Source organism: Crinia signifera, chromosome 6, assembly GCF_055691185.1.
Source record: "Crinia signifera chromosome 6, ASM5569118v1, whole genome shotgun sequence".
NCBI lineage: Eukaryota > Metazoa > Chordata > Amphibia > Anura > Myobatrachidae > Crinia > Crinia signifera.
Genome location: NC_139222.1, coordinates 199,582,689 through 199,726,867, shown reverse-complemented (window position 1 = coordinate 199,726,867; position 144,179 = coordinate 199,582,689). Strand labels below are relative to the sequence as shown.

Below are 144,179 nucleotides of genomic sequence, written 5' to 3'. Positions count from 1 at the left end.
TTCATTGTATATCCACCCTCAAGGGTGAAATGCCCCCCATTGTTAACGCCACCCCACGATCAACGCTAACCCAAAGCATGGCGAGCACAGCGAGCCCGCGAGGGGCGGCGGTACGTGTCCTCCGACCTTTTCATACCCTCACTATCGACGTCAGCGTGGAGTTGAACTTACATAGTGTGGCGAGCGCAGCGAGCCACCGAAAGAAGGAGTGAGTCACTGCGCTCCCTGTGAATGTTTACAGGAGCGCTGCCAATCCAAAGGGGATCCCCAATCCCCCAGGGAAAAAACTTCAGAAATGAAACAATGAGATTGGCGCTTGCTCTAAAATGGGTGTGGGGGGTAACAGAAATCCTGATGCGATAGGAATATTAACTAATGTGTGTTAATAGGGCACCTGATACTCTAATATATATAATGGACTGCAAATGATAAATAAGGTATTTAAGAAGTGCTTTATTGTATGGATCATGCAATGAGTATTTAAAATAATGGTGGCTCTCGAATGCTCAGTCTTAATGCAATGGCGTGTGCCCACTCTGGGAAGTAAAGAATATGTGGGGAAGGTGCTGTGTTGAGGGAGGCTGGCATCCCGACCTCCCCCAGTGCACAGAACACTTTCCGAACTCACAGTCTGTATGGAAGACGGTCCCACACCGAGTATCCGTCCCCCGTAGCCGCTTCCCTTTCGGGGTCCCGCGGGATCTCTTCTGATGTTGTTGACTTCCCTCCGGTAGTGGCTTGCCGGTGGCTGTGCCGGCTTCAGGGAGGCACGGGTGTGGGAAGTGTCCGGTGTGACAGCGTGGCTGCTGTTCGACCACTGCGCGATGCTGACACCGCTGCCGTGCGGCGTTCAGCAGCACACAGCCGCGCTACTCTCTGTGGCTGCAATGTCCTTCTTGGGTGCCGCAGCAGAAGCAGCGAGCCACCGAGCCCGAAGCGTGGCAAGCACAGCGCGCCCCACGAGGGGACGCGCATTACTTCACAGGTATTACGCAATCGTGGGTTGCCGTTAACAATGGGGGGGGGGGGGCATTTAACATACACATTACCCATTAGGGTGCCTATACAATGAAAAATCAGGGCCATTGGCCCATTTAACATTGTTCCCTATGTAAAATTGCGTTGATCGCGTCGGTTGCATCGCGTGCCATTATAATGGCATGCGATGGACGCGATCAACGCGGTTTTTTTATTGCCGGCAATAAAGGCTAAAAATAGCCAAATATCGCGTCGGTCGCATCCATCGCATACCTTAAGTTACCTTAACTTAAGGTATGCGATCACCCACGACGGGCGCCGTGCTAGGAAACAAGTACCGATTTATGTATATGTTAATTTTATAGTATGTAAATCTATACATTGTGGCCTAATACTCAAATCTGCTTTCTAATTACTATGTAAGCGTTATATGGCTTTTCTTTTATTGGTAATTCATTGATTCGCTAAAAAATGTTACATTGTCCTAACATGCTTTTGATCCCTTGATCAGGAAATGTCTGAGTCTTTAATATTGCCCTGCGCCGGATGCAGATACACTTCTAGAGGAATTAGGACTTGTTTATTTTCGTGATATTAAAGAAAAGGAACGTGCTGGATTATTTACAGATGGTGCTTTGTGCAGGAGACTTTGCTGGTTACAATTTGCATCTATTAAATGTTTACACAATGAAAAAACCATTGCGTAGACAGCACACATACGTTCACTCCATTATGAAAGAAAGACATGCAGAAATAATTATGGTATTTTAGCTGTTTTCATTTACAAACAATGGACGTTATTTGTAATTACAACACATTTCACTTTCAGTTACCAGTTTATGTACAAACTACATAAAAAGACACAAGAGAATTACTGCTTGTCAGCAGGCCTGTAACTGGGGGGTTTCTTACATGTATTAAGCCATACTGCAGAGCATTTTCTTTGTGTGAGAGTAACAATGCATTACTTATAGGCTGGCCTGGACAAATCAGGGTGTTTCTTGGGTATAATGCAGGGTTGCCTACCCCCCTGGAATAGCGAGGAGGGTCCCGGAAATTGGGCCCCCCTCCCAGTTCCCCGCAAAGGGGGGCAACCCTCCCGAAAAGCTGTCCGTTTCCCCACGTGACCAGCCCTTCAGTGAATTGGATAATTTTATCCCTGCTCATCGCGGTGCAATGCCCTAAACCAGGCATGTCCAAACTACGGCCCTCCAGCTGTTGTGAAACTACACATCCCAGCATGCCTTGCAAATAGTTTTTGCATTCTATAATAGCAAAAATGATGGGACTTGTAGTGGGCCACAGTTTGGACATGCCTGCCCTAAAATGATGGAAATGCTCTGGCCACGCCCCAAACAGGCCAACCCTCACATGTCAGCACCCCCACCCCTTTCCATTCCAGGCAGTGGCCCCACCCCCTGCATCACTGAGCTGGCTGCCCTGTCCTGGCCAGGGCAGCCAGAAAGTAGCAAAGAAAAGGGGGGTATGGATCCGCACAGACTAGTACATAGTTTTTATATATATATGAAAAACATAAGTATGACCAATATACTGGACTACTGTTTATTGAATTAAAGTAGTCTTGGATTGGTGGTGCGCCCAACACATTCAGTATTTGTAACTGAGTAGAGGAGGGTGTTTGCAAGGAGCAAACCGAAAGACAAATGTGCCTTTTTGGGCGCACTCTTTATTGTATAAATTTGATATGGTTACTGCATTAAAACATAACTTTTAATTGGCTTCTTACACTAAAATAATGAGAGCATTCATCAATTTATGATCAGTCGTTTGATGCATATTCAATTTGACTGTCAATCAAAAATCAAAGACTCACATATAACATTGAGATAAGACATGAACAGACAAACAGTAAGAGACATGCTGTACTAATGGCTTGTCTTGATGTGCAACATAATATCTAGTCACACTCTGATATTTAATTGCCTCAGCAAGATATCAATTTTTCTGTTTTATTGTCAAATAATTTAAAATATTGGATGCCTCAGCAAAATATCAACTGATGGCTCAGCCGCTTCAGCTCCGACCATCTCTCATGCTCCTCAATTGAAATACCGAGCCAACTGCTGCCCCTTATGATCAGGTGGAAAGGAGAAAATCCCTATCTGGTAATTGGAAATGGAGGAGAATGACCCCAGTGAACAGTACTCCTACAACCGGTGGCTCCTGAGTACTGTTCACTGGGGTCATTCTCCTCCATTTCCAATTACCAGATAGGGATTTTCTCCTTTCCACCTGATCATAAGGGGCAGCAGTTGGCTCGGTATTTCAATTGAGGAGCATGAGAGATGGTCGGAGCTGAAGCGGCTGAGCCATCAGTTGATATTTTGCTGAGGCATCCAATATTTTAAATTATTTGACAATAAAACTGAAAAATTTATATCTTGCTGAGGCAATTAAATATCAGAGTGTGACTAGATATTATGTTGCACATCAAGACAAGCCATTAGTACAGCATGTCTCTTACTGTTTGTCTGTTCATGTCTTATATCAATGTTATATGTGAGTCTTTGATTTTTGATTGACAGTCAAATTGAATATGCATCAAATGACTGATCATAAATTGATGAATGCTCTCATTATTTTAGTGTAAGAAGCCAATTAAAAGTTATGTTTTAATGCAGTAACCATATCAAATTTATACAATAAAGAGTGCGCCCAAAAAGGCACATTTGTCTTTCGGTTTGCTCCTTGCAAACACCCTCCTCTACTCAGCCAGAAAGTAGGTAAGCCTGGTAAAATGGATCAACTTATAGGTCCCATTCATTGGCTCTGAAGTTTTGGTGGATATAATTAAAATAATCACACTGGGCCTAATTCAGCATGGATCACTTATCTGACAATTTGCAGTTGTCTGCAGGTAGATAGCCGCCGGCCAGACAGAAAGAGAAAAAGGCCCATACACATTTTTTTTCGCTTATTCCCCTCGCGCATGCATGTTGCGTATGGTACGCATGTGCAGTCATTTGATAATCGCTCGATTTGCTAATTAGCAATCCATACTGAAGTAGGCCCCATGTACAATAGTATTGGCCTGTAAAAAACATAAACATATAATTTTGGTTTTAATTTGGTCTTTTGAGTGCCCTCTAGTGGTCACTGGCCATACTTCAATGCAAGAAAGTGAAGAGGATTTAGCCTTTTATACAGTATACTAGGTGATTCATCGCGCCCTCCGGGCGCTCTTCACACCGTCGTGAGGGGCAACGCCCCATTAGAAGTAGAAATATATGTGAGTGTGAGATCTAATGTTATTGAGATAGAGATCGCAGAGAGAGATAGAAAGGGATCGCAGAGAGATAGAGAGAGAGGGATCGCAGAGAGAGATAGATCGCAGAGAGAGAGAATCCCTTTCGTGGGCACCCCTCCCCCCACCTGAGACCCCCCCTCCCGAAATTCGCGGGCACCCCTCCCCCCACCAGTGACACACACCCCAATTCACGGGCACCCCACCTGTGACCCCCCCTCCCGAAATTTGCGGGCACCCCTCCCCCACACCCCCCCAATTCGCGGGCACCCCTCCCCCTACCCGTGACCCCCCCTCCCGAAATTCGCAGTCACCCCTCCCCCCACCCGCGACACCCCCCCCAATTCACGGGCACCCCTCCCCCCACTCCAAAATTTGCGGGCACCCCACCCGTGACACACCCCCCCCCCCAATTTGCGGGCACCCCTCCCCCCACCCGTGACACACACAACCCCCGATTCGTGGGCACCCCTCCCCCCACCCGTGACCCCCCCTCCCGAAATTGGCGGGCACCCCTCCCCCCACCCGCACCCCCCTCCTGAAATCCGCGGGCACCCCTCCCCCCACCCGCGACAACCCCTCCCGAAATTCGCGGGCACTCCTCCCGAAAATCGCGGGCACCCCACCCGCGACCCCCCCCTCCCGAAATTCGCGGGCACCACTCCCCCACCCGCGACCCCCCCTCCAGAAAATCGCGGGCACCCCTCCCCCCACCCGCGACCCCCCCTCCCGAAAATCGCGGGCATCCCCCCCATCATGTGGGGGGTGCTATGACACCTTCAGCAGGGGCTGTAAGCTGAGTACAGAAGTACTCACTGTGGATGTCTGGCCAGGGAGGAAGGAGCTGGCAGGAGGAGAGAGTACACATGAGCCACTGCAGCAAAGGCATCCTGGGTCACAGTCAGTGTGCTCGGGTGGAGGGGGTGGTGTTCAGCCGTGGGGCGGGGTTTGGGTGGTATTTGGCCAGACATGGTGAGTGGTGGGAGAGTAGGGGGCAGGAGCTTTGTGTAGGACATAGGATGTGTAGAACTGGTAATGCAGGTTCTGCAGTGTGGATAACGGTGGATGGGCCTGTCAATCACCTGTGGAACCCCACCCACCATTACCTACACTGCTTTTGAGTGACGGATCTGGATAAATATATAAGAGATAGTGAATGTCAAAAGAGTAGGGGCATATGTGCAGTCTCCACGAGGTCACCCTCCGCTTCAGCAGGCAGTGAAGGCGAGTAGACTTAAGTGGCACCAGGGAATAATGGCCACAGTCTTAGTAATTTGCCCAGAGCCGCTGCCGCAGGACTCCGGAGAGGTAGGTATAATACATAGGTGCAGGGAGAGACAGTAACTGCAGCATCTCCTCTGTTGAGTTTAAAGTAATGATTATATGGATGGCACACATGATTGGTCTCTGTGACCCTGAATGCCCTCTCTCCAATCTTTCCAAGCTGACTGCTGTCAAAAGCAATGATCAGCATTTAACTAAATTGTTTTTGGACAACTCCTTTATGACAAGTGCCACCCCCACTTCCAATGTTATTATCTCTAAGTATGTGATGGAATCACAATGTCATGTGTACTTTCATGTCCGTCTCACTGATATCTTATATATAAGATATGTGAAAGTATTTGAGGCACGTAGAATATGCGTGAGAAACTGTCTAAATTAAAATGTCTTTTTGGTCTATATTATGATTTACCATTTTCTATTGCAAAGACTTTTATATAATTATATTTTGTATTGCTTAGTGCTAACCTAATCCACAAATCTAGAAGATGTTCTATGCCTTTACAACAAAGTAATCTTGTTTACTCACAAAGTTAAAGCTACATTTTATAAGCTGATGCAACTGATATCTTAAAATCCAGTTTTGGATGGAATTTGGTAAATTAAAGAAAAATGTGAAATATTGAAAGAACATAAGCCGTCCAATCAAAGTGTTCCTCAGTGTCGCAGCAAATCAGGGAAGGCAGTTCTACTAGCACAGTATGTAGATGGATAACACACTGCTGATATGAGTAAAGGCTCAGCCAAGTATACCCAAAATGTGGCACAATCTGGGGAACCACTGGTTCAGGGCAGCACTGCAACACAGGAACGTAATATATTGTAAGTCTGAAAATGCTGAAAAAGTTTTTTCTAGGTAAACATGTATGTACTTTAAAGTAGAGATGTGCAGGTTCTGATTTACTCTGATTGACTCTGATTTCAAAGCAGGATCTTATTGGCTATCAACTGTCAACAACTGTCATGTGATTTGGGATAGCCAATAAGATCCTGCTCTGAAATCAGAGTAAATCAGAACCTGCACATCTCTACTTTAAAGATGAGGAATATCTATTATTGCTTTATGTCAGGGATTAATGGTAATTTTTTTAAATATCCTTTTATCTGAGAAATGCATAACATAAGAAGGTCAAGTGTTGCAGATCTTATCCACTGCCTCTGGGGATGTCCAGTGATACTTTTGGAAAGGTGTGGAGGGATATAAAAAAAACCTAGATACAGGGTAACTTTCAACTTTCAACTAACAGCAGTATTGGAAGGAGAGGCCTGGAAGACAAAGAAAAACTATTTTGCATATGGATACAGCCTCAATCCCTGGCTATGAAAATGTTTTTGGATAAATTATATTCTATTTTCTTAATTGACTGGGTGGAGGCATCCACATATAAAGCAAAACTCTGGGATACATTTCTAGATATCTGGGGTAGATTTATAGAGACCCTTTCCCCCAAAATTCAGGAGAGAGATTAAAGATCTGCTTTGAATGGAAGCCAAATGAGCTAGGAGGAAGAGAATAAGTTTATAAACACTTTTCAGGACAAGAGAGTTGTATGTAAGCAATGATTAAGAAAGGGGAGTGAGGGGAAGAGTAGGGAAAGAGGAAACTTAAAGCGGGTTGTTTCTGGATGCATCTCGCCATGCTCTGTATACAATGAGGCTAACCAATATGTAAAGTGCAGAGATAACATTTTTTGAATGAAATCTCAGTGTATCAATGTCAGTTTAGTGTATTTTTGTTTTCTTATTTGAATTGTACCATGTTATTGTGTCATTTCTTTTTTACTTGCAAAAAATTTTTTTGGTATAACTAACGGTATATTTTGTGATACTGTCTCCTCCTGTAAAGCGCAACGGAATATGCTGCGCTATATAAGAAACTGTTAAGAAATAAAAAATAAACAAATAAATAACCCCCCCCAAAAATGTAAACAAATAAAAAGATAAATACATTGAAAAAGAAGGGGAGGGTACAAGAGAAAAGAGAGAATAGGAGAAGGGGGGAGGGGGGGGGGGGGCAGCAATTCCCAATTATGTGCAATACAGATACAATAAAAAGGATATATACACACACACACATTCAAAATATAAAAGACAAACCAGTCAGATAAGTAAGAATCTGAAGGATTAATGGTCATTTTCATTTATAAAATGTGTCTGTTTGTCCACCAAGCACATACTACAGTGCACACCCCATTCCTGATCCCTGAAATCGTTCTCCCGCGTGGGAGATTTCTCATGATGACTTTTTACAGTAATGATTTCTCAGCTCATTAACGATTCTTCTTGCATCAGATATAAATTCACAGATGTTCTTCCACTTTGGAGACATTCATTTCCAAATTACAGATAAGATTCTCAGAAATAGACTGGTTTTTCCCCCATGGTGTAAACATATTGCAGCTGTTCACATGGCACAATGGCCAAGAAAATAAGTGGAGGGAATGGACGACACCACTTAAATAAATCAAACATACTGCAGTTTCTCATACAAATAAGAAATTATGGGGATACTTGCTTAGCCCTGCAGAGTGATAAAGTGGAGAGATATAAAGGACCAGCCAACCATCTCCTGACTGCCATGTCACAGGCTGTTGGTGGGATGGTGCTGGGAGGGATCTGATTGGATCCCTTTCAGGCCATAGTGTGAATAGAAGCTCATAAGCCTTTATTGGGCATTGCCACCCAAAGATGGCTTTACCCACCGGGAGCAAGCTCTAGAATGAATCACATGCTGCCGCATGGTACATATGGAAAATGCTATAATAAAGTAGCATTTAGGGTTTAGTACACTCCACCCTTCCTTTGAAACAATGGCAGGAGCTGGTTGGAATGTTAATGAAAAAGAGCCATGGGAAGCCGATCAATCTCTCCAACTACACTAAAGCTGAACTGGAATCAAGCAGATGAGGACAATAATCCAGTGCCGGATTAAGGGGGGGGGGAGTCAGATATTAGTACCACCGGGCCCCATTCTCGTACGCGCCCCAGCTGAAACTGTGCAGAAACTATATTACATTTCTACAGGCTCCGCTGCCATCAGCAACAATCCGAGCAGAAGGCTGAGCTGCTACTGGCGGAAGAGCCTGGAGAGTAGTAATATAGGCCCTCATTCTAATTGATTAGGTTCCCCGCGCATGTGCACAGTTGCAAAGGGGGAAATTGAGGCCGGGGAAGGGGGGGCAGAGATTCGGTGTGGCATAAGGACTCGGTAAGCTGAGAGTTTCGCAGCTTACTGAGTCAATTAGAATCAGGGCCACAGTCCCTGACACCTGTTTGCACGCTACTCTCCTCCGGTGTCGATGAGAGGCTGCCATCTGAAAGAGGTTGTGGAATACTGGAACTAGAAGCTCAACTGAATCCTCCAGTTCTGACCTGGAGGCTTCATAGGGGCACAATGATTAATAACACTTGTCGCTCTGGACAAATGGCCAATTAAAATATTGTTATACTGTATATACAGGTTGACTAACCCTTATTCAAAATGCTTGGGACCAGAAGAGTTTTGGATAACGGGTTATTCTGTATTTGTACATATTTTTATATTTCAGTGAGGTATCTTGAGGACGGGACCCATGTGTAAACACAAAATGCGTTTATGTATAAACACATCAAACACATAAAATACACACTATATATTTTATTTGTGTTTGAAACAAGGTTTCAAAACATGAAACTAAGTATTTTTTTACTATTTCAGGCATTGAATTTGAACACTAAGCAATCATTTTCTTGCACATATTTAGTACCAGTTACAGATGTCCCCAGTAGTGCCAGTTACAGACGTCCCCAGTAGCTTTTAGCATAACATTTCGGAAACTATGGTTTTCTGAATAATGTGGATAACAGATATCCGGATAAGGGTTACTCTCAACCTGCATTTAAACGTTATTCTATTGACATAAAAAAATTACATTTAGTGCAGCAATTACAGAATTATTAATAAACAGTTTCACAGTTAATATACCAGGATTCCATGGTCCCCAAGGCACACATACAGCTAGTCATAAACTTAAAGATTTATTGCCCAATCTGGCTAGTTGTAACAAAAATCTTGTAATATATGGCTGTAAATGACAATTGATAATTTGCTTCTGAACACTGAAAAACAGACAGAAAGGGTCAGTCAGACAAAACAAGGGTTCCACAGCATCTAAAGGTCCCCATATATTAGTCCGACTTGTCCTAGGAACAAGTCAGACCTGATTTCCCCTGCAGCTCCCCAGGAGGGGGACACACGATTAGGCACTTGATGTGCCAAGTTTTGCATATAATAAGTTGCATGGATTTATCATATGAAGTCCCCAGGGAGCTTCAGGAGAAGGGAGCCTTGAGACTGGCAGGGCGGGGGGAGCTGTTGTGGCGAGCCGGGCAGGGGAGGAAGCCATGTGGGGGACTATTAGGGACTATTAGCCTGCGGGGGATGCCGGCTAATAGAGAGCCGGGTGTTGGGAACAGGGGGATGCGGCGTAGGGAGCATGAGAGGACAGAACACTGAAGTAATTATTAGGATGGCAGAGACCTCAGTTATTTTGATTTAACCATCTGTGCTCAAGTATGGATATAGCTAAAACCTGGACTGGTAGTGTGCCTTGAATATTTTTTTTGTCACAAACCTAGAACGGTGCATTTTATGTGATTAACTGTAATTTATCATTATGGGAACCTTTGGCAGAACTTTTATTGTATTGAAAGTAGAATGCAGTGGCAAACACAGGATTTATAGAGAGTGGATTCCAAATGTTATCCAAAGTCTCCCACTCTGCAACACACAGAGGGCCAGATGTACTAAGCTTGAAAAGTGATAAACAGACAGCCAATCAGATCTTACCTGCCATGTCACAGGCTGTGTTTGAAAAATGACAGGTAGTAGCTGATTGGTCGGTGGTTTATCACTCTCTGTTTTTTCACTTTTCAAGCTTAGTACATCTGGCCCATAGTTAGTACATGAGTTTGGGGTAGTGGTAACAGCCCTGAAAATTAGACTTTTTATGGTACTTGTTTCCTAGCATGGCGCCCATCGCATACCGTACTTAGTGGTGTGCGATGCGTGCGATACGATGCGATATTCCCGTTAAATTAACAGGAGTGCTTGTACAATGAAATATCGCATAGCATTTCATGCCAGCAAATGGCATGTGATGCTATGCGATTTTAAATTGTACAAGCACCCTGATGGGTGCTTACAATGTTAAATGCACCCCCATTGTCAACGCCACCCCCACTATCAACGTGAACCCGAAGCGTGGCGAGCGTCGGCAGTACGCGTCCTCCAACCTTTTCATACCCCCACTATCCACGTTGGCGTGGAGTTGATTTCAGATAGTGTGGCAAGCGCAGCGAGCCACCAAGCCCAAAGCATGGCGCGCGCAGCGAGCCACGCGTCGGGTTGGCGTTGATAGTGGGGGTGGTGTTGACAATGGGGGTGCATTTAACATTGTAAGCACCAATCAGGGTGCTTGTACAATTAAAAATCGCATTGCATCGCATGCCGCTATATTGCATGCGATGCGATTGTATAAGATGCACTATGATCAAAATAGGGGGAGCCGTGCTAGGAAACAAGTAGCCTTTTTATACATCAGATACAGTATGGAATACCAGTGGTGTAATTGTGGCATATGCCAGGTCCCTTTACTACTCCTATAATGTTGCATTATTTATTAGCTTTTTAAACTTTTGCTTAATTACCCTGATTACCATAATGTTCACTATGTTATTGTATCTCTCATTTCTTCCCCAGGGTTTTGTTATTTTGTTGCTTGACCAGCTTGAATGATTATCATTCATTGTATGGTACAGTTCTAAGCGAGGATTGTTCAAAACCTGAAATGGATGAAAAATGGTTTAGTCCTCAAACATTTCCAATCCATTTGGCCATTGTTCAGCCATCTTTAGGCTGTGAACAGTGCTTGCTTTGAAATGTTGTTTAGTGCTGGCAGGTGAGCTGACTATCAGACTGGCGGCTCCTCCCTTGTGCATGTTAGCAGGTCTGAGGACCTGCAGTGTATGGCCAGCTTAATGCACTGAAAATTGTTACAGCAAGAGTTGACAATGGCATAGTAACTCTGAGCCAGTCCTCACTCACACATACAGTCAGGGCAGGCGACAGGGGGGGTCAAAGGGGAGACTCGTACCCGACCTATAGAGGGGCCCCAAAGCTTTGAGGAACTCAGGGTCTGTAAGCATGACTGGCTACCTGTCTGGCTACCCGTACTAATGAGTTTAATGACACAACACACCAAACCACACAACGCAAAATGATGTGCCCTCCCATATTGCATTGTGAATACTAATTATCTGTTTATTTCTATTATTAAAAATACATTCAATATGCAATGTAATAACAATCCGCGTTCGGTGTTGGGGGGCCTCAGAGATATCAGTGTTCCGGGCCCCAAGATTTTCGTTGCCTGCCCTGCATACAGTATAACCACAGTCTTCCCAGACATCGGAATAATTAGTTTTCCTTGTAATCTGTATGTATATTCTACTCATAATTTCCATGCTCAGTGACGACGAGTCTGGGAGCACAGTGAGGTGTGATTAGAGTGCTCAACCTGACAGTGCAGACAGACCAACAGGATCCTGCACCTTCAATGACATGTCCAATCACGTAATGCAAGTTGTTTTATAGGTAATGTGAGAATGGTGCAAGGGTACTGTCTATGCCTTATCAGAGGCTTGTTTCCTTAATACTTTGTCATTCTTGAACTTGGTTATTTCCACAATAAAGCAGCCCCCATATAAATATCTGTGGGCAGCTTTTTCTACTCAAATTTGTATCCCTTATCTAAAATGCTCGGGACCAGAAGAATTGGATAATGGACTATTCTGTATTTCAGAATATTTTTATATTTCAATTATGTATTTTGTATCTTGCATGTATGTAGTACAAACACATCAAACACATGAAATACACACAAATATATTTTGTTTGTGCATAAAACAAGGTTTCAACACAATCAGCAAAGTTTATGTACTATCTCAGCCACTGAATGTGAATGCCAAGCATTTATTTTATTGCACATATATATATAGTGCCAGTTAAATATCATGTCCCCAGTAGTGCCAGTTACATATCATGTCCTCAGTAGTGCCAGTTACATATCATGTCCCCAGTAGTTGCAAGAAAAAGGGAAGGGAAGAGGGGAGAGGCCGAGGGCACTGGGCTATAATGACGGAGGGTAAGAAGGCGTACTCCAATCAATATGATGAAGTATAATTGTATGTGATATAGTTGTGGAGGTGCTCCCTGGGAGTGGGGTAATCGTAATAAAAAGGTTTGATATCCAAGAGAGGATATCGAAAAAAGACTCCCGGGTGGGGCACAGCCTTCTAGTGAAAATAGATTACTGTTAATACAAACTTTATTAGTTAAAACATGGCCCTAATAATGGGTCAAGAGAAAACAAAAGACAAAGGACAAACAGATAACACTAATGGACAATGTACATGAGAAAATAGTGAAATATTTTTTCAAAATATATCTGTCTGGGGAAGGTTCCAATCAATCACGGTATATACCTATACATATATGGAATCCTAATAGACAGTAAAAAGCCTCAAATACCAATATATATTGGAAATGAAATCAAAATTAGCTAGGTTCAGTGGGTAATCGTATTTCCTGTAAGTGACAAATCGATAGGTCTGAGTGACTGGACAATGACAGTATAATGTTGATATAGAGACACCTGAGTATAGGTATGCTAAGGGAGTCGCTACTGCCTGTGCATGTGACGTAAATCAGTGAATGCGCAGTTGAGCGGACTCCGAGAGCGTCCCAGGTGTCAGAATATAGATAAGGGAGTTTCTACTGTTTCCAGGGGTGACCTGTCTGGCTCTGTTATACAAAGTACAGCGCAGAGTCGGATCCAGGGTCCCCCAGAAATGAGAGAACCCTGAATAAGAATAGAGTGTAAGGCACTCCTTCTCCCTGTCCCTGGTGTTTGCTGCTATCCTCTGTGTACAGAATTATCTGTAGTGAACAGAAGTTGAGCGATACCACCCGGGTGGTGAAGTGTGGAAGGAAGTCGAATATGCACGTAGATGGGTGGTAACACGGTTGCTTGTGCAAGATACAATGAAATCAGAGACAGTTTAGTAAGGAGAAGGACGTCCAGCAAACTCAGACTAATGGTACTGATATAGATATTCAAAATATCGTGACCAGACTATCAAATTCAAACAAAGTTGTAATTGGTTACACTAGGAAGGTGTAATACAGAGCACAAGTGGACACAATGTTGCATACAACGCTGGGATTTAAACATGCAAAGAGGTAATTACCACAGCCTTTTCTGGTAGAATGTCCTGCAATATAATATTTGGTAATAGTGCCCAGGCAGTCATAAATACTAGTACGAGTGCTAAGGACTGCTGATTAGGGCTGTGGGTAATATTTCTGGTTTTATGTCATAATAATACAAGATTAGCGGCAAGTGTGAAAAGCAGCGATTGTAAGTTCAGTATAAATTTCCACTAAATGTCACAGGTAATTAGATTGATGCACTGAAAATTAATTTGGCAGATTCAACAAAAGTGTAACATGCCTGCAAAGGAGGATTAATAATCAATGTGTCCTAGTTGGGCTGTAATTGGTTACACTAAGAAGATGTAACACAGAGCACAAGTGGACACAATGTTGCATATAACGCTGGGATTTAAACATGCAAAGAGGTAATTAATGTTCCTGGTTTTATGTCATAAAAATACAGGATTAGCGGCAAGTGTGAGGAGCAACAATTATGAGTTCAGTATAAATATTCACTAAATGTCACAGGTAATTAGATTAATGCACTGAAAATTAATTGTCAGATTCAACAAAATTTAAACTAGAAGAATTTCCTGTAACAAGAAGCATAAATAAATAAATACATACAATATTAGCTTCAACACTGGGATTTAGACATGCAGAAAGGTAATTGCCACTGCCCTTCCTAATAGGGCGTCCTGCAGAATTGTATTGATATTATTATTTAAGCAAATACAAATAATTGAGTAAGCGTAAATTACACTGTGTGAAGAAGCTAAGATGAATATACCGAGTTAGGCAGACAGATAATGTTGCGCTATACGATAGCGCTCTGTTTTTACACTATATGGAAATAATTAATTAATCTGCGCAGATAATCAATTGGTAGCCACTGGGGCTGATACACTCACGGTACTTGGACCCTCAGTAGTCGCGTTGTGGGTGATCTGTCCAGTCTGACAGATGCATGCAGGTAGGGAAAAGACTCTGTGACAGAAAAGACGCAGGTACAGCCAGGAGAGACGTGTGCCTCTAACTTTTACCGATGTCGGGATCTCACTCTGTAGTCGAGGGAACCGGCGCTGTGTGCTCTGAGAGCACTATAGTCCAGGTGTCCGACAGTCAATGTGCCGACGCTGGGAGTCAGCGGGAGCCGGCAAGTGGAATGTGTGCTCTGCGAGCACTGAAGTCAGGGTGCCCGATAGTGAGTATGTCGGCGCTGGGAGTCAGCGGGAGCCGGCAGATAGAACGTGCGCTCAGCGAGCACTGAAGTCCGGGTGCCCGACACTCAGTGTGTCGGCGCTGGGAGTCAGCGGGAGCCAGCAAATGGAATATGTGCTCTGCGAGCACTGAAGTCAGGATGCCCGATAGTCAGTGTGTCGGCGCTGGGAGTCAGCGGGAGCCGGCAGGTAGAACGTGTGCTCTGCGAGCACCAAAGTCCGGGTAGCCAAAAAGTCAATATGTCGGCACAGAGTGTCAGCGAGAAATATTGTATGTATTTATTTATGCTTCTTGTTACAGGAAATTCTTCTAGTTTAAATTTTGTTGAATCTGACAATTAATTTTCAGTGCATTAATCTAATTACCTGTGACATTTAGTGAATATTTATACTGAACTCATAATTGTTGCTCCTCACACTTGCCGCTAATCCTGTATTTTTATGACATAAAACCAGGAACATTAATTACCTCTTTGCATGTTTAAATCCCAGCGTTATATGCAACATTGTGTCCACTTGTGCTCTGTGTTACATCTTCTTAGTGTAACCAATTACAGCCCAACTAGGACACATTGATTATTAATCCTCCTTTGCAGGCATGTTACACTTTTGTTGAATCTGCCAAATTAATTTTCAGGGCAGCAATCTAATTACCTGTGACATTTAGTGGAAATTTATACTGAACTTACAATCGCTGCTTTTCACACTTGCCGCTAATCTTGTATTATTATGACATAAAACCAGAAATATTACCCACAGCCCTAATCAGCAGTCCTTAGCACTCGTACTAGTATTTATGACTGCCTGGGCACTATTACCAAATATTATATTGCAGGACATTCTACCAGAAAAGGCTGTGGTAATTACCTCTTTGCATGTTTAAATCCCAGCGTTGTATGCAACATTGTGTCCACTTGTGCTCTGTATTACACCTTCCTAGTGTAACCAATTACAACTTTGTTTGAATTTGATAGTCTGGTCACGATATTTTGAATATCTATATCAGTACCATTAGTCTGAGTTTGCTGGACGTCCTTCTCCTTACTAAACTGTCTCTGATTTCATTGTATCTTGCACAAGCAACCGTGTTACCACCCATCTACGTGCATATTCGACTTCCTTCCACACTTCACCACCCGGGTGGTATCGCTCAACTTCTGTTCACTACAGATAATTCTGTACACAGAGGATAGCAGCAAACACCAGGGACAGGGAGATGGAGTGCCTTACACTCTATTCTTATTCAGGGTTCTCTCATTTCTGGGGGACCCTGGATCCGACTCTGCGCTGTACTTTGTATAACAGAGCCAGACAGGTCACCCCTGGAAACAGTAGAAACTCCCTTATCTATATTCTGACACCTGGGACGCTCTCGGAGTCCGCTCAACTGCGCATTCACTGATTTACGTCACATGCACAGGCAGTAGCGACTCCCTTAGCATACCTATACTCAGGTGTCTCTATATCAACATTATACTGTCATTGTCCAGTCACTCAGACCTATCGATTTGTCACTTACAGGAAATACGATTACCCACTGAACCTAGCTAATTTTGATTTCATTTCCAATATATATTGGTATTTGAGGCTTTTTACTGTCTATTAGGATTCCATATATGTATAGGTATATACCGTGATTGATTGGAACCTTCCCCAGACAGATATATTTTGAAAAAATATTTCACTATTTTCTCATGTACATTGTCCATTAGTGTTATCTGTTTGTCCTTTGTCTTTTGTTTTCTCTTGACCCATTATTAGGGCCATGTTTTAACTAATAAAGTTTGTATTAACAGTAATCTATTTTCACTAGAAGGCTGTGCCCCACCCGGGAGTCTTTTTTCGATATCCTCTCTTGGATATCAAACCTTTTTATTATGTCCCCAGTAGTGTCAGTTACATATCATGTCCTCAGTAGTACCAGTTACATATCATGTCCCCAGTAGTGTCAGTTAAATATCATGTCCCCAGTAGTGCCAGTTACATATCATGTCCCCAGTAGTGCCAGTTATATATGATGTCCCCAGTAGTGCCAGTTATATAACATGTCTCCAGTAGTGCCAGTTACATATCATGTCCCCAGTAGTGCCAGTAACATATCATGTCCCCAGTAGTGCCAGTTACATATCATGTCCCCAGCAGTGCCAGTTACATATCATGTCCCGAGTAGTGACAGTTATATATCATGTCCTCAGTAGTGCCAGTTACATATAATGTCCCCAGTAGTGCCAATTACATATCATGTCCCCAGTAGTGCCAGTTACATATCATGTCCCCAGCAGTGCTGTTACATATCATGTCCCCAGCAGTGCTGTTACATATCATGTCCCCAGCAGTGCCAGTTACATATCATGTCCCCAGCAGTGCCAGTTACATATCATATCCCCAGCAGTGCTGTTACATATCATGTCCCCAGCAGTGCCAGTTACATATCATATCCCCAGCAGTGCCAGTTACATATCATGTCCCCAGCAGTGCCAGTTACATATCATGTCCCCAGTAGTGCCAGTTACATATCATGTCCCCAGCAGTGCTGTTACATATCATTTCCCCAGCAGTGCTGTTACATATCATGTCCCCAGTAGTGCCAGTTACATATCATGTTCCCAGCAGTGCTGTTACATATCATGTCCCCAGTAGTGCCAGTTACATATTATGTCCCCAGCAGTGCCGGTTACATATCATGTCCCCAGCAGTGCCAGTTACATATCATGTCCCCAGCAGTGCTGTTACATATCATGTCCCCAGTAGTGCCAGTTACATATCATGTCCCCAGCAGTGCTGTTACATATCATGTCCTCAGTAGTGCCAGTTACATATCATGTCCTCAGTAGTGCCAGTTACATATCATGTCCTCAGTAGTGCCAGTTACATATCATGTCCCCAGTAGTGCCAGTTACATATCATGTCCCCAGTAGTGCCAGTTACATATCATGTCCCCAATAGTGCCAGTTACATATCATGTCCTCAGCAGTGCTGTTACATATCATGTCCTCAGTAGTGCCAGTTACATATCATGTCCTCAGTAGTGCCAGTTACATATCATGTCCTCAGTAGTGCCAGTTACATATCATGTCCTCAGTAGTGCCAGTTACATATCATGTCCCCAGCAGTGCCAGTTACATATCATGTCCCCAGCAGTTCTGTTACATATCATGTCCCCAGTAGTGTCAGTTACATATCATGTCCCCAGTAGTGTCAGTTACATATCATGTCCTCAGTAGTGCCAGTTACATATCATGTCCCCAGTAGTGTCAGTTACATATCATGTCCCCAGCAGTTCTGTTACATATCATGTCCCCAGCAGTGCTGTTACATATCATGTCCTCTGTAGTGCCAGTTACATATCATGTCCTCAGTAGTGCCAGTTACATATCATGTCCTCAGTAGTGTCAGTTACATATCATGTCCTCAGTAGTGCCAGTTACATATCATGTCCCCAGCAGTGCCAGTTACATATCATGTCCCCAGTAGTGCCAGTTACATATCATGTCCCCAGTAGTGCCAGTTACATATCATGTCCCCAGTAGTGCCAGTTACATATCATGTCCTCAGTAGTGCCAGTTACATATCATGTCCCCAGCAGTGCCAGTTACATATCATGTCCCCAGTAGTGCCAGTTACATATCATGTCCCCAGTAGTGCCAGTTACATATCATGTCCCCAGTAGTGACAGTTACATATCATGTCCCCAGCAGTTCTGTTACATATCATGTCCCCAGTAGTGTCAGTTACATATCATGTCCCTAGCAGTGCTCTTAAAGATGTCCCCAGTAGACTTTTAGCAAGAAAAAAAAAGTTGTTCTCACTTTCTGGAATGTCCGGTTTTCAGAATAATTTGGAAAATGGATATTTGGATAAGGGATACTCAACCAGTATCTGATATCTGAAATCATTTTTTAAGTCACAGTCGAAAAGCACAATTTGCACAGAAGCATGGGATATATTAGTGGAAACAATCACCATGATATTTTGCATTTTATTATGCTAACACATAGTATTCTGTATAAATATACATAGGGCCTAATTCAGACTCGCTCGCTGGCTGAGCACCACCTGCCACTCCAATGAGCGCTAACCCCCCTCCCCCACCACCACCAGTGCTGCCCACATCCCAGAAATCATTCAATGGTCGCCGACATCAAATGATTTCTCTCCCCTAGTCAATAACTGAAAATTGTCTTTTATTTCATCCAGAAATGTCCGAAAAGGGGGCAGACACTGATGTCATGTGACAGGCATCGGCCCACCATGTATTCCCACAGGGTGTTCCCCTGCTCTGGACCTGTGTCCAACCCGATTGCCAAAGCCATTGACTCTAGGGGTCTGCACATGAGCAAATACGCGCATGAGCAGCCCCCCCCCGCCTTCGGAACCATTCCGGTCCCTTCCGATTGGGTCTGAACTAGACCCATTCCAAACAAGTAGTACACCACTATGCAAATAGACATGAGTGTCACCTAATGTTTATCCACCCTCCAACATGACCCATTCCATTCGGTACACAATGCCCTATTCTTGGACTACCTTCTTAATGTATGAGTGCCGCCACCAGAGTTGAAACACCCTTTTGGTCAATTACCTAGTTCCACACAGGTGATAGCAATCCTAATTAAGAGGTAAGTCCAGGAGCAGAGCACTGTGTACTGAATGCAATGGGTCATGTTGGCGGGTATGTATCCATGGTCACTCCCAACATACATTTACAAACATTTCTTGTATTATCTTTTTTGGTATAATTAATAGATAGATAGATAGATATAAATATATACAAAATAATGATACATTTATATATTTTATTCGGTACTTGTTTCCTAGCACGGCGCCCATCGCATACCATCGCTTACCGTATTTAGTGGTATGCGATGTATGCGATTCAATGCAATGCGATATTCCCGTCTAATTAACAGGAGTGCTTGTACAATGAAATATCGCATAGCATCGCATGCCAGCAAATGGCATGCAATGCGATTTTTTATTGTACAAGCACCCTGATGGGTGCTTACAATGTTAAATGCACCCCCATTGTCAATGACACCCCCACTATCAACGCCAACCCGAAGCGTGGCGAGCGCAGCGAGATCGCAAAGGGCAGCAGTACGCATCCTCCGACCTTTTCATACCCCCACTATCCTTGTCGGCGGGGAGTTGATTTTAGATAGTGCGGCAAGCCACCAAGCCCGAAGTGTGGTGCGTGCAATGATCCCCGCGAGGGGACGCGGAATACGAGCCCGAAGAGCGGCGAGCATAGCGAGCCCCGCGAGGGGACGTGGAATACATGTAAAGTAAACCATGTCCCCTCGCTACACTTCGGGCTCGGTGGCTCGCTGCGCTCACCACACTGTCTAAAATCAACTCCACGCTGCCGTGGATAGTGGGGGTATGAAAAGGTCGGAGGACGTATACCCAGGGCCGGCGCCACCACTAGGCAGGACTAGGCATTTGCCTAGAGCGCCGGCCACTGGAGGGCGGTACTGAGCCGCCGAGGTACCATAGAGAGGTACCAGAAAGCATCCATCCCATGCTGCCTGGTGTGAATCAACGCTGTCCTCCCCGTGCCGCCTACCGCCCGCTCCTTGCTGGGGGGATTTCAGCACGGCACTACCCGGCGTAGTATCGCCCGCACCCCCCCCCCAGTGCCGCAGTAAGTATCATCCGTACCCTCCCCCCCGCGCTGCCCGCCGCCCGCTACCTGCTAGGGGGATTTCAGCGGCCGCCGTAGTATCGCCTGCACCCCCCCTGTGCCACAGTAAGTATCGTCCACCCCCCCCCCCCGGGCGGCACAGGTTTTTTTTTGCCTGGGGCGGGCGGGGGCTTGCACCGGCCCTGCATGTACCGCTGCCCCTTGTGGGCTTGCTGCGCTCGCCACGCTTCGGGTTGGCTTTGATAGTGGGGTTGGCGTTGACAATGGGGGTGCATTTAACATTGTAAGCACCCATTAGGGTGTGCAATTAAAAATCACATCGCATCGCATGGATCACATGCCGCTATATTGCGGGGGTGCCGTGCTAGGAAACAAGTACCTTTTATTCTTTTTTGTGGTCTAGTCCCTATTTCTCCATAATTTCTCCATAATGAATAAAGTGAAATTTCAACACAAAAGCTTGCAAGTGAAATTCATGCAAATGTTTCTCACATTCTATAAATGGGTGCCAAGAGCTTTATTTTCTAGTGAGAAGAAAGTGTTATTGAATTGCAGCTCATCAGAAGCTCTTCACACTGCAGATGCACACAGATGCCGAATGGCAAATCTCACTCGCAGGTGTCACACAAAGGCGAAATCAGCAGACTGTGAAATCCTACTGATCATGCTCCATGGGGGAGATGTATTAACTCAATGTTGCTATTTAAAGGGAAGGCAACATGAACAGTTAAAAATGTCACAACCTGCCAACAAGGCCATAAGCATTACAAATGGTTTATTTATAAAATAAAGCATTTTGCATTATTCATTTTTTACTTAAAAGACAAAAAGGAGATAAAATCTATTATTATATAATACTTTCGTTTAGTAGAACTTAAAACCAAGCTTTTTGTTTCACTGTTCTAGTCCTGCAAGTTAGCCTGCACATTCACCAGCAAAGAAGCAAGGTACTGTAAAGGCCCCCATACACTCCCCCTGAGCTTCCCCGGCTGCTCCCCGGGGGAGCTTGATTAGATTTGCACTTGATGTGCCATTTTTTACATGTGATAAATCGTCTCGATTTATCACATGAAAAAACCCGGGGAGCAGGGGGGGGGGGCTACAGAGCAGGGCTGCTGGTGGGAGCAGGGGGGGCTGGGGACGCTGCAGGGGACACAGGCGGCATAGAGCCGGGCAGAGGGAGCCGGGAGCTGTCAGTGCTAGAAAAAAAAGCCTATACAATGAATGGGCAGCCTGTGATTGGCTGAGCGCTCTCTCAGCCAATTGCTGACTTCCTGAGAAAGCGCTCAGCCAATCACAGGCCGCCCATTCATTGTATGGGCTTTTTTTTTTATTCAGTACTGACAGCTCCCGGCTCCCCCTGCCCGGCTTTATGCCGCCTGTGTCCCCCGCAGCGTCCCCAGCCCCCCTGCTCCCTCTACCGCCGCGCCGCCCCACTAGGTCCCAAGTCGGGTGGTCGGACGTGCAGCAGGTCCGACCACCCGACGCAGATCCGATGCGCACGGGACCGCGCATCGGATCTGAGGGGACATCAAAACTAGCCGATTTTGGTCCGATTTCGGCCAGATCCCACTGATCTGGCTGAAATCTGACCAAAATCGGCTAGTGTATGGGGGCCTTTAGTCTTTCAGTAGTACATTTTTTACACACACACACACACACACACACACACACACACACACACACACACGCACTTGTGTATTAGCACGGCGCCCACGATGTTCATCGTACTGCATCTCATCGCATCGCATGCAATATAGCGGCATTCAATGCAATGCGATTTTTAATTGTACAAGCACCCTGATGGGTGCATACAATGTTAAATGCACCCCCATTGTCAACGCCACCCCCACTATCAACGCCAACCCAAAGCGTGGCGAGGGGCGGCGGTACGCGTCCTCCGACCTTTTCATACCCCCACTATCCACGTCAGCGTGGAGTTGATTTTAGATAGTGTGGTGAGTGCAGCGAGCCACCGAGGCCGAAGCGTGGTGAGCGGACGCGGAATACATGTAAAGTAATCCGTGTCCCCTCGCGGGGCTCGCTGCGCTCACCATGCTTCGGGCTCGGTGGCTCGCTACGCTCACCACACTATCTATATTCAACTCCGCGCCGACGTGGATAGTGGGGGTATGAAAATGTCAGAGGACTCATACAATGCTCCAATCTCCAATCTGCGTATAAGAGTCGTAGCCACTCCCAATGCGTTTCATCCAACACGGGACCCCTTGATGAAGTCCCGTGTTGCGTAGCCACGCCCAATGCGTTTCATCCAACACCGTACCCCTTGATGAAGTCCTGTGTTGGATGAAACGCGTTGGGCATGGCTACGACTCTTAGACGCAGATTGGAGCATTGTATGTGCCTGTCACTGTCCTCCCAGCTGAATATCCTGCACACCGCTGCTCAGTGTTCACTTCAGGTGATCCCATGAAAGACCGCTGCTGAGTCCTGGTTACCATCGTTCTGCTTCGGGAGACATGCATGCTGGTATCCCATGAGGTCAGACTACAGGACCGGTGCAGATGTTGGTAATAAGATCTGGCTGTGACGGTGATAAGAAGCTATCAAGCTGATTATTTCTTTTTTCTATGTATGTGAGCATATGTCTTCGTGGTTCATATAAAGAAATATACTTTTACTCATTTGGTGCACCCTTTCTGTGTACTCTCTTCCAATAGAAATCTTTGGGGACTGTGGTTTGGGCCCAACACAGAATTTACAGAGGCTGCATACGACATAGAAATTGGCTCCACGGTTGTATCACTGGTTCACGCATCATCTTCTTGTTTCCCTATATATATATATATATATATATATATATATATATATATATATATATATATATATATATATATATATATATATATACTGTATATATATATATATATATATATATATATATATATATATATATATATATATATAGAACAGAACAAAGGGCACTCGGGGTCTTTTTCACGGTGAAAACAAATAGACTGTTTATTCAGTCATAAATCGGGTCCGTCTACGTTTCGGGGTCTCCCCCTTCGTCAGGACAAGTAGTGGTAAAGTGAACAGTGATGTGATACAACAGTTTAAATAAGCTCAGTCACTTACCCCCTCCTGCAGCTTGCACTCTCTCACGTGGACCGCTTATTTAAACTGTTGTATCACATCACTGTTCACTTTACCACTACTTGTCCTGACGAAGGGGGAGACCCCGAAACGTAGACGGACCCGATTTATGACTGAATAAACAGTCTATTTGTTTTCACCGTGAAAAAGACCCCGAGTGCCCTTTGTTCTGTTCTATATATACCAGGGGCTGCAAGGTCCCGATTGCCGGCACCGGGGCGCTTCAACCTCACTTTGGCTTCACCTAAGTCCTGCAGTGCCGGATCTATTCCTTGTCTATATATATATATATATATATATATATATATATATATATATATATATATATATATATACATATACATATATATATATATATATATATAGGGGTGGAGTCCTGAGCAGTACAGAACTACCGGCACCAGAAAATAAGGAAGTCCAAATAAATTCTTTAGTGCATATTTAATACAGACAAATCTTCAAGCACAATTAGATCAAAGCATGAAATACATTACCCATCAGGCATTGAGATACTGTACATAGCAAGTACTCCCGTCTCCTCGACGGCCGTTTTGGTGCAATAGCACCTTCTTCAAGAGGGTTTGACAAAACACTGAGCAAAAGACCTGTGTAATATAGGGCATACAAGGCACACTCACCTGCTATCACTTGGGCTAATCACGGAGACCGCGTCTAACCACTCCATGTCTCTCCCCCACATTGCTGCAGTCAGTATCCAGCATCGCCGTGTACCGGAAGTACACACAAAAGACTGATATGGAACGCTCGTACCATGTGGTACGAGCGTTCCATATCAGTCTTTTGTCACGTAGATGTAGGGTGACCAACTCATCCCTTTAATCCGGGACACATATTAATTACACAGGTTCTGTGGCTGGCTTTCACCTGGTTTTAAACTGCCACACCCCAAGACTCCATTTCACCTGGTTTTAATCTGCCACAGAACCTGTGTAATTAATATGTGTCCCGGATTAAAGGGATGAGTTGGTCACCCTACGTAGATGACTGGCTTTCTGGGTCACCATGGTAACGGCTAGTGACTTGGGTCATTTCCAGGGACCGGGGAACCACTCTGTTGTCCTCCTCTAACATGTGCTGAAGTTTGGTTCCACAACGCCGTGTGTACTTCCTGTACACGGCGATGCTGGATACTGACTGCGGCAATGTGGGGGAGAGACATGGAGTGGTTAGACGCGGTCTCCGTGATTAGCCCAAGTGATAGCAGGTGAGTGTGCCTTGTATGCCCTATATTACACAGGTCTTTTGCTCAGTGTTTTGTCAAACCCTCTTGAAGAAGGTGCTATTGCACCAAAACGGCCGTCGAGGAGACGGGAGTACTTGCTATGTATCTCAATGCCTGATGGGTGATGTATTTCATGCTTTGATCTAATTGAGCTTGAAGATTTGTCTGCATTAAATATGCACTATTGCTCAGGACTCTACCTCTATGAAATTGATACCTGGCACAGGTTTTTCAGTTATATGTCAGCGTGTGCGTTTGCTCTTTGGACTATATATATATATATATATATATATATATATATATATATATATATACAGTCCAAATGAAGGCACTCGGGAGACTTATGTTATCAGCAATTCAAAAATCTGTATTGAAGGCAGACATAAACGTTTTCGGGACCGCAGTCCCTTCCTCAGATAACCTACAGCAACCAATACAGTGAGCAAACACCCGTACATATACCCCTATACTTACCACGCCGTAGCGTCCATTCCTATATTGTATATAGTAAAGTGTATCCTTGTATGTATATATTTTCTGTATCTGTGCATTGGTTATCATTGTCTGTGTGTGCTTATGTATTTATTGTATGTTTATGTTTTTCACTCCCGCCAGTAAGCGCTCCCGTCGGTCTGAGGTCATTGCCTGACGACTACCAGGATGCGCAGTCTGTGGAGCGCATCAGACACCTGGTGAGACAGAAGCTTTGCGGTAACCATTGTGTCAGTTAGGACGCAACCGGAAGTGCGTCAGCTGGAGTTCCCGGCGTGATCGTGACTGCGGGAATGGACGCTATGGCGTGGTAAGTAGAGGGGTATATATACGGGTGTTTGCTCACTGTATTGGTTGCTGTAGGTTATCTGAGGAAGGGACTGCGGTCCCGAAAACATTTATGTCTGCCTTCAATACAGATTTGGGAATTGCTGATAAGTCTCCCGAGTGCCTTCATTTGGACTGTGTACGTATGATCTATGTGGCACCAGGAGCAGTTGGAAGCATCAGAGTGCCGGCATAACTGGACATATATATATAGGAAAACAAGCAGGCTGCGCTAGTCCTTAATATAGAATTTTTCTCAAAGCAAGTACAGTGCAGCTCTCCTCCGAAATGACCATTCCACGGTCCCAAGGAACATGCAAAGAAACAGGAGACAGGCTGTGAGCGGTAAAATTCAATTCACTTTTATAAAATATAGCAGCTCACGTACATATAAGTTTACAGAGAAAAGCTTGCCAGCATATCAGAATAAGGAGCGGGTGGTCATCTCTCACAAAACACCGTAGCTGCAGAGCTCCCAGCGACCCATCGGTCAGATTTCCCGGCTCCACCAATGTGTCACAGCAGAAACACGTGTTGTTTCTGTTCCTGGACGTCCCTGGTAATGTATGATTGCCATCACCTGTGGTGAGCTAGTTAATTGATAAGAAAGGTGTTTCACCACAGGTGATGGCAATCATACATTACCAGGGAAGTCCAGGAACAGAGCATTTTCTCCCTGAATGAGAGGGTCAGGTAGGCAACCCTGATATATATGAGAGGTCCATTTCCTTTAACTACTGTAGTCTGTGACATGAGGCATTATAGTAATTTGAGGGCTTGATCTTGTTGATTGCTGTTACTGGAAAATTTACAAAGATGAGAGTTCTATTAAAGATGGATTGTTGCCATAGCATATCACATTCTATGGGCGGTATTCAATGAGAATACCTGCGAGGTGCAGCGAATCCTTTTTAGGATTCGCTGCACATTCGCCACGTTCCGGAGCCGGCGGGCTCCGGTATTCAACGTGTCAGGGGCTCGCTGCCCCTGACTGGCGAATATGAACTCCTGCGACGATTGCCGCAGGGAGCCTGAGGACGGTGGCAGGCAGGGAGATGGTAGTCTCTCTGCCTGCCCCAGAACTTTGTGGGGGGTAGGTGGGCTCCCCGGGTGCCAGGCAGCACAGGCTGCCCCCCGGGGGTGCCAGCAGGGAAACGTATATTCACTACACACGATCGTAACGATCGGGTGCAGTGAATATATGAATATGTAATGAGCGGCTCGGCTCCGGCGCCCCCTGCTGGCTGCTGTGTAAAAAAAAAATATATATATATTTTTTTAAATTAAATATATATTCATGTGCGTACAGCACATGAATAAAAATAGCATGCCCCTCCTCAGAATAAAATTCCTGATTTTTTGACACCAAATGTAAAAAACAAAACACTTTATTTTAAAAGTTCACATTCCACTTCACCATAAAAAGATAGCGATTGCTACTCGGTGAATCATGGCGAAAAAAACCTTCAAATGTATTCGCCATGTGGTCATTGAATAAGGTGATTCACCGTTTTAGTCAGAAATTCGCCAAACAGCACAAATTCGCCATAAAAACATGGCGAATCAGGCTCATTGAATACCGCCCTATATCTTATCTTCTAGAACAGGCATGCCCAAACTGTGGCACTCCTGCTGTTGTGAAACTACACATCCCAGCATGCCTTGTCATAGTTTTAGCATGCCCTAATAGCAAAACTTTGGCAAGGCATGATGGGAATTGTTGTCTCACAACAGCTGGTGCTAAATATATAAAGAGTAGATTTTAATTGGTTGCTATGGGGAACATCCAATCTTCAATAGAACTCCCAACAGTAAATTTGCCTCTTAATGAGCTGAGCGACAATGCGGCCTGAGAGGAAAACTACAAGGTAGAGTTTGCACCAATGGAGAGCTGGAAATACATCAGGCATTTGCCTTGTACCATGTAACAGCACAATGGGCACTGGATACAAATGCTGGAATTAAGGTCTTGTACAGATAGTAGTGGATCCCAATTGCTGGCATCTAGGCAGAACAGGTAACGCGAATGGAGAAATTGGAGATTGGTAAGTGAACTGTTTAAAATAAATATATCATTAAAATAATTTTCTTCCCCAATATTGAAGGAAGAGTTCATTGCATTGGACTTAATAACGCCAATCTTAGGGCACACACAAAAGCTATACACAGGCGCCACCAGACTGCGCTGACCTTAGAACACTATATAATGAAGATCTACCACAGGGGGTCCTTCTGTAGTAGTGGAAATCTGCATGACAATTGTAACAGTGGAAACCAGTTCTGGCTGAATGTCCTACGGAAAAGGCATAATCCAAGGGATTTAAAATGTTTTTTTTTTTATTTATTCCAGCTGTCTTTGTTTTGCTCAGCGGCGTAACTATAGCACCAAAGACCCCGCAACGGCAGGGAGGCGCTGACTAAGTATGGGCGCCGGGGGTCTCCAGGCGTTATTGTTACGCCCCCCCCCCCCCCCTACCTGGGCAGCGTAAAGTGACAGCGCCGCAGTGTCCAGCAACTGAAGTGCTGAGAGCGGACACTGTGGACGGTCGGCGGTGGCCGTCTCTGAGAGAGAGAGCGCACTCAGACAATCAGCGACCTATCTTTTGAATTTTCAAACTCTGCCGCTGCTGTCCATCCGCAGTTTCTGCTCTCAGCGCTTCAGTTCCCGGACACTGCGGACAATGCACCTGGTCCCACAGCACCCTTTAGTTTCCGCCGCCACCGCACCCACAGCACCCAGGCACTGGCACTTCATGCTGCACAGGACAGCTATGGGATACAACCTCGCCTCCCCCTGACTATATCTGTCCCAGCTACGGTGGTGGGAGGCGCCAACATTTTCCTGGGGGGGGGTGCATCATTTGTTGGTACGCCACTGATGACACCAATGATTGTGAAGAGTCCTTTCCATGAGTAACTGTTTTGATTGGCTGGACAGGGGCAAATGCAGGATTCGTATGGGGAGGGGGGGGGGGGGGTTCTGTCAAAGTTTTTGTCATGTTTTGAAACTTCTTAACAACCAGACCAAGTGCTGCATCATTTGCTGATGAACTTGTTTCTTTGGACCACCCATTGACACTTCCACAGTTCACTCGCTGACCCTCCCCCCCATCCCCGCCCCTTGACCCATCTTATCATGTTTTTTTTTAACCATTGCTTCAATTCTGTTCTTGATTTTTCACATGGTAATGCCACTTACACATTACATCAAACACCTTAATGCCCATTACACTTTACATCACACACCATGATGCCCATTACACATCATGCCACAAACATTGATGCCCATTTCACATTATGCCACACACTGATGCCCATTACACATTATGCTACATATCGTGCTGACCATTATACATTATGCCACACACCGTGATGTCCATTACACATTATGCCACACACCTTGATGCACATTACACATTATGCCACACACCGTGATGTCCATTACACATTATGCCACACACCTTGATGCACATTACACATTATGCCACACACCATGATACCCATTGCACATTATGCCACACACCACGATGCCCATTACATATTATACCACACAACATAATGGCTATTACATGGCAATGCCACTTACCTACATGTTAATTGCTAGGGGCTTCATGCTCAATGCCATGGGGGATAACATGCCCGTTAGGACTCACTCAGAGCAGCATCTGCAGGAGGACACTGGAGGGCTCCTGCATAGTTCAGACTATAGCTGAACTAATAGCCTGATTCTGAGCTGGACATTACAGTGTCCTTGTCTGTGGAGTGTGATTTCATGTTAAGATTATTAGAATAAATATCTGAAAGAAACTACCCAACTCCACCTGTATAAAATTTTATGGAGGATTTCGCATAACTTGGCAACAAGCCTTGAAGAGTGATAAAGAGGAGCCAATCAGCTCCTAACTGCCATGTTACAGGTTGTGTTTGAAAAATGATAGGAGCTAACTGGTTGGTACGTTATCACTCGCTGCTTTATCTCTCTCTACACTTTGATACATATGCCCCTTTATCTTTCTCCAAGCTTCGATAAATCTCTGCCTTAAAGTGCTCACAATATTATCAGTGGTGGATATAATAGATTGTGGGCTGCTGACTGCTACCTCAGACCTTCTGTATTTGGGGAATAATTCAGACCTGATCGTAAGCACAAATGGACAAGAACATGCTTCACTGTAGGTGGGGCTTGAAGTAAATCCCTCTGCTATTACATCTGCCCCACCTGCAGTGCAGCATGGTTTTGTCCATTAGAGAAAAAGTGTGTATGCTGAGCAATTATGTGAAACTCACTGGCTGATAAACTGCTCAGTGCGTACACACTGAGCGATTTTCACCTTGACTAGCGATTTTCACTGTGGGTAATCCATCTGTGCTCATCACCCAGCCATACACACTAGGCAATTTTGAGCTCGGAGTAGCTCAAAACAGCAAAAGTGAGCTACTTTGAGCTCAAAATCGCCTAGTGTGTATGGGCCTTTAGTCTGAATTAGACCCTTGGTTTGGTTTTATACGTTTTGTTTTGGTAGTTGCCAGTTGACATAGTGGTAGATTCCTGGCCCTGACTGTTCTGGCCCAAGCCTATTGGGGCTGGACCTGACGTAAATAGTTTACACTGGAATTATTCCTGGTGGCTTGCTCCCCTGGGACCAGCCACTGTATTGTGTCCTGTTGCTGACACCAGCTGTCAGCCCCTGACCTAAATCAATCAGCCCAGTGAAGGACATCTAGGTTGATAGAATGCATAACTGGAACAGGGAATCCCCCCCCCCCCGGATGATCACACATACACACATATAAATGTATTTTAAACTTATATCATCTTCTAACTGCCAGTAGATAGTATTGTGATTTCCCATAACTAAGGAACCGCTAATATTTTCTTAAACATGTTGTTGTACTGGGAAGGATTATATAAATGTATATATAGTTTCATCTCTCATTCACCCCCTCTGGCTTTTAGGACCAGATTTACTAAGCTGATCAGTTAAAGGCTTCTCAGCACCCTAGGCAAAACTTCAACCCACTACCCCCCCCCCCCCCCCCCCCATATACAGCCACCAATAACCACTTTCCAGCCCCTTGAGGCATACTTGCCTAACATTCTGGAATGGCAGTTAGGCTCCCAACCCCCTGGGAAGGTGGGCAAGTCCCCTGCTTTCCCTAAAGCCCCCAGCACCCTCCTCTTCATTCCCAAAACAGAGTACAAGAAAGAGGGGGCGGTAAAGTAGGGAAGGGAAGGTATGGAGGCGAGGTCTTAGAAGTTCCCCAGCCACCACCTTCAGTAAGTAAAACAAGGGTCTTCATAGACAGCCTTGATTTTTTATAGGAAGACTTGGAGGCGCCCCCCAGATCCCGGCGTACTAGGCAGTTGCCTTAAGCTGCCTAATGGTAGAGCCGGCCCTGCAGATGATGATAATACTTCTGATTACAAAGCCACACACTCTACCTGCACAACTTTAATACCAGATAATGATCCTACCAAACACAGTAGGATCATTGGCCCTTATTCAGATCTGATTGCAGTACAATTTTTTTGGAAAATGGGCAAAACCATGTGCACTGCAGGTGGGGCAGATGTAACATGTGCAGAGAGAGTTAAATTTTTGTGGGGTGTGTTGAAACTGAAATCTTAATTGCAGTGTAAGAATAATGCAGCCAGTATTTACCCTACACAGAAACAAAATAACTCACACAAATCGAACTCTCTCTATACATGTTACATCTGCCCCACCTGCAGTGCACATGGTTCTGCCCATTTTCCAAACAACTTTGTACTGTGATCAGATCTTAATAATGGCCATTATTTGGTATGGTAACAATGCAGACAGACCGTAATTTAGAATACAGTATTTTTCCGACCTCATCTGATTTGGGCACATATGTATGTGGCTTTAGTTAATGATGATTTTGTTATAGGACTTATTAGCCAGGATCAGCAGCGTTTATTTGTAGGTTTGAAAATCCTGTTGCAAAATAAACATGATGACCTCTTTACAGTTCCCTCAGATTATGATTTCCAAGACAGTAATAGATCTAGAAAAGAATAATATGAATCATCATATATTCTGGGACGACATACACAGTAGTGTTTTTATCTGTGAGGCTTGTTTGGATTTGCTGTGCCTAGAATTGTTTATCGTTCCTCGAGTGCATATACATTGCAGCCTTCGGGTCAAAGAAGACGCTGTAGGTCATTTACTCCCAATCACGGTTCACTGACGTTTGAATGCAATTCTTTGTTATTAAGTCCTAATCCTCTTCATCAGATGGATGCAACAAAAGAGACAGCAGAAACAATGATGCAACAACTCACTATGATGTTTATTCAGCCTTCCTTCCATATGCCATTACAAGAGGAACCCTTTCACTGCCAATGTGTTTAGAGAATTGTAAGAAAAGCCATTGTATTAGTAATACCATTTTTATTTTATTATTTATATTATTCAGAGTTCATCGCTGATGTGTGAATTCGCAATCCGTTTGATTATTGAATGACCGCGCCTGTGTACGGATCCTAGCAGGCCCGTATGAGCTTAAATGGCAACAGAAATTGCAAAAATATAAAATCACAATCCACTCGCCTTGTGACTGACAGGATGTCGGCGTTTGGGAGTGGTGACCTGTCCTTTTTTAAGAGTGTCACAAAAATGCAGGCACGCCCATGCCCTTTTAGGGAGCGTCTGTTACATCTGCGCCGGCCACGATCAGCCTGTGTCTATTGGAGAGTTCTGGAAGGGTCCAACTTACTTTCATTTGCATAGACTGCGAGATCTGTTAGCTGGGGAGTGAATGGCATATGGATGTGTGACAGGATTCCGGATAGCGACAATTTTTGCAATTCACTCGCAGATTTACACAGGGAGGCTTTTCTTTCTGCCTGGGCGGCGGCTAACCATTTGCAGTCATCTGCAAATTTGCAGATGAGCGATCAGGTCTGAATCAGGCCCATATTCTAATCCTGCCAGCATCTCTAGGTAGCGGTGGGTGGGATGCTGGAGATCTGACCATAGGTATGGGGGACTATCAGAAATATTGGGCTTTATTCTAGTTCCCTCTTTCTGACAAAATCCTTCTTAGATGGACAAAACCATGCGCACTGCAGGTGGGGCAGATGTAAAATGCACAGATAGAATTAGATTTGGGTGAGTTATTTTGTTTCTGTGCAGGGTAAACTGCAATATAGATCTCACTTTGAAGGAAAATTCCACCCAAATCTAATTTTCTCTGCACAAGTAACATCTGCCCCACCTGCAGTGCACATAGGACCTTATTCTGGTTCACTCTTTCTGACAAATTCCTTCTTAGATGGACAAAACCATGTGCATTGCAGGTGGGGCAGATGTTACTTGTGCAGATAGAGTTAGATTTGGGTGGGGTTTTACTTCAAAATTAGATCTATATTGCAGTGTAAAAATAAAGCAGCCAGTATTTACCCTGCATAGAAACAAAATAACTCACCCAAATCAAATTCTCTCTGTCCATGTTACATCTGCCCCCTGCAGTGCACATGGTTTTGTCCATCTAAGAAGGAATTTGCCAGAAGGAATGAACCAGAATAAAGCCCATAGTTTTGTCCATCTAAGAAGGAATTTGACAGAAAGAGTGAACCAAAATAACACAGATTGTGAGTTTAGTAGGCAAGTATGCATCTACCCTGCTGTGTTAAATGAGAACTAGAACGAAACAAGAACTTCCCAATAATATGAATTTAACAATGGAGCAGTTATAAATAAGTGTAATGATTATGTTCTCGCTCAGTGAAATAGTGTTTGAAGCATCTGCAATCTGAAGTGACTTCCCTGCACACCAGCAGTGCCCTTCTTCTTTATACACTACGTCCTATTGTATGATAATTACAAACATAAAGCCTCTCAGAGCTGAAACATTTAGTAAGTTACAGGATACTGCTGACACCCAGCTTACCGACACCCAGGGCCGGACTGGGACCAGAAATCGACCCCAGGCATTTTGAGCATGCAGGCCCACCTGTAGCAGGAGGGATCCTTGCGTGGCATCACAAAAAGGAGGCATTACACTGCCCATTACACAATATGGGACACACCGTTACGCCCATTACACATTATGTAACACACCATTATGCCCATTAAATATTATGAAACACATCGTAATGCTCATTACACAGTATGCCACACACTGTAATGCCCATTACATATTATACCACAGACCGCAATGGTTTTTACATATGATGCCACATAAGTGTTGCTTACCTACTTGTTAATTGCTAGGGGTTTCATGCTCGATGCCATGGGGGATTACATGCTTGGAGGGCTCAGGAGGAATCTGGGACAGGGTTGGAGCCTGGAGCACAGTAGCACTGCACTGGCCATTGACTTAATGGGCAGCGGACTGGGCACACTGGGACTGGTTGGACACATCCCATAACCATAACTCCCTCCCTGCCTCCCTCCTCATATCACACATCACCTCCTTTATCTCTTCAAAACCCCTTCTTATAGGCATATCGCGGCGCGGGAGCGATGAGGTGAGGTCTGCTGTGACGAGCGGCTGGTCCTGGTCTTTTTCCTGCAGCCTGCGCAGGCCCAGCACAGGCTGCACAGTCACAGACAGCAGAAATGTTAGCCGTCACAGCCCGCACTGTGCCAATGGCTGTGGCGGCTTTGACATTGCTCGGGGAGTAGTGCCGGGGATCCACTACGGAGATCTGATTCCCTCACCACGGTACGCAACATCCCCAACTGTCCCCCCACTATGCAACGACTGTGGCAGGGAGGGCACCAAACTTTAGTAATAAAAAAAAGTACGGTGATTTCGGCAATTGTGCAGGGGTCATTAGGCAATCCCCGTGCGCACGCGTATTTACATAAATTGCAAATTACGCACCGTGACGCGCAGCGTCACTGAGCACAGTAATGTTCATGAGGCAGTGGGCTCGCCTCAGCTCAGTGCTGCTGCTGACACTTATCCGAACTGGCTGCACAAAATCGGCCCACCAGGCCATCGGCCCTTCTTGCATTTGGGGAGCTAGGTAATTGATCAGAAAGGTGTTTCACCACAGGTGATGGCAATCTTACATTACCAGGGAAGTCCAGGAACAGAGCATTTTCTCCCTGAAGGAGAGGGTCAGGTAGGCATCCCTGGACTATAGTTAAGGTGCCCATACACTGAGGAAATTTTGTCCGACTTCGGCCGATTGCGACAAATCAGGTCATTAAATCGGACCAAATTGCCCCTCCCTGACATGCCATCAGGTCCGATGTGCGGTCCCGTGCGCAATGGACCCGGCCAGGTGGTCAGACTGGCAAGCCGTCCGACCACCCGTTCCAGGCGGGCTGGAAGCAGGGACGCATGCGATCCATCACAACAGATCGCATGCGTCTTGCAGGGGTATCGGGTGTCCAAACACTGCTGCGAGACGTCACAGCAGTGTATGGGCATCTTTAGTGTCCAGATGGGCTAAGATTTATGTTTATGATTTGTTTTACAGTATGTTTGTTGCAAATACAAATACAGTAGCTGAGGCTATTTGTACCAAATACCTTGGGCTGGCATTTACCTATTCAAGCTGCTAAACAGAGCGCAACCATCTACCTGATCTGCTTACAAAGCAAGATGTGAAAAGGCAACTGCTGTAACTTCTTAGCCTAAAGGCACATTCATCCTAACATTTGGTAAATATTTTCCACCTATACAAACACCTTTTTTTTCAATAATGTTTATTGAAACACCATAAAATACAGTTGCCAATAAAGACAAGAGAAAATGTTCATGACAGAATCAACGTAAATACAGATAGTGGTAGATGCTCAATTAGTTCAGTAACATTACCCAGGTGCATGAGGGAGAGGTTAAATACTGGGTAAGTAAAACAAGACATTTTTTCCCTCAGCACACTGAGTAATGTTAGTAACCAATCTAGAACACTACATGATAATAGAATTCAGAGATTTTGGTTACATATACCTGCGCAGGTGTATGCTATGCCCCCAAGCCGCGTCAAGGCTTCTCTGTATATTGGGGGTCCCTAGCGCTATATCTAGGTGCAGGGTGCGGCACCCCAAAAACCATCATAAGCTGGGAAGCCCAGCGCAGCATGCCAGTGATATACTAAGTGTTAATAATTAGTGATAGGAAGCCGAAGCTATATAAAAAGAGAGAGATAAATGAAATGTAATTAAAATAGGAGAGAGATAGTGTTAGTGAGGGAAAAGTGTTAATAGAATGTAAGGGCATGCCGCACTAAAGCCACCCAGCCCATCCAGTCCAGGAGCACCACCGTTACCCTAAATTGGGTCTACGATTAACCAGCAAGGAGCCACATGATAATGGCTCCTTACTTGATATATCCAAACTAAGAGCTACCTACCTTGGAGCAACCCCAGACTACTCCATGTGGCATATCAGGACCCACATCTCCTCCTAATATGGGCTCCCTTCTGCCTCTAACAACATACATACAGATAGTGGTAGATGCTCAATTAGTTCAGTAACATTACCCAGGTGCATGAGGGAGGGGTTAATACTGGGTAAGTAAAACAAGACATTTTTTCCGCCAGCTCACTGAGTAATGTTAGTAACCAATCTAGAACACTACATGATAATAGAATTCAGAGATATTGGTTACATACTGTATAACTGCGCATGCCTTGATAAAGAGATGCACATCTCGAAACGCGTCGGCAGGAGGACTTGCTATTGATTTTTTGGATACACACTCTCTGTTGGAAGGTTTTGTGGCACCTAATCGCCCCCCAAGGAAAATGGTAGGACAGAGAATTTTTTTCTCAAATTTACTGAGTCTACAGTACCGGCCAGTAGCTCAGTACCAGTCCTGCCCTACTCCAAAAGTGGACGATAGTGCCTCCCCACCAGCAGATAATGCAAGTTATACGGATAATATTGTTTTTCCGTTTTTAAAAGAATTTTTATGTTGTAAAATAAAACACTTTTACCAATTTAAAAGAAGCGAGCCTGGAGTGATAAAAGATACCTTGATGTTCGTGCATATACACAGAAAATCGTGAGTACCGGTACGCACCTTGAGAAAGATCCCCTGATGCGAGTTTCTTTGCGTGTTAATGTGTAAGTGAGGTACGCCTCCCACAGATCATCTTGAAAAAGATACCCAGATAAGCTTACCCTCACTACATTTTTATGTAAGTGAGGTAAGAAGTATTACAAACCTGGGACAAACACCATAATCTTGAAAATTGCACCAAAGCCCCGTTCCAACCTAAACCCCTCCATATCTTTGTTTTTTCTCTTCCACATAAAATCAATGAGAGAATATCTAAACGAGGAAGAAATCAAGGGAAGATCAAAGACCAGGAATACTTAAGTTAAGTAGCCCCATCCTCACAAACTGTGCTTGACCCAGTGTAGCGCCATATCCCACATCCAACCCCCCCCCTCCCCTCTGCCATATCTACCTGTCTGGTCTGGGGCTCACTGCCTAATACTGCCATATCTACCTGTCTGGTATGGGGCTCACTGCCTAATACTGCCATATCTACCATCTGGTCTGGGGCACACTGCCTAATACTGCCATATCTACCTGTCTGGTCTGGGGCTCAGTGCCTAATACTGCCGTATCTACCTGTCTGGTCTGGGGCCCACTGCCTAATACTGCCATATCTACCTGTCTGGTCTGGGGCCCACTGCCTAATACTGCCATATCTACCTGTCTGGTCTGGGGCTCACTGCCTAATACTGCCGTTTCTACCGTCTGTTTTGGGGCTCACTGCCTAATACTGCCGTATCTACCGTCTGGTCTGGGGCTCACTGCCTAATACTGCCGGGTCTACCTGTCTGGTCTGGGGCTCACAGCCTAATACTGCCGTATCTACCGTCTGGTCTGGGGCTCACTGCCTAATACTGCCGTATCTACCTGTCCACTCTGGTCTGGGGCTCACTGCCTAATACTGCCGTATCTACCTGTGTGGTCTGGGGCTCACTGCCTAATACTGCCATATCTACCTGTCTGGTCTGGGGCTCACTGCCTAATACTGCCGTATCTACCGTCTGTTTTGGGGCTCACTGCCTAATACTGCCATATCTACCATCTGGTCTGGTGCTCACTGCCTAATACTGCCATAACTACCTGTCTGGTCTGGGGCTCAGTGCCTAATACTGCCGTGTCTACCTGTCTGGTCTGGGGCCCATGGCCTAATACTGCCATATCTACCATCTGGTCTGGGGCACACTGCCTAATACTGCCGTATCTACCTGTCTGGTCTGGGGCTCAGTGCCTAATACTGCCGTATCTACCTGTCTGGTCTGGGGCCCACTGCCTAATACTGCCATATCTACCTGTCTGGTCTGGGGCCCACTGCCTAATACTGCCGTATCTACCTGTCTGGTCTGGGGCTCACTGCCTAATACTGCCGTTTCTACCGTCTGTTTTGGGGCTCACTGCCTAATACTGCCGTATCTACCGTCTGGTCTGGGGCTCACTGCCTAATACTGCCGGGTCTACCTGTCTGGTCTGGGGCTCACAGCCTAATACTGCCTTATCTACCGTCTGGTCTGGGGCTCACTGCCTAATACTGCCGTATCTACCTGTCCACTCTGGTCTGGGGCTCACTGCCTAATACTGCCGTATCTACCTGTGTGGTCTGGGGCTCACTGCCTAATACTGCCATATCTACCTGTCTGGTCTGGGGCTCACTGCCTAATACTGCCGTATCTACCGTCTGTTTTGGGGCTCACTGCCTAATACTGCCATATCTACCATCTGGTCTGGTGCTCACTGCCTAATACTGCCATAACTACCTGTCTGGTCTGGGGCTCAGTGCCTAATACTGCCGTGTCTACCTGTCTGGTCTGGGGCCCACTGCCTAATACTGCCATATCTACAGTCTGTTTTGGGGCTCACTGCCTAATACTGCCGTATCTACCGTCTGTTTTGGGGCTCACTGCCTAATACTGCCGTATCTACCGTCTGTTTTGGGGCCCACTGTCTAGTACTGCCGTATCTGCCTCGGTGCAACCTTTTGCCCTAAAAACAATATTGTGAGGTGTGAGGTGTTCAGAATAGACTGCAAATGAGTGGAAATGAATGTTATTGAGGTTAATATAGCGTAGGAGCAAAAAAAAAAAAAACCCAAATTCTGCGATTTTAGCAGTTTTTATGCTTTTTTAACAAAAAAATCAGAACCCAAAACCCAAAAAATCCAAACACAAAACACTTAGGAGGTGTTTTGCCAAAACCCATTAGAATCCAAAACCTCAAGATAATCAGAACCCAAAACCCGAAAAGTGGCCGGTGCACATCCCTAAATTTAACCCCGCAAACACTGCAGTTTAAAGACATGAAACCCTGGCCCCCCTCCCCACAGCAGCAGCATCATCATCACCCGTGTCAGTCATGATTAACCCACGGTGCACAATATCAGGCAAAGTACAAGGCAGTGTATCCAGTTGTACTTAACTGTCTGCTTGCTGTCAGCGACTTCTCAGCGTCAATGGGGGTAGCGCTTCCAGGAGACGTCACTCTGTGTGCTGCAAACAGGCTCAGCCAAACTTCAGCTCCACATTATAGAGAGAAAATGGCGCCCGCACACAAGTAGGAAGGGACCAAGTCCCTGCTTCAGCGGGGTGGGAAGCCAGTATTGGTGCCCTTTCCCCCTTTAGCCGCTCCCACAATAGTGTCTCCTCACCTCCAAGTGCTTCCCCTGAAGCCAGGATCACTTGGAGTCGTCCAGCACAGACGGACACCTGTAACAGCCTTCACTTCCCCGGAGGGATTTCAGGCTGTACACCCTTCCAAGATGGCGGCCACCATCGCGGGAGGTCCTTCCCCCACGATCCCCTTCTGTAAGGAGCCGGTTCCGGAGCACTCCCAGGGCACAGGCAAACCCCAGCAAAGCTGGGGTAAGCACTGTGCAGCGGGTGCAGACAGTCACCCCTGCACACAGAGCACTGATAGGACGCACTTCTGTCAGCCTCTGCTGCGCTCTCAGTGTGCCTTGCTTCTATTAAAAGCAGCTCACTGGTGTAAAAAGAGAACCTGCACTAGACAGTATAGTTCATAAAATAATAAAAACCTATCTATTCTAGTAAAAAAATCCAGCAAAAAAGCCGGCTGCAGCAGCAGCCGATCAGCAAAGCACCCGCTCCTGTGGGCACCTAAAATGAACTGGAGCATCATGGGATGCAGAAGGGGAGGAGCCTGCAGCCAGTGGAAAGTCTTCAGCAATAGGTGCCTTGCTCATGCGGACCCTCCTACATCCCAAGGTGAAGCTGTGTCACCGGACTGGATGAAAGAGAAACAGTACTTTATTAACTTTCCTTGCACTTACTACAACATCCTTTTCTGTAGAAAACATTTGTCCGACAATAAAACAAAGGGGTTTATTCAGACCCATTCTTTACCAGGCCAAATTCATCCCCATCGCCAAAGCTGGCTAAGCATCTGCCTAGGGCACCAGGATCTGGGGAGGCACTACCAATATGCTTATCAAAAAATCAAGGATGTCTATAAGGATCCTTGTTGTATTTAATGCAGGTGGCTGCTGTGGAACTTCGAAGACCTCACCTCCATACTTTCCTTAGAGGCATACTTATTTTTGTTATTTATTCAATGTTATGCCAAGTTTTGTCTCCCTGTATTGTTCCTTTGTACGGCGCTGCAAAATACTTGTGGCGCCTTATAAATAAAATTATAATAAGAATACTTCTCTACTTCGCTGGCCCTCCTCCTTGTATTGTGGGTGGCAAATTGGACCTTCAGGGAAAACAGGGGACTTGCCCACATTCCCCAGGGGCTGGCAGGACCAAACGATTTTTGGGAGCTTCCCTGCTTTTCCGTAATGTTAGGCAAGTATGCCTTAAGAGGTTGGAAAGTTCGAATTGGTGACAGTATGTGGTCGGGATTTACACATGCGCAAATCCCCGAGATCGAATGGCTCACTGAGCCACTTGCTCCATAGTGGGAGGGAAGGGGTGGGCAGGGGAACACCCAGGCATCCCAGTGTTAGTAGGAAGCGGGACCATTTGTCTACAGCAAAAAGATAGACAACCATTAGGTAGACACCATTAGTTAGACAAGCAAAAAGGTAGACATGCCAAAAGGTCGACTTGCCAAAAGGTCAACACTGCTATTAGGTCGACAGTCAAAAGGTCGACATGGTGTTTTTCACAGGTTTTTTTACCCCAAATGTCGACACAAATGTCGACACATTTGACATGGACACAGTTTGAAGTGAACCGCAGCCCCTCGCTTCGCTCCCGATGCTTCGGGCACGGTGCCTCGCTGCGCTCGGCACACTATTTTATTCTCACACCACGCCCTAGTGGATGGTAGGGCATGAAATACTGCCTGTCGGCACATGTCGGCTCAAAAAAACTGTGAAAAACCCCATGCCGTCCTTTTCACTGTCGACCTAGACACTTTCGACCTAATGGCAGTGTCGACCTTTTGGCATGTCGACCTTTTTGCATGTCAACCTTTTTGCTTGTCTAACTAATGGTCTCTACCTAATTGTTGTCTATCTTTTAGCTGTAGACAAATAGTCCGGATACCGTGTTGGTGTACACATCCTCTCGCATGTTAGAGAGGGGATTCGCCCAGCTGGGACGGGGGATGCAGTGGGGTGTTTGACCGGGCAACGGGAGGCATTTACATACGCAGTACAGTGAACAGGTCTGAATCGGTCAGAAGAGTGAGCGGTAAGGACAGGAGCACAGCCCTGGGTACATTCTGCTAGCACACATTTATTAGCAGAGCATGCAGCCAGTGGGAAGTAGCCGCTGGTCCAGCATTGCTGAGATGTGACTGCACGGTACTGCCTTATAATGCATGAGCGCAATTTATTGCAGGCAGCCCTTACATTAACAGGACTGTGGGGACAGCAGTAAATAATCATTCCTTAGGAAAACACGCAGAAGAAGAAACGACTGTCCGGAGGAAAGTGCCAGATAGGCAAGAGCGCAGACTTGGTGCTAGCCTGAGACAAAGCTAACAGAGGGATCGTTGTTCGTAGGGATCCCTGGAGAAGGGGAGGGGGAAGAGGATGGGAGTGTAGAAGAAGTTGGTGGGAGGAGAGGGGGATATGCGGGACAGGACGAGGAGAGGGTGGTGAGAGGGGAGAGAGGGTGGTGAGAGAGGAGGGATACCCTCCACACTCCTCCTGCTCCCACTCCCACAGACACAGACCACCTCACTGAGATGATGCCAACTTAGTCCCACTGAGCACTCAGCAACTTCTCTCCTGATAGTACATAGGTCTCCCGGAGGGTGCGCTGGAGCAGATGCAGGAGGACTGTGCGATGCCTGAGGAGGGCTTGCCCTATGCTACCTGTCTATAGGGAGTCAGTGTGTACAGCGCGGGGACCGGGCTCTGACTTTTCCTTACTGCCAGGGAGTGTGAGGAGCCCGCTGCTGGCATGCGGGGGGCTGGAGACCACCCCCGGGCTGTCTGTCACCCGGCTCGGATCTTACACTAACAGCGAGATAAGAATACAGCCCTGGGGGAGCAGAAGCTGGGACTGGATGCTGCAGCACTGTGAGTACACGCTCCCCTTATTACTGCTTCTTTAGTAGCCGGCAGAAGGGGGCGACCTTGTGGCAGCAGCTGCCGGGGATGGGATGGGGAGAACACGCTGCTGCTATGTGCAGAAGTGTAGGAGACGGCATGGGGATCTATTGCTGCCATACAGTCACTAGTACAGAAGTGTATGGGACGGCATAGGGATACAGTATATAGCTACCATACAGTCACTTGTGCAAAAGTGTATGGGGCGACATGGGGATGTATAGCTGCCATACAGTCACTGGTACAGAAGTGTATTGGACGGCATAGGGATATATAGCTGCCATACAGTCACTTGTGCAGAAGTGTATGGGACGGCATAGAGATATATAGCTGCCATACAGTCACATGTGCAGAAGTGTATGGGGCGACATGGGGATATATATAGCTGCCATACAGTCACTTGTGCAGAAGTGTATGGGACGGCATAGAGATATATAGCTGCCATACAGTCACTTGTGCAGAAGTGTATGGGGCGACATGGGGATATATATAGCTGCCATACAGTCACTTGTGCAGAAGTGTAGTGGGTGGGTGGTGGGGGCGGGGGGTTGTGTGGGGATGTATAGCTGCCATTCAGTCACTTGTGCAGAAGTGTAGAGGGTGCAGGATGGGGATGTATAGCTGCCATACAGTCACTGGTCCAGAAGTGTATGGAGCAGCATTGGGATGTATAGCTGCCTTACAGTCACTGGTGCAGAAGTGTATGGAGCGGCATTGGGATGTATAGCTGCCATTCAGTTACTTGTGCAGAAATGTATGGGACGGCATGGGGATGTATAGCTGCCATACAGCCACATGTACTGAAGTGTAGGGGACAGGATAGGGATATATAGCTTTCCTACAACCACTTGTTGTAGCAGGGAATCCCATCCATTTATGCTGGGGAAGGCTACAGGGGTGGGTAAGCCAAGGAGTACATTGTAGTAATAGTGTGGTACATGCATAATAAAGGAATGTAACATATATTGCCCTATATACCTGTTTAACATTGATCCTCACTGATGTGTTCTGCAATCTACCTCCTCTCATAACACTAGTCTGGGTGCTGCTATGTAGATAGGGTGGAAGATGTGTGTGTCAGCGGTAGATGTGTGTGTGTCAGCGGTAGATGTGTGTGTGTGTGACAGCGGTAGATGTGTGTGTGTGACAGTGGTAGATGTGTGTGTGTGTGCGTGACAGCAGTAGATGTGTGTGTGTCAGCGGTAGATGTGTGTGTGTGTGTGACAGCGGAAGATGTGATTTGGTCACTGACAGCAGTCACACATGTTATACACACTGACATGTAACCCTGATGCTGCTGATCTGTTATAGTGTATAGTACATAGAGTATTATATACACAGTAAACTCTGCTGATCGCTTTTAACACTTTCCAAAATGAACTCCAATTTAGCTTTGTTGCCTAAATGAATAGCGGCGGTGTAAATGGGACACGCCATGTCCCTTTACACAGGACTTCTACCCAGGTCCTGACCTGGGTAGAACACGGCTAGGACCTGGGTAGAGGGCGGTGTAAATGGGTACGCCGGGTCATCAGACCCGGCTCCCATTTACATCAATGGGGGACGTGCAACCTGCTTACTGCAGCATCCGCAGGTCTGATTAAACCATCTGTGCTGAAGCCACGATATCACTAAAACCTGCACTGTTGGTGTGCCGTGAGGACAGTGGTTGGGAATGCCTGTATTAGTGATATATTTGCCTGCTCCCTTGTAGAAGGTATGTGCGCATGCTTTGCTATAGACCATAGTGACACCTATGCATGCTCCTCTATAGACCGTAGTGACACCTATGCATGCTCCTCTATAGACCGTAGTGACACCTATGCATGCTCCTCTATAGACCGTAGTGACACCTATGCATGCTCCTCTATAGATCGTAGTGACACCTATGCATGCTCCTCTATAGACCGTAGTGACACCTATGCATGCTTCTATAGACCGTAGTGACACCTATGCATGCTTCTATAGACCGTAGTGACACCTATGCATGCTTCTTTATAGACCGTAGTGACACCTATGCATGCTCCTCTATAGACCGTTGTGACAGCTATGCATGCTCCTCTATAGACCGTAGTGACACCTATGCATGCTCCTCTATAGACCGTAGTGACAGCTATGCATGCTTCTTTATAGACCGTAGTGACACCTATGCATGCTCCTCTATAGACCGTAGTGACAGCTATGCATGCTCCTCTATAGACCGTAGTGACACCTATGCATGCTCCTCTATAGACCGTAGTGACAGCTATGCATGCTCCTCTATAGACCGTAGTGACACCTATGCATGCTCCTCTATAGACCGTAGTGACAGCTATGCATGCTCCTCTATAGACCGTAGTGACACCTATGCATGCTCCTCTATAGAGCGTAGTGACAGCTATGCATGCTCCTCTATAGACCGTAGTGACAGCTATGCATGCTCCTCTATAGACCGTAGTGACAGCTATGCATGCTCCTCTATAGACCGTAGTGACAGCTATGCATGCTCCTGTATAGACCGTAGTGACACCTATGCATGCACCTCTATAGACCGTAGTGACACCTATGCATGCTCCTGTATAGGCCGTAGTGACACCTATGCATGCTCCTCTATAGACCGTAGTGACAGCTATGCATGCTCCTCTATAGACCGTAGTGACACCTATGCATGCTCCTCTATAGACCGTAGTGACACCTATGCATGCTCCTCTATAGACCGTAGTGACACCTATGCATGCTCCTCTATAGACCGTTGTGACACCTATGCATACTCCTCTATAGACCGTAGTGACAGCTATGCATGCTCCTCTATAGACCGTAGTGACACCTATGCATGCTCCTCTATAGACCGTAGTGACACCTATGCATGCTCCTCTATAGACCGTAGTGACACCTATGCATGCTCCTCTATAGACCGTAGTGACACCTATGCCTGCTCCTCTATAGACCGTAGTGACACCTATGCATGCTCCTCTATAGACCGTAGTGACAGCTATGCATGCTCCTGTATAGACCGTAGTGACAGCTATGCCTGCTCCTCTATAGACCGTAGTGACAGCTATGCATGCTCCTCTATAGACCGTAGTGACACCTATGCATGCTCCTCTATAGACCGTAGTGACACCTATGCCTGCTCCTCTATAGACCGTAGTGACACCTATGCATGCTCCTCTATAGACCGTAGTGACAGCTATGCATGCTCCTGTATAGACCGTAGTGACAGCTATGCCTGCTCCTCTATAGACCGTAGTGACACCTATGCATGCTCCTCTATAGACCGTAGTGACAGCTATGCATGCTCCTCTATAGACCGTAGTGACATCTATGCATTCTCCCTAAAGAATACTCCAGCAGTAGTAAGTCAGTGTGGAATGTGCAATCTTAATGGGCAGCCAGTAGTGTAATGTGTCCTCAGGCACCGATGACAGATGTCAGCAGGGATCCAATCTATGACTAAAGCTGTCTACCCCTAACCATAGCTCAGTGGTGCTATTTAAGGTGCCCTTGTGTTTTTATATTTTTGCTATGACTTCTCTGCTCTGACATCTTGTTATGGGAATGCCGACATTTATCTGGTCTGTTTTAAAGGGTCCTAAAGTTGCAAAGTACCCTGTATTATCGACAGACACTGGAGTATTGTACACGGTCCTCAGCACAGTGGTACGTGGCACAGCACAGCACACAGTCATCTACAAGGAATGCTATATTCCCAGAACATGGTTAGCTTTTCTTACTTGCTACTGATGCTAAATACAGTGTATGTATGATCTACTAACTACAGCATATTCACCTTACAAGTCTGGAAGTGCCAACAGCTGGCTTACTGCCTGGCAGCAGTTTGGCCCCTTTACACTGGATAGTACAAATGTAATGGACGTATGGCAGGAGATGTGTCTATTATATAGTAGAAAATGTCCGTAAAATAAATACTGTGATGTTAGCCCTAATCTGGAGAACACACATAGAGGAGGAGGGGGTAATTACTAATTGATTCCCCACAGCAGGCTGGAAGCAATGCCGTTCTAGGTAAGAAATAGCTGTAGCACAGATTCAGCAGGGAATGAATAAAGCTCAGAGCCTGAAGATGTTTGTTCAGCATAGAAGCCCTGCATATAACTATTCACATTCACTTAGAACATGCAAAAAGGAAAAGGGACTTCAAAGCCACAAGCAATGAATCTGGGATGGCTCTCTGTTCTATTGTGAGTATATCCATGTGTCTGGAAGACTCACAGACTAGCAGAAGCTCAGCGAACAAACCCCAAACTGCTGTTTATAACCACAGGAAACATGCATTATTCCATGGGATGTGTTCAGTCGCTGTGTTCTTCTGATAGGTGCCCCATGCACAACAGTAATAATGCTGATATAAATATTTACTGCGTCACAGCTTATGAGAACATAATGTGTATACCCTGTTCACATCGACCCGGGATTTCGACCTGACAGCGACCCGGGTCTGGCGCTTTCACAAAGCAATCTGTGTTTCTTAAAACCTTCAAAACACTTTTCACCTGTGGTGAAACATCTTTCTGATCAGTTACCTAGCTCCCACACAGGTGATGGTAGTCATACATTACCAGGGAAGTCCAGGAACAGAGCATTTTCTCCCTGAGGGAGAGGGTTAGGTAGGCAACCATGTGTTTGCTTCTTACCAATTGTATTTCGGATAACAGTGTTTGTGATTGAATGGAGTTCTGCAGTGTAGTATATTGTACACATTGTAGTGTACATAGGAGAGATGGCCAAAACGGGTCACTAAAAAGAGCTGGATCCAGCGATCAATCCGTAAAAAGATACGGATCTTTTAGAAGGGTCATCGACTCACATTGAAAAAGGATTAATTTCATAATAATGAAGCATAAAAACTTGCGAGAGGTCGGTAGCTCTCGTGAGATTTCCCCTGTCCTTAAATTCCTACACAACCATCAGGTGGGTGGGCCATACACGATAAAATAAAAAAAATCAGCGGCTCACTCTTTACAGTGATCCGTCCAAAAGAACTGCTTCGTTTGCGAACGTCCCATCTCTAGTACATAGTGCCTAATACATTCTTGCACACAATAGTCATGCCTTGATTTGCAGTGCCCATGTGCAAAGTGCCACTGTGATCTCTGCTCACAGTGAGGCTTGCATTACAGTGATTGGCAGGCAGTGACTGCTCGGAGGTGTCATCTGGCAGTTTAAGGGGAGTAGTTGGCAAAATGTGCGTGTGTCATGGCCATTTCCGAGGGGACAGGAGTCTGCTATCCGCTACAAGCTTGTATGTGCTAAACATAATTCCTGTGCTGCTACTGCTACGTCCAGTCCGTGTAGCCATTATAAACCATCCCTTGGTTCCAATATTTCTTGTTTTTATGTATAGGCTGTTAATATGTATGCAATTTCCAATGAGTTTGTGATGGCTCCGGTGGGCGTCTTTTCTTATTTCTGGGCATTTGCTTCCAATGCGAACATTAGCAATTCCATAGCTTTTTCTCTGACATGCTTGTGACTGTCTAAAATTAATAAAAAATAAGTATTGTCTAAATCAAAGCTCTTTAGTAGCATATAAAGGTGTAACTGCATGTAAGGTGTATAGAGAATACAGTGCTAATTCTTCATCATTTTCTACAGTTTTTTAATAAGGAATATTGAAATGCATCTAATAGGTTTAGAGAATTCCTAACTTACCGACAGTCGGGATTCCGATGGTCGTTTCTCTAACATCAGAATCCCAACTGTCAGGAGCGAGAGCATTCTAGCCTCTTTTGGGGTCGCTGCGATCACCACCTATTCTATGTTTCCTCTATGGCCGTTCGTGAACCCCACAAGGGAAATTAGCCCGTGTAAGTCGGGATTCTGACTGTCTGGATTCCGATGTTGGAGAAACGACCATCGGAATCCCGACTGTCAGTTTTCAATCAGCATCCGTTTCATACTAGTGATTTCTAGCATATTACCTGTACATTTGTATGTAGATCATTGCATGTGTGGATGCCTAAAGTAGGGTATAGCCCAAACTAAATTTATTGAGTTGTTTTCTATCATTTTAATAAAGCTCATAATAACGGTTTTAATCATTTAAATGCATATATAATTGTTTAGCTAAACATACACATCTTTACATATACACACTTTAGGATTACTTGTTGATATAAATGGGTCCAGAAACCTGGCTAAGGGCAACTGCTTTGTGAGCTGGCTGTGTAAAACCGTTATTAAAAACATGTACGGATGAATAGGCTATGCAACAGTTTCCGGCACTTATCAGAAATGTCAATATTTGAGATAAGCAACTAGCACTTTTATATAAGGCAACTTGGATTTTAGACACAGTGGTCCTTTAAGACCAGATCCTTAAAACCAATATTTTATCAGCTGGGTTTAGCAGCACTCCTTTCCATGACACACTAACTTACCCCGAGCAATGTAACACATAGGTGTGACATAGCACAACACAATGTGTGCTAATATTCATTATCACATTTTTGCTAGTCTGTGATCAACGAGTCATTAAGTACGTATTTGTGTCTGTATACAAATCAGCAATGCATTTGCATGAGGAAAGTGTTCTGGAAATACATTAATCTGTATTTTTCCACAACCCTCCTCTACACTGACCGGGCCACTTACACATTTCTGACCCTTACATGCGGGTTCTAAGGTTAATTTAAAGCAGCTGTTAGGATGTCACACTCCAATAGATGCACCGAGTGCTAGTGAGACTGGCCACAGAAACAACATTCACATGGGAGAACTGTCAGTGATGGGTACCCTTTGGCACTGCAGCTGTTGGAGAACATCATGGTGATGAAGACGTTGTCCTTTCCGTGTACTATAGGGCCTGTTGCTAAGTGGAGGAGAAAACTGATTTACATCATTTTTACAGTAAATACATGATTGGGCCAAAATCGGTCTGCCAACAGCCACTTAAGCATAGTCATTTAATATGTGCAGCTGTCTCAGCAGGAGAGGGGGCGCTTTGTAACAGACAAGCAGCGGGGCTGGCTGATGTTCTTACATACAGCCATGCAGATAGCGGCCATGAGTTATCCAGATTTTCCTGCATGTGTCATAATGTCAGTCATTTAGAACTCACTCTAGAATTCTGTTGGGGCAGCTAGGTAGATTGCGATGCAATAAGCAGGCTGGCTTACTTCGGGCGGGATTCTCTAATAAATGCGGCTGCACATCGCCGGTATTCGCATATTTAATAATCGCATATGCACTAACATATGCGATTATTAAGGCAAAGGACAGCTCTTGCGATAAGAGCTGTCCTTTGCGTTGTGGCCGGCGATGTGCAACGGGTCCCCCCTCCCTCCCTGGACCCGTACCCGGCTCCGCTTCCTCCTCCCTGCACTCGGAAAGGTACGGGTAGGAGATCACTAGTCCAAGCAGCACAGCAGGAGGCTGCCCGGACACAGGTGAGGGGGGGGGGGGGAGGAGCTGATCGGTGTGGGGCGGCGGAGGACACGAAGGCAGCCCATAGGCTTCCATGGGGTTACACCATCTAGAACTGGTGTAACCCCTCCACAAATTGGGAGGTGGTTCAATTATTAACGAATTGCAATGATTCAGTAACAAGCCCTGCTTCAGTGAAAGAATTACTACCTACTAAGAGGACTTAGGGCGGGATGTATTAATATACATCGCAGCCCTTCACCATGCCCCCGCCGCGATGCCAGTGCATATGTGCTAACATGCGGCTGGCATTACGGTGCGATGACGGAGGCCCCCTGCGATACCTGTAATGTGGTCTTCGGGGGGGGTCTCCGTCACCTCCTGGGAGCGTGCTTCTCCCTTGCAGCCGGGACAGCTCAGCGTAGCTGTCCCCAGTGCCTCCCCCGCCCCCCCTGCAGCCGGAAGGACATCCGGCTGTGTTGCTTGGGGGAGGAAGGGCTTACCTTCCGGGGTCCAGGAGGACCTGTAAGAAGGTAATACCAAGGAAGGGGGAGAGGGAGGGTCGGCAAGGTGGCGGGGTTGTGGTGGAGGCGGCAGGTGGCGAAAAGTCCATAGCCTTCTATAGGGTATTGCCACCCAAAGGTGGCGATATCGGTGCGGCCGGGTAATAGTACATAGGAAAATGCGGTAAAGCTGGGGTTTTACCGCATTTTTCCCTTAATACATCCCGCCCATATACTTGAGTGGGACTTGGGAATTCTCTAATTCCTGCCTCCAGGCTCCAAGCTCCACAGGGGCACCTGCATGTACAGCAGCACATGTGATCCAAGTTTGAATTCTGCTCATCCAATGAAGCTTTCTGCTGCAGTGGTTAATTGGCTCTGACCTTTGACTGTCTGTAAATGCCCAGTTTGTTGTATCACTGTCTCCTATTGTAAAACGCAACGAAATATGCTGCGCTATATAAGAAACTGTTAATAAATAATAGATATTGGTAAACGATATTGTTCAGTGACGTCACTGAGACCCGCTGAACATGCAGGTCATTGGATATATAGCAGAAATCGACCAACATGTTAAGTCATTAACGATACATGGGAAATTTACACCCTAGACGATATTTTAAAAGATATAGCTCAGAGGCCCTTTCTGAGCGATATCTTTTAAAATATCCTCTAGTGTGTATGGGGCTTTACTTCTGCAATGTTGGACAGGACAGCTCCCATCTAGCACCTCAGCATGTGCTGCAGCAAGCAGTGATGAGATGGAATTCTGACAAATTAAATTCTATAACCCACCGGTTGTTGTCCAACGTAACTGGAGCCCTATCAATTCACTGCGGGCTCTGGTCCCTTTATACCGGCTAAAAGTTCTGTCTATATAATTCCGTATATAACGTCAGCGCTTTGGAGGGGGGGGGGATGACAAATTCCAGCTTGTCTCCAGTGACTGGCAGGAACTTAGGCCCCTTGCTCCATACACAGGCACTGGTCTGAGGGCATGCTCAGGTGATTGGGTGTTTGGCACTAGCTAATACCCCTTTTACACCAAAAACCCTGGTCCGACCCTGGTCTTTGAACGCTGGAGTTTCCAGGGTCTGACCCTGCTTTATACTGCATTTACACAGCACTTCGACCTGGGTCGGACCAGGGTCTGCACCATTTACACTGGACCTGGGTCAGCCCTGCCTTGTCATTACAAATGGCCTGCAGCAGCAGCACCACATCACCCCCTGCACATCATCACCCCCCCCCCTGCAGCATCACATCAATCCCCCCCTGCACATCATCACCCCCCCTAGCAGCAGCAGCACCCCCCCACCTGTACATTATCACCCCCCTGCAACATCAAATCACCCCCCCCCCCTGCACATCATCACCCCCCTGCAGCATCAAATCACACACCCCCTGAAGCAGCATCACCCCCTGCACCTTATGACCCCCCTGCAGCATCAAATCACACACCCCCTGAAGCAGCATCACCCCCTGCAACTTATGACCCCCCTGCAGCATCAAATCACAGGCTGCTGAGGGGGAAGATGGAGGGGATGCTCCCCGCTGCTGTAACTCCCCCCTGCAGCCGCGGGGCCGGGAGTGGAGGCAGCGGGAATCAGCAGTGCAGGTGGGCAGGGGACATCATCACCTGTAGAATCATATCATCACCCCCCCAGCGCGGGGTCCAGCCTCCAGGCAGCGGGGTCCGGCAGTGCAGGCGGGGGGTCCATCCAGCGTATACGAAGTTGCCGGCGGGGTCCCCCCAGTGTATGGGAACTAGTAGCGGCAGTTCCCAGCCGCCGCAGGGACGCTCGCTGGTTACTGCCCATACGCTGGAGGGACCCCGCCGGCAACTTCGTATACGCTGAATGGATCCCCGCCTGCACTGCCGGACCCCGCTGCCTGGAGGCTGGACCCCGCGCTGGGGGGGTGATGATATGATTCTACAGGTGATGATGTCCCCTGCCCACCTGCACTGCTGATTCCCGCTGCCTCCACTCCCGGCCCCGCGGCTGCAGGGGGGAGTTACAGCAGCGGGGAGCATCCCCTCCATCTCCCCCCTCAGCAGCCTGACAGTTCACCCCAGGCCCTCAGCAGCCGCAGACACCCCTCTCCTCCTGCAGCAGCTGGGGACAGCTTCCCCAGCGCTGCATGCCGTGCACGGACCCGCTGCGGGTGCCTGGACCCGCAGCGGGAACATTTACACCGGCCTCTACACGGGTCCTAACCGTGTTCTACCCAGGTCAGGACCTGGGTAGAGGACCCGTGTAAATGGACACGGCTTGACCCCATTTACACCGCCGAAGGTCCGGGTCTGACACGCCACTGACCCGGATTTTTCAGCGGTGTAAAAGGGGTATAAGTGATATAGTGATAGAATCACATATGCTCAATTGGAGGATCCTGTTCGGCTCTTCTTAAGGCAGAGATGGAACCTTGGAGACCAGACATAACTGGTTCCATGGCAGTACTAGGGGGAGGGACAGGCTATGCAGTGTTCCACCCTCTGATTGGTTGGCAGTTAGGCTCATTTGTATTTGAATGTTGTATGTCTGCAGTTATTATTGATTAACCCCCAATTTATTTTACTCAGGTTCTTGAATCATTTATATGCCACTGTTTCTATTGCATTTTCTTTCTTTTTTTAATGTGTGGTAGATGTTTTCATTCTCATTTGTCATTTTCACAGTTCAGAAACTCTATCTAAAAATGCATCTAGTCCCAATGAGCTCAAAGTAATGCTGTATTATATATGCATTGACAGGTATTGAATTACCAGCAAATCCAACCCTAGGTGCTTTTCTGCAAGCATCTGTATCTTATAATATAATATATTCATAGAACACAGCTCTGAACACAGAATCATCTTTGACAAATGACCCTGTTATAATATAAGGAGGACATGTAATCAACTCTACATTTTATGAAACTTGTGTGAAAACAAATCAGTTTATATTTCTAGGTCCTTATAAGGCTACAGCACTGCGCTTTTTTATCAGCAGATTTTGCTGCTCATTTGTCATTGCTGTCTTGAATTTCCTTACTCTAATCAAGGAAATTACCAGGGAAGACTTTTTAAACTTTCCTCACCTTAGCACTTTTCTAATAATTAAGATACATGTAGTGTACGTGGTTATAATCTATAGAGTGGCAAGAAAAACATCTAAATGGATTTAAGCACAATTTAAAAAACACCAAACAAGAGAAATGTAGGGACAGATTGAAATGGTAAAAAAAAAAGTAAAAGTTTTCTGTAATTTATGCTAGTACAAAGAATAGAGACACATTTGTGAGATCTTTTTGTGCCTCAGTTTCCACATAGATTTTGTTTTTTATACATTTTATGCATGAATTTAATAAAATGATGTTAGAGGAAGTAGTATTATAAACATAACTAAAGAAATGTAATATTGTTTTGTTTTTTACTTCTACAAAGAACAGAATTTGACAGCAGAGAAGAACCATTCAGCCCATCATTTCTGTCTTTTTAGGATTAGGGGTTAAATTAGGGTGTTAGTGGTTATGGTAAAGGGTGAGGGTTGGGTTATTAGTGTTATTGTATTAGGATTAATGATAAGAGTATTATTTTTAGGGGTTAGGATTAAGGGTCAGGGTAATAGTGTTAGTAGGGTGTTAGTGTTAAGGGTTAGGATTAAAAGTAGGGGTAATAGTGTTAGTAGGGTATTAGTATTAGGGGTCAGGATCAAGGGTTAGGGTACTAGTGTTAGTAGGGTATTAGTGTTAGGTATTAGCATAAGGGTTAAGGTAATATTGTTAGTAGGACATTATTGTTAGGGTTAAGAGTTTGGGTACTAAACGTAACTAGCACTAAAACCACACTGCTGCCTCCTCCATAGAAGTGAATGGGACCCAGGTCGCTCCACCCCGGGTCACTCGTTCATACTACCCAATAACCCGGGTCTGATCCGGGTAGAACCCTTCATTTTACCCGGGTCGGATTGCTGGGTTGCTGGACCCAGTATTTTTCAAAAGGCCCTTTCACACCACACAGTGACCTGGGTCGACCCGGGGGTATTTGTGTGGTTTGAAAGGGGAATTATTGTCCACAGACATGTGTTAAATGATTGGACCCCACCCCATATACCCCCTTCCTTTGGCAGGATAGATACATTCCTCAACAACAAACAATGGGTGAACATCACCCCATTTATCTATGAATTGCTAAAAGCAATACTTTAAATCAGACTAGAGTTTACAGATTGTAGTTCTTGTCAATCTACCAAAAATAATATTCAAGAAAGAACTTCTGTTCCGATAACATGGGCCTGGTACAATATTATCTTACCTGTTAGCTGAGAAGAAGATTCAATCCCAGCCCCTCAATGCCAGTGTATATAGAGCTAGTAATAATCCTAACGAATAATGTTTTACACGTAAAAACACTTCTACAATAAAAAGCACATTTGGGAAAGAGAAAACACTCCCCATTTAGCCATACGATTTTCGTGGGACAGCCCCATGTTTTTTTTTTGCTGCTTATTTTAGTGTAACTGGTTTCTGATGGGTCCATTTACAACAGGAATGAGGAACCTTCTGCCCTACAGCTGTTTTTGAACGACACATCCCAGCATGCCCTGCAACAGTTTTAGCATGGCCAAATAGAAAAAATGTATCGGGGAATTCTGGGATGCGTAGTTCAATAACAGCTGGAGAGCTCATCCCTGATTTACAACATTTATTCTAGTGAGTCCGAAGTACTGGTAGCATCTACTATTATCTACTATGTTTAACCTCTTGTCAGGGTAAGGAGACAAAAGGAATTTCATATGCCAGGTGGAATTGAATCTACCGGGATGAGTCCGCATAATTTAGCAGCAGAGTTAAGTTGTCTGTTGGCTTTAGTGTTAGGGCATGTTTTTACTCTGGCCAATCAGGGTTTGAAGAGCATTTTAGGTGCTCCAACTGCCTATTAGGCCAATTCTACCCTATTGGCCTCAGCTACACCATGTGGACTTCTTGTGTGTCTTTTGAGAGGGCAGTTTGGATCTCTTGAGTTGTAGGTGAGGGACTGATACCTGCTGATGGTTAATATTCCCATATATGTTTTGAAATGCCAACCATACTGGATCATTGGTGGATCATTGGACTGTATTGGATAATTTCATATATTATGTTTATATTTCCAAACCAGATACTCCATAGAATTCATCGTTCCTGTTTTTAAAAGTTATCGGCTTTTGTAAAAAAGAAATTCAAAATCCTGTGGAAGCCATTGCTTCTCGTTTACTTGACGAGAAGCAATGGCTTTATTGGTGAAGATGATCTGTTAACATTTGAATAACTAAAGTAGTGTTCCCTGCTCATTAAACCCGGCTTTGTTAAAATCTGACATGTGTGGCATGAATAAAAGAGCTTTCCGAAGCGTTTGAAACCAAGTCATTCATTATTAATGTGTAAAGTAGTGTTGATTACACCAACAAGAGCAAACTAGCTGCAGTGTGTTATGCCTTTCAGTGGGAAAAGATAAAGAAAGTGTGTAGGTAAAAGCTATAACTAAAAAAAATTAACGTTTATCTTAAATGCCAAAGTTTTAAAAAGGTGTATTAAAGAGGAGTGCATTGTATTATGACATACTGCATACTCTTGTGAGACGGGTTCTTTCCACCCCCGACTTCAGCTGTCAGTGTATAGCGAGAAGATGGCCTTGTTTGCACTCCAGTAAAAGTTAAATGATCCTGAAGTACAGTAGGAAACTGATCATAAAGAAAGCCTTAGAAATTCCACACCTGTAAATCTGAAGATTGAGTGTGATTTCAAGAACTGGGTGAGTACAGTTTATCCTTTGAGATGTGACTTTGATATTGTGTTTTATCAAAACAGGACACGTTACATGACCTTTTGTCAATGCAATTGGGACAGGTGTACTTAACATCTCAATGATAGAACTGTGATAGCCACAATGTGACTCATTTGCACATTGATCAGTTAAGTCAGTGGTTCCTAAACGGTGCGCCGTGGCTCCCTGGAGTGCCTTGGGACACTTGCAGGGGTGCCCTTGGTTGGTGGTTCAGGACCAAATCAAATTATTTATGGGCAAAACCAGCTCCGGGTGGCTGGCAATCATAAAATGTGTACAAAAAGAAGCAAAACCCGGCCATTTACCACATAACTGACCTTTAGAATCGCATATAAACCCAATCTACTTAATGTTAGATTTATTCAGCTTTTTTTTTTTGGCCTGGGGTGCCGTGAAAGAATTCTGATACTCTAGGGTGCCATGATTCCAAAAAGATTGGGAACCCCTGGGCTAAGTGATGTGCAACCCGGTGACCGGTCACATATTGCAATAATCACTAACAAAGCACAATTAACCTTACTCCTATAGATGCATTAGTTGTTTTATTTAAAATTCAATATAATGATATAAAACAGTGATGGGCAACTTGATAAACCTCAGAGGTCGCATCAGTTGGGGTTTAATAACAGACACCCACCCCTCACCTCCATTCCAGATGACACTGTAATGTCCCTAGGCAATATAACACATATGTGCCACTTGACACTGTTAATATTGCATACGTGTTAATATTCATTATCACCTTTTCTAATTAGTCTGCGATTAATTGGTCATTAAGAAAGTTTGAGCAATGCATGTGGAATCTGATATATAAATATATCAGTTTTATGTTCTTCCATTCTCAAATAAAGTAATTGATCTGCCTAACCTTACCGACCCATGCATGCACAGCATAAATGTAGTTACAGTAAGCGTAATCACAAAAACACACTTCTTCATGGCATGGATATAATGAGTATAGGTAGAATGCATGAACAATACTCTGATGACAATGCTACAGTATATTCCATTACCTGCCTTTTGGGCAGAAATCCTCAATGATGCAACTGCCGCATCCGGGAATATCATCTCATAGCATAAATATTTAGGTGTTACTGTAGCCTTAAAGGATGTGTAAAACATCTCCATCTTCTGGGTACAATTTCGCATACGTCAGATAGAGGATGTATTTTTACATGAAAGCCTTTAGAAAGGTGGACAGCATTAATATAAGTCTTGGAAGTAAGTCATGGAACATGGTCCCCAAATGAATGTGGCTGGCATCTGATATCAGATGAATAAATGCTGTATGTGACATCAGATACAGATCTTGCTCAGTGAGCTGTGAGACAACCAGAACTCCTGAGCTGGAATCAGTAGCAATTTATGTTCTTATCCCTCTATAAAATGATCACATATTCCTTAGACAATACTACGAGAACTCCAAGCTGCTTGGAACTGCACATATGCACTGTTTGAATATTACTCTTTCTGCTTGCATATGCACTGTCTGTTTTGAAAATGCACACCTCTCCTTAACTTCCACTATCACCTCTATGCTGATAATACCAAAATCTACCGATCCTTTCCTGATCTCTCTCCCTATATCCTCACTCATATCTCCAACTGTCTCTCTGCTGTCTACTCCTGGATGGCCCAGCGCTTTTTTAGACTTAAAATATTAAAGACTAAGCTGACCTCTTCCCACCCTCCTGCATAAAACCTGACAATCTCTCAACCTAACCTGTTTAAGCTCACTTCTTCGCCTTCTGTGTCACCCCAGTCTGTCTAACCCTCCCCTTTTAGAATGTAAGCTCTCACGAGCAGGGCCCTCTCTCCTTATGTGCATTTCTAGAATATATAAACCTCTGCCACCCTGATAATTGCTTCAGTGTCCTGTCCCCTGGTGCAACTATCCATATTAACCATGTACTTGTCCTAAACTGTCTTGTACTGTAATTTGTTATGTGTTTTTGATTATAAATATGCTCTGTAAAGGGCGCTGCGGAATCTGTGTGCGCTATATAAGAAACTGTTAATAAATAAATAAATAAATATGCCATATGCCGTAGGGTGAACCTAGCAGTGTGAAAAGGATGCCGTTGGTTTCTCTGTTGCTCAGGATTTTCTGATTATATCATTTTAGCCGGAACACCTTAATTACATAAAGTTTTTAATGATGAATTAAAATGCAAAGGCCTATACACACTAGGTGATTTTGAGCTCAAAGTAGCTCAATTGTCCCGTTTTAGGCTACTTTGAGCTCAAAATCTCTTTGTGTATGGGTGGGCAATAAGCAGTGAGCTCTGGGGCGGACTCCCGCATCACAGGCGGCCCCACTGTCTGTCTGTCTGTCACCCTGTTTTACAGAACGAGTCAACCACTTTAAATAGGCTCCTAGTAGTAAATCCTGAGCGATTTATCGGCCAGCATTTTTATCACATCATTCATGGTCAAAAACGCCCAGTGTGTACGCACCTTAAGTCTGATCTGTGAATCTACTAGGAACATATTTGCAGCCTTCACTGATTTACAAGCAATTTAGCCTATCAAATGATCTGTTCTGCACCGAGAACATCAGGTCAAGCTGGCCATGCACATGTGTGTCTGACCCAACAACAGCGTTACAAACAAGTTTTGCTGATCTTAGTTATTTAGTGCCCAATAACATTTTCAGTCCTGATTGTTGTAAGAAATCCAGTTATATTGGATTTTTATTATCATGGGCAAATATGACCAAATACTTGACAGAATTAGCACATGTATGGAAAGCTTTTAGTGGATCTTCCATGAATAGATTCAGCTGCTTAGCTGAAGCGCTAGCGGCCCTAGGCATTTCCATATTGGCCAGGCAGTTTGCCAGATTGGACAATGCAGATGTTTGGCACTTGGGATAACAGGCTGTCAGCATCACTGTGCTTGCGTAGATTTAGTACTGTATGTAAAAAAGGCAGTCCTCTAGGCCAGGGCGTCAATCAGATAGCTCGGTTCAGCGCTCCGCAACAGCAAAATAAAATACCAAAAATTAGGTTTATTCAAATAGCTTAATTACTCCCAGATTTGCAGATGAAGCCATGCATTGAACCACTAGAACACTACAGAACTGTTACAAATACACCTCGCCTGTCTTACATCCTGCCAGCGTTCACACAGCATTCATAAGCAGCTTGTGTTTAAAGGCACATCAAGTGACACACAAAGCTGTTTTAAGCTATCATGTTACTTTCTTATGTCAAAAAGAATGAACTTTTTATGTCTGAAGTTTCCAGATGGGAGGCGTACGGCTTCCTTTGTAACGTCAGATGTAACATACCAGATGTGGAAGATTTCCTCCTTTCCATCTTCATTCACCACAGATCCAGGCAATGTTTAAATGTAAAAAAGCAGCAAAAATAAATGACACCATCTCCAGGCTACAATCAGTAATGAATCATGCACCGCGAGCATTGTTGGCACAACTGTTCTCCCATTGGCAAGAGCTCTATTCTTCATGACTAGAGCATATGGGTGAAAACATCTGGATATGAAAGAGTTAAATGAAATGTTTTTGAATAATTCGGCATGCCCGTGTTAGTTACATGTTAGTAACACGTACCAGTCAATTTACACCCAGCTTTGCTTTGACCATGTGTGTCAGAATTTTTAAATGTTGCTGTTTTATAATTGCTTAAACCAATAACAATGAAATGATTGAATATTGCCTTGTCAGAGTGCAAGTATAACATATGCAGAGTACAGTAAGGGTATGTTCTCATAATTGCAAACAGATGCATACTCGAATTTTCACCTGTCAGTAGCTGTATCATATACGCACTGATGAGGATGACGAATGCCAGTACTAGCTAGATGCTTCTGATTGGCTGATTAAGAATTCTCTGCTATATCATAATCATGGAATCCTATTGTAGCATGTTTTTTCATACATGGAAGGAGTTCTTTGTGCATTTAAGCCTAATGCATAAAACATATTTCTACAACATAAATGTGGAATTGTAAACCTGGCACAAACTGGCGCATGTTTTTTTTTTTTGTAGCAAATGCATTGTATGTCTGGGGATTTGGACACGTGTTTTAACTCATTGAAATGTTTGCATCTTAATAAAAAAAGAAATACAATATGGCATTATTGAATATTGAATAATAGACACAGGTACACCTCTTAATTGTAGTTATTTTTGTAAATCAGTCCACCACTGTTCATTACATTGCCCGCATGGATCTGGAAGATAAATCTGTGTTCATCTTGAAATGAACGGTCAGAAGCTGCAGGGTGGTGAAGCCCTATCCCCACACCAGGGACAGCGCTGTCCCTGCTGCCGGCTCCAAGCTGCAATGGAGATCTTGCATGAGTAGCAAGATCTTGCGCATGCCCAGTACAGCCGGCTAGGGGAGGGGGGACTGTGCCTCATTAAGGGCCTTATTTTGGTTCATTTTTTCTGACAAAATCCTTCTTAGATGGGCAAAACCATGTGCACTGCAGGTGGGGCAGGTGTTACTTGTGCAGAGAGAATTAGATTTGGGTGGGGTTTTACTTCAAAGTGAGATCTATATTGCAGTGTAAAAATAAAGCAGTCAGTATTTTCCCTGCACAGAAACAAAATTACTCACCCAAATCTAATTCTCTCTGCACATGTTACATCTGCCCCCCCTGCAGAGCACATGGTTTTGTCCATCTAAGAAGGATTTTGTCAGAAAGAATGAACCAAAATAAGGCCCTAAGAGCTGATGTGCTGTCTCCTCAAAGGGACCTCACCAGAGGGGGGAGTTTGCGCTCCCCCGATTCGGCAGACAATACATCCTGTCGATTTCCATACCTGCTTCGCCTCGTTAATGAGGCAAAGCAGGAAGTGTTATAGGGGTGTGATATGCACTGCTATAATATATCTGGCCCAAAGTGTGATGACAACTGGCCCGGGGAACACCTCCTGCACATGCCACTAAAAGGGGAATGGCATTGTTAATCCCCATTTTCATCAATCCGAGGGTCCCGGAGATGCCAGTCTGATTGCGATGCTGGTTCCTACTGTGCAACACACAGCAACTGTCACTTAGGAGGAGTCTGCACTTGGCAGTTGACACCCGGGAGCAACCTCTGTATTAATGCAACTGCTCTATAGCAGTTACAAGGTTATCGGGATGGCCTGGCCTAATGGGCCCCATACATCAGCAATCACAATTTATGGATTTTCAGATATAGGGATATTTTGGCCAGAAAAAATGGATTTTACAATCTATCTGACTTTGCCCACACATTACAGATTTATTTCAGTGATCGGCAGATTTTTCCATCTAAAGATTGCATCTTCATATCTGGAAATTGCCCCAATCGATTGTCATTTCAGCTGTTCATAATGTAAATAGATGAAGAAGACGAATTGGGAATGCCCACACATATAAAAAAGATCTGCAGATAATACCAGATTATTAAGCATGTTTAAAAACCTGATTAAGCAATCGATTGGCCATTTTGATTGGGATTGCCAAAAGGGGGAGCCCACACATCTAAAATTAATTGTGGCAATCATCTCCATATCTGAAAATTGTCACAATTAATTGCTGATGTATGGGGCCCTTAAAGCTGGTACCCACGAGGGATGTTGGCTAAATATATTGTTTCTGGCCGAATTGGATCAACATATTGGCCAGGCTATCTAGTGTGTGTACACCCAATATGCAGTTGCTTGTAATGCCATCAGGTTTGATGTTTTGTACATTAAACCATAAGATAATGCTAGTGAATGCAGCAGTGTATAATGAGGGAGAGCAATATGTTGCTATGTCCTTCTATACATCATTCAATGTGTACCTAGGTTCAGATATGTTGGATGGGTGCAAATCGCTCCTTTGTACACCCAGCTTTAATGTAATGCTCATTCTTCCCCTCTCTCATGGGTCTACTCTCTTCTACACCCCAGTCCTCCTACTTCCTCTGCACCGTGGTTGTGTAGGGCAATGACAAAAGGGTAAGCATTGGCAATTAGTATGGTACAATAGATACAGGCAGGGCTATTTTTTAGCAGGCTCCAGCAGGAACTGAGGCCCTTATTCTAGTTCACTCTTTCTGACAAAATATTTCTTAAGGTGCGTACACACGGGGGCGATTTAGGGCAAAATCGCGGGAAATATGGTCGCTGAGCGACCATATTGCCCGCAATGGGAGTGTGCACCGGCGATATATCGCCGGGTGCGCGCTCCCGTTTTTGCCCCTGTGGTGATCGCTGGTCGCAGGAACATGCTCCTGCGACCAGCTGATTACCACTGCCGGGCTCCCCCCGGCAGTTTCTTTTACATCAGCGACCATCTCTGGTCGCTGATGTAAAGGAGAAACTGAGCAATATATTGCTCAGCCATATATTGCTCAGCCATATATGGCTGAGCAATATATCTCCCCCGTGTGTACACAGCATTAGATGGACAAAACCATGTGCACTGCAGGTGAGGCAGGTGTTACTTGTGCAGAGATAATTAGATTTGGGTGGGGTTTTACACCTGCCTCACCTGCAGTGCACATGGTTTTGTCCATCTAATAAATATTTTGTCAGAAGATTGAACTAGAATAAGGGCCTCAGTTCCTGCTGGAGCCTGCTGAAAAATAGCCCTGGATACAGGTGTCCAGAGATCTTAAATGTGGATATATGTATTAATGGCAATTTTTCTTATTCCCCAATGCTGATCCAATCCAGCGATCAGGGGATTCCAATTATCTGCAATGTGTCTGGGAATTAACATGTAAAAAGCCCAGACTCGCCAAATCAAGTTTGTTGAATTTTGCAGATTCCTTGACCCAGGCAAGGGGAGAATGGTGAACTACCTCGAATCTACCCTGATGTATAGGATTCTTACTGTAAGTAGAAATGTGAGGGGTGAAATGAGAAGAGTGGATTTTTGCATAAATTAAGGTCCATAAAACTGTGAGCAAATGTTAAGGGGCCCATACATTATTACAATTCTGCAATTCCCAGTTTATTCGATGCCTGGATTGAGAAAGCATAAAAATGCAAGGTTATGGATATCTTTGATTGTTGATTCTGACCCCCAAATTATCTGGATTTTAGAAATGCTGGATTTTGTTGATTCCCCGACAAATCACCAATCATTGGAGTCTGACGATCAGCGAATCGTATGTTGGGACACGTCGGAATCTGGGAATTTAATTTTTGATTTATGACCTAAATTGGATGTGTGAGTTTAGTACCAGCTCTGGTGTGTGTGAACAGAGGATATCCATGTGAGATATAGGAGAGAGGTCAGTAGGGATAAGGGATATTTATGTGTCAATAGCAGAACAGGTGTATGTGAGGAGATGAGAGGTGAGCATGCATGTATGTATGCGGTGTACATAACAGCACAGTTGTAGTGTTCATTCTAGCACCCGCCATATTTGAAAACCTGTGCAGTTCCTCTTCCCTGCCTGGGGTGTCTCTGTCTGCTGTGGTGTTTCTAGAACAGGTGTGGTTAGCATATCATTGCTGATATACAGACCACACTGTGCTAGAAGCACTACAGTGGACAGTGACACCCCAGGCAGGGTAGAGGAACTGCATGGGTTTTCAAAGATGGCGGGTGCTAGAATGACCACTGCAGTTCTATGTGTAGTGGAAACAGTGCAGTGGGATTTGCGAGCTCAGTGACATGTATGTTCTAGTAGAAAGGGGCTTCCAGCTTGTCTCTAGAAGAGATTTTTTGAAGGGACAGTTTGACGGAGACCAGTGCCCCAAATCAATCAGACGAGCTCTGACCTATTAGTCCTCTATATTACAATGAACCCAAGCTTACTATAAAACCATATCATTACTTTTTCACTTACTCCCTATATGTTGTTTGTTCTGGTCTCCATCCAATGTAAAGCTGGCTTCTGGATTTATGTGACTGATTCTACAATGTATTTAACAAGCATGTCAATTCTGTAACTTGAATCGTACACAGAACATCAGAATTTCACAATCTTTATAACAAAACTTAATTGGAGTAACTTAATCTTTACCAATAAACTATTACTGGCATGGAAATGTATCTTGGAGACAGTCTTATCTGTGTCCCGCATAAATAAACGCAGTGCGGCTGTGTTCTGGCTTAGTTGTGGCATAGATTCCGCAGTGTCTGATTGCACGCTGCATAACGGTACAGTGGGCCTGATTCAGACCTGTTTGCTAGGCTGCGTTTATTCCCAGCCTAGCAAACAGTTTAACGCTGCCCTGACGATCGCCCACCCCCCCCTTCGTCAATCAATTCCCCACATTTGCATGCGAGTGGATGTGTACGCTTACTCATCCACTCGCATGCAGCCACTTGAAAGAAAAATCTTTTGATGGTCGTTCCCCTTCAATTGATTTTTTCCCTCTGTTCATAACGAAAAGTAAGCCAGGACTTACTAATTGGATCCAACAAATAAAATTTGGCAAATTTACGGAGGACCTCCCACAAGTAGGACCACTCCACTGAATCTAAGGCCTTGGCGGCATCCAAGGACACCACCACTGTCTCCTGATCCACATTGCAGGTCCCCTTCTGCAGGTGACAGAGCAATCTCTGGATTATGATTATGGAGTGTTGATTTTCCTGGCATAAAGCCTGTCTGGTCATGGATAACGGAAAGAATGACAGAGTTAAGACGCGTTGCAAGTAATTTAGCCAGAATTTTAACATTGGTAGTGAGCCAAGATATAGGGCGATAAGAGTCTGGAATAGGGATCCTTATCCTGTTTCAGAATCACCTGATCCCTTTCGCAATAAAAACACCCATTTTACCGTTTTGGGGAACTGCTTAGATGTTACCTTTGACACAATTGAGACTTCCCCTTTGCAGGTGCCCACACCCATCCCACACTCCCCTCGACCAACCCCCTCTGCTTACCACCCAGGAGCACACCCTTTGTTGAATGTTGTATTACCGTTTGCAGACCGAGAAATCCTGTATCGGTGCAGCTGTGGGAGATGTTCTAAGCCATAGGGGCCCATTTATTATTTATTTGTACTAATTCTTTCAGGGATCAGCCACAAATATTAAGTACTGCCAGCATGTATGATGGAGGGACTGCAGCAGGAATCTTCCATACCTGCTGCATTCTTTCTTGTTTCGCCCGCAGCCGCATCCCCCATAGGTTTATATTTGGATGCGATGCTGCCCAATGTACCAATTTTGGGCAGCTTTGCATCGGGTCATGCAGCTACCGCCATTCTGAGTTGGCAGTAGCCTATGGGCTACTTACCGCACTGCTGGCGGGGGTCATCACCAACCACAGATGCGCAGATCCCCCAGCTCCTTTTGCACCTGTGGTAATGTTCCTAATATGTTAATATGCACTTAAAAAACCTTTGATGTTTGGATATATCTGCCATACAGTGGAGGGCTGTCACAGCAGGCTATCGCCTATACTGCATATTTGTCTGTATTACTGGACCATTTCAGCCATACAGAACAGTCTGTTCCACCAAAAGAACACATTTCAGCTCATTTTGCCTCGCTTTGGGTCCCTGGGGTACCGGCATTCTGAGATGGCAGTAGCCCATTGGAGCCTATGGGCTACAGACCGCACAGCCGTGGGGCAGTGCGGTCCGCTGGGCCGACGGGGGGGGGTCAGTGCTGACTGCACATGCGCAGAACCCCAGGCACCCAGCTGAGCGCATTGCAGGGACGTTGTCATCTTGTCCCTGTGTGTGCAGGGTGATATCTCCATGTGATAGGTAATATTCCACCCAAATCGCATTGTAAATGCAATCCTTAATAAACGGGCCCCTATGAGTGCCGTAATGGTACAATGTTACTACTAAAGTGGAGGTAGGCTAAGCATACAAATGTACTTTTTCTAAATGCATTGGGTTCAAATGTAACGTGTTATTCACTAAAATGCATACATACAGCATATTCTGCTCTTTGACACCGAGTTATACCAGTACATACCAATCTGTCAGAGCCTCCTGTTCCCCAGGGATAGGGCTATAGTGACGTATAGCAAAAGAACAACAAACAGTTCGCTGTTATGATTGTTGGCTTCTTGTATGGGAGGATTTTAGGAAACAGGAATATTATTATGTATTAGTGAATAATGGTAATCCTTTCCTATCTGCACATGTTAGATGTTGTGCTCTGCTTTCTCTCATCAGCAAGAATTAGGCATGCATTTAGGACCGTTGACTAAAATGATATTTCTAATGAAGATTGGATGTTGCCCATAGCAACCAATCAGAATCTAGTTCTTATTTATTTAGCACCTTCTAGCAGAAAATAGATAGAATCTGATTGGTTGCCCATATTAACATCCTATCGTCAGTAGAACTCCCACCTTAGTAAACAAACCCCTCTGCATTGCTTTGTGAGGTATAAGGGGGGGGGGGGTGCTCTAACATCCACAGCCCCTTACCGCCGCACATCGCCGGCTACCGCTAACATAATTATCGCATATGCTCTAAAATATGCGATAATTATGGCAAAAGACAGCTCTTGCGTTAAGAGCTGTCTTTTGCGGTGAGCCGGCGATGTGCGACGTGTCCTGTCGGCTCCCTCCCTTACCCGGTGAATTTTTCTGCTGCTGCAGGGGGGGGCGGGATCTCCTCCTCCCTGCACCCAGAAGATGATTTTCAGTTCAGGGAGGAGGAGGTCACAGGTCCAGGCGGCACAGCGCTGTGCTTCCCGGACACAGGTGAGGGGGAGTCGGCGGGGTGTCAATGCGGGACGGCGATGGCGTTAAGAAGCCCATAGGCTTCTATGGGGTATCGGCAGCTTTTGCTGTTGATACCCCATAGAAGCCTATGGGCTTCTTAACGCGACCCACCGCCGACCCCCCTCACCTGTGTCCGGACAGCACAGCACTGTGCTACCCGGACCTGTGACCTCCTCCTCCCTGCACTGAAAATCATGAATCCTAAGATACCCCCCCGCAGCGAAAAACCCGCCGTGCGGGTTTTGCTGCATATCAATAAGCGGTAAAAACCCAGAAAATATGTTTTTTACCGCATTTCTGTTTTAGAGAATCTCCCTCCATTGTCTTCTAACAGAAAGTTACGTTTTTCAGAGCATGATAAATTGGTGCAGATCATGGGGACATGTTCAGAACATGTTGCTGCATGGAGTGCCCTCCCCCAATCATAATGTGGGACCCCCACCCATATATGTTCGATTGTGCCTTCTGTGTGCTACACCAGCTTCCTATGTTCCTCCCGCTACAACATGTTCCTTGTGATAAATGTGGAAAGATGTGGCATTTCAAGAAGAGACCAAAGACTCTGGCACTGGGCGAGCTCCTGTGCGGTGCCATTTTTCTAAATACATCACTAGAAAGATGGCATCACAGAGAAACGTAGGGAGCAGGTGAACCTCGCAGGAGGCCTATTCAGTAGTATACACAACCAGAAATAGGCAACAATATACAATATAGTCAGGAGTGTAGTGTCTGCACCTATGATGGACACACAACTGCCGACCAGAGTGCCAATTGAGAATTATAGGGACCATGGTATTCTGCATTATTCACATCTTGTTGCCACACACCGGGTTGGACAGAATGTTGTGATATTGGATGCCACTGTCGGTACCTGTTTTTCTTTTATGTATGAATATATTTAGTATTTTGGACCTAAATAGTGCAAACATCATGTACTTCTTCTTATTTTCACCTTAAGAGATATGTCCCGTCCTGTTACCCTAAAGGCAGTGTGCACTATGATTTATTGTGCACAGCACTTACCTCTGTTTTTGACTGCTATCACCAGCCAAAGGGCCTTTTTGTTTTAACTTAATATATAATGGTACTTTAAGGAGGTTATTCTGGTTGACTTATTCAGATGCGAATTCGCACCCATTCGCAAGGTGGATTCACACGCAGGGCTTGTGAACGGATGTTACACAGTGTCATCCATTCGCATCCTTGTGGTATCCGCCCCCAATCATTCGATGGTCGACAACCATCAAATGATGGCGAAGGCACACACAATACAAAAGTGACCCTAAAGTAATTTATTATATGTGTGGATGCTCGGGGGAAGTGGGCGGGAAGCAGACATCCGGTGATGTCAGCTGGCCGCCCACCCGCGTCATCGGCTAAACGCCAGGCGTTCTTGTGGGAACTCCCAGGAAACGCCCTCCACATGCAAGGATGGGTGCATGTACCCAGCAAACAGATTGTTCGCTGTGAACGCACGCACCCAGCACATGCACATGTGCAAAAATGTGCATGAACAATAACAAAACATCGGTACCCTTACGGACGAGCGGCAACAGCGAAAGAACCTGTATAAGGTCCTAAGTTAGCCAGCATGATACACAGGGTTAAATTAACAGTAAAAGGGTCACTTATGGGTTAAGGCAGTAAAGTTTATTTAAACACAGGATGTTGAAAATGCATCAGACAAAACCTCTGTATTCACAAACCCGCATTAATTACATGTAGATGTAATAGCATTGTCAAACAACTATTAAAAGCATGCAGTTTGTAGGAGGAATGCCCACAAGTCAGTACAAATGATTTATTCATAAGAGAACAGGACTCAAAGAGCGTTAGACTAATATTTGAATGCTAGTAAAAGGGTTAATACATATTTCAGAGACTCCAGCTCTGATTCCTGCAGGGCAGACTTTTCTCTGTGATCTTCTAGTGTGCTCGTTTTTACTCTAGCGCCAGTCGTGCCTTTCTCCTAAGGCAGAATTACCGTATTAAACCGAATACAGGCTTCATCTGTCATCCCTATGAGGATCATACAGTAGCTGATCTTTGCTATACACTCTGGGGTTGATTCAGTGCATGCGGGCTCTGATATTGGGTGGTATCAAATATGGATGTGTGCAAATATGGATGTGTATTGAAAAGGTCCACAGAAAATACATATAAGGGATATCTGCTGTGTTCTTGCAGCATAGCAGTACCCATAGATTTCTATGATAGGGCTGCGCACCTACACTCCTTACGCAGGTCATCCATTTGCATATAAGCTATGGGTCATAATACCGTAAATCTATACGTTGCCAGGACAGCTCTATATACATATATAGATATATACTTATATCTATATAAGTGTTGTCTTGGGGCAGGATGTATGGGCTTTGGTCCCATTTCCCATATGCACTATGCCACAGATGCCAGGGCTTTGGTGCAGAGGGCAATGCCACCAAAAACTGGTGTTATGCTATAGAAGCCTATGGATTTCCTTCCGTACATGCACAGAAGGACTCCTGGGTCATATGGACCAGCACTCAAAGCAGAGGGCAGCCCTTATCGGGATAGTTGCCCTTTTTATTACTAAACGCACACGTTAGTACATAAGCAATTAGTATTAGTGCAATGCGTTGCAGGATGTACCGCAAAATGTTGCCAAATCCCGCCCTTGGTGTGTAAGTAATCTTACTGCCATATTCAGTTGCATGGATGTTCTACCTTCACATTGGGGTTGGCGCATTTCATTGTAATAGTTTACAACTTCATAAGATCAAACATTAGCATTTTGTTTTTAGCAGCAGCTTTAGATCAGTGATATCCAGCCTCACCCTAACTTTTCATAGAAACATAGAATTTGACGGCAGATGAGAACCACTTGGCAGTCTAGTCTGCCCCTTTTTTAAACATGTTACCTCAAACCATATTTGATCCTTATTTTTTTGTAAGTACAGGTCGAGTATCCCGTATCCGAATATCCGTTATCCAAATTATTCCGAAATACGGACTTTCCAGAAAGTGAAATTTTTTTTTTTTTTTGCTAAAAACTCACTGGGGACATTTGTAACAGCATCACTGGGGACATGATATGTAACTGGCACTATATATGTGCAAGACAATGATTGCTTGGCATTCAAATTCAGTGCTGAGATAGTACACACATTTTGTTTCATGTTTTGAAACCTTGTTTTTTGAACAATTAAAATATATTTGTGTGTATTTTATGTGGTAATAAAATATATTTGTGTGTATATTATGTGTTTATACAGCATAAATGCAAGATACTTCAAAATACATCATTGAAATATTAAAATATTCCGAAATACGGAATAATCCGTTATCCAAAATTCTCCTGGTCCCGAGCATTTTGGATACGGGATACTCAACCTGTATATCAATATGCCTATCACCAAGCATGTTTAAATTGTACTACTGTATTTGCCTCTACCACCTCTGATGGGAGGCTATTCCACTTATCTACTACTCTTTCTGTGAAAAAATTCTTCCTCGCATTTCCCCTGAATCTTCCTCCCTCTAGTATCAGTGCATGTCCTCGTGTTCTGCTGCTGCTCTTCCTGTGAAGAATGTCTCCCACCTGTACCTTGTTAAAGCCTTACCATATGTCAGAGGTTCCCAAACGTTTTTGAATCATGGCACCCTAGAGCATCAGAATATTTTTCAGGGCACCCCTTGGCCAAAGTTTGATACCAAGAATAAAAAAATAACAATTAAATAAAATGAGTTGTGCTTAAATGTCATCCTTAGGTCCAGTTATGTGGTGAGGAATACGATTCACTTCTGTTTTCCCACATAGAAACATAGAATTTGACGGCAGATAAGAACCATTTGGCCCATCTAGTCTGCCCCTTTTTTTTTACCCTTCAGGTAAACTCAACCCTTTTTAATCCTTATTTCTTTGTAAGGATATTCATATGCCTATCCCAAGCATGTTTAAATTGTTCTACTGTCTTAGCCTCTACCACCTCTGATGGGAGGCTATTCCACTTATCCACTACCCTTTATGTGAATATAATTGGAAGCCCCAAGCACTGATTTTGCCTGTTTCATTGGCCATAAATAATTTGAATTGGTACTGGACCACCAGCCTGAGGCACCCCTGCAAGTGCTCCGAGGCACCCCAGGGAGCCTAGGCGCACAGTTTGGGAACCATTGCCAACCTTATTTACTAGCATGTTGATGTCAATTAGATTATAATTTGGAGGTTTGGGTAGTGATATCTGCAGTCTCCCTCTGCGAGCAGTGATAATACAGTGTGTGTGGCCAGTTGTATATTGTTGCCTATTTCTGGTTGTGTAAACATTCACACACAGTGCATTGTCTTACTGAAAAGCATCTGACTGACACGGAAGAGAACACAATGGTTTAGGAAGCAGCTGTGTGTTATCACACCGTTGGCTAATTTGGGCTTCTGTTTATTTGTTTATGTCTCCTCATGCCCCTTTTTCTCATGCACATCTCTGAGAAGAAAATGTTTATATTAGAAAAAGGTGGCGGGACACTCTATTTAGCCTAATGGAGGTTACACAGCCACTGGTATCCCACTGAGAAAACTGTTCCCTATAACAATAAAAGCAAAATGCAATTCAGAAAACAAAAGTACAGATCAACTAGTAGCCATTCCTTCCATTATTTATCCACAGTAGCATAGTTAACACAGTAATATTTACACAGAGCTGAGGGTTGGATTTACTAAGATCAGTGACAAGAATTGCCCTCATATGCAGGTGCATTTTTTATTCACTTTAAGGTATTCAATTAACACTGGGCCCAGGTTTTTGGTGGAAAAAGGGTGTTACAGTGACCGTTCCATAGCACACAAGTTTGGTACATTGTCAGCTGCAAACTGATATAGTATAGCCTAAAGCCAGTTTCTGCATAGCTGGAATAGCTACCGTATGATTCTTCAGTTCACAGTCCCACAATTAATATATTTGTATAACATTAATCTAAAATGATTGGGGCATTTTTATTAAATATTGCCCCTGAAAATGAAGATTTCTTATCGAAGGAATCCTATGTTTGACCAGAATTGATATTCAATCACATTACTTCCAGCTTTGGACCTCCCACCGGGCTACTGCGTATGCTACCATGTCCATTGGCGCATATGTAAGCAGACAGCAGAGAACCTCTTTTGATTTGCATTATTATAAAATGTCAAATTTAACAGCCCCCCATAGAACTGGACAGCTTTTGAAAACACATTTTGAGGGAATGTAGCAAATATCATAGATATCTACTGCGGCCCCCCTTCTTTTCAGTACTTTTACTCTGTCACCTTATAAGTGTATTTCCCTTACTAGACAATGGAAGCAAAAATACAGCCCAGTAAACACAGCTGCAGGCACATCCAACACAATATAAACAAGGAAAACCTCCCATGAAGTGAACAGGGCAAACAGGAGTCACACCACCTTGTGGTCTAATTCCTGGCACTCAATGCCTCTGTCTGTGATGGGAAGAGGAGGCAGTACCTTCCCTGACAGCCTCTTTTGAACTTCTTAGCTCCATTGTCAACATTTCCATCTCTTGCTTATTGATTGCTCACTTTGGTAACTGCATCAATTTTATAAATACAATGAAAAGCAGCAAAGGCAAACTTAATACTGCAGTATGCAGCTAGTACCATAAAACTATCTTTTAACGCAGTGAATGTACACAGCACTTCGTCCAATGTTCTAGAACAGGGCTAACCATACCAGTCCTCAAGATCTACCAACAGTCCACATTTTCCAAATCACCTAGCTGGTGCACAGCTGTAGTCATTTCCACTCACTGGTCATCTCACGGCTTGACTACTGTAATGCTCTCCTCACCGGCCTCGCTCAATCCCAACTGGCTCCTCTCCAATCTGTCCTCAACTCTGCAGCCAGGTTTATCTTCCTCTCCCGCAGCTACCAAGTCTGCCTATCAAAAAATCATGGCTGTCTATGAGGAATGTGCAATAAGACCTCACCATCTTACTTTTCCTTGAGGCATACTTCCCTACTTTACTGCCCCCTCCTCCTTGTACTCTGTTGTGGATGTCATAGGGTGGCCTCCAGGGAGAGCAGGGGACTTCTCCATCTTCCCGGGAAGGACTGGGAGGACCAAACAATTTTTGGGAGCCACCTGGGGGGTAGGGAGGGGGGGGGGGAGCAGTAGGTAAAAAGTTTTTCCTAGGGTGCTGAGAAGCCTTACACCGACACTGACTACCAGTGCATGATTCTGCTTGTGTCTGACCATCTTATCCGAGTTATCAGTTTGGACTCACTGGCTTTGACCTTGGCTGGACTTAACTTCTGCTTTCTTTCGTGTATCCCTTTGGGTGCTAATGTTCCAGTTCCATTAAAAGAATAGGGGGTACATGAATTAAAACATGGAGAGAGATAAAGTACCAACCAATCAACTCCTGACATTTTACAAGCACAGCCTGTAACATGTCATATGGGAACTGACTGGTTGGTCCTTTATCTCTCTCCCTAGGCTTTGATACATAGGCCCTTAAAGTTGCTGACAATCACACTATGCACCAACACATGACCTACAGTATGCGCTCAAATCACCTTTCAGGGGTCGGTGGTGTAACCAGCAGTGCATTAGACTCTGTGCCTGTGCTCTAGGTAGCACTAATCCAGGCTGTAGAACTAAATCCGTTACATCTGATCAACGATCGTGACAGCAACTTTTGTGCTTTATTCTGGGTGCAGCAGGTCTGTCCTCGGATATAAAGACTTGACTGTAAACATCAGATGGGAGTGATTAAACCATGTTAAACAGAACGGGCGTACGCAAGCCTTGATTTCAAGGCAGAAAACCTATTTAATAGTGTAACATCTAATATAACATTTCTGGGAATTTCTATGATGATAACAAACTACATAGCCTTGGAGACCAGAACAGCTCTACTCCAATGCACGCCCTGTGACATGGCAACTGATTAATGATAGCCTTCTCCTCTCTAGATTACACCAGAAGTCGCTAATGCGTGGTATGGAAACGTTACTGATGTCTCTATTCAGTTATGCGTTTAGACTGATGGATAATATCACTGGCAGCACAGCTTAGAAAACGACTTCCTCATATACAGCTCCCTTGGTGCTACTAATAAACTAATATGCGACATCAGTATCTTGGGATCACTACTCATGTCAGGCTAGGGTAGGACTGCGGGGGAAATGTGCCTGTCCTCTGCTGAACTCTGAATGAAATAGAGAAACTTGGAGATGCATAAGGAAAATCCGTTCTATTTCTATTTCAGCACAGTTCAGGGAGTGAGAATGCAACACATAGGCAGAAGGCCAAATTCCATAGCTCTGGGATACTAGAGCCTCCCAGCACACTTCTGGTCTCCGTGACAAGATGTGGTCTACACTTGTGGACTGAATTTAAGAACTCTGCCCTGAGCTATGACAGACACAATGAAGGAATGCCAGAGATGTCGGCCTGTGGTTATCCATGCTAGCAACTAGCCCACAGCTCATTGTTTTGCATAAGAAATCACATATTAACTTTATGATTTAATTTAGACGTCTATACCACAAAATGGCTGTCATTATAGCAAACAAGGAAACTACACAGGGGATTTGTTATGTGATTCTGTTGTAGCTTTTGGTTCTGTATTTCCTGAGATGACGTCTTATTGGTATTACTTTTCATAACACTCTTTATTCGAGTGGAGGTTGTTATGTAACACCAAATTACTGGGCATGGCTTAAAACGGTTCATGGGCCCAGATTTTACCATGGTACATACCTCATTCGAAATGGTTTCAGTAAAACGAATCCACTAAATCTAACTTCTTTTTCTGTTAGGCAATGCTGTAAAAACGATCCATGAGGACCGTTCAAGTATCTGTCAGGATTCATAGGAACCTCTCACACTAAACAGAAGTTCTCCTCGCTGGGTACAATCATCAGGGAAGAGAGGTTCCTGTAATTACCATCTGTGTGCATAGAAGCACCATGCGCAAGGTGTAGATGAGCAGTACGGTAAATTGGGTTTCCTGTAAATCAGAGATTGTTACATTGAAAACATTTCAGCAGAGGATACATTGACCAGTGCATGCAAAGCTGAACCTGGTGCCTGATCATTTGTATTGTGAGAACGGAAGTACAGTTCATGGAAAGGAATTTACTTACATTAATTAGACTGGAAATGGTATCTGCACAGCTGATCTGTTATTGCCTGCTTAATGCTCTGCATAAATGAGGAAATGTAAGCACACTTTGCAGTGATTGCAGCACTTGCTAAATGTCTAGCTGTTACTCAATTGTCAGTTCATCCCTCCCTTTTCTGAATTCCCCAGCTTCTCTAAAAGTGTATACACATGGTGCATTTGGCATCCGCCGATATCGGCAGCCACTGGGACCGGCGGGGTTCCGGCATCGGCTGGAAGGGAGGGCGGGACAGCGGAGGGGGCATGCTGCATTGAGTAGCATGGCCCTTGTTATGAGATAGTAGGAATAGACTGTGCTGCAGTCTTGGGATCAGGATCGGATGTGGCTTAACATCGTGCAATCTGAACTAATTAGCTATCAATTTCGACCTCTCTCGGCCAATCAGCGGCAGTCCATTCATGTGTATGGGAGTTTTGAAATCTCCTGGCTGCCCGCTCATGCTTGGAGGATGAACAGGAAGCACCTCACCTTCCTGGCAGGAGAGGTTGTATCAGTCCTTGCCATCCTCTCTCTCAGAGTATCCAATCCCAGGTCTGCAGTCCTGATCCAGCCAGGCGTTCCCCCCCCCCCCCCCCCCCTCACTCAATGCACACATTACTCTTTGTGATACAGAAAGAACAATAGACCCACAAATGACAATGGGACATCATGAATTGTAATTTAATTGCAGTGTATTTGGCTTATGGGACTCAGATCTATTTGTATGACAAGAGAGTTTTAAGATTGTGCATCATTCATTGCACTTTTGATGTGTGAAACTGGGTATACACTTTCCTAATTAATGCAGGGCAGGATATCAATATGAAAATGAGAAGATTTCATTATATGGAGCAAGATAGTCTCATTAGATGGTTCAAGTGAGATTTCTGTATATTTAAAGACCTGCATTTATGCTCTCCGATGGGGATTTCCAAACCTGTAGATTGGACTAAAAAAGGATCTAAGAGCAATATTTTTAAAAGGATGATGGAAAATGAAAACTGAAGAAGCGGAGGGCGTGGGTGCGGTAACATTAAAAAAGGCAGTACTGTTCAATTAATTTTTCCATTTTCCAGGCTATTCACATAGAAAAATATATGTCGTATTGCAGTATTCCATAAAACACCAAATCAGGTGATTCCGAAGCAGACTACACATACGCCTGTGATAAATACCCAGTGTTCTACAAATACGCATACAGTACTGCTTTTAAATTGCATAATCCTATATACGAAAAGGCTAAGGGCGGGATGTAATAACACACATCGCCGCTCCTCGCCTCGCCTCTGCTGCAATGCTAGCGCATATTTACTAACATGCGGCTACATCGCGGTGCGGTGACAGAGGCTTCCCACGATACCTGTGATGTGGTGTGTGGGGGTCTCCATCACCTCCTGGGGTCTGCGGCGGTACCCGGTGTCTCCTCCTCCCCCCTGCAGCTGGAAGGACATCCCCGGCTGTGACATGCAGCACGGAGGACAGGGTGGGGGGGGGGGTAGGACTCTGTGGCGGGCGGTGATACCCTGCCCTGCAATGATGCGGCGGTATTAATACATTTGGAAATGCAGTAAATCAGGGGTTTTACCACATTTTCGTCTTAGTACATGCCACCCTAACATTGTTCCTCACCTCTATGGGGGGACTACAAGTGATTTGCTTGCTGGAGGCCACCAGATGGCGCCTGACAGAGAAATTCATGCATTGCTTCATTTGGGAGCACACAGCACTTGGCACTGATATTACTGTTATGTTGTTCCATTGTTTTGACCGTCTGGTAAGTAGTTGGTAACTGATTTCCACAGATGTACCATATAGAAAAGTAATTATTTGCTTCCCCTCAACTATCTAATAGTAGTAATATGGTATATTTCAGTTCCACAAATAATTACACCTATTTTAAGCCTTTGCTGCTTTTTTCTTCACTGTACCACTGTGTACACTTTAATATATCTTCCATCTGTGTTTTATTTTACCCAATAAGTTCTTTCTACGTATCAAAACTTGGTTCTAGAAAATTTGTGGCAGTGTTTTATTTCGCAACACTCTGTTTTTACTAGTTACTTTGGTGTTTGTGGCTAACTGTATATCTTAAGAACTGTGATCTTTTCCTGTTCACATTGTCCCTGCAATGAATACAATTCAATTGATGCATAAAATAGGTCCCAGGGATCTATGGGAAGCTATATTTGGATTTGAGTTTCCCATGGACGTGTTGGAACCTGAAATAGTGCTTTTACATGTGTTCCATTACATCTGCGTTGGCGTAGTGTCTGATCTTGGTCTCACTTCAGTAAATGATTTGTTATATTGAATATTTTGTTCATTACACATTTTCCATGACAGGCTTCCTGGGGTTCCAAGTGTTTAAACATTGACCTTAATGTCTGAGTCATTGGCCCCAGTTGCTCAGCACAGAATTATGAGTAGGTGTTTTTGAGCTATATAATTTTTCGTCTCAGCAGCCAACCCAGTGGTCTCTAATCGTATATAACTTAAAGAATTATCTGCAAATAGGGCACTGCGCCGTCATCGCTAATATGAGAACCTTGGCCAGGAAAAAATTACATGGACTCAACAGGATAGAGGAACAAATGGGCACCTGTAACACTCTACTTAAAGGAAACATATACCCTATATATATCATTCCTGTGCGCAGTGTTCAACACAAACAGGATGGGTTGTGACTGAGATGGAAACGTAAACATATTTATAATAATTGATGTCATAAAGTATTCTTCCATGTCAGACCGATTAGTGTCTCTCCTATAGGTTGGCAAAGTAATATATTTTCTGAATGTTTTTTCTAAAGGCCCCCATACACTGGTCCGATTTGTCCTAAGGACAAGTTGGACCCGTTTTCCCTTGAGAGTTCCTCCCCCCCCCCCCCCCCCCCCGGCAGCCCCCGGGAGGCTCACATGCATGTGATGTGCCATTTTTACATGCAATAAATGGTGCGGGATCGCACATCGGACCTGAGGGGACATCAAACTAGGCCGGTTTGTGCCGATTTCACGTCCCAATTTGTCGGAATTGGCCGAAATTGGCTCAGTGTATGGGTTAATGGTAATTAAGAAATATCATGCAATAATTAAAATTTTAGTTACCTTATCTTCAACACAGGATTTATGTTAACATATTACATATAAATAATAAATTCAGAAATAGTGTACAAATGGAAAATCCCTAAAACTTACAGGAAATAAAAGGTTTTACAATAATCCGGAGGTGTCCATATAGTATGTACACACATTTACATAACAAAGAGCATAGATGACACTATTACCCCTTTCACACCTCTCCTCAGACCCGGGTAATTGGGAGTTTGGTGACATGTTGACCCTGGTCAAGGTGCGATGTGAAAGCACCAAAGTTTATAACCTGTCGACCAACCCAGCAATTTCACCCAGGTTATAAAATGGGTAAAATCCAGGTTGCCATCTATTTAATGGGCGACCCGGGTTTAAGGTGAAAGCACCGGACCCAGGTCGGGCTGGCTCTGACCTGGCATTCTGAAATGGGTATCGGGGGAGTGCAGATAACAGCGTATTAGAAGAAAAATACAGCAATAATAAGCACATTTACTGTTTATTGAAGATTAGATTATTTTCTGATGATAAATTAATTTCTACCAATATGTATTATAAATTGCTTCCATGGACAGGAGCTCTGATAGAGGAGCATCCCTGCAATAACTGTTACATGTGAGTGACTTTATGTAGAAGAGACAGGCTCCACTTATAGCTCACACCCTGGATGAGGCTGTGAATGGAAGGTAATGAGACTTTACAGTGCCCATATCCCCAAAGGAAGGGGATGAGAAGTGAGAGGTGAAAAGGGCAAAGGGCTGTTCCCATGGAAAGGCCAGCCCACAGTAACTAGCCACAGGCAAGTGTTTATTATCTTTATAATGTAAATAATGTGTCTGCTCTCCCAGTCGTGAATTGCAATGCCACGTCCCCTTTTCTATCCCCTTCAGTGATATCCCAAAGGGGAGGTCCCTAAAGTGGAGAAAATAGGGTCTATGGCAGTGGTTCCCAAACTGTGTGCCGTGGCTCCCAGGGGTGCCTCGGGACACATGCAGGGGTGCCGCGGCTTGGTGGTCCAGGACCAACTCAAATTATTAATGGTTAATTATTTATGAGCAAAACCAGTGCTGGTGGCTGCCAATCATAGAATGTGTACAAACAGAAGCAAATCCTACCCTTTACCACATAACTGCTGCTAAGAATCGCATATAAACCCAATCTAATTAATTTTTTTTGGACCTAGGGGTGCCGTGAAAAAAATTCTGATTCTCTAGGGTGCCGTGAATCAAAAAAGATTGGGAACCCCTGGTCTATGGGGAAAAGAATGGAACATGCTAAAGACCTGCAGTAGATGCACACAGTTCGGGGAGGGGGTGACCAGAGGGGGGATCATCAAAGACTAGGTACTGTAAGATTTCTATGTAAGCAAATTACCTGATTTTCTTAATACACGAAAAGGTTTCCTGTTATTTTCCACTAAGATGTTACAGTTACATATTATGCTAATAATATGTTAATATATAACTTGTACAAGACACAGAGATTCTGTTGCAGTGATCTGTGAAGGTCTGTAAATGAATAGACTTTTTAAATATGGTATTTGTAAACCTCACTCACAAGCTGCAAAGTATATGGGAACGATTTGAATATTTAAAAAAAAAAATTACTGGTCGACCAGGATATGCTGTCATCATGATACTTGTACATTGTACATTAAGAAGTACATTCATTTACACAGGGATCCTGATAGTGGCTGTGTATTTTACACAGTGCCATACTCTAGCTTAGCGTTTTTCACACTAGTGTAGCTAGAGATGTCCACACTAGTTTACAGCCACCACCACATCACCGAATACCTCCCAACTTTTTGCTTTCTGAAGGAGGGGCAAAGGAAATTAGGGGGCGTGGTCTATTATCGCATCGTCCCATGAGGCCATGCCCCATTTTGGCCCAGAGGCTCTGAGGCTCAGAGCCATGCCCCCAGCCCCACTGGCTGCAGGAATAGACGCTCTGCGCACAGCGTCTATTTAGCGCTGGTCAGCAACTCGGGGGGGGGGGGCTCCCAACCACTCGCGGGACACTGCCGGCCGCGGGAGGGACGCAGGAACGTCCCATAAAACCGGGACAGTCCCACAGTATTGGGACAGCTGGGAGGTATGCACTGGTCTGTTGTTATCATGTGAGGTATGTTGTTATCATGTGAGGTCCGCAGTGGGGATAAGTGTGAGTTTTTTCATATGGGGGCCAATGTTTTTTTTTTTTTTTTGCTGTGTGGGCCAATGTGTTTCTCCCAGTGGGGATCTGATGGTGTGCCTATGCAAAATTAAAGTCATGTTTGGTCTGCTGCGATATGCTGCAGTCACAATGCAGGGAAAATGGATGGAATTTTTTAGTGTAAGCTTGGAAAAATCCTGTTGGTTCATTAGTATGCACAAACATTGCCTTACAGGAAATGTGTGCTCCTGCCATTTGGCCATTCAGAAAGGAACGATCTGTGACTATTTGGCCATTGCATTTGTGTGGTCAAGTAGGACATAAGACTGTCTGTTTACTGTCCTTGCCATATTCCACTACTGTATGTGCTGCTTGCATTACTTATTTTGCTGTACAAGTCTCTTGTGGAATCCCAATAGACCTGCACACAAAATTCATTCCTATGGTTTTAAAAATACATTTTCTATTTAATGACATCAAGTTTGACAATGCAAATCTCAGTCAGTTCATTGACCCAACATACTTGCTTGTTTCATCCCAACATTAGCACAATTAGATCTTTATTTGACATGTATGTAAATACAGATAACGGATAACCACTCTCAGTGCTATGGGCCTAATTCCGGCCATGACCACACAGCTGCAAATTTGTACGGCTCGTAGGGGGTGATAACCAGACGTTTTCTGGGAGCGTCAGGGAAAACGCAGGTATACCAAGGCGTTTTTTAAGGGTAAGTCATGCAATGTCAGCTCCAGCCCTTATCTAACTCATACTATTGCAGCCGCCAAATCATGGGTTACACACAGACTGCACACAGTGCAAAAATCATTAGATGGTGAGCGAATAGATTTGCAGCTAATCGCCGATCCAGATAATATTTGCAAGCTGTTGTTAAGCAATTCGCAAGCTTGCACGGGGCTCCAAAAATTTGCATCCCAGCGATCAAGTCTGAATTGGGCCCTATGTCTGTGAAGTCTTCTACTTACAATACATTTTAGGGGCACATGTGATCCAGAATTTACCCCATCCACAGATCCAGTTTTATTGAATAAACTCTGTGCAGTGGAGGATTCTCAGTAGCTGTTTCCGCTGTTTCAAATGACTCTGATTTTGTGATCCCGTAGGTCAGTAGAGGTGGGTGTGGTATAGGGTTCCGACAGTCGGGATCCCGACAGTCATTTGCCCGACATCAGGATCCCAACTGCCAGGATTCAGACAGCATAGTGAGCGCAAAGATAAAAGCCCCTTGCAGGCTCACTGCCCTCGCCACGCTGGCTCGCTACATGAGCCACCTATTCTATTCTCCCTCTATGGGGGTCGTGAACCCCCACAAAGGAAACTCACTATGAGTGTCCGTCGGGCACCTGTCTGTCGGCGTTTTGACAGTCGGGATCCCAACGTCGGGTAAATGACTGTCGGGACCGCATCCGGCACCCAGTAGAGGTAACACCCTGCCTCTACATGAATGCGTTTATTGGGTTCTTATTAAGACTTTCATTGTAACTTGCTAAACCATTGGGTGTTATCTAGTACAGAGTAGCTGCAAGCAGGATAAATTGTATAAAAGACAATAACATGGATAGTAATGTATCATGTGTATAGGTGATCTTTTTATACCCTGTCAATGAATGGTTTATAATACACTGTACATTTATATGGTGCTTTTATAAGAGGGTCTATGTATGCTTTTCTTTTATACTGTGTTTAACTCTTTAAGTGCAACCCTCTCTGTGAGAGATGTGCAAAATATCAGCTAAATATGCCAGCATAGCTCACATTTGTTATATAAATTCAAATAAAAAATGTTGTGTATAAAATTATATTTCCTATATAAGGTAAACATTACAGGTCATTATGATGGATACAAATGTCTGCTTGTCAATTTTCACATCCATTTTGACAAATTCATTTGGCACTCAAAGGGTTAAATGACATTGTATTATATTGACAATTACGCTTGTGGATAGGTGTTACCAACCAGAATTGTATAAGTAAATGGCTTATTAGTAACTAAAACTCTTTTATCAGTGATTCAGTACTTACATACTGCTGCTACATTTTGTACATTCTTTCAAATGACAGCCCATAAATATATGCCCACTTGTCTTAGGGTAGCTTTTCATGGGTATGGGTCATTGCGATGACCAAATTTCGGTCGACCACTGACAGTTGACAGGGCTTAGGTCAACACCTGAAATAGGTCAAAATGGCTAAGGTCGGCAGGGTTGGAATGTCGACACAAGCATTCAGTCGACAATGCGAAGGTTGACATGAGTTTTTAATGTTTTCTTTGTTTTGTCCCGAATGTCGTCACAGGCAACATGGACTCAGCAAAAATGTACCACGTCCCTTCGCTGCACGCGCATATTGGCTAAAAAAACCATGAAAAACTCACGTCAACTTTCCCATTGGTGACCGAATGCTTCCCGCCCTGTCGAACGCAGCCATGTCAACCTATTTCAGGTGTCGACCTATGCCCTGTTGACCTTCAGTGGTCCACCCAATACATGTTGACCTAGATGGGGGTGAACCTGGTGGCCGTGTCCCTTGTGCATATGTAGTATACTTACTTGTCAGTCTGGGAACTATTATTTTGTAGCGGACACTTTGACAAGTCTGTTACCTTGTTTCGCAGTAGACCCTTACATCAGATGCAATAAGAATGAGACACTGGGGCATACGTAATGGGGCCAGAGTACCTCGGAGGTGCGCAATGCCAGCCGAACTCTGGCGCTATTACCTATGCCCCACTGTAGGCATCTACTGTGTCTATGGGCGGAAGTATCCGTGGGACTGTCTTGTGGAAAAGAGATAATGGATTAGGTTGTGTTTGGCTGTTATAGGATAAAGGGCCTGATTCATGATGTCTCGCAATTTTGCTAGTTCAGCCCCGTCCCGATGTTTTGGGGACTGCACATGTGCTATTATGTGCATGCGCAGCCCCCTTTTGTGAATGGCTTTGGCGACTTGCATAGTCGCGGAGCTATTCGCAATCACCGGGGCTGAGAGAGGGGAGGCAGGTGCATGGGGACGTCCAGCGTTTCCTAGGTGTGCCAACAAAAATGCTGGGTGCACTCAGGAAAAGGATGGGCGTCCCCTTGCGAATGTAGGCGGGTCGATGCCTGCTGAGGGTGGGTGACTGACATCACATGACATCAGCACCAACCCCAGTAATGAGTCACACACCACAAATATAGGTCAGTCAAGACCGTCTTATATTTGCGAACAGGCGAATGATTTTTGTCCCACTTATGCTAAACATTCATACAAAATAGAAAATAAATATAGATACGCCCGCGCTGTATTACCCGTATTGTATCTGTATCTGTATAATTGTTATAGTTGTGCTGCTGTGTGTATATGTATTGTCTGCTGATCATCTGCTGTGGGGCACCAATGTATGAAAGGGAGGATTATATCTTATGTGAGCATGATTAAGTTTCAATATGGCATTTTCCATAGACCCATCTTTACATGAGTACAAATGCATATACATCTTAGCATTTTAGACAAAAAAAAAACAATAAAACAGGACCCATATGTTATACTTTTCTACTTGCCTTCAAAGTACAGTAGACTTCTGAGAAATTAAATAGCCTAAAAATCTACAAAAATACAAAAACAAACAACAAATCCCAGCAATCTGCACACACAAAACGTGGACAAGATGTTTATAAATAATATTTTGCTTGAGCTGCCAATGTCAGATGTTAAATACACATGGTCTGTGCGTAGGTTGGTTTGTGCATAAAGCTACATAAACAGGAAACAGAGCACCTAACGCATAGACGCCAACATACAGCATGTGACATGGCCAAAATATGCTACAGTATATCCCAGTCGTGTACAGTATCAGTTGTACTCTATGGCTGATGCTCATGGAAGTAAGCAATTATCAGCAGGCTTAACATGTGTTAAGGTGCCGCTGTGATCCGGCTTGCAGTGAGGAATTCATCCCAAAGTGATTGACAGAAAGTGACTGTTTGGGGTGTTAACAGGGAATGGTTGCAAATGACACATGTGCGTCAGCTGCTATCATGTACATACAAACACCTGGAGGCTGCATCGCTACTGCAATGTCCAGTGTGTGTAGCCATAAGGCTACTTTTAAGGTTGATATTCCTCATTTTTGCATTTATGCTGCAAATATATGCGCAGTTGCAATAACTCCAGTGGGAGTCTCATTTCATTTCTGGGTCAAAGCATCACTAACATTTTGCAGTTCTGTAGCCTAGAAGAACACAATTGCATCATACTTGCCTACTTTTGAAAACTAGTTTCAGGGAGATTATAGTTGGTAGTATAATTTAGCAAGGCGCCCCATTGAGGGGGGGTGTCATGCTCCACTTAAAGGGTGTTTCTAGAGATTGTGAAAAGAGATTGTGAATGTGACACCTAGAAGCGTGGGTGCATACTGCTACATCTGAGAGGAATCTTTTAAAATGATTTGTATCCAAATGTAGATGAGCCCCAAAGCAGTTAGTAAGAGATACTATACATGCTAAAGTACTGGGAAATGGCGCTGATGATTCAATGTAAATATCTCTCATTCCTTTTTTCCCCTAAAAATGTAACAGTGTAATATGGGTTAGATGAAATGAGGAAGATTGCTAGACTAATGAGGGAGACAGGGAGATTGCTGTTAATTGCAGGCAGTCTCCTGCAGAGTGCAGGAGGGTAGGCAACTGTGAATTTCATTAGAGTAACTATGAAACAGGCCCTCAGTACACAATTCGGCCCTTATTCTGGGTCACTCGCGAAGGCAAATTCCTTCTCAAATGGACAAAACCATGTGCACTGCAGGGGGGGGGGGGGGGCGGCAGATGTAACATGTGCAGAGAGAGTTAGATTTGGGTGAGATATTTTATTTCTGTGCAGGGAAAATACTGGTGGCTTTATTTTTACACTGCATAATAGATCTCACTTTGAAGTAAAACCCCACCCAAATTCTCTCTGCACATGTTACATCTGCACCCCTGCAATGCACATGGTTTTGGCAGTGAACCAGAATAAGGGCCTTCCTCTTACAACCAAGAGGTATCCCTACAATTCTTAATACTGACTCCAAAGGATTTAGGGTTCCAAATGAATGTCCAAAGCAAATTATGTCTGACAAAGGACTATAACAGCTGGAATACCAGGAGACACCTTTGCAAACCACAACCCAGCAGCTATCAGTTTTACCCACAGACGAATTCTCCACACCAAATGGTGAGCATACACTTGTTGGATGATTGTTACATAATATATTAAGGCAGATAAGAACCACTTTCCCATCTAGTCTTCCCCTTTTTTTAACCTTATAAAAACCTAAAAACCTGTGTGACCCTTAGATCATAGTTTCCTACCCTCCTGCATTCTGCAGGAGACTCCCTGAAATAACAGCAATCTCCCTCTCTCCCTCATTAGTCTAGCAATCTCCCTCATTTCACCTAGCCCACATTACACTGTTTGGGATAAAAGGAATGAGAGATAGATACATTTACATTGAATCATTAGCACCATTTCCTAGCAGTGTGGAGCCTAGTGAGAGGCAGGAGCAGGTCGGCGGCATGTGAGCGATGGGGCTGTGGCACCCCCCTTCCCCTGTGGAGCAGCCAGGTGAGTAGTGCCACAAACCCTTCTCCCTCCCTCCCCTGCAGCAGATCGGAGGCTGTACGGCCGGACACACACACACACCCCCATCCCCCCGTGGAACATGTCAGCGGCGCACAGAGGTGCTGTGTAGCGATACGGCCAGACCGCCCTAGCCACCTGTGTAACGATACGGCTGGACCCCCCCCCCCCCGCGCTGCAACCCCCGGAGCGAATGGAGCAGCAGGCGGGGCGCACCCCCCCACCCCTGCCTGGGTCGCTGGGGTGCCTTGCACTGGTTGTAGCTCTTACTAACTGCTTTGGGGCTCAGCTACATTTGGATATAAGTCATTTTAAAAGATTCCTCTCAGATGCAACAGTGCACATCCACGCTTCTAAGTGCCACGTTCACAATCTCTTTTCACAATCTCTCCATATATGGAACTAGACACGCCCCCTCAATGGATGCTGTGCAAAATTCTACTACCAACTATAATCTCCCTGAAACTAGTTTTCAAAAGTAGGCAAGTATGCCTTAAGGTGCCCATACACTATTAAGATTTATCTTCAGATCTGGCTGGTTGGAACAAAAACATGGTTATGGATGAGTGACAGTTTGTCAGTTTTACAGCATTTCCAAGTAAATTGTCAACTGTCATTTGCTCTCATCCATAACCAGGTTTTTGTTCCAACCAGCCAGATCTGAAGATAAATCTGCATGTGTATGGCCACCTTTAGATCTTTGTAAGGAGAACATTTTGTCCATCTCAAGCGTGTTTATATGAGTGAATTAGACTCTACCACCTGTGATGGGAGGCTATTCCACTTGTCCACTACCATTTCTATGAAGTCATTTTTCTGCAGATTTCCCGTGACCCTCCCTCCAGTTTTAGTGCATGTCCTCGTGTTCTAATACTTCTTTGAAGAATGATTCCCTTGTCTTTGTTAAAACCCTTGCTATATGGGTCATGTGACATTAGCCATCCACCCCGAGCAGGCACGCGGCTAAAACCGCTGGGGGACTGAATTCAGCCAGTTCACACAACATCACACAAATTCAGGGAAAAAGTGTGCCCAGATCTGTAACAACTGGTGATTTCATGTGATCTCTCCTATGTAAATTGAGATGGAGAGCAGCAATATATTGGGGGTTACAGTATATCAGAATCAGCTTTATTGGCCAGGTATACTTGCGTATACGAGGAATTTGTTTTCCCTTATATAAGTGTGCTTTGGCCTTGTATGGGTAACAGTATTTGCAAACAAAAAAAAAACATAGAGGAAAGATTTTCTTTTCCTAATTGCTCAGTCTGGTAATTTAAACCCACATGACATTGTCTGGTCTATGTTTTTGTGGTTTGTTAATATGAGAAGTATATAAAAGAGCTGGGGAGTTCTAGAGGGAATGAGCTTTTATTACTGTTTAGAGCAGTTATGTCAAACTCATGACCATCCAGCTGTTGTGGAACTACACGTCCCAGCATGCCCTGCCAGAGTTTTAGCAATCCATTATATAAAATCTGGCAGGGCATGCTGGGATGTGTAGTTCCACAACAGCTGGAAGGCCATGAGTTTGACATCACTGGTTTAGAGTATATAGCCAGGCCGTCTTAATAAAGAATGTAGACATTCACAAAGTCAAACACTGGCATAATGTCAATTGTCAGAATGCCAGCATTGTGAATGTCAACACCTGAATATAGGCTACATTGAATGTCGACTTAATATACCACACCAACAATACACTACAATTGAATAAAAACAAATACAAAGAAAAATGTTGAACTTGATGGACGTGTGTCTTTTTTTTCAACCTTAACTACTACAGTATTTCACTATGTATTTACTGAGTGAATCTTACCCATATGAGCTGAAAGGGAGGCTTGATTATAATCTGACCTGCACATAGAACATGTTTAGGCTGTATACTTAGTATTATTGTCTTTATTAGGATGACATTGTTTACATATACTGCATAAAATACAGCAACAGCTTATATAGTGCATTCACTTGCCAAATGACATACTTTATTTAGACATTTCATTGAAATTGCATGTGAACTTACCTCCCAGCTTCTGCATATTGGAAATAGGGACGCTCGTACAGTGTAGCCGCGCACACGTCTGAAAAGGGGGCGTGTCCTATGCTAATTCGGGCGAAGCACATGCACACAGCATCTATTCACTTCAGGCTGGGGGGACTCCCAACTGCCCCCCCACTCACCCCCGCCACGGGACACTGCCGTCCCCTGGTGGGACGCGGGACCGTCCCAAAAAAACAGGACGGTCCTGTGAAAAACAATTCTGGTTGGCTCGGTACGCTGCGATGAGCACCAGAGACACCGCCCGCCGCCCGTCCGAGCACCGCCCACTGCCAATGATTTCCCTCTTTAACATGTGAGGGGCTGTGTAACGAAAATACATCCCCTCGCATGTCTCTACAGCAGGAGAAATCATTCGATAGTCCCCAACCATTGAATGACATCTCCTGCCTTCACAAATACAAGTCAGTGGAAACGAGTAAACCGGAATGAGGGCCTTAGGCTAATAAGTGCAGCAATGTTTTTACACCTGGCTATCCAATCAGAGGCCTCCAGCCCTCAAATGTAAAACCAAAGCCAGCCAACAAATACCCTTGCTATTTAAAAGAAAGATGGCTGCTGTCACAGTAAAGGGATGTGGTAATTACAAACCGTTTCATAAATCAAGCAGATGAAGTATCAAATGGTATTTTATCAGATTTATTTTCTAAATGGACCAGCTTTGAGGATACACTTTTATGGCGCTGCTCATCAGAAGACAACTTGCACAGAACACCCTGTAATGAGCATGTCAGCAAAGTGTAAAGCTGATGTCTGGCAGAAATTGCAGTCAGGGGAGAGATATTTTTGTTCTTCAATACAGGTCTGTAAAGTACAGTCCATTTGTCAGAGCAGCAGCTTTTGTTCCTACAGTAGATTCTGTCCTTTGGAAACTGCTACCCAAACAAAAAGGAGAATTAATGTGATCAAAGTCAGCAATTGCTTTTATAAAATACATGTTCTGCATTATTTACCTGTAACCAGATAGTGCACAGTAGTTTTATTTTTAGTACTAATAAAATATCAAATTTCCTGAAGTCAGCTTGTTCATATGTACAGTGTAACTCCTCCTCCGGGATATTATTTCAGTCTCCAGACAAGGTAAATGTGTTGTGTCAGCTTCTACGTGAATTCATAATGCTTACAATAAAAGCCATGCAGATGTGTCCTCTTCTGTTGTTGCAGTTATGCGTACACATTGCGGCATACATCTCTGCACCGCTATCCATTCACTTAGCATAGGGGACCCGCAGGTGCGACTTAGCTATGCACGCTGCGTGCATTGTGGCATGCAGCACAACAAGAGAAGAGCACACATCTGTATGTACTATGGGCGGTTCTCAAGTAGTCTCCCAACTGCCCCCCCCCTCCTCCCCCCCTTATCCCACTGCGGGACACTGCCGGCCCTGGGCGGGGCATGTCAATGACCCCCAAAAAAGGGAGGTTTCCGCAAAAATTGGGACAGTTGGGAGGTATGTTACCGTAAATTATTTTTTAATAATATTCACACACAAAAAAAGACTACCGTATATAGTATAAGTCGACCCGAATATAAGCCGATGCACCTAATTTTACAACAAAAAACTGGGAAAACGTATTGGCTCAAGTGGGACCATCACTCGAGTATAAGCCAAGGTGGGCTTTTTCAGCATAAAAAATGTTCTGAAAAAGTAGGCTTATACTCGAGTATATATGGTAAGTGAATTGTGAGTAACAGCCTCATGTGGTAGTAATATACAACTTTATTTTAACATTAAAGTGTTAACTGGAGAACAGTAAGGATCTGTTGGTACATGCATTTCAAATAAAAAAATGTTTTGTGATAAAGCAACAATAGAGGTGTGAATTCTCCTCCATTCACCTTAATGGGGTGTTAACATCAAGTTGGAGTTGTGACTAGTGAAATGTTTGCACTATTAAACTGCTAGACAAACACACGCGTCCAGACGGGCTCACTGGAATTTAATTGCCTTATTAGACTGCAATAATGACTGTAGCCAAACACTGCCACAGTTCTTGGTCTGAGATCCCGCTGTACATGTTATATTGTACCCACAGTCCATATTCCTGCTTTTTGGGGATTTTTTTATACATCATATTACTCTGTGTCTGTTTTGAGTATTATTCTAAATTAATAATGCATCATTTAAATGAAAGCTGAATGCAGATTGTTCATGCTGCCATATAAGTGGTGGCTCGCAAATTGAATGCGTTGCAATGCGATCCAGCCCATAATGGGTGCGATCATCACACTGTGTATGGGCACCTTTAGATATGGGGGAGTTATTTTGTTTCTGTGCAGTGTAAATACTGGCTGCTTTATTTTTACAATGCAATTTACATTTCACTTTGAACACACCTCACCCAAATCTATCTCTCTCTCTCTGCTCATTACATCTGACCCACCTGCAGTGCAGCATGCTTTTGCCCATTTTGAGAATAAATTTGTCCCGTGATAAAGTCTGAATTAGGCCCCATATGCAATACAGCATTTATCTCAACCTGTGTAATGGTCAGAACTACACCGCAGCTGCTACCACTGAGCCGCAGCCCTGAGAAGACTGCAGGGGGATGCCGGCCAGCACATATCAATATACATATAAACTTATATGAGATCACGGAGCACAACATGTACGTAGGAAGATCTATGAACCCTGTCTTAACAGTGTGCAGATACCTATTTCAATATGTCCCCCATAGAGGCCCAATTGTACCTTCTCCATCCACTATATACCAGTGAATTTGCACAGCGCATTCTTAGGAAATGTGTGCCGACACGGACAGAAGAGATGGGACTCGGGTGGGAAAGGACAGACTCTCATAGACTCTCATAGGCAAAGTTCAGGGAGAGAGAGTCCGAGCAGCAGACTGCTGTGCTGCCCTTCTCCCTAGCCCCTACATCCCCTTCTGGGTGCACGGATGAGGGTGTGGAGTCCCTGGCTGAGCAGCAGCCCCGAGTAAGGGAGGAGCCACTGGGGAATCGCTGCACATCGCCGGGCACATCGCAAAGGACAGCTCTTAGCGCAAGAACTTAGTTATCCCGTATGTTAGTGCATATGAGATAATTATCTATGTGGTAGCCGGCGATGTGTGGCAGAGAGGGGCTGCGGACGATAAAGCATCTCGCCCAGTTTGATGCTGTTTAAGTGACTAGATTGGGCATTCTAAATGTCCATTTTGGCCTTATCACACAGGACGTTTGATGGACAGATTTATATCTAACATTAGCTATATGCTATACAAATAAATTAATATACTGTATAGTAATTTTCTCGGTTGCAGTCTTCCCTGCTAGTGGTATAGCTTCATGGTAGCAATGGGCCCACATCATCTTCTAGTGGGAATAGTAACCTGTGGTGAGGGATAAGGGTACAGGCTGCATAAATAAAGGAAAATAACCTACAACAAACCTAGATAGATTAGAGAAAATATAAAAATGCTGTAGGTGCACATCATGGTCCTCTACACAAAAGGAGTATAGATTCTACCCGTATACAGCAGCTGATGATTAGGTGTGGAAGTGCAGCTTATTAAAAAGCGGCATACCTTCAAACTGTCCCGGTTACCACGGTAATGTCCTGCATCCGGGGGGGGGAGGAGTCAACCCTGCCCACTGCCCAGCATTAAATCTCATCACCGCAGTCCCCCTAAGTGCTTTACAATGCCTGTAATGTGGGCATTGTAAACTGGGGGGGTCTATGATGATGGAATTGCGACCCCCCTGCACCCCCCCCCCCCCTCCTGTGAAAGATGGACAGGAGGGAGCAGCCTTTAAGTGGGTAACTGTGCATAACATTAATTCTAGTGCATGCCTGAATGGAGCAACACTTCAGTTGCTCCATTGGGAGCCAGCTAGTGGTGCGCAACACGCTTGAACACCCCCCCCCCCCCGTGTGAGGAGCAACATTAGCGATTTACAGTATAATATAGGATTCATTACAATATAATAACAAGATAATGGGACTTTACTCCCAAAGTACACCTCTAAGCTATTGTGGCTATAAACACTTGTCCGCATGGTGTGTGCCCGGCGTGCATGCTCCTGTCACCCAGCTGGATGCATGCTGAGATGTATCTGATTGAGCATGCGCAGGTATATTTTACCCATGTCTTATCCTACTATATTCTGAGCACATATATGTCCACTTCTGAATGGGTCCCGTTGTGTGCCTTCCTCTCAGTGCAATGGGCAAGATTCAGACCTGATCGCGAATTTGCACGGCCAGCGTCCAGTTAAGACGCCACCCCACTAGAGTGAAATCCTGACTTGCAAATGAATGTGCTCTCTGCGCGAAAGAATGTGTTTGGCTTCACATCCATTTGCAGCCATGTGAACATGTACACCTATAGAAACAGGCTCACCATCAAATGATCACAGTCATCACAGGCACCACATAGTACTCGGCGGTGCAATGGAAAAAGGCATATCCAGTCGGAAGCTGGCATCACACACACACTCCCCTAAAACACTCAGGCACAGCAAGCATGCCCCGAACTTCTTCTTCTCTTAGCACTCCCACTAAATGGCCGGTTTCCTTCCCCAGATGTCTACTTCCTGTCAATCACCTTGAATATATATAGTGTATAGAAATAGTGGCAGGGATTTATCACAGGATGGCCTCTCGCATGCAAACCATAGCCATGTGCAGGCCCAATATGCATTTTGCTAGGATGAGAAACTCCAAAGTTAAACGTTAAATCACAACCGTCTTTCCGGCTGCTAATTAAATTGTTAAGAAGAATGAAGCCATTTTCTGGCAAACCATATTTAACCCTAATCCTTTAAACAGTAGTTAATTTGAAACTTATAATGCTATCAGTAAGTAAACAGTCTTAAACTTAGTCCAAAATAAAATAAATACTTTAAGCAGGCCATAAAAAATAATGGATTTACAGCAGCAGCCCCTGTCTGCGACAAGAAAGGCCATGTAGTCTTCTAGTTACCGGATCTGTGGCTGCCAGAAATCCCAATTATCTCAGGTACTAGCAATACTATAACTAATAATCACTGACAGCGAGACCCTTAACTGTTCATTACTTCGCTTATAGGAAGGTCAGCTTTAAGCTGTAGGTTCCGCTTCATGTGCAAGACTGTTACCTTATAATATAATTGCCCTTTTTTCTTAAACAGAAAGAGGTGTAACAGTCCTGATTTTCTCTTCTCAAGGTCTTTAACCCACAATTGTCCCAATCACTTTTTGTGTGATTTTTATACAATTTGATATTGGTAAATCTGGCGGTTGTAAAAATCAGCGATTCATAAATCACCCCTGAACTATAGGGTGAAATTTAGTCCTGAACTGGCTTCAGGTCACACGGTGTCAATTTGTTATTTATTAAAAAACTAGATGATTCATTGCGCGCTCTTCACACCGTCGTAAGGGGCTGCGCCCCCTTAATTTGTGAACGTTTGTATATGAGAAATATGGTTAGAATTGTATGAAAGATGGCCTGTATTGCAACTTGAGTTATAGGTGAAATGTGTTAAATAGAGAGCATATGATTTGGAAGGGGGTGTGTATTGTTTTGTTTAATTAAAAAGCGGTTACAGAGTAAGATGTACATTGATAGTGTGGATGGTACAGTGACATTTGTGGGTGTGTGTGTGCAATAGTATAGTAGGGTGTTTTTGAGTCAGCAGCTCCCCACTGGCGGAGGTCACGACACAGGAAAACAGGAGGCTGGGTAGTGATAGGGGTGTGTGGGCATAAGGGGGACTAAAGAGGAGGGTGGGAGACACTGTGCAGCTTCTGCCAGTGGGTGGGGGTCCAGCGTGGCAGTACAGGAGTACAGGACGGTGGCCCTGAGTCAGTGTCTCCTCCTACTGGGTGGGAGTTAGGGTGCATGAGAGCAGGAGGCTGGGCTATGAGGCATGATAGGGGGGGAAGGAGGGGAGTTGGGGGGGCGTGAATCGCGGGATGGGGGGTCGCGGGGGGTGCAGCGAATTGCAGTGTGGGGGGGTGCTGCAAATCGTGGGAGGGGGGGCACGGGGGTTTGCAGCAGGTCGCGGGGGGTGCAGCAAATTGCGGGTGGGGGGGTCGCGGGGGGTGCCACACGGGGGTTTGCAGCGAATCGCGGGAGGGGAGGTCGCGGGGCGGGGGTCGCGGGGAGGTTGCCACGAATCGTTGGAGGGGGGGTCACGGGGGCGGGGGTTGCTGCGAATCGTGGGAAGGGGGGGGGGGCGCGAACCGCGGTGGGGGGGTGCCGCGAATCGCTGGAGGGGGTCACGGGGGTGGGGTGTCGCAAATCGCCACAAGAAAAAATCAATACAGAAAGGTCAACACATGTAAATGTTGACATAAGTGTGGCACTTCATTTGTGTCCATGTCGACTCATGAGAATGAATATGAAAACATCCAAAAATTGAAAAATAAATCTTCAAAAACTCATGTCAACCTTTTTCATTGTCGACCATAGCCATGTCAGTGGCTGTGGAGTAGGTTCCTGGGCAACATGGGTGTCTGGCACTGTGGGCTCACTGGGCTGGTTCTCTGTCATGTGAGTCAGTCATGTGAGTCAGAGGCTCCACCCAGCGTTACAGACACACTCACACACTTTGAGTGACAGATGTAGCCAAATATATAAGAGATGGTACACATGTGTCATTTTCAGCAGTGGCTCCTACCTGAGAGAAGGAGGGGGTCTGCCGCTGGGTCTCTGTTGCCATTTCCCCCTGCCGGCCAGAGTCCCATTCCTGTATAATGCAGTTGACAGACACTAGACCCGCGCATGCCTAGTAGCGGTGACGATAAAGCCTGGTTTCTTTGCAGCACATAGATGCCGGCTAGGGCTGAATGGTGAGCAGGGAGTGGCTACCTATAGGAAGCCAGCTTTATGCCTTTGCAGCCCATAACATACTTGCCTACTTTTGAAACCTAATTTCTGGGAGATTATAGTTGGTAGTAGAATTTTGTACAGCGTCCCATGGAGGGGGCGTGTCATGCTCCACCCAAACGGCGTGTCTAGTTCCATATATGGAGAGATTGTGAAAAGAGATTGTGAAAAGAGATTGTGCACGTTGCACCTAGAAGTGTGGATGTGTACTGCTACATCTGAGAGGAATCTATTAAAATGACTTATATCCAAATGTAGATGTGCCCCACAGCAGTTAGTAAGAGCTACTATACTTGGTAAAGTGCTGGGGAATGGTCCTGATGATTCAATATAAATGTATCTGCCTCTCATTCCTTTTTTCCCCCAAAAAATGTAACAATGTAATGTGGGCTAGGAGAAATGAGAGAGATTGCTAGACTTATGAGGGAGAGAGGGAGATTGCTGCTATGCCAGGGAGTTTCCTGCAGAATGCAGGAGGGTAGTCAACTGTGGGGCAGATGTATTAAGCCTTAACAAGAGATAAATCCAAGAATGATAAAGAGAAATAAATGTCCAGCCAATCACCTGCTAACTGCCATGTTACAGCCTGTGTTTGAAAAAAGTCAGTAAGGAGCTGATTGGCTGGACGTTTATCTCTCCTTATCACACTTGCATTTATCTCTTGTTAAGGCTTAATACATCTGCCCCTATGGCCCTTATGTAGGGTACACACCACGAAGTCCCGCTCACGATGCACATCGTGAGCGGGTCGTCAGTGTCTCGTCCGACCCGCTCACGGTGACGCGGGGCGGCACGACCCGCTCACGATGTGCACCGTGAGCGGGTCCGATACGATGGCGACCCGCACCCGGCTGTATGGTCGTTCTTCAGATCCTACTTGCAGCAGGTAGGATCTGAATTACGACCGACCGACCCGCGGGGCCGCGCATCGGATCGGGATCGGACCAGAACAGGGAAAAAAAGGGCCCAATCTACCTACAATCTACATCCAATTGGTCGGAATTGGATCTAGATTGAGGGGATCGGGCCCTAGTCGTCCTGGTGTGTACCCAGCATTACTGTTTGTCCCGGAGGGAGGAAACACCTCCTAATATGCCTGTAGTGTATTTGACTGGCAGGTTGGAAGTCACTGCCAGTCAAAGCGAAGCCAATGCAGTCTCACGGACTGCATCTGACTTCACTGAACTGAGAGGGGTTACAGATTTTACGGACGAGGGGGCAGGATGCAGTCCTGCAGCTTATAGGTAAAATCAGATATGGGTCATTAGGTGGACCAAATGAAGGTCGACATACATTGGGTCAACAGGCCTTAGGTCGACACAGACAAAAGGTCAACATGCCTAAGGTCGTCACATGCATTAAGTCGACACTGGAAATGTCGACATGGATACAGTACCATATGTCAACCATGATTGTGTTGACCTAACGAGCGTGTGCCCAGTAAAATCCACCGCTGGATTATCTAAATATTGTTAATATGGCAAAAAAACACAGAAATAGCTTTCTTGCCACTATTTTATATTGACAATATTGCTATGTTTATTGCGAAAGCCAACAATGGATTTTTCCTTATAATGTTTCTTTATTTTTCGAAGTCACAGAAACTTATGTATCAAATATGATACAAATGGCTTTATAGGGTCCGAAAAAACCCCAGCAAAATAATGCTGCAGTTCAGTATTGCAGAAGGATGTAAGCATATTGGCAGTATGCTTTTATACGCCTGCTAAGGGAGATGGCTTTGTGCATTGCTGTAATTGCCGGAGGAATCCCAAAAGTTTTGTATCAAGCATCAGTTTGAATTAGAACGTTTCCTCTCATTAATAATGCAATGCAAACAAATGCATCATACCAGCAACCAATCAGAAGTACTTTTTCTAAAAGCATACAGGTTGCATGATGGAAACATCCAATTTACAGCGGAAGCATTCACACCTGCTGACTACTCCAATAAGCGCTATAAAAGGAAAGGGCAACACGAAGCTGTCATAGAGTAACGGGGTTTTGCTTAACCACAAACACATCAGACATGCAGATACTGTTGGTTGTATGTGTCAGGCTCCTGAGAACACATTGTACAGGAAGCAGACTTTCAGTGTCAGCCTAGTGACTAGTGGTGGCTGTATGGTTTTAGCTTAGCTCATACGCAGGACTTGCTGCTGAGCAGACAGGCATTGGATAGAGCACATACAGTACAGCAGGCTCTGATCACGTTGTCTTCCTTACACTACACAGGTGCCTGCTATCCACACTAAAGTGCACGCAAGAGATGGAACAGCCCAAGTAACAGGTATGTACATGTTACTACTACATTTAGTTCTGACTATTCTGCTTTTAAATTTGCTGTTTCTAACCTATAAACACTATGCAGTAGATTCTATTACTCACTGTGTTTATCACCTGGAGCTTATTCAATTATTCCGCATTTTCCCAGCATGGTAAACCTACAGGTAATGTACATTAAGGGTCTAATTCAGCATAGATTGCTAAACTGCTAAAATCAGTTGCTGCAATCAATTAGTTGTCACCCAGAAAGAAAGAAAGAAAAATGGCTATACCAGAAATAGCAACTGCATCACAAACATGATGCATACACAGTTCCATTCGCAAAAACCCGAACATTGAAGAGTACTTTCCATCTGCGCTAGTCAAAGGCTTCAACAATTCTGAAAGGCTGGAAGTGGTCATCGCTGATGTCAGAGACCCACCCAAAAAAACGCTCTGTGACGCCTGCATGTGGTCAAACACACCCACAAAGTGCCATGTTTCCTGCTCTTAAAATGTTGGCTTCCTGTCAATCAAAATGAGATTGCATTGAAGCAGAATGTGAATGCAGAATTATTTACAATCCGCAGGCGCACATGCACAGTCATTTGATAATGTCGTCCGGATTGCACTTTCTTAATTTAGGGCCTATTCTAGTTCACTCTTAGAGGCAAATTCTTCTTAGCTGGACAAAACCATGTGCACTGCAGGTGGGGCAGATATAACATGTGCAGAGAGTTAGATTTGGGTGGGGTTTTTTTCAAAGTGAGATCTATATTGCAGTGTAAAATAAAGCAGCCAGTATTTACCCTGCACAGAAACAAAATAATTCACCCAAATCTAATTCTATCTGCACCTGTTACATCTGCCCCACCTGCAGTGCACATGGTTTTGTCCATCTGAGAAGGAATTTGCCTCTAAGAGTGAACTAGAATAAGGCCCTAAGTGAGCCATGCTAATATATACCCGAAGTGCTGAAATCTGTGGATTTCCCTGCATGTAAGCCACAGAGGAAGCATTTTATACAACACTTAATCGAAGAGGCCCGGTTGGCAATTAACCAAGGGGTAAATGTGCTAATTGAATTATCTCCTATGAAGATTACTAACTAACATAAACATAAAGTGGTACAATACCATTAAACCAGATCAATAACCCATAGTAATCAATAGCCCTTAGTAATCAATAACCTATAGCAACCAATTGGCAATTAGTCCAGCACAAGGCAAGGATGTATTTACCATAAAGGTAAGTTACTGTAAATACCTAAGGAAACACTGATCCACATAAACCATAAACAGAAGGGACATTTTCTGGAGAAAGGTTGAGGTTGTGTCTGTGCAGAAGAATTTTCCTAGTATTAAAACAAACACCAACATTTTCATAGTAAAAGTTGGTATTGGGAATTTTTGACAATTGCCAAGGAACATAGGAAACAAAAGTTGGAGGCCACCTATTCCAAGGTTAGCAGGTGAGGAGATGCAGTTTGCGTCTAGGAAAGGGTTAATCTTGCATTAAAAAGAAGTTAATCCCCATGATGTTTTGTAAAAGATGTGTGTGGGGCCAGTATTTCTCCAAGCAAAATTCTACAGAATTCTCTTCCAACTATTGTGAGTTAAAAGACTAGCCCCCAACTATAATTTTTCTTTCCTGTAACTATACCAATTAAGAGCTCATTGGCTGGTACTTTATCTCAATAGTAAAGATAATAATAGAAACCCCAAATTTTCTACCAGCTGGAGCCAGGTTGAACCAATTGAAAGAGCTTGAATACTCTCCAGCAACTTCAGCTGAAGGATGGCAATGATCTAAATCTATAGGCTGTGGGCAGAGTTTAGGTAGGTCATATGTGCCTTGTAATCAGGTGGTAGTGGGTGTATCTTTTATCTACTGTTATCTTGTCTGCTTATTTATTACACTGTATTTGAACGGCAGGTCATTCCACTTGGGTAAAGTTATTTTATTTTGGATGAGCTCACTTTCGTTGACTGGTAGTTGGCTGACCATCTAAATGGGGGCAGTGTCATAAACCAAATGGGTGGGTAGTCAAGTTGAAAGGTTTGCTTGAGTGTTGTTTGGCACACTTTGATGGCATCCACTCTCAATGCTTGTTTGATGTTGGTTGTGGTGCATTGATTGGTTGTTTTCATTGTGCCCATCCTTTGCCACCATAAAGTTCTTCTTCCCTTTCTAGATTTAAATAACTACCAATGTCTCATTTCCATAAGGGTTCCATGGTCGTTACCAGGGGTTCCATGCTTACATGCTTGCTGCCATAGGCAATTAAATGCTAGTTGCCATGGGGGAGTACACTGTAGCAAAGTTGACAGCCCCCAGAGGTGCAGGAGTACTTCTAGTGTGTCTTCTCTGTTGTGGCGGCCATTTTTGGAGGGACGTCTCTGCAATCCTGCTCCCCCCTTGCTGTATATGTATATATATATATATATATATATATGGTACTTGTTTCCTATCACGGCCACAATCGCGTCCATCGTGTACCTTAAAGTTAAGGTACACGATGGATGCGAAGGACCCGATTTCCTTTGAAATCAGGTCCATTTTGCCGGCAAAGGCAAAATCAGGGGCATCGCGTCAGTCGCGTGCATTAACATGGCCCCCGACGCGATGGACGCGATTTTGCCATAGGCTTCAATGTTAAAATATTTTTAACATTGAAATCGGGAGCATCGCGTCGGTCTTGTGCCATTATAATGGCACAAGATAAGATGGACTTGATTAAGTCCATTTTACATAGGAAACAATGTGAAATGGGCCAATATGACCCATTTCACATTGTATATGGCCCCGTCATGTTGAAAAAGTAACGCAACCCCATTGTGAGCGGCACCCCACGATTGACGCCAACCCGAAGCGTGGCGAGCGCAGCGTGCCCGCTAGGGGCGGCGGTGCGCGTCCTCCGACCTTTTCATACCCCTACTATCCACGTCGGCGTGGAGTTGAGAATATAAAGTGTGGCAAGCGCAGCGAGCCACCGAGCCCGAAGCGTGGCGAGCGGACGCGTATACCTGTGAAGTTATACGCATCCCCTCGCGGGGCTCGCTGCGCTCGCCACGCTTCGGGCTCGGTGGCTCGCTGCGCTCGCCACACTTTATATTCTCAACTCCACACCGACGTGGATAGTATGGGTATGAAAAGTTCGGAGGACGCGCACCGCCGCCCCTCGCGTGGAAAAGCACTATATGCACTTTCTTTCTGCACAAGCCCTGATGATAAAGCCGCACCGGCTTTGAAACGTTGGCAATATGCTTGTATTTGTTTGAAACTTGCACATAAAAATTGGATTCTACATATCCAGCTAATCGAGTGCCGCCTGTTTCTTTGGGGGTCCCCCCAGGACTCTCAATCCAACTCTGCCATTTATACGTTATCCAGAGGAAGGCACCTTGGCGCATTCCCCAGTAAAGAGAGTGCCAGTCAACCTACAAACCATATATATATATATATATATATATATATATATATATATATATATATATATATATATATATATATATATATATATATATAAAGCACTAATCATCAGCACTCACCATTCCTACAGATGTTGCCGTCACCCTGATCGCCATGGCCCGCCGGTGGTTCGCGTGCGTCTCTGACACTCTTGTGCCCCATTGAGATGCTCATGTGTCCACGTTTGCTGGCACGCCAGCTGTCAGATACTGATATTTGGCGCACTGGCAGCAACAGAGAGAGCTAATCCATCTGTAGATTTGGGATGCCCTATGGTTTGTGAACACATTGTTTAAATAGAAATCACAGTAGCTCTGCACTCACTAAATTAACTAACAATAATAAACAGTGGAGATTTAGTTCATGTATTGATAATTCCATTTAAGTCTGCAGCTCCCTTCACAGGACCCCACTTTTCTGCAGGTCCTATTGCTCAAAATAATTACCAGAAACAGCTATCATATTAGTGTTTTAGACTTCAGGCATGCTTCTGGTCTAAAGCTCACTGCAACATTGCTTTTTAAAGGTAAAGCAATCACCGACACACCTGTTGCAAAGCACCTAGGGAAATAATTGACACAGGCTATGATAAATTATATATATATATATATATATATATATATATATATATATACACGCACATGTTTTTAAATAGTCAGTGATCTATCTCCCCCTTTGACTTGTTCTGCTTTCTCACACTATTGAGGAACATTCAGAATGACTCTGATACACGATGCCTTGACCCGTGACATCTGTGTATTAAGCATTAAGTCATTTAACAAAAAATGCTTTTGTGCCAGAAAATGAATCACACAGACTGTATTATGGGCCTCGTCTTTGTTGACTCGGTAAGTCATTTGATGGTTGCGGAACAATCAAACGATTTGACCAGGGCTCGCACATATAAATCAATGGAGACTGACTTATATTTGCCGGCTTCCAGACGAAGACAAGGTGGGCGGCTGACGTCATGTGACATTACTACATCCGAACGGCCCTGCGACATTGCATATCACCGTGGCTGTTTGCGCAGTAGACTCGCACATGCGCACAAAAGACCAGGCGCATGTGCATTCCACCAACCAGTTCAGCCCCGGCCGAACAAACTAGATTGACCCCTATGTTACATGAAGCAGCCTTTGGACTCCCGCTCCTCTACTGTGAATACAGCAGATACTGTATGATAGCCTGTGACACATTTTATGCATCTTAACTTTAATATATTAAGCTAAATGTAATTTTTTGCATTGTTCTTCCCGAAGTTACAAGTGGCAGAAATCACAATTTATATCAAAGTTTTAAAATGCATAAAGGGGTGTCTTAAGAGAGCAGAGAGGAGGAGGCCCATGTGCAGCCTTCTCTGATCAGCCTTCTCCCCCCTGCCGGGAGCAGTAGAGTCTGAGCACTAGAGCTCCCAGACTTCACTGCACATGCTCAGATCTCCAGAAAAATGCCTGCCACACCATTTTTTTCTGGGATCTCTACAGCGCTCCTGCAGCCTCCTCGACTCCAGAGGGTAGTATTGGAAAAATGGGTGCAGTGTGCGTGGTGTGGGCCCCCTGGGACTCAGGGGCCCATGTGCACTGTGCACACTGCATTCATTATAGATACACCACTGCTTTCCATCCTCCGTCTGATTTGCATAGTAGCAGTAACAGAATGGAGATGCATCTGGGTTCACTGATATGGAGCTGGGTGGTGGATTTTTATGGGGGTGCTAGCTGTCCTACAGGTCATAGGTGAAATCCGCCACTGCACATTATACAATAGTTGTCTCACATGACAGCATCTTCCGATATATTGTATAGTTTGTACCCAGCAGTAAATTCCCAAAGTGGTTTATAAGTTCATTAAACATACAGAGGAGTATATCTGGTGAGTCTCCTCATTTGGGGGATACTTAATATTTGCGGTTACCCCCCAAAATACCCGATATCCCACAAATATTAATTGATATATTCAGTGATAGAAAAAAAATTAAATGGGATTACTTAATTTGATACTTTTTAACAATGACGAGTTACGTAATACTAAAGCTGCCTCACCCTTTTAAACACCATGGGGCAGATGTACTACCCCTAGTAAAGAGATAAAGTGGACAGAGATCAACCAACTTCTAATACCCCTTTCACACCAGAAAATGCAGGGACCCACCCGGGAATATGGCCCAGGAATCATGCCGGGCCATTCCCGGGTTGGCCCCTTTAACACCAGAAAAGTCCCTGCATTTTCTGGTGTGTGAAGGAGGCGGGCAGGAGGTGGGGAGGAGGCGGGATGGCGGTGGAGGCGGGCAGGAGGTGTGTAGAATACTCACCCCGGTTGCTGGTCCTCCGTGCAGGCCAGGGATCCACACAGGCGGCGGGCGCAAATGACGGGACAGCCGGCGGATGAAGATGACGCAGCTCTCCGGTGCCCTCACTGCCGCCAGAGAGCTGCGTCATCCTCATCCGCTGCCTGTCTCATCATTTGCACCCGCCGCCTGTGTGGATCCCCGGCCAGCACACCGAGGACCGGCAACCCGGGTAAGTATCCCCTACCCCATTCACACCGGCCAGGTCCCCGGGTTAAACTCGGGAACAACCCTGCTCCATAGCAGGGTTGAAATCCCGGCTTTTTTTGGCAGGATTTTGGCCCGGGAACCTTTCACACCTGCGCTAGTCGCGGGTTGTTACTGGGCACAACTGGGGAAATTATGCTGGTGTGAATGGGGTACTAGTGTCACAGGCAGTTAAGGAGCGTATTGGTTGGTTCTTTATCTCGATGGCTTAGTACAGTAGTACCCAAACTATGTGCCGTGGTACCCTGGCGTGCCTCGGAGTTGGGTCACTTGCAGGGGCGCCTTGGGTTGGTGGCCCAGGACCACTTCAAATTATTTATGGTGAATGTACTAGACAAAACCAGTGCTGGTGACTGCCAACGGTAAAATATGTGAACAACTTGAAGCGAATCCTGTCCCTCCCTACATTTAACCTAAGAATTAATAAACACAAATGACTTTATTTAAATGTAAAATGTTTGAAATTTCTCAATAAGAAACTTTTGGTGTAGGGTTTGCCGTGAAAACAATTATGACACTCTAGGGTGCCTGAAACCTCTGGCTTAATACATCTGCCCTTACGGGAACCGTCCAATCAGCTCATAACTGCCACGTTATAGGCTGGGTTTGGAAAATGACAGTAAGGGGCTGGTTGTTTTTCACTCTCCACTTTATTACTCTCCAAGGCTTAGTACATCTGCTATATGAGAGGTTACTTAAATCACAAGCCCTCCCTGTCAGAAGTGGTACGTCTGACCCAGCTGCCTACGTAGTCTCTTGTTAGCAAGCTATTAGGAATATCAGGGAATACAGACTAGCGCTGCTGACCTGCACAAAGCAAATGTATTTTTTGTCCCAGAGTCTGCTGACGTTTTGTTGGCTTGATACAATATTTGGCATTTGTTTCTGTATCATTGAGCAGGACTGGCGCAAGTAATTAAAACAACCGCTCCAGCAATTCTTGGATTTATCCTGAACAACTGCAGAGAACACACTTGTTCAACAAAAACAAAGAACAAGTGACTGTCATTTATCTTGTGATAAAAAGGCATCGCCGGCGACTGTAATCTAGACCTTCCTTTCCTTCCCAGGTGCACGCTGTAAGGCCTATCCCAGCAGAAGCCTGCAGCTGCCAGCTCTCTGAAATGAAATGAATTTGTGTGGAAACAGTGAATCTTTCATTAAGGGGAATTAATAATACAATTTCTGCTTTAATTCTACCCTGCTCACTTCAGATATTATCAATATGGCTGTCAAATTACACAGACTGAAAAAAAATGCTATACCAGAGGCTTTGGAGCTTGGTTATTTTTTTTCAGTAGCATTGCATAATACAGAGTATCCCTTATCCAAAATGCTCGGGACCAGAAGCCATTTAGATTACGGATTATTCTGTATTTTCGAATATTTTTATTTTTCAATGAGGTATCTTGAGGACGGGACCCATGTGTGAACACAAAATGCATTTATGTTGTATATACTCCTCAAATACATGAAATACATACAAATAGATTTTTTGTGCATTAACCAAGGTTTCATAACATGAAGCAAAGTTTGTACTATTTCAGGCACTAAATTTTAATGCTAAGCAATCATTTCTAGCACGTTTAGTGCCAGCTACAGATGTCCCCATTAGTGCCAGTTACAGGTGTCAAATACTGATGTGTAGTGTCAATTACTGATGTCCCCAGTAGGGCCAGTTACTAATGTCCCCAGTAGGGCCAGTTACAGATGTCCCCAGTAGTGCTAGTTATTGATGTCCCCAGTTGTGACAGTTATTGATGTCCCCAGTAGTGCCAGTTATTGATGTCCCCAGTAGTGCCAGTTAATTATGTTCCCAGTAGTGCCAGCTACAGATGCCCCCAGTGGTGCTTTTAGCAAATAAAAATTATAATACACTTCAAACCAAGATTGTGAAATACAGGGCCTGATTCAGAGACTAAGGAGAACAGTGTGTAAAGCGTCTAAACCTTAAATGAGGTGATGTTGCCCAATGTATCCAATCAGATTCCATCTACTATTTTCTAGTAAGCAATACAGAAATTATAGACAGAGGGGGTTATTCTGATTCACTTGGAAAGGCACAATCACTCTCTAATGGACAAAACCATGTGCACTGCAGGTGGGGCTGATGTAACATGTGCAGAGAGAGTTAGATTTGGGTGGGGGTTTACTTCAAACTGATATCTATATTGCAGTGTTAAAATAAAGCAGCCAGTATTTACCCTGCACAGAAACAATAAAAAACCCAGATCCAACTCTCTCTGCCCCTGTTACATCAGCCCCACCTGCAGTGCATATGGTTTTGTCCATTAGAGAGTGATTGTGCCTTTCTGAGTGAATCAGAATAACCCCCATAATCTGCTTGGTTGCTTTGGGCAACATTGACTTATTTTTAGAAGCTTTTGTAAATTTAAAGCTAAAAGCACAGTAGCTGCATCTTTGGACTCGGCTACTGTGCAAAAAATATGCTAATACCACAGGAGGCAACTGAAAACAAAAGTCACCCATTGCCAGCATTATGAATCCGAATGCTACGTCTGGAGAAACGGCATCGGATCACCAGCGCAACCATTGGTCGCAGCATGGGCAAGCTGAGTAACTGTAATGAGCAGCATAATGAGTGGAATTGTACCGGCAGTATAAAGAAGAAGTATAAGGGTGACAAATGAGACAATTTTCACATATTAAAAAGCCTTGAATCTGTTCAGTCCGGATAATAGATCCATATCTATTTCAGAAGCACTTTATGATACCGTAATAGGCAGTAATAAAGGTTGCATAGTTGTGGTAATCTTTCATCTTCTGTTCCTGCTGCCATTTCCTGCCAATATCAGTGGCTCCTTTATGCAGGGAAAAACGAGACAGATTTCATGGTGTCCTAGCAGTTAGAATGAGAGACGGTGGCCCTGAGCTGGAGGGAAAACCAATCACAGCAGCTAACTTTCAATTTCATTTTGAACAAGACAATATCTTATGTAAAAAGTGATCATTTGTAAGTTTATGTAAAAATGAATGGTCTACTTGTAAGGGAGTGTACACCTGTGCGCAGCTCCTGTTAGGTAATTGTTTTGTAATCCATTTGTTAGCATTACCAGAGAGCAGGGACTGACTAGAGAGGGTCATCATCTATGGCATTTAAAACTATGCATTATTCGCCTTAATCTCCTGCTTAATAAGACTATCTCCTTAATTATGTACACCCGTCTCAGGAGTTGTACTTTATAACACCTCCAGCTAATGGTGTAATGGTTCTCCAGAGCAGCCTGTGCTGGCCCCACACCCTAAGTGCATAATGTCATCATGACGTTGCACAAAGAGGGCGGGGCCACCGACACAGGAAGTGCAGAACTGAGGACACTTCAAGCAGCTGCAAAGACTGCAGGGTGCCTGTCTGGATGTACCAAGGACACTCCATATGGAAGTGCAGCAGCTTTGTCAGCTGCAGCGTACTTTTCCAAGCACCCTGCTAGCCAGAAGCAAGGGCTGTGGGGCAGTGACAGTACAGTCCTTAGTTCTGTGGTGTCACTGATTGCACACCCCTAGTTACAGCCCTGCCTCTAACCTAGCTGCATCATTAGATACTACTTGTTAAGTCCAGTATCAGTGCGTACTCTTTAATACCCTGTAATGGGCCCATGGCCGCAACAGAAATTGGGAAAGGTGTACTCCTGGTATTAAAATGGGACTTAAACCATTACTTCCTACCACAAAATGGACAAAGTGGGCACTTGGGATCCACAATTCTGGGGGACCAGCTAATGTTGTCAGGTTCTTCAATGGGACTTTGAGAGCTGGACATCTGGGGGTCACACTCCTCCTTCCTGGCCCCTTAGTCCCAATAACTGCTGATACAGTGGTGCCTGCCCTGCATTCTCACTAAGGGTCAGATGTATCAAGCTTCAAAAAGTGATAAACTGGAGAGTGATAAACAACCAGCCAATCCGCTCCTACCTGTCATCTTTCAAACCCAGCCTACAACATGACAGGTAGAAGCTGATTGGCTGGCTGTTTTTCACTCTCCATTTTATCACTTTTTGAAGCTTGATACATCTGGCCAATAAAGTGAAATAAACAGAACCATGAGCTTATGGAGGGGAGAATGGGGGATCAACATGCATGCACACAGTTTGTTGTGGGGGGGAGCACCGATGCACACAGTTGTTTGTTGTGGGGGGGAGCACCGATGCACACAGTTGTTTGTTGTGGGGGGGAGCACCGATGCACACAGTTGTTTGTTGTGGGGGGGAGCACCGATGCACACAGTTGTTTGTTGTGGGGGGGAGCACCGATGCACACAGTTGTTTGTTGTGGGGGGAAGCACCGATGCACACAGTTGTTTGTTGTGGGGGGAGCACCGATGCACACAGTTGAGGGTGGAACATGACAGCAACAGCCATGCACGCAGCCATAATAGGGAGGAACATCAGCCATACACCACATGGGTGGGTGTTTTTTGGGAGTGGGGGGTGTTAGCAGCAGCTATTTACACAGTTTACCCAGGGTCTTCACTACTGTTAAAATGACCCTGCCTAAAAATCCATACCTGTGATGGTCACAAACTAAAAACATGGCTGCCCTCCTTCATCAGTGAACCAGTAAACAAGTTCCTTTATCTTATAATTGCTAATAATTGAATATGTTGTAGCTCATTGTTTTCTCAGTCGTCTTTGTAGTGCTTGCCATTGTTTTCTATCTACAGGAAACAACCAGCCCTGTAGCTAAACATAGAAAGTATGTTACAGCTAGCTGAAATAAACAACCAATGATGCCAAATGCTGAAAGCTAAGCATTTTTTTTATATAGGGGTTAGATCGTATTGTGGTCTGCAGTGGGAAACAGCCTTTTTCAGGAGATTCCTGTGGGTGTTATTACATAGCCAGAATACATAGAAATGATGCCAAAATTATAGTTTCTGCATAATGTTATAAGAAGGTCTTGATAAATATGTCGCTCAGTAAGTAATGTGGTGAATCTTTGAGGTAAACTTTTGGCTCTCAGGAACGCGCAATGGGGGTTAGTCCCCGAAAATGACCGGTTGCCACCCACAAACGCAGATTTCCAGGCAATCAAACTGCGCCCCAATTGCGAATAAAAAAAATCAGATTTTTGTCGCTCATTGGCCGCATGCATGCGTGCTACGATCTGCATGCATGTGCAGTCTTTCCATAATCGATCGGCTTGCAAAATCACACAGCAGCAATCAGGTCTGGATAACACCCAATGTACTTGACAATAAAGCATTAAACAATAATTCCATTCAAACTGAAAATGTATTCGGTGAAATATCACAAGGTCAGAAAATATATTTACCTGATTTCTGGCATTGAATAGATGTGATAAGTTCCCTGATAACTTCTAAAGCTACCACTCTCTTGGCTCCTTGACCAGGAGCGTGGGTGCTGCAGACTTTGCTGACTTTCGCCCATCCTATGGTCCTTTTTCGGTCAGGCAGTGCTTTGTCACAGGATAATGCAGAAGCCAAGAGAATGGTTGTGCATAAGAGAGACTAAAGGGGTAAAGTAAGCGAACTCTTAAGAGTATATTACTAAATAACTATGAAATTCTGTGATTCTCCTACTCGGCTAACCAGATTCAATTTCTTACCTCCAGCACTTGTATCATTTGTTTTACTTTTGCTTGTTATTAGTACATTTCCTATAATGGTATTGTTTCCCCAGATGTTGCTATGCTTCAAGTTACATTTTCTTTGAAACCCTCACTTTATTGCTTGGTTTTACTATTTATATATGGTATATGTTTAGCTTAAACCTGTATTTAAGTTTCCTGGAATTAAATGTATGATTGACTGATAAAATGTCAGAAATACAGACACAATATAAAGTGACTGTAAATGTACTGCCACATCCTACTGCTTATAAAACCCTAGATTTCCTCTTAGAATAAGCAATACACTGTTTTTGAGTACGGTTTACATGAAGTGAAATGCACACAAGAATAGCCGTGCATAAAACACTTTATTTTGATTGCCCTCAACATTGGAAGTCCAAAAATACCTACATACTGTACTCTACAATATCATGATATAAGTACTAGTTAAAGCCTGTCAAAATGACGGCTTCTATAATGTACTTTCACTTTGAGCTGAGACAGTTTTTAGCCCGCAAATGCTCCACAGCACCCCACCCCCAGTTCCTATCTGCTCCTAGATCCACTCTGTCTTAACAGCTACCTCTCTCCATATCCAGCAAGTTTGAAATGGATCAGTGTCCCTGCAAAAATTATTTTCACTTTGGTCCATCAAGTGCGGTCTTGTGGTTAGTGGCACTACATCACTTCAAAGAGGTGAGGAGTAGTTCGATATATATATATATATATATATATATATATACACTGTTTTGGAAATGGATCCCGCCCAAGGCGATACATAGCACGGCACTCCAGGATTTGTGAATTCAAAGCAAATTTATTGTGCAACAGTTTCGAGGCTCTAGGCCCCTTCGTCAGGCATACAGCAAGAATACATCACAGTAAGTAAAGGCTATGAAATGATAAAATACCTTGCATTTGTGTACTCCAACAATAGACTGTCCATAGACTTCCATTAATGGAAGAATTACCTTATCTTATTTACAGAAAAGATTTCTACCGGATGGTACCAAAGCACCATGTAGTTCCAGCTGACTGCGGCCAGCTTGGGAATTCTCTGATTAAGATCTAGACACAGAAGGAAAAAAACACATTTATGACTAATGGCCTTTCTTTCAACTTCACTATTTGGCAGTACAACAAAACCCCTAGTCAGTGCAGACTTGGTTTCCCAAGTGCATTAAAACGTGGTCAAAATAATATAAGCAATAAGAGCAGCAATTGTTCTAGGTAAGTAATCAAGAGAGCGGAAGTAATAACAACTGTAAGAAAATGCATATGGAATATCCATGAGAATTATTTTTTATTTTCACACCCCATTTGTTCTATGGCTTGCATCCTTGTACATACAGATATATTTTAAATGCTTTTTAGTTGTAAATTTACCATAAATCACCATACACTGAAAATCTTAAAATTAGACAGCTATTACGAGAAATGGAATCTCAGTTACATTTCTTTTTCAGAGTATAATAGTATTCTTTAACCAATGTATGCCACACAATTTATTATTATACTTTTTATTTAACAGCAGAATAGAGTCATGCGGACCACACATCAGCAAAGCGATTCCCTGATGCTGATCCAATCCACTGATCGGTGATCAAAAGTCGGGCAGACTCACTGACCCCAGTCATTTATTGTTTGGAATGTGCAAATTGAGGATTTCAAACATTTCGGATTTCCAGGATCCCCAACCTAGGCATCCGATTTGCTCCAATACTCCCCCGATGTATGGGCCCCAATGCATGCTGTACATCAGCCGAGCGATTCTCCATCTGAGAACTGCAGAATGTCCTTGTTTGGTTGTACTTTAACGGAAAAACGATTTCCTTGTTAATTGTGGGTAATATCCCTTTCATCAGGATGAACTGGAATTTTTGACTTTGGGTTGAACTCAATGAAACATTTTTCAAAGTGAACTATGTAACTTAGTATTTATTATATTTCACAGTATATTTCTTCTCTAAAAATGTGAGGTTTTCATTAGCAGCCAATCAGTGACCTATATGAGGGTACATAACCCTGAGAATTTGGCCATGCTTTCTGAGGTTTCATATGAAACCTAAGCCATCCCTGCTATGATTGTAAATAGGAATCACCATGTGTAAGGAATTAACCAGTCATTGATTCATTCATAGAGTATTTATAATTTTGGGATATTTGCAAAGGTGATAAATTGTGCCTGGGAGCCAGAATGAGACTTTATCTTGGCAAAGAATTTTCAACATCTCGTTGAATATGTTTTAGGATGACCACAATCCTATTGACGGCACATGCTTCAGCTTCTGTTTTCCTTTCTGTGGTGTCATTTAGAAAATATCTAGCAAATGTTCCCATTTTATTGGAAAACACTGTATCTCCTATCATGGTATGTGGAAATCACCAAATACAGGCTCTATTCAATGTTTTTCGAAACATTAAACAGATTGTACTAAACTTCAAGCTTCTGGACCATTATTTTTGTTTATTTTTTGACCATTATGTCAAATAAAGCAGAAAACTATAATTATTGAATTGTTACACAAAAATATTTAAAACATTTTTATATTGCAAAACCTACAATTATTTCTTAATAAGTATCTGGGTGCAAAAAGGTTCTCTGAAATGCTTAATGGAATATACAGTATATAGCATTTGAGAAAAAAGTAGTTTGTATTGTACTGTATCAAACACTTTAGAAAAGTTATTTGACACTATGGTCACATTTGTCCTTTATCCCATAGTGCATTTATCTATTGTATATTATCATCTATTATATATTCAATAATATGTGTTCTATACTGTGATGACATTCAAAATATTGATATTAATTTGAATGATATGTGAATTTCAACATGGTGGTTATGTCAAAATAGAAAATAGACCTTGATGGCAGATAAAAACCATGTGTTCTGCCCATGTACATGCACACACTTAAGCTGGCAATTTATTGTTAACAATATGGGTGATATTGCCAACTATATTGTGTGCATATTGTCCAGTGTGTACTTTCAATACCCCTTCTGTCATATGTCCATGCAGCTGAATCTGACAGTATTGTCAGGAACTGCATGTATGGAACGGGGGAAGGTGAATCACTGAACGATATTCGTGAGGGATATCAGTCAGTGTGTATGCACTATATTGTTCTCCCATGGAAACAATATAGCAGGAAGTGCTTTAGTGTGTACAAGTCATCCCCTCCGTTTGTCAAGGCTGTTAAGGCATAACGCATGGCGGAGAGTCTCATCCCCATTCCAGCGTTCAGCGCAAACAGCCCCCGGCAATCTCGCTCAGTCCAGAACATTGTGCTGCATTAAACACTAGTGTTGAATTGCGAGAAGAAACCAATATATCCAGAAGAAACCTACGCAAACATGGAAACTCCACATTGTGGAGGGTATCAAACCCATGAACTCAGTGTTGGGTTGCATCAATGCTAACCATTACACCAATTGTACTGTCCTGTTTCCCACAATACCCGTGATTTCACTCAAAAGTGTTCGCTACTCCATAGGGTCATGAACACATTTAAGTAAAATTGGTGCAAATTAGGCTGAGCGGGATGCGGTTTCTGCTGTTTGGCAATGTCAATTCACCCCATTGCCCCACATTTACATTTTACCCATAACATCTGACTGCTCTTACAGATCTACTTCACCCTGCAGATCTACTTCACCCTGCAGATCTACTTCACCCTGCTTCACCCATATCCTTCTCTTTGTTCTGTGAGGCAAATAATATTAGGGACACAATATTGATCTAAAATCTTAGAAAGTCAGTACTAAGGAAAAGGCTTTAATGTCCACAGATTGCTCTCCAAATAACTTTCTTTTATTTTCTATGTATTCTTGGCAATGCTGAAGCCCTTAATTGCAGCTTTAGTATTATTTATTTTACATTTGAACTTAATGCCAAAAATGTGCAACTCTAGGAAATGTGATTACAAGCTTGTGCAGAGTTCATGTTACTTGATGAGCAGAAATTCTATAATTTATTAAGAACTTGCAAACTGTTTGTTTATATTTCTTAAAGAGATATGTACTGCCTAGCCAGAAGATCTTTATACATGTTTAAGGTGCGTACACACTAGACGATCTATTAACCAATATGCGTGGTAACAATCATCGTTAATTGTATTTTTGTTAATGTTTTGTGTGTACGCACTATATAGTTAACGATGCCTTGGGTTATTAACGATGTTCTCTGTGGCCTGCACATGACGAACTATGGAGGATAAAGCTAGCGAGAGCCATACTGCAAAATACAGCATGTCCATCGCTTCCCCCCTACCGCGCTGGTGCAGTTTGGTTAATAGTTTTATGTTTACAAAGATGTATTTTATATTCAGTATGGTAGAAAACAGGCAACCAATTCAGGGACCAGCAAATCGTTTAGTTCAAGCTGTATCTCGAATTCCTAATGTTAAATGGGCCTTCTAGATGGTAACTGGGTGGTGGCATGTGATCACATGGAACTGGTCCGTCTCCTGGAAATGTCTCAGAAGTGTCATGGGCAAGCTGATTTGCTTGTTTGAGTAGTATGCAGCAAAATAATTTGCATCCAGCAAAGTTACTAATACTATATAAAGTTTCCTATTCTGATATTTCCCCCAACCCACCTGGTGTGAGAGGCTCAGTCTACTATATATGGCAGTTTACCTAGAACACTGATCATGGTGAAGCCTAGTGACTGACTGAAAATCTCTGGTCTTCAGTCTGTATTTATAATCAGTTAGAAACAGTTGGGGAATATTCTCTGTGTGGCTCATAGTCACCAGCTGAAGTCATGATCTTTGTTGCTGTAACACAGGTCAGCCTACAGTTGGACACTTCTTGCACTGTTAGATTCAGTATGAATAGTAGCTGATAGCAACGTGCCAGCTTATTCATGGAAGAACAATCAGACTTCAACGTCACTGTAAATGATCGACTTTGGTTAACAATTGTGGCAAAAATACAAGTAATACACACAATTAAGGATTAAATGTTTCTTAAAATGAAAAAAACACAACATTCATCAACAAACTGCTTCCTATCCAAACATTCTTCCTCAGCCAAAAAAATAACATATCAATTTTTTTTTTCAGTATTCAAAACAAAAAGTTTTCAAAATATTCCCAGTGGCACTGGAAAAGCGACACACTGTAACATGAAAACTGCCATATGTCTCTGATCTTAAAGAGTTAATAAAACATTGCTAAATGGTTAAAATATTAAGAACTGTTCTAAACAGACGTAATATTAGGACATTTTAAATATCAGAGTTATTTTTTAGCTTTAAAACTTATATTCAATTCTATGAACTTGTTATAGTTTAGTTTATATTTTAGAAAGTACACTATTTTAAAGTGTATTTTTTTTTTGTATGAAAAGCCACATAAATGTGTTGCTCTATATCCGTATAACTCTATAACTGTATCTTGTGCCCAACTGGTGTCTGCTGATGGTAATGACAAGATGCATGCAGGACCATGTATCACAGAATGGGCCCCTTTACACGCTTATTCTAATATATGCATCAGATTTTTTTTATTATTAAAGCAATTCATTGCAAGTAACAGTTACATTTCTCATATGATACAATAAAGTATATCAATAAAAAATAGTTGGAACAATAATTAGTGGATACTGCATACATCAAGAAATATGTTTGTTGTACTTTCCTATCCATCGTTATTTCTCGTACTCATCTGGATTTAGATATCTTAGGATCATGTGGATACCATACAGTTTCCTGAAGATGTAGTTGTATTTCCCTGCACATTGAGTGAATGTGTTTATTTCAATAGGATCCATATGTCAGTTGCCTTCCAGGAAAATGTTGATGGGGGGAATGTTGATGGGGGAATAATTGAAAAATTACTTTTGGGATTTCTGGCCAGGCATAAATTATTATAAGACACCAAACTTTCTTTTGGCAAGTAATCAATGGTTTCCCGCTGAGAAAATGATATGTTATCGTAAAACTCAGGTAGTCACATTTAACATGATGACTGCATATAATTATGTTATATAAGTGAATTCACTGTCAATAAAAGACAGAAAATATGCTTACATTTTTATACAACGGATACACATTCATACCAAGACCTCAAATTACTGTCTTCACAGCTCCCTCTATCTATATCCAGCAAGTTTGAAAAAAAGAGTATATATAGTAAATACCAGCTCATATCTACTACATCACCACAGCATAGGCCATGATGACTATTATATAAGCAATAAGCAACAAGCATTTTTGATGTGCAACCCAAGTTCTGCTTAGTGCCAATAAGCAGCAAATGGGGTTTCTACATAAATGGCTACATCTAAAGAAGAAGCAAAGTGACAGTTCTAAACCATGTTTGCATAGTATCGCTCAGTATAACATAGTCAAAATAAATGAACTTTGGTCCAGTTGTCAATGATAGTGTTCATTCTAGCACCTGCTATCTTTGAAAACCCATGCAGTTCCTCTTCCCTGCCTGGGGTGTCGCTGTCTGCTTTGGTGTTTCTAGCACAGGTATGGTTTGCTTATCAGTGCTGATATACAGACCACACTGTGCTAGAAGCACTACAGCAGACCATGACACCTCAGGCAGGGAAGAGGAACTGCATGGGTTTTCAAAGATAGCGGGTGCTAGAATGAACACTAAGGACCTTATTCTAGTCAACTCTTTCTGACAAAATCCTTCTTAGATGGACAAAACCATGTGCACTGCAGGGGGACAGATGTTACTTGTGCAGAGAAAATTAGATTTGGGTGGGGTTTAACTTCAAAGTTAGATCTATATTGCAGTGTAAAAATAAAGCAGTCAGTATTTACCCTGCACAGAAACAAAATAACTCACCCAAATCTAATTTTCTCTGCACATTTTACATCTGCCCCCCCTGCAGTGCACATGGTTTTGTCCATCTAAGAAGGATTTTGTCAAAAAGAGTGAACTCAAATAACCCCCTAAATGACATGTAACGATGGAGTCATAGACTAAGTATTGGTAAACTGATGGCAGCCATAACATTTACAGATGTAAAATACCTTAGTTATCCTGTACTTGGCTTACTTGAAGTTACCACAATATCTTTATTGTGATGACCCCAACTGCTATGCTTTTTTTCCTCCTAGGAGAATCATTGAGAACTCGGGATTTTGGAGTGATGGCTTTGTTGTAGTTTCTGAATGAAGGGGGAAAGTCATACCCTCCACAGAAGACATAACAAAGGAAAGATCCGCTGGAATACTCCTCCGCAATGGATAAAGCACAGGTCCTGCTCATGGACCTCAGAGATGTGCTGAGGACGATTAGGATGAAGGCCAAATATGCTCTCTTCTTGGTCTTTGTGGTGGTCCTGGTCATCATTGAGAAGGAAAACAAGATCATCTCAAAGTAAGAGGGATTACTGGAAAACAATTAAGATCATGAACAAAAGTCCTTGTATATGTATCATATAAAACCTTTATGGCTCCAGAAGCTGCTTGGAAAATTAGTTACCATTGGGCCTCATCCAGTGTTGTACGCAATACTGATTTTTAAGTAGTTGAGTGATTATCAGCATGCATCATGGTTGCACTGTGCACCCAAAAAGGTACCTTAGCTATGTCGATCATAGTGAGGATTTATTGGCAAATTTGATTGACATTCAGGGAGCATTTGGGTACGGTAATGGGAAAAGGTGAGGAAAATGCATGTGTGTCTCAGCCTAGAACTGCAATCCCACAAAACAGGGTACCAGCATCATAATTCCTACACCAATCTAATTATTGACTTTTGGGAGTCAATTTTTTAAGGATTTGCGACCACCTCAGCATATTTGTAAGTTGTTGCTTGGTTCTGTAAAGCCGCTTGCTGGTGTCTCTCTACAGAAATCTAGGCATATGTGTAATTTGCATATTTTTGCATACCTGCTGCATACCTTATTGCAGCTGCAAATGCAATAGCATCTTGTAAATGAGTCCTATTATCCATTAGTTAAACATACCATTCACACCATTATAGATCATTCTGCTTTACAAGTAAGATTTAAAGTTTTTTGAAAAACACATTCCTTGGTAACACTACTGACCTTATGCACTGCACATCTAGATGATCATTGTGGTGTAGTGCAAAAAGAGTTGCTTATGCATCTAGATAACTATTGTGATGTAGTGCAAAAAGGCTTGCTTATGCATCTAGATGACCATTGCAGAGTATAGTGCAAAATTTATTTCTCATACAACACACATCTAGATGACCATATGGAATGTTATGCATAAAGACTTGCTCATACACAGCCCATTTATATGCCTATTACGAAGTTTACTCCAAAAAGCCTTGATCATGCACAGTGCCTATAAATGACCATTATGGAGTGTATCGCAAAAATGATTACTGATGAACCACGCATCTAGATGAACAATTGGGAGTGCAGAGCAAAAAACCTTGCTCATATACCATGCATCTAGATGACACTTACCAAGTGTAGTGCAAAAAAGCCTTGTTCATGAACTCCGCATCTACTGTAGCTGACCATAACGGAGTGTAATGCAAAAAGCCTTGCTCATACACCGTGCATCTAGATGACCATTACAGAGTGTAGTGTATAAAGCCTTGCTCATACACTACTTATCTAGATGCCAATTGCAGAGTGTAATACACAAAGCATTCCTCATGCACTGCACATTAGTCAAGTCTAGATTACCATTACAGATTGTAGTGCCAAAAGCCTTGCTCCGGGCACCCAGCATCTACTATAGATGACCACTGCGGAGTAGCACAAAAAGTCTTTATCATGCACCACGCATCTACTATAGCTTAACATTATGGATTGTAGTGCCAATAGCCTTGCTCATATACAATGCATCTATATGCCCATTGTAGGATATAATACAAAAAGCCATGCTCATGTACCATGCATCTAGATGACATTTGCGGAGTGTTGTGCAAAAATCCTTACTCATACACCATGCATCTAGATGACCAATATGTATTGTAGTGCAAAAATAATTGCTCATACGCCACACATCTAGATGACCAATGTGGAGTGTAGTGCAAAAATCCTTGCTCATACTCCACATATCTAGATGACAATTATGGAGTACTGTATAATATGTATTTAAATCCTTAATAAGTTTTTGAAGTAACACATACTACTCTACCTTTACAGAATGAAATAAATATTTATGCAATATTGCAACTATCTAACTGTTTAATTAAAAATACAATAATCATTGAAAAACTGTTGTATTGTAACAACATACATCAAACGGGTGTGGTATAGGGGTCCGACAGTCGGGATCCCAACAGTCATGAGCCCGACGTCGGGATCCCGGCTGGCCGGACCCAGACAGAATGGCGAGCACAACAAAGCCCCTTGCGGGCACTGTGGCTCGCTGCGCGAGCCACCTATTCTATTCTCCCTCTATGGGGGTCGTGGACCCCCACGAGGGAAAATAGGCGACGGCCGTCGGGAACCCGGCTGTCGGAGTTTTGACAGTCAGTATCCCGACGTCGGGTGAATGCCTGTCGGGATCCCGACTGTCGGGACCCCGTCCGGCACCCACATCAAACACCTCCTCTGCAGTCTGCAATCAAACAGATCCATTAAAACAGTGACATAGCGCAAGCTCCCAGCAAGCAACTCAGTGCTTCTCTCTGCAAACTTAATTACAGAGTCATACAGCAATATACAAATGGCACGCAATGATATTGAAACAAGTAATAACATTTTAATAGAGCTCATGCTGTGGTACATGTTATGGGAAAGTCTGGGCCCCCTGGACTAGATGGATAACATAACAGTCATACTGCAGGCACATGATTGTTGTGTCTTTGGCCGGATTTAGAGATGCACACGGATGCATTCGCAGCTGCAATTTCCGGACTAAGGGGAACATGCTAATGACTTTGCTGATGTCTTGTGCAAAGAAATTCTCATCTCCGGTGTCTCGCATATACACAGATGCACATAAGTAGGCACATCGGTGCACCATGGAACATCTGAAATAGTCTATGCAGTCTCAGAATGTGCCAGGCCCTCTCGATCTACATTTGCAGAGGAACGCTAAGGCACACCTAGAAAACAATCCCTTCACTCCCTGCATTTTTCTTGCCAATCCCATTACCAACCCCGAGTGCTGGCTACCTGTCACTCACTGGGTGCAGCATGCATTGCAAGAAGTTTATGATGCTTGCTGCCAGTCTCCGTATGCATACCAGTGTTTAGTAATGCCATTAGCATGAAGAAATTGGCAAATGACAGCTCTTGCAGTCATAGGACTTCCGGGTTTCTGACCTTGAGTCTTATCTGCGCATGCGTCGAGTGACGTGCACGCCGCCAGGGATGCTGGTAGGCATCCATGTGGATCCCTCACAGCATAAAACTGCAAAAGGGTGTGTGTCTTTAAATGTATTGTAGCACACCATATACCCCTTTTACACATCATGCAACACAATAGTAGGCCCCTTATACTGCATGCCAGCCTTTAAAAATGGCGCAGATTGCAGCCCCATGCAGTCACGGTGACTCACCCATCCTTGGCGGTGGCGCAGCGGCTCTAGTGACAAGGGCGGTGGGCAGCTCGGCCCTGCTGCATGTGTGTCCTATGGTGGTTGTGTGCACGTGGCATAGTCCTGTGGCTTTTCGCGCATGTGCCGGACCGTGCCTGGCGCCTTCTATACACGAGAGTCAGCTACACAGGATTACTCCACGCGCACACACAGCCACCATCGGACACAAATACAACTGCGCTGAGCGGCAGGCCAGTCAGGAGCTGTTTGTGGGTCCGTACCTGTTCTAGAAAGACACCTCTCCACAGCAGTTTGTAATTTTATGCCCCAAAATAGTGCCCCAATTTATGTTATGACCCATAGTATTGCTCTAGTTCACTTTGTGGGTTATTCTGGTTGATTCGCAAGGCTGCAAATGCCCGGCCGCCCAGCCCCCCCCCCCCTCGCATCGCGGATTCGCCCGTACAGGCTGCGAATGGATGTTTAGCATAAACATCCATTCGCATGCCTGGGGGAACACCCACATCTTATGATGGTCGCCGACTTTCAAGTAACTTACATATGCGTGCACGCTGTATCGGATATGGGCAGGCAGCAGACATCTGATGATGTCAGCTGCCTGCCCCCCACACCTGAGCCACGGCATAATTACCATGAGAACACCCATGAAACTCTGAGCGTTCCCATGTGGTAATGGAGCTGCCCGGTGCCCCCCGCCCTTCCCTGCCCTGCCTTCCCTCCATGCCGAAAGTTCGCACCCTGCGTCTGCACATGTGCAGAAATGCACCTGCGCATGCACAGACGCACAACATCGGTCCTCCGTGCGAGTGCACGGAGGACCCAACGGATCAGAATAAGGGCCTTTTATTTATAACTTTGTTGGCAAAAGTTTGTAAGGGCACCTATGTACCATTGAATCATATTAAATGTATATAACACATGTAACTGTGGCAGGAAAGATCGGCACCTCTCAGCCCCAGGACCCCTTCACCTATGGTAGCTATGCCCTTGTATATAACACATGTAACTGTAGCCGAGAATGTGGCGCTTCTTAGTTCGGGGCCCCATATCAGTTGCACCCCTGCCCTTATGTAACTACACACTTGTATATAACAACTGTGACAGGGAAGGTGGCCCCTCTTGGCTCTAGGCCCCATAGCAGCTGCACTTCCTGCACCTAGGGTAGCCACGCCCTTGCCCAACATCACACACTATTATTTGCCTTAATAGACAACATTATTTATCAAATGTATCCAATCTTTACAATATTATATACTGTTATGCAAATGCTGCTCCCACTGAACACACTGCTAGAATGCCAAGTCAATGTTTGTCGTGGCAATTGATAGAAAACATCCTGTCACCACTGATGAGTGTTGGTAACCAAACAAGTTGCTATTTTAGGTACTATTGACACAAGCCCAATGGATGGAAACATTTGCAGAATATACTGTACATTTGCTTTATTCTACCGGCAGCTGCAGTGTGCAATCTCTCCCTTTATATGGCTGAAGATGGCTCCAAGAACTAGATATGTTGTTTGGTATGTTACTGTGAAATACTGTACATTCCATTTCTACAATGCACTGGAAGCCTTTAAAACCTCTATGTGGAAATCCAGCTGTTTATTAGTGTAGATTCAGCACATTGGTTAAATTAGTAATTACAGGGTTGCCTACCCTCCCAGAATGGCCGGGATGCTCCTAAAAAACCGGGACCCCCTCCCGGCCCCCCGGAAAGGTGGGCAACCCTCCCGGATACCACTGCATATACACCCCCCCTTCCCCACAACTCCCCTGCGGCAGCATTAAATTACCACAATTTGTGGCTTTTCGGGGGAGGGGGCATGGCTAAATATGGAAATCGCATCATTTTAGCTCCGCCCCCTCATCGAAGACCCAATATTTGTGTGGCGGGGCTTGATGATGTCTACATCAAGCTCCTCCCCCAGAAGTGCTGCTGACTCCAGGGTTCTCCCAGATAGGAGACTTAAAAATTAGGCAAGTATGAGTAATTAGAGCAAAGACCCATGTAGAGTCACATGTAACATCAGCATCAATGATCATTAATATTGTGATTCTTCATATATGTTTCATGTGACTATACACTAATATATGGGGCTCTGTATTTCTGTAGAGAAAAATGATGACTTTTCATATCACCAAAATATACCCTCACTAACAATGGAATTGTCCTGCAAATGTTAGTGCATGAAAGATCTACTTATGCTCCTGTATAGCATAAGTATCAGGAGCATAAGTAGATCAGAGCACTAAAACTGCCCATAGAAGGTCCGTTCCCGGACCGTCCGTTCTGTACTATGAGATGCGCGCTCCCGCGCATCTCATCGTACGGTACAAAAAGTATGTGCTGCACTTACTTTTTGTACTAGCTGTTCATCACATCGCATCGCATTGCATGCACACTGCATGCACAAGGCATGCGATGCGATGTGTACTATTTAAGTCCCAAACGGATCCGTTAAACGGACCGTGTATGGGCACCTTTACTCGACATCTTGGTGCCTGTGTCGGAAAGGAATTAGTGCCCACCCCCCATATATTAAATAGGGACAGCACAATCAACAGACATGTGGCAATAAAAAAAAGAGATGTAGCATCATCACACACAGTCCGCTTTATTGCACACAGTAGTAGTGTCCCTTATACACATATTACCACACAGTAGTAGTGTCCCTTATGCACATATTACCACACAGTAGTAGTGTCCCTTATACACATATTACCACACAGTAGTAGTGTCCCTTATACACATATTACCACACAGCAGTAGTGTCCATTATACATAGCATGCCACTCAGTAGTAGTTATGTGATGCGATTCTCCAAAATGTCATTGTACTGTATGCTGTAACATTAAGCTTTCTCTGGAAATAAGAGGCCTAGGCCAAACCATGAAAAACAGCCCAAGATGTTACGACTGGGCTGAGTTCATTTTAGGGATAGCAGACAGTATTATCTCATCTGCCCAGATGCAGTAGTGGTTTTATTACTGATGCCCTTTGTGGATGCTGTGTGTTCACATGTTTTTGTACACTAACTGCCCCTGAGGGCTATTCTCATGCCATAGCTTGATTGTTCTCTGCTGCTCTAAATCTAGCCTTCATCTGGAGATCAATATTAGTTATTGTATTTCACACCAGTTATCCTATACTTCCATAGTGCTGTTACCCAGGCTAATTATTGCCTTTGTGCCCTGACCCTGCTTAATGCCTGCTGTGTGAGTAACACAACTTTACTAATGGTCCGCTTCCTGAGCCAACCGCTGCCTGTGTTCCCAACTTCTGTACACCTTCTTTGTTCATTGATTAAAATTATATGAAGCATTTTTATATTTTGTATATAATTTTGGCTGTATCTACATAAAACAATGGTATTCTTCAGTGTTTCCCAGTCAAACAGTGCAATATACTTTGGTATGCAGATATAGGGGCCAATTCTGGTTAACTCGCAGTAAACCGAAATCCGCCACTGCTCCGATGGTCAGGGTCTGTGCATGCGCATTTCTGCACAGGTGCAAACCCTGACTGTGAGCGACCGCGCCAATTTGCAATGTCGCTGGGCCGTTCGCATGGAACGATGTGGGCCGGAGGCTTGTGGCAGCAGGCTCGGGTGTTGACCATGGGAATGCCAAGCGTTTCATGTATATCCCCATGAAAGTTCTGGGTGTTCCCATGGGATTGCAGGTGGGACGGGGTGTGTCTTTTTCCCGCTGCCCGCAAATAAAAGTCAGTCTCCACTGACATATTTGAGAAGGCAGGGGAAATCAATCGATGATCGCCGACCATCAAATGATTTCTCCTGCAGCGGGCACATGCAAGGGGATGTGTCTTCGTGACACATCACCTCTCATGGTTGCGAGGGGAAACAGCAGTGAGGGAGGGGCGGGGTGTGCATTCGTCGGGGTGGCAGGGTGGAGTTTCAAGTCAACCAGAATAACCTCCATATTTGCAATTATGTACAAAATATAGGCATGCCACATATCATTGTATGCATCTGCATATCAAACCGGTTACACTGTTTGGCTGAAAAACATTGTAGCATAACATTTGTTATGTACAGTAGATACAGTTGCAATTCTATTTAGAATATAGGCATGCTCTATATCATAGAATCAGAAGCTGCTTGTGCGGCTGATCCACATAGTTAAGTGAATATGATGCATTTGATGGGAAAAAGTAAAAAAAAATACATGTAAAGTACATGAGCCACTATTTTTAAAATGTTTATTTGTTGCAAACAGGATCTAATTGATTAACAACATTGCTGAATACAACAACTACTACTAATACTAATAATAAAAACCTATATTTATAGCCAAGCTGTTTTATGTGAGATTTTATAACTCGGCTCCCATTTCATCCCTGCCTGCAACTGTTACACTATACGGCGCATTCCAGTTTGTCTTCGAAAATCGAATTCTTCTTGCTCTAAAAATACCATGAGAAGTTGGATCCACTTTGCATTTGGAGTGTTTAAGTCACACGCCATTACACTGGCTGACTTTTCTACTGGCTGCTAAAATCATCTCTCATTACTGAGACATTGAGGGGGGAAAAGGGGATAATGGATTTAGTGGTGTTCAGAAAGTGCAGAGTCATTTTGAATTGAGAATGGGGGATGTCCATGTGGCTGAGAAGCCAGGACTATGGAATAGGAGCCAAGAGTCTCCAAATTGTCTGAGAGAAACCAACCAGTGAGCAGCACTCACTGTATGCATGAATGATTGTATGCTCCTGTTAGCAATGGATGTGGCTGAAATGGGAAAATCACTAATTAGAAGGTTGTCCATATTTTGACCACATAGTGGTATATTCAATTAAAGTCGGATCCATTCCGACATGTATTTGTTGGAATGGATCCGACATGTTTTATTCAATGAAGCCAAATCTGGCCGTAGGATTTGGCTGCTACTGCTGCTGCCCACCCAGACAGCATCGGGACTGGGAGGAGGGACGGCGGCCGTGGGCGCTAAGTGAGCAGTTGCTGCTGCACACCCGGCGCCAGCCTCCCTGCCTCATCTCCTCAATCCAACTTTTTTTCAAGTCTGATTGAGATTAGCGGAAATGGGGCCAAAACCTGTCAGATTTGGCTGCGATTCCGCCAAAAGCACGTGGACCCGCGGCTATTCCGCTAACCCACATAGGTTTCCATCAGCTCCGAGCATTCCGACCTGTCAGAAAAAAAACAGCCCTTATTGAATATGTCGGAACCCCTTCCGACCGAAATCAGTCAGAAACTGACGTCTTTCCGACAAGACGGCAGTTTCAACTGTAATTGAATATACCCCATAGTGTATTTTACGCTCTGATTTCCGCCTTTGGCAGGTCAAGTACTTCTGGGATCTGCACCAAATATGGGGGTATATATAAAATCATATTAGAGCAGCTTCCAATGAAAGCAACAATATATAATTTAAGGCACTCACAAATTAAAGTATAAATGAACAATAGGTTCTTTCATTTTGCTAATGTTGTGCATTTTGATTAATATATCGGTGTAATAATAAACATGGCCTATGAATAAAATTGTCTACTTTTATATAGCAAATGCAATGTATTTGAATCCATTAGTGATGATTGCATAATTATTATTTTAGATAATACATTTTCACTGGTTTTCAAAGTATCATGTTTGCATTTGCATTACCAGCTTGTATCTCCTCAAAATGAGGTAACAGCAGCACTGACACAGTATGCCCTCAAGGCATTTCTCCACATCAGAGGAATCCATCCCGATGATGCTTTGAGTGGCTCGCTGTACAGACCATAGTGTGCCTGCCTGAGGTGCCCAAAGGACACTGCAGATGGCACTGCAGCAGTAATACTGGCTTCAGGGTACCTATCAGGAACCCCGCTAGCCAAAAAGCAGGGCAAGGGTTCTTTGTTGTGGCACCACACGCCTACATGCAATTATGGCCAGAAGGATGAAGGAACAATATACAAACTCTACACATAGCATGACTTACTGCTAAAGGCAGGAATGCCAACCCCTGTGACATTAATTGTTTTTCTTTATCTGGATGTCTTTTTAAAATCTAATATACAGTTTAATATGCACATTTACAATATGAAAAATATAAATGTTACTTAAGATATGGGAAAATGCTACACTGTTCTTTTAATAATTGAGATTTTTGTTTGTTTTGCTTTGCAGAGTGTCGGACAAACTGAACCTGAAGCAGATGCAACAGAACATATTAGAGATCAACAGCACGGATTCCAATGTTGTATATTCAGAGAATGGTTCTTTGCTATCCCTTAGTGAGCTTGACTCTGCCTTTTCTCAATTTAGGAAACAATTGGTGAATGTTACTCTGCAATTTGGAGGAAGCAAACCATTTCTTGTAGACCTTCCAAAAACTCCTCGAAGACATATACTGCTGATGGCCACTACACGCACAGGCTCGTCTTTTGTGGGCGAATTCTTTAACCAGCAGGGAAATATCTTCTATTTGTTTGAACCCCTTTGGCACATTGAAAGAATGGTGTCATTTGAATCTATTGGGGCCAATGCAGTCGGTTCAGCAATTGTTTACAGAGATGTTCTTCAGCAACTTCTACTTTGTGACCTTTACATCTTGGAACACTTTATTAACCCACCTCCTGAAAACCACCTTACAAGGTTCATGTTCCGTAGGGGCTCCAGCAAGTCCTTATGTGAAGATCCAGTGTGCACACCCTTTGTGAAAAAAGCATTTGAGAAATATCACTGTAAAAATCGCCGCTGCGGTCCTCTCAACATGACACTGGCAAAGGAGGCATGCTCGAAAAAAGAGCACGTAGCTGTTAAAGCAGTACGTATCAGACAGTTGGAGTTCCTTCGTACTCTAGTAGAAGACCCACGTCTTGACATGAGAATCATACAGCTAGTGCGCGACCCGCGAGCTGTTCTTGCTTCTCGCATGGTAGCATTCTCTGGAAAATATGAATCCTGGAAAAAATGGGCTTTGGAGGGAGCGGCTCCCATACATGAAGATGAGGTCCAAAAATTGAGGGGTAACTGTGAGAGCATCCGTATGTCTGCAGAGTTGGGCTTGAGACAACCAGATTGGCTTCGAGGACGTTACATGCTGATACGATATGAAGACATTGCTAGATTCCCTCTTCAAAAGGCCAAAGAAATGTACAGGTTTGCTGGGATATCCCTTACACCACACGTAGAGGAGTGGATTACCAAGAACACTCAAGCTTCCCAAGACAGCAACGGCATCTACTCTACACAAAAGAACTCCTCGGAACAGTTTGAGAAGTGGCGATTCAGCATACCCTTCAAATTAGCCCAGGTAGTTCAGGATGTCTGTGAACCAGCCATGAAGCTTTTTGGCTACAAGTTGGCAAGTGATATAGAGACGCTTACAAATCGATCCATCAGTTTGCTAGAAGAAAGAGTTAATTTTTGGGTGACGTAGTGTTCTGCTATTTATATTATTTATATGTTTTGGGGAAAACTGCCATTAAACTTAGTGCTTTAAAGAAAAAGAGGCAGATGGGAGGGGGCCTTTCTGCGCCTGCTGAGCCGCATTGCGCCATCGTTAAAGCCTGTGTGCATTTGGAAGTGAATTGCTTCCTAAATTAGGAAGTTTTTTTCTTTTTTAATGCCATATAAAAGGAAGATGGTGAAGGCTGATAAAGTGGATGATGCCTGCTGATGTACAGAAACTGCCTACTTATCCAGGCGCTAATGAAATCCTTGCCTGGGAGAAGCCAGTGTCTATTACTCCCAACAACACAGGCTGTTTTCTGAAGTTGATAAAGGATTTTATGCACTAATATAAATACACCCAAAGAGTTCTAGGACTCTGCAAACTTACGTAGCAAATCAGTTATGAAATCAAATGTCCATAGCATCAAAGCTTTACCATTTTTTTTATACAAACACCATTTCCTTCGAAAAAGAAATAGATTTTGGATTGTATTGGTTTCTTGTATACAAAAACAGATGTCTAATTAATTGGAAAATATTTGTGCCTCTCAGGAAACAGATGTTTTCTGTAGGACAGTCTGGATGTGGGATATACGTTTAAATGCAGTGCATTTGAAAGAGAAACAGCTTGTGCACTCAGAGCTTTGCTGCACTTGAAAATGAAAAACAAATGAGTTGCAATATCCCCCAGCCTAAATACGCAAGCACTGAATCTTTTTTCAGTTTCACACTCTGCTTTCCAGCATTTTAATGTGTCCTGTTCTTACAATGCGTCAACACAAACACCTAGCTGAGGATGAGCATGTGACAATTTAGCAGAAGCCAGTCTCTTCTTTTTTTGTCTTCCCATGGCTGTGAGCTGGCACCACCTGTATCCCAATCTGGTTTGTTCTAACACTCCAGACGATGTATGCAGACTTCTCACCTGTCTTCTGGCTCAGTGAGGTCTGGAATGAGATAATGAATGCTTATCAGTAGGGCTACTTAGGGCACAGAGGCATAGTAGAGGGCAGCTGGACTTGTCCAAACATTTATAATTAGTTCAAGCATTAGAGTCAGTATGAGCAGCTTTTGTTAGCCGGGTTTAGGTTTTATCACTGGTGCACAACAGAATACAACAGAGTAGGCCAACTCACAGAGCAGCCACAACAAAACAGGCACTGGCGATGGATACCGGAAAGGGTCCATAATCAGAAACTATTTTACTTTCAACTCAATAATCTTACGCTCCCCGTGTGATATAGTATGTTGCACCATGTACCCTTCATTACTTCACCAGTGATTATCAACTAATAACTATTTGCCTACATGCCCTCCAACATGACCCCTTCTGTCAGCTACAACATGTTTTGATCATGGACTTCCAACATAATGTATACTTGTAGTCACCTTTGTGGAGACCCCTTTCCCATGATTTCCTCTTTTCAGAACCGGTGGCTTTCATCGTAAATGAACCCTTTGAGTGCCAAAATCTCTGAGAGATGTGCAAAATATCCGCTAAAAATACCAGCAAAGCTCACACGTGTTCTGTAGATTCAAATAAAATATGTTGTTTAAAAAAAAAAAAAAAAATATTATATTTCCTATATAAGGTAAAAATTACAGGTCATTATGATGAATACAAATTTTGCATGACAATTTTCACAATAATTTTGACAAATTCACTTGGCACTCAAAGGAGAGGGAAGTCAGGGAGCCGAGGATGTTGTATCTAACAGGGACCAAGTTGGAAGGGCTGCTGGAAATCTCCATAATTCAGAGCCCTCCAACATGATCTCTTCTATCAGGTACAAAGCTATCTGCTTTTGAACTTCCCCATTAATGTATGATTGCCGACACCTGATTGATGAGATAGATGTTTTTACAAAGGTGACGGCAATCATATATTGTATCCGAAGCCCAGAAGCAGAGCATTTTCTACCTGTTGGAAGGAGGGCGTGTTGAAGGTTCTGTAATTCTGGTATAAATGTAGAATCAAACTGTTTTATTTTAGGCATTGTTTGACCTGTGGTTATACCTGAACCTGTCTGTAGAATAAGGATCTAAAGACATTTCATATTTATACAAAGGACATTCATGTGACAGTTGAATATGTTGGTTAAAAGTGCACATCCCCTATGTCTATTCACTAGAACAAGACAATTTTTTAAAGGTCGGGGCTAGCATTGTATTGTATGAAGTTTCTGACTTATAACAACTTGGGCCTCTATCATTATCCCCATGTTCAGGATCTAACTCAGCACCTTGCACCGGCTGTGGTGGTGGCCTATACAGGAGGAGGTGGCGGGGGGCGTATACAATGTGCATCATAGGGAAGCTCCGTGATGTGGTTATGCCCTTTCTGCACTTAAGTCCTGTAGCGCTGAGAGGGCGTCACTGTGGATGATGTGGGGGAGGAACTTCGACAAATAGGAACTGTGTGGGCGTCTGGAATCTCTGTGACAGGGAGGCGTATCGGTGTTATGAAACAGGCTATACGCAAATAGGATAAGCGGCTTAATGCAGACCAGCACATTCAATTTAGCAATTTCAGATTTATTCATGAACCAACAGAGGTTAAGTGGTTAAAAAAGCCATATCGGGCAGCAGCTGAGGCCAGCATTATCATGCGAACAGCAATTATTACCCTAAATGTGTGTGTATATATGTATGTATGTATATATAGATATATATAGTATGTGTGTGTGTGTATGTTCTTGCATTGGGCATGCTATGACATTCCCCCCACAGTATTTACAAAGTAATAATTCAGGGTAATAAAATACAACTTAGACCAGTTTCGGGGCACATAGTACATAATCCGCAACTTTACAGCATTGATACAGCTATTCTGATAAATTGACTCAGATAAATGACCCTTTATGTTATTTCCCAGAAAGTTTTATTGCAGTCATTCCTGGCAGTCAGCAGGATCTTGATTGAGAGAGAGACCTGTATATACTGTACATTGCCGGCTCAGGTTCACACTTCGCTAAATGCCATAAATTACCAGCAAGATGGGCTTCTATGTTTGGCTGCATATGGCACCATAATGCCCTCTGTGTATTCCTTACAGGAAAAATTCCCTTTAGACCTCTATGGCTCTGAATGGCGTAGTACAGCATGAGATTGTTCCTGTGAATTAGCAAGCGTCAAGGTGCAAATCTGATATATTTATTCATTTATAAGAGCCTCAATATCATACTTTTAAAGTTCCCTAACATAGGTGTTTCACTCTGTGCTTTTAATTAATGCTGTGTCCTCAGGAAACCCAGAGAAGCAGGCACAGCAATTTTACATTTCTCCTTGACTTGGAAAGCTTACACTTTCATTTATCCTGCAGTAATGGATGGAGTCTCTGGAGTACTGTAGCAGTTGTACTGTAAAGGCCCCCAGCCATTAGTGCGATATGGCCACTTTTCATCCATCTCCGAGTTTCTGGAATGAGGGATCGAATGAAAAGTGGCCATATTGCATGCATTTTCCTCCGACTTCGATCTGAGGCATATTCCAATGCTCCTCGGATTGGAGTTGCGACTGGGATTGCATATGATACATCATATGCAAAAGGAGAGCATGGGGGCTGCCGGGTGAGTTGGCGGGTGTCACATGTGATACCTTGTGCTAGTGAATGGGGCCTTAAGCCCTCCAGACATTAGTTTGAAGACTCTATTAAGTCTAACTGTAAGAAAAGTGCAGTGCTGGTACACAGAAAACCATGGTAGACAGACATAACATGACAGAATACTATTGGTCTATTATGATATTTCCGGCAAACTAAAACCGCTTTCCCACTGCCATAAAAATCATGGGGTTTTGCACATGAACGTGCACCTACACAGTTTTATTGTCAATGGAAATGGTGACAAGGTAAAAATCCTTGGCAAAGTGACCCTAGATTTTTACCTGGGACACAAGCAGGGTTTTAGAAGGTCTTTCCTGGGTAACGAGCTGTGGAATTTTTGGCAGGGGAGATTGGCCATTGCACAGCCGCCTCCGACTGCCCACCAATGCCTGCTGGCCACCATTCCCTGCTGGTCCCCACTGATGCCCATCTGCCAATGCCTGTTAGCCGCCATTCCCTGCTGGTCCCACCAATGCCTGACGCATGCCCGACGGTTTCTGCCGATGCCTGCAAGTCCTGCCCCACTGCCCTGCTTTTCCGGGTTTTCTCTTTTAAAGAAATACAGTGCAGTGGAAGCAGGGACCCCAGAGTGAGGACCTGACAAAATCCTAGGTCAAACATCCCAGGTTTGACCAGTGATTTTTTTGAAAAAGTGTTATACGTGAATCTGAGTTACGGATTTGTAAAATTATTTTGAACACAAAATACCTTTTATATACTGATTTGGCATTACTATTTACAGTAGTATAGTCAGATTAATGTAATGTGTATTACAGGAAATCATTGCTGTTTACACTATTACGTTAAATAAGCGCATTTGTTTATTATAGGAATAACAGAAATACAGCACATATAGATCCTACATTTGTTCTTACATCAAATCCCTTTAGCTGGTCAGTTGTGAAGAAATGTTTGCTGTAAATGTAAGGGTTCATTCAGGCATATGCTCTGGGCAAATGGGTGAAACTAAAATGCACCTCAGGCGCACAGAAGAGATGTGTTATTAGCACGTGTTCTATGCACTTTTGATACACTGCACTTTTCACAATACAGGATATTGGTAGTGCAGATTGATGCATGAGAAATAGCTTGTGTTGCATTTGAGAAGTATCATTATCATTTTTAAAAAGCTATGGTGGGAATTATATCATTAGAAGCGATCCATACAATTTCCAGGCTTTAGTTAGTGGATGAAAAGTGCATTGACAGTGCATGAGTGTGAACTAGCCTTCAGCCATTTTCTTTGAATGTGCACTTTTAACCAACAATTCACTAATGAGACTATAACTTGTCATATGTACTCATCAACAAATTGACAACTTGCACTAATTTTATCCAGGTCACGCATTTCATTAGTCAATATAATTTTCTTATGTCTTGATAAATAATGATACCTCCATAAAATTAAAGAAGATTAATTGTTGCTTTGTTTCTATTAGAAATCGTTATTTTTTTTTATTCAGATTTGTTCAATTTCTTATTGGAGCATCCAATGTTTGTTTTTTATATTTTTATTTTGTCTAAGATTTGTTGCTAGAGAGCAAACTGATGTCACAGTTTCCAAGTAATTTTATTTATTTATTTTATTAAAAGAGGGGGAGAAACAAGATATTTTATTTTGCAAGAATTTTGAGCTATACCAAAAATTACAAAAATATTAATAAAAAAATGAAATAAATGTGAGTTGCTGATTTGGAATTGTCTCTTTTCTTTAACCCTGACTACATGCCTTCTCCCAAACACATTTTCAATTTTTTTTATTTTGTTGTTGCTTTTGTACATTCTCGATTTTCAGGGGTAAAACAAGCGTATCTGTCCAATTTGGAGGACGGATCGATCACTCTTAGGAAAAAGTGACATTGGGGATAATTCAGTAAGCCATGCAGTTGTTTGAAAATCGTTGATTTTCGCACAACTGGGTATGTGTGCCCACCACTGCGAGCATGGGCGAAGGCTCACACAGTGGTCCTGGAATGATGCACCCACAGTCTGAGTGGGGCAGTGACACTGTGTTGGGTGGGAATGATCTAGACAATGCAGCTGTGTCCAGAACATTTTCAGGTATGTGGGAGAAAGCAGTTGCAGTTTTGCTGTTTTTGCAGAACTGAAGCTGAATTACCCCCGTAGTGCACTTTTTTGATTTTAATGTCATAGCAGATTATGACATAAAGTCTTGTATATTACATACTAGCTGACCCGCCCGGCGTAGCCCGGGAAACCCTTGGGGTTTCTTTATTTCCAAAATTGCTGAAAAATGTCATCTTACAATATGCTGTGCCAAAGACCTAAGATTGTAATTTGTTATAGATTCCACCATAATGTTAGAATGTGTTTGCATTGATACTCAATGACGGCAATGAAATCAGGTGTGGTGTTGTTGTTTGAAACACAACGCTCCTGAGTTGATAACTTGTATGTGTTGATGAATTCCACATCCACTCCTGAGATTTAGCACCTACTGTATGACATATCCTCCAACATCTGAGGGTCAGAAATCGGTACAAAATCAGAAAGGGACGTGGCCACACCTCCATTTCTATACTTTCAAATTGTACAGTTTCTAGGGTGTGTAATTACAGGCACTGAGTGCGAAGGGACCGGGGTGAGCGTTAATTACCCCGCCATAATTAATTAAAAATTCACTGCTCCCTGCCACTGCCACTCCCCTCACCGAACCTGCAGCAGTCTCTGAGGTCTGGGGATCTGTAAAGCACATGCACCGGGCATCTCTACCAAACAGTGGGGCAGCCCCTGAGTGTGGGAGCAGGTCCACGGGCCTGGCCACATGATGTCATGATGCGACGCACGCTACCCGCACCACTGTAATGCCCTACTGGGAATGGGTGCAATGGGCCAAATTCTTCCCTACACCCGCCGAGCCAATCCACTGATCCAGCCATCACAATCATCAATGGGTGCATTGATAAGGTTTGAGTGTAAGAAGTTGACGAATAAGACTGAGAAAAAGAATTGCCATGTTACAAAGTGTACAATTTACTCAATAAATCGTGAAAAAAATTTAAGTGTACATAGAACAGGGTTGCCGACCCTCCCGGAATTACCGGGAGGATCCCGAAAATCGGGTCCTCCTCCCGGCCCCCCGGAAAGGTGGGCAACCCTCCCGGATTCCGGGGGGCCCCCACGCCACCCCCCCGATTGCGGCGTCTTCCCCATACTTTTAGATTGAAATCCGTCAATCCGCGGGTCTCAGAGGGGGCGGAGCTAAAATCGCGTCATTTTAGCCACGCCCCCTCCACGGAGATCCGTGAATTGGGGGGTTTTACCATCCTGGGGGCGGGGCTTAATGATGTAAAGCTCAAGCCCCGCCCCCCGAACTACAGCTGAAAGTCTCCTCTCCGGGCTTCTCCCGGAGAGGAGACATAAAAAGTCGGCAACCCTGACATAGAAGTACAATCAAGAAATGAAAGTAGGATTAAAAAATAAGTTCTGATTCAAACTGATAATTGTTTGGATGGGGTGGGTTGTGAAACAAATCTATAGGTGGGGGTATGGATATTGTGGGCATAATTGGTGTCACACTGATGGCCATCTAAAGTAGTTCTACAGGTGCCAGCATAACCAAGCAGTTTAGGCATGTCAGTGTTTGCTGGACCATAACTGCACAAGATTAAAAATAAATGTAATCCTGTTTCCGCTATGTAGTTTAGGCCTGTGCTGAGCATGACAAATCTGTGTGGGACTGAGCGGGTTGTTCTTGTTTTTTATCTTTTAGTACATGTTTATGTTCATTATCATCTGCAAGGGACTTGGATTTGCACTTCAGCAGCCACAATAGATACGGCTTCTGGCAGACATATATGTGATTGTCCAGGACAGAGCCACATTTGCATGAAATACCTCTATACATACTGATGACTAACTGTTCGGATGCCGGAGGTCAGAATACCAACACCAGCATCCCAACATGGGTCCGGTATGTATACTTACCTTTCTCCTGCCCCCTTACCCTCTCTACCTGCAGGGCCCTGCAGCCTAACCCTCCCACCCCACTGCCTAACTCTCCCTCCCTCCAAACGCGTATTCTCCCTTGCAGCCTAACTCTAATAATACCCATAGTCCCTATTTCGGACTCAACCCCCCCCCCCCCCCCCCTCGGGTTAACGCTAACCATCCCCGCAGACTTACAGGAGGGGGCAGTGTATATGGGAAATGGCTGATGGGGAGATGGGCTAGACAGGGTCATGGTTTCACAATAGCATCATTGAGACTCCTCATGCCATAAACACAGGCACTGTACATTGTGAGGTGGGGCTGCAATCACACAATTCAGAATGGTCTGTCCACTTCTGCTCTGTAAGTGGGTGGCTAATGGGGGATCCGGGTGGATGCGGGGGACTTGCCTCTCTCTTTGGGGAGCCAGGAGGGCTACTTGATTTTCGTGAGCCTCCCAGACGTTCTGGGAGGGTCAACAAGTATGCTCTGTACTGGTCTGCCCTTTTCCTCTTGGCATAAGATACATACCGGTCTACATATGCCTGTGTTCTGGGCATTGGTGGTGCAGAACTGTGTGATTTACACTGTGCAAACAGTCTCTGCATCAGCCCATGGAGAGCAGAATCGCACAGTTCTGGTTGTTCACACAGCAGATTGAATTACTGTATCACAAAGAGAAGATAGTTGCATATGTTTTTGTACGACTTACAAAAATAAATCCAATATGAATAAGATGTGACTGGCCCAGTGGTTATAATTTTTGCAGCACTGCGCTGGAGCTAATTCCTGGATAGAGCTGTATAACATGATGATGCTATATAAACAATGGTTGCTGGGAAAACAATCTGCTGTCTCACACGTCACAGGGAACCCTGCCCCTCACAGTCTGCATTTCTTTACTATGAAACAACCATACTGCCTTCCAGTTTTATCCATAAACTCTACATGACCGTACTCCTTATTGTATCATAGTGATGAACACTTGTAAAATGCTCATCTGTAATTTATAAGGAACACCTCATACAGTATCATAAACCTTTCATGCAGCATGAAGAGACAAACCAAGCATTTTATTATTTACAAAATATGTCATTTCCTATTAACAAGTCACGAAGGGCCTAATTCATGTTTGTACACAATGCCAATAATCTTGCACTTAAGCTGTTCTCAGCAGGTTGCGCATGTGCTGCCATTGCACTGCGTTCATGCCAAAGTACTTTTGTGATCGCGCTTACAGTGAGGATTTAAATGCAGAGTGATTGATATTAAGAAACCATTTGGGGGAGTTAACAGAGTGGCGACAAAAAAACACTGGCCTGTCAGGGATGTTTTTGGCTGCAATCATGTACATAAAGAAACATGGGCCCTGATTCAGATTTAGCTTGGTAAGCAACAAAAATTGCTGCCTACCGAGTGCTAAAATCCGAACCATGCGATCAGAAACAAACATCAGTCTGAACTGACTTTTATTTCCTTCGGTGTCTGCCGAAGAGGGAGCGGGCGCTGACATTACATCTCCAGCCCGCCTGCGCCCATAACATGCTGCACATTCCATGGGTGAGCTCCATTTCTGGACCTCCCTCCCTGCAATGAACAGCCGGTGAGTGTGTAATTTGTCAAAGCCGTTCGTTGCCGTGTTCTATACATTTGCAAATATGCACATCAAATTCGTCCCCTTCCAAATGGTGTTGACTCAGAGTATGCAATTCAGGGTCGTGGTGGCTAAAGAGGTGGATTCCCCACACTGCTACTCTACTGAGCCATGTATAGCAATACACCTCTATTTCTAAGACCTCACATACACACAATTTGGGCCTTATAGCATAGTCTGGATCAATAAGAGGAAAGTTATTTTTAAATAAAATTCTGAAAACTGTTGCTCTCTATGGATTTGTGCCAGAGCCAGTGTAAGGTTTTTTGTCACCATAGCAAAAACTTTAACCTACTGACCTCCCCAGCCCCACATTGCCACCCATACCCAAATATCAGCTCCTCAAGTGAAAGTGTGGTGGTGGTGCCTTAGAAGTTCCACAGCCGCCAATTGCATTAAGTAGAAAGTCTACCTCATAGACATCCCTAATTTGTGATATGCAGACTCTGGTTCTCCTCCATAACCTGGTGCCTTAGGCAGCTGCATAATGAGACAGTTGACCCTCATCTGAGCACACATTGGCTGAGAGCTCTAACATGTTTAATCAAAACTATAGGTTTGTCAGGCCTGGATAAGGGGCTCCATCTGTTTCATGATGTTAATCTAGGTCCAGGGTCATCAACCTATTGCTCTCGAGCTACTGGTAGCTTGCCATAGTGATCTTGGTAGCTCAGCCACTCCACCTGCCTGTCCGTCCCTCTCCACTGCCTGCCCAACTGTCCCTCTCCTCCGCATCCCGCTGCCTTCCCTCTCACTCCTCCGCTTCAGATGATACAGATGCTAGAAGTCATTTAACCTTTAGCTTTTGAAAGGTAGCACAACACTGCAGCATTAATTGGAAGTGCCAGGAGCACTTAGCTCTGATGTCACATGGAAAAAGAAGCAGCTTTAGGCAAAACTGCATCTTCTACCATGTAAACCCTTGGTATCGAGCATTAACCCCTGGCGATGAGCTTTGACCCCCTGGCAATGAGTGTTACCTCCCGGCAATGAGTATTGACCCTGGGCAATGAGCGCCTATTTCTGGCAATGAGCATTAAACCCTGCCCATGCGAATGCCTCAGCGAGTGTGATACTTGCTGAAAGCGTTCGCATAGGGAGTCTGCAAATGCGAATACTTGTGCGTTTGCAGACCCCCACCCATGAATTCAGCCCCATCCAATCAAACCTGAATCAGGCCCTAACTTTATTTGGGTATCCCGGTGCTTATAGAAACACAAGTACCAGCATGTTCTGGTATCCATGGATTCCTGTTACAGTAAGATCAGCCTAAGTTGCCATAGCCTCGTGTAGGTTGGGGATTTAATCTGTTTGTCACCAGAAATGAGCTGTGAGCAGACCCAGCAATTAGTGCTGTAATGGTTACATTTGGGGGTGCTCCTGGCTGCGTGCCCAGGCCCTGGTAAGTGTCAGCCTATCAAGGAAGTTAAACTTTGTCATTTTATTAAAATAAAAAAAGAATATATATATATATATTTGCATATGCCGGATTTATATTATTAAACCCACCATTCGTCTTAAACAAGACTCCAGGAGTGACTCAGATCATTTCTTTAATATCTGCATCCCACTGCAGGCACCCGGGGCATTTGTCTATCTGACACAGAGTGCCGGTTCAACAACTTGCAATATATATATATAATGTCCCTAGAGAAGCAGCACATCCGCCAATAAGAAAAACTTTAAAGGGTGCTCAGCCAGAAGACCACGGTCCCCGATACATACGTCCAGATGCGGTGGCACTCCCCAATAATAATACACGATACACTCAGGTAAGTGGATAACGTTTCGAGGCACTTTATTGCCTCGTCATCAGATCAAAGAATGCAATACAAATAAGAGAATTTATACTCACAACCCATCACCCGTGTTCATTCCCGGCGCGGGAGCGTACGCCGGCGTCTCCCGCCCTCCACGTCACTGAGCGTCGCACGACGCTAAGCGTCATCACGTCACTCGGCCCAGGACCGAGCTTCAGACGCGGTCAGACGTCCCGGCGACTCCGTTGCCCTGGAAACCTAATAACAAAACAGACGCACCATAAAAATCAAAAAAACACCTAGAACTGTACATACAATAATATTAATACAAAAGATAGATAAAAACAATTGGCTCAATCACGGCAGATTGAGAATCTTTCTGCATAAAAACATTCAGAATAACATATTAGAGTAATATATTAGTGCAATAAAAGTTGCATATATAAATAAGGTTGCATAATAAACCCAGCGAGGGATCTAGACTATATTAAACCCCAGATTTGAATATTAGATTTGTCTAGATATAACTAACTCCCAATTACAAAAAACTATGGAGGCCCAAGTACTCGTTGAGTCCTCTGGGAGACAAAGTATCCAGCCAGTACAGGCTCTTGCATCTTATGCCTGTCATACTTTGCATTGTTACTTTAATAACTCTTATGTACAAACACAATCATTAAGTGCTCCAGTTAAGTGCTCCAGTCAGTAACTGCTTCTTTGTATAACACTGCAAAAACCAGTTTGATTTTGGAGTGTAAATGATTGCCGCTTTAAAAAAAACCTGGAGATTTCTTACCAAATCTCTCACTTTCTGAATCTCTCATCCGATTAAATTTCACCATTGGTCTTCAATTTTAAGCAGGTGAACAGCATACCAGGTATTTAGCACAGCAAGGATGGTTACAGAATCGCAGCATACAGGTGTCATAGTATAGTACAGGTTCTTCAGAAAGCTCCAGTGGTCCCTACAGTAGCCCACACCTCTGCCTATCACTTGGGCAGCTATTCCACCATCAACAGCAATGACCCTCTACCCTCTATATCAGGAGGACACAGGTGCTGCTTAATCAGCTCAATCCAGATCACACCAATGAGGAAACCAAGTCTGGATCTAGTTTTCCTGCTGCTGATATAAAACCTGGTCTGGATTTTCCTCATTATCCTCATGTGGAAATATGCTGTATCTGCCACAACAGCTTTAGTGTTGCTCAGATGTGCAATTATCCATGCAATGCTCCTGATTGCCTCTGATGTCCCTTCTACAGGAACTCCAAAATCAGGAGATGTGTATAGCCAGGGCCCTCGGTAAGGTAGGGCGCATAAACAAGAAGTGTAGCTTCTTGGGAGTCCCCCTGCCACTCACCCCAGTGGTGAATAGATGCTGTGCGTACAGTATGTGCACCGTGTCTTCACTTGGAGAGAGGGACAGGGGGCATAGCCAGCAGCTCTAAGTGCGCTGACCATGCCCCCACAGTGGAAAAATGAGGGTGTTGCTTCGCGTTTGCTGACATACTCGCACAACCACACATATTTTCTGAGACCATGTCCCTTTTTTGGGAATACATGAGGCATAGCCACGCAGGAGTCCCAACTCCTGATGCCAGAATGTTGTGAGGCCTCACCTCCTCCACTACTATTCTTCTTCTGCTTCTTCTTCTTATTATTATTTAGACATTTCCTATAACATTATACCATTATTTTCATTTTGTATTAATGCTGTATAGGCCCAAATGATTAGAGAAAGTTGCCCATTGCGACCAATCAAAATGGATATGATAAATGCTACCTCTTTGCTGATTGGTCTTTGTTGAGACAGATGTGAATGCAGCTGGAGCAGCAACTGAACTATGGGGTAGAGATGACTAGGCCATCCTTATATGGAGAAGGAGAAGAATATATATAATAAAAGCATAAATACAGTAATACTGATCTGGACTCAATGCAAAGGCAAAGGCAGGTATTTTGGCAAATTCTCCAGCATTACTCTCAATTGTCAACACTTTTTTACCCATGAGACTGTTGGGCACTAAGACATATCCTCCAACATGACCCATGTACAAAATGATCTGCTCCCAGACTTCCCTATTACTGTATGATTGCCATCACCTGTGTTGGAACACCCTTCTCATCATTTATTATTATTATTATTATTATAATTTTATTTATAAGGCGCCACAAGTGTTTCGCAGCGCCGTACAAAGGAACAATACAGGGAGACAAAGCTTGGCATAACATTGAATAAATAACAAGAATACAGTACAAATAAAGAGCGCCACAGTACAATACACATTACAGCTTGGATATAAGTAGTGAGGACTCAATCAACATACAACTAGAGGATAGATGCCAATGATGGAGATGAGTATGCAGACAAAGGTGGTCACTGAGTGTTGGAGTATAGGAGAGCTGGGTACTTATGTAGTATATGGGCGCCCGATTTAGAAATCGGGTCGGATCGGGCACATCGCATCGCATGCGACCAAATCGGATGCGATGCGATGGACCCGATTTTTCCATAGGATTCAATGTTAAAATGGTCTGAGTCCATTTTAACATAGAATTCAATGGGAAAAAGGGGTCCTGTTCCTTGCCCCACTATCCAAGTGGGCATGGAGTTGGATATAAACCTGTGGCGAGCCACCGAGCCCGAAGCGTGGCGAGCGTAGCGCGCCCCGCGAGGGGACACAGAATACCGTCCGCTCGCCACGCTTCGGGCTCGGTGGCTCGCTACGCTCGCCACAGGTTTATATCCAACTCCATGCCCACTTGGATAGTAGGGGTATGAAAAGGACCCCTTTTTCCCATTGAATTCCATGTTAAAATGGACTCAGTCCATTTTAACATTGAATCCTATGGAAAAATCGGGTCATCGCATCGCATCGCATCTGATTGTATGCCTTAAGTTAAGGCATACAATCAAAAAATCGGCAGCCCAGATAATACATAAGTACCGAGAGCTGTGAGTGACATGTGAAGAGAAGAGGGCTTTGACAACAGGGTGGAAGAGGGCCCTACTCGGAGGAGCTTACAATCTAGTAGGAAGGGGAGACAGACAGATTACAAGAGGTGCAAGCAAGTGGGTGGTGGTTAGATAGCAGGATGTAAACAGGCAAGGGGTCGGAGAACCAGCTAGTTCATGCAGTGGAAGGGTATGCTTTGATGAATAGGTGAGTTTTCAGTGCCCGTTTGAAGCTTTGCAAGGTCGGTGAGAGTCTAATGGAGCGAGGGAGTGCGTTCCACTGAAGGGGTGCAGCACGGGCAAAGTCCTGTACTCTAGCATGGGAAGCAGTGATCAGGGTGGAGGAGAGACGACAGTCGTCAGCCGACCGTAGAGGGCGGGGGGGGGGGGGTGTATGAATGGAGATGAGGTTAGAGATATATGGAGCAATGGAATTAGAGATGGCCCTGTATGTGAGTGTGAGGTGTTTGTAGAGGATTCTGTAGGGGAATGGAAGCCAGTGCAGATTTTGTTGAAGGGGAGTGGCAGAATTAAAGCGGCGGGAGAGGAAGATAAGCCTGGCTGCAGCATTGAGGACAGATTGGAGAGGAGCCAGTTGGGATTGAGCGAGGCCGGTGAGGAGAACATTGCAGTAGTCGAGCCGTGAGATGACCAATGAGTGGATGATCAGCTTAGTTGCACTCTGTGAGAGAAAGGGCCTGATGGGAGCAATGTTGCGTAACTGGTACCGGCAAGAATGGGCCAGGGCTTGGATGTGGGGTGCAAAGGAGAGGGAGGAGTCAAGAGTGACACCCAGGCAGCGGAGTTGGGGAACGGGGGAGATGATGGTGTTGTTAACAGTGATAGAGATATTAGTAGGGGGCATAGCTCTGGGTGGGGGAAAGATAATGGGTTCGGTTTTGTCTATATTCAGCTTCAGAAATCGCTCAGACATCCAGGTGGAGATGGCAGAGAGGCAGTTGGAAACCTGAGAGAAAACAGTGGGGGACAGATCAGGAGAGGAGAGGTACATTTGGGTGTCATCCGCATAGAGGTGATATTGGAGGCCAAAGGAGTTAATGAGTGCACCCAGAGAGGAGGTGTACAGAGAGAACAGAAGGGGGCCAAGGACGGAACCCTGAGGGACCCCGACAGGAAGGATAGAAGGTGGTGAGGTAGAGCCAGAGGCAGAGACTGAGAAGGAACGGTTGGAGAGGTAAGAGGAAAACCAGTTGAAGACTGTGCCAGAGAGGCCAATGTTTTGGAGTGTGTGGAGGAGGAGAGGGTGATCCACAGTGTCAAAGGCAGCAGATAGGTCCAAAAGGATAAGCAGGGAGAAGTGACCCTTGGATTTGGCTGACAGCAGGTCATTGGTGACTTTCACTAGGGCAGTCTCAGTGGAATGAAGTGGGCGAAAGCCAGATTGAAGGGGATCAAGGATGGAGTGGTCAGACAAGTAGCTGGTGAGACGCCTGTAAACCAGCCATTCTAGTATTTTAGAGGCAAATGGGAGAAGAGAGATAGGGCAGTAGCTTGTGGGAGATAAAGGGTCCAGGTTTGGTTTTTTAAGAATAGGTGAGACCAGAGCATGTTTGAAGGGTGAGGGAAAGATGCCAGTAGAAAGAGATAGGTTAAAGAGGTGAGCAAGGTGGGAGCAGCCAGTGGGGGAGAGGAAACTGAGGAGACGGGAGGGGAGAGGGTCCAAGGGACAGGTAGAGGGGGGAGAAGATGAGATGAGGGAGCGGACTTCCTCAGCTGTAGTAGGGCAGAAGGATGACAGAGTGGGGTAGTTGGGAGGGGAGGATAATTGGGGTGGGTGGGCAGCAGAGGGGGTATGGGAGGAGATATCATGTCGGATTATCTCAATTTTAGAGAGGAAGAAGGAGGCAAAGTCAGTGGCAGTGAGGGATGAAGGGAGGAGGGGTGGTGCAGGGAGAAGTAGAGTGTTGAAAGTTTCAAAGAGACGTCGGGGATTGGAGGAATGGGAAGAGATGAGAGATTTGAAGAAAGATTGTTTGGCAGAGGAGACAGCAGCGCTGTAGGAGGAGAGAATAAACTTGAAATGGAGGAAGTCTGCCAGAGAGTGAGATTTCCTCCAGAGGCGTTCAGCAGAGCGTGCACATTTTTGCAAGAATCGTGTTATTTTGTTGTGCCAGGGTTGGGGTTTAGAGCGTCTGAGGGGGACAGTGTGGAGGGGGGCTACAGAGTCTAGAGCAGAGGTGAGAGAAGAGTAATAGAAAGATGCAGCCTGGTTGGGGCAAGTCATGGTTGAAAGAGGACAGAGGAAAGTCTCCAGGGAAGACATGACAGTAGGGTCAAGAGACCCGAGGTTACGTATGGTGACTGTGGGTCTGGGCAATGAGGGGAGAGGGGAGGATGAGAGGGTGAAAGAGAGCAGATTGTGGTCAGAGAGTGGGAAGAAAGAATTAGAGAAATCAGAGAGATTACAATGGTGGGTGAAGACTAGGTCAAGGGAGTGTCCAAGATTATGAGTGGGGGTGGAGGCCCATTGAGAAAGTCCAAAGGAGGTAGTAAGGTCAAGCAGATTAGTGGAGGCAAAATTATTGATGTCAATAGGAATGTTAAAGTCACAGAGGATGATAGAGGGGAGGTCAGAGGCAAGAAAGTGTGGAAGCCACGCAGCAAAGTTATCAAGGAAAGGGGAGCAGGGGCCAGGGGGGCGGTAGATTACAGCCACAAGGAGTTGAATAGGGTAGAAGAGGCGGATAGTGTGTACCTCAAAGGTGGAGAATGTGAGGGAGGGCTCAGGTAAGATGGCGCGGAAGGTGCAGTTGGGGGAGAGGAGGATGCCCACTCCTCCACCCTGGCGGCCATCAGGTCTGACCGAGTGTGTGAAGGAGAGGCCTCCATAAGAGAGGGCATCAGGGGAGGTAGTGTCAGAGGAGGAGAGCCAGGTTTCAGTGATGGCGAGAAGGTTAAAAAAGTGGGAGATAAAGAGGTCGTGGATAGTTGGGAGCCTGTTGCAGACTGATCTAGCATTCCAGAGAGCACAGGAGAAAGGAAGGGAGGGGACAGGTGAGATAGTAATTAGGTTGTGTGGGTTGTGGGTGCGTGTGAGAGGTGTGGAAGTTGAGAGGGGGTGAGACCTGACAGCGAGGACTGGTATGGGACTGGATCGAGGAGCCATATTTCTGTGTAAAGTTGTTCAGAGTAGTGATATAGAATGAGGTTGGAGTGGCCTAGAATGAGTAGTGAGAAGGTGATATACTGGAAGCGTGGGGAGCCTACAGGAAGTATAGGTAATGTATAAGTGTATAAGTCTATTTAACTAGTTCAATACAGGTGATGGCGATCATGGGCTTGGGGGGTGATCTGTGAGGCCTACTGGGTCACTGGGTGGTCCTTCATGTTTATATGTCACTGTGAGACCTTCAGCCAGCCAAACTTGTGAAGTGTTGAAGGACAGCAACCATTCATGTGGTAACCAATGTCTGAACATGCAGGTTGCTAAAGTGGGGTGTAAGGTCATTTTTATTAACTGTTCGCACTGGGAGCCAAATTGACTAGAAACAGCTTTCCTCCCCTCCTATGTCAATGTGTAGGTGAGTCGGGGACTCTGCCTATGTATTTGCTTTTAAAGCATCAAGCAATTTCAGGCACCTTAACAGCCATATAGAATGAACACTACTGAAGCGTGCTTATTTCTAATTATTACTGTGTACACAATAGCAGGTACAGGGCAAGCAGCATGACCTGTGTCACATACAGAAAATGGATGTCTCCAAAGCTGGGTCAAAAGGTCACTGAGTTTGCCAGTCCATTAGCTACGCCAGCCTTTATGCTAGATATAACTGAATTGTAATTAGAAAACGAAGGGATTAATACAACATTGTAAAGTAATAGCCCAGAAATCTAGCATTGCCAAGAAAGCATTGCTAAGAAAATAATTGCTGACTGTCGTGCCAAAAGAATTTGTTCTTTGTAGAACTGTGCACAGGAGCATAGCAATG

General features: G+C 44.2%; 1 protein-coding gene and 1 long non-coding RNA gene across 2 annotated transcripts; one reads left to right on the top strand and one right to left on the bottom strand.

Moving 5' to 3' along the window:
- The first annotated feature begins 41,782 nt into the window (after positions 1-41,782).
- CHST3 (carbohydrate sulfotransferase 3) lies at positions 41,783-131,589 on the top strand. The gene is made up of 4 exons (XM_083148599.1): positions 41,783-42,305; positions 96,761-96,815; positions 115,497-115,758; positions 125,033-131,589. Exons 3-4 carry the CDS (start codon positions 115,622-115,624, stop codon positions 126,285-126,287), a joined length of 1,392 nt encoding a protein of 463 aa, XP_083004725.1. The 5' UTR covers positions 41,783-42,305; positions 96,761-96,815; positions 115,497-115,621; the 3' UTR covers positions 126,288-131,589.
- Positions 103,658-115,717, bottom strand: LOC146008840 (uncharacterized). Its single transcript, XR_014444577.1, has 5 exons — positions 115,410-115,717; positions 109,379-109,475; positions 108,111-108,306; positions 105,433-105,640; positions 103,658-103,937 (listed from the first exon to the last, which is right to left on the bottom strand). It is a non-coding gene; the product is annotated as an uncharacterized LOC146008840 (long non-coding RNA).
- Positions 131,590-144,179: the final 12,590 nt, after the last annotated feature.

Coding starts and splice junctions, on each gene's coding strand:
- CHST3 (XM_083148599.1), top strand. CDS start 115,622: ATGGATAAAGCACAGGTCCTGCTCATGGACCTCAGAGATGTGCTGAGG. Junction 115,759..125,032: donor GAAAACAAGATCATCTCAAA/GTAAGAGGGATT, acceptor TTTGCTTTGCAG/AGTGTCGGACAAACTGAACC.